Source organism: Aquarana catesbeiana, linkage group LG06, assembly GCF_042186555.1.
Source record: "Aquarana catesbeiana isolate 2022-GZ linkage group LG06, ASM4218655v1, whole genome shotgun sequence".
Classification (NCBI taxonomy): Eukaryota; Metazoa; Chordata; class Amphibia; order Anura; family Ranidae; genus Aquarana; species Aquarana catesbeiana.
In genome coordinates, this window is record NC_133329.1 from 105,800,917 (window position 1) to 105,938,471 (window position 137,555).

The following is a 137,555-nucleotide window of genomic DNA, read 5'->3' on the forward strand; positions in this document are numbered from 1 at the left end:
ACGCAACTTTCAGATCCCGGCAGTGTCAAAGGGGCCTAATAAAGGCAAGAATTGTCAGGAAATCAATGGCTTAAAGAGGAAGTAAACCCTGATGGGTTTTACTTCCTCTTTTGCTCGCTGCAAAGCCTGAAACTGAAAAGCATAATGGGCTAGCATGCATCGCATACTAGCCCATTATGTGCCACTCACCTGCAAAAGAATCCAGCGATGTCCCTTATGTAGGCAGCGTCCATCTTCTGGCCCTGTGATTCGCCGGAGCCGTGTGATGTCACTCCTGCGCATGCGCACGGGAGCCGCGATTAACGGCACAGGCTAGGGAAGAAACGGCACTTAGTTTAGTTTCTTCCCCGCGCATGCGCCATTAGAATTTTCGGTGGACTACAAGTGAAATATATCCTAAACAGCGCACGTTTAGGAGAGATTTCCACTACCTATAGGTAAGCCTTTTTCTAGGCTTACCTATAGGTAGAAGTCCAAAAAGTGGGTTTACAACCCCTTTAACAAGTTCTGGATATGTTAGGATCAATACACTAAGTATGTGGGCTAAGCTACATGGACAATATGAGGGATTTAACCTCTTTCTGGTGATTACCCTCATTAGGCCGGAGCTATAAGCATTAAGTAGGTCCATTATGCTACTAAAAATGCTAGGGATTAATTACTAAGGGCCCTGAGTAATTCAAACCTATGAATGAATTTTCTTACATGTTATGCAATAATTATGAAGCAATAAACACTTTGGGGGTTATTTACAAAAGGCAAATCCAGTTTGCTCTACAAGTGCAACCTACAAGTGCAAAATGTACTTGAAATTGCACTTGGAAGTGCAGTCGCTGTAAATCTGAGGGGTAGATCTGAAATGAGGGGAAGCTCTGCTGATTTTATCATCCAGTCATGTGCAAGCTAAAATGCTGTTTTTTATTTTCCTTGCATGTCCCCCTCAGATTTACAGCGACTGCACTTCCAAGTGCACTTTCAGTGCACTTTGCACTTGTAGTTTGCACTTGTAGTGCAAAGTGGAGTTGCCTTTAGTAAATAACCCCCTGTGTTTTTTATATTGACTGCATTTCTGTTGCTGCACATACCTCATATAAAGTCCCACCTTAGTTCTCCTTTGTTTCTACTGAATCAGGGATGGAGATGTATTCACATACGTTTCATATAAAGTCCCGCCAAGCTCCCTTCTCTCCTTTTTTTCAAAGTAGTACAGGGACTACTTTGTAGACGCACAGATATGAATGGTACTCATTGCAAGTCATGGGGTACAACTTGTCATGTGACTTTGCAGTCCCAAGTCGCAGGACAAGTCGCACAAGTGTGAAAGGGGCCTTTAGCCTAGGTTCACACTGACTGCGGGAATGAAATTGTGCAAGTTCAGCTGAACTCGCATGATTTCATTCCCGCATGTCGGTCCCGACTTCGGGGGCGATTTCAGAGACATCTGTGTGGGTTTCTGCACAGATGTCAATGTAAATCGCACCCCCAAATCGCAAAAGTAGTACAGAAACTACTTTTGGGAATCTGTGCGGCGCCGCAAATGCGAACCAGGGAGAATTGCATTAATGTGAACCAGGGCTAATGGTGAATCTTGTTATATATTTTGCTTTAAGCCACTGCAGGATCAAAATCTACTTTGTGACATCAGACATCACTGCAGAAATACAGGCCCTTTTCTACAGCAAGATAGAGTACAGAAAGATGGAAGGTACTCTGGTTCCCGTCCATCTTTCAAGAACTGTTCATATATGCACAGGGGTTTATTGAATAAAACTGGAGAGTGCAAAATCTGCTGCAACTTTGCATAGAAACCAGCTTACAGGTTTTATTGTCAAAGCTTAAATAAATGAGATGAAGTTAGAAGCTAATTGGCTACTGTGCACAGATGCACCGGATTACGAGTGCCCCAGTTTCAGACCCAGTTCACACTGATGCGACAATCGCTCCCACTTTGGAGAACTTGTCGCATCAGAAGTCGGACCCCATTCTGTGCAATGGAACCATTCTGCTCGGTGCGACTTGAGTCGCTCAGACTTAGAAAAAGGTTCCTGCGTTACTTTTGGTCTGACTTTGGCACAACTTGCATTAGCTTCTGTTAAAGCAGTTGTAACTCCTGAATTTTGCTGCATGAAATTGCATATTAAAGCAACCTTTAATTAAAATAATAAACACGGTATACTTACCCGCTTTGTGCAATGGTTTTGCACAGTGCAGCCCCGATCCTCATCTTCTGGGGTCCCTCGCTGGCACTCCAGGCTCCCCCCCCCCCCCCTGGCACTCCCAGCCCCCCCCTGCCCAGTACCCCCATGGAAAGCCACTTTAAGTTGAAATGCCATTATTTTGTATGTGGCTGGTTCACATCTATATACTGCAGGCTAGTGTGAAAGGAAAAGTGAAACTCTATGGGCCCAGTTACACCTACACGCATAGGTGTGTAAAGCCTATTACATTAGGGTGTGCACCCTAAGTGAATGAATGGGAAGTGTTCTGTGCTGAGCGGCTTCCTGTTCATTCACAAACTGAAGCATGGTATACACAATTTACTATGCTTCCATTATGAATGGACACAGTGAGCGAGCGTGTTCACTGTGTTCATTTAGAAAAGGAAGGGGTCGGTAAATTACATATTTGCTAGCCTCTTCCCCGCTCTCTATCCCCTGCAGCATCTGGGGGGGAGAGGAGGTAAAACACCAGCACTTCGGGGACAACGCAGGGGGAAGCCCGGGCAGTAGGGGGAATCAGCACTGCACATAGGGATTAGGATGTACCCTGGCACACCTCCTGCGCACATCTATGCCTAGAAGCGTACTTTACTTTGTGTGCTGCATGCACATGCAGCAGTGTAACACCAACCTAATGCTGAACTCCAGGCATATATAAAAGCACCACCAATTAATGCAGTTGTGTGTTCATTTAGAATTAATGATCGCAGAGAAATGCAACAGTGTGCCTGTATTTGTCTTGACATAGGCATCTTGTTATTTATTGTCCGGTAGCGGACTGGGATAGGCAGCACTAGGAGCCAATTAGGTGTGTTGCAGGTAAATTTACTGAGAAGGAGCAGCTGACATAAGGATAGAGCAATGAGCTTACCAATCTCTTTGCTTCTTCTTCACTGTTCAATCATAGGCTGAGAGCAGAGAGCTAACCAGGATGTAGACTGTACCGGAGAAGAGTCAGGTCTCTGCTAGTCTGGCACAGGACTGGATGGACAGAGATACACATCCTTTGATAAAACATGTCCTATATACTCTATGTATTTAGCTGCTGGCCTGGAGTTCAGCTTTAAAGTATAAAGGAAAATCTTTTTTTTAGTTTTGGATAGAGTGGAGAGGGATTCAAACCCGTCAGTTTTTATTGCTGTCTGTGCCCCCCGTTAAAGTGGTTGTAAACCCAAAAAAAAAAAAAAAAAAAAAAAAAACCTGCAAGACAAAGGCATAATGAGCTAGTATGCATTACTCACCTTAGATCGAAGCCCCCATAGCGGTCCCCGTACACCGATCCGGCCGGCGACATCGCTCCCGGAGTCACTTCCGGGAATCGCAGGCTCCGGCGCTGTGATTGGTAACGGCACACTAGATGAAGCAACGTGCCGTTGCTTCAGTGCGCATGTGCCGATGACTTCGGCACATGCTGATACAGGGGACATCTCCTAAACATACAATCCTATATACACAATTCTATACCCACAGTTGATCCTGAGGAAGGTGAAAAACCCCAGCAGAACATGCTCCAATTTGCTACAGCAGTGGAAAAAATTATTCCTGATCCCGCAAGAGGCAATCGGATATTCCTTGGATCAACTTTACCTATAAATATTAGTATCCCATGTACACCTAGGAAAGAATCCTTTTTTAAAGCAATCAACTGAGCTGGCCAGAAGCAGTGAGTATTTAACTGGTTAAAGGAGAAGTTCACCTTTTCATGAAAAATAAAAAGGTGAATTAACTCCAAATGTTCTAGTCACCCCTCTGCACATAGCAGCCATGATGCCCTGTGCTGCCGGTTTAACAGTCTATACACTGTACTCCACAATACACAGCCCTGCAGTGAGTATTCATCATATTTGCAATGGTCATTGGTCAGCACAGCCATGTGACCGTGCTGTCCAATGACTAGCACAGTTGAGACCTCTTCTTTCAGAATAAAGAAGTGCTTTTCATTGGTCAGTGAGGTTAGATGGTTGCGCTGGCCAATGAACACTTGCCATTGCAAGTATGATGATGGATACTATGGTTCTGTGTATTATGGTGTATGGACCGCTACACCGGCAGCACAAAGTATCACCGCTGCTATGTGTAGCAGGGTCTGGAGGGGTGGCCAGGATATTTAGAGATAGTATACCTTTTCATTTTTTTTTTATGAAAAAGGTGAACTTACACTAAGGCTGCTTTCATACTGGGACAGGCGGGCGTTGACGGTAAAACGCAGTTAGTTTTAGTGGCGCTTTACCATCGTTCTAGTGGCGCTATTCGGCCGCTAGCGGGGCGCTTTTAAACTCGATAGCGGCCGAACAAAGGGTTAAATGTGCCCATGTAGCGCTGCTGCCGAAGCGCTTTGCATGCTGAAGCGCTTTGCATGCGCTGCCGAAGCGCTTTGCATGCGCTTTGGCAGCGGTGCCCATTAATTTCAATGGGCAGGAATGGTGGAAGAGTGGTATATACACTGCTCCTCCACCGCCTCAAAGATGCTGCTTGCAGGACTTTTTTTAATGTCCTACCAGCGCAGTGCCCCAGTGTGAAAGTACTCGGGCTATCACACTGGGACTGCAGGGGAGACGTTTTGCAGGTGCTTTACAGGTGCTATTTTTAGCCCAAAAGCGCCTAAAAAACACCTCAGTGTGAAAGGGGTCTTAGCATAAAATGGCCAAGTAAGCTTGTTCACATATATGCAAATCTGATACGTCTTTAACCGAATCCGATTTACACAACATGTGAATCTGACCTGCTTTCAATGGAGCCGGTTTGCACATGTCCAGGGCAGCTGCGGCCTGTTTCTTAAAAGGGTCCTATGCGATTTCGGGTCCAGTTTAGGTGAAAATTTAAGTAAAAAATTTGCACCTGAATCATACCTGAACCAGTGAACAAAACCACAGCCGGACATGTGTGAACTTAGCTGTAGTCAAAATTGCCAGTGTTGGACTTGGCCCTGCGCTGTGTTCTTGCTGGAAAAAGGCAACATTTTATTAACGATCCTGAAAGAACTTAGACCAAGTCAGTGACTTTGAAAAGAGCAGCATAAATAAGATTTATTATTTCATTTTGTACAATCAATGCCTGTTTGGAGCAGTTAAATTATGTTCCAAGAATGTAGAGACCTCACGGAGCATCACACGCATTTTTCTCCCCTCAGTTCACAATTGAACACAAGCTTTGGGTTATATGACATCAGTGCAGACCATGCAGTGGATAACCATTCTATACAGGGCATGTACATTCACTTTAACCACTTTTTTTCTCCATTTATTTTAAGGAAAGGGGGGTGTGTGTGTGTTGCATCCTGGGACAAATCCACCGAAAACTAATATTTGCTTTGAGTGGACGCTGATTGGTTAAATCGTTTTTTTAAGGTCTTACTTTGATCAAGGACTCTAGGGGCAAAATCTACCTTTAAAGAGTGGAGTGGTTTCTTGAAGCAGCCAATCCAATTTCTGGCTTCAAAGCTCCAACTCCAGTCTCCACTACTTTTCCACAAATATCCATTCAAAAATACAAAATATATTAGTGCAAAAATGAACATCCAATCATATGGTCCCATCTACTTTATGGATATACTGCTCACTGTTTTTGTAATGCGTATTACATACTTATTAGCACCGATATCTTCAAAAAAGTGAGTTAATGACTGTTCATTCTCTTCCCATATAATGAACACATCGTCAACGAATCTTTCCCATTACTGCCAAAAACTTCTTCCTGTTCCTACTTCACCATAAATAAATTGGCAAGACTGGGTTCAAATTTCACTCCCAAAGCTACCCCCTTGGACTGCAAATAAAATGGATTCCCACACCAGAACTAAATTTTATGTCACCCAAAACTGTAAACAGTCAAGGATGAAGTACACTTGGCGTTGGGGGAGTTCTCTTGCTCCTTCCAAAGCTCATCGTACAGCCTCTAACCCATAACTAATATAGGTAGTTGAATCAACATCAACAGTAGCAAACAGAACTCTTTAACCTACCCTTTGTTTCTATTAAATCAGCCTTTTTCAACCAGGGTGCCCAGGCACCCTGTGGTTTCTTCAGTGGTGCCTTGGAAAAATGCCTAAAAATTGCCCAAAAATTGTATTCAAGCCAGCAAATGGAAAAAGCCTGCCTTTTAATTACACAAAGAAACAGGTTTTCATTGTTCACGATTACAACCAACCACCAGAGTCCTAACATCCAATAGTGTCATCGGTTGACAAGGTGGACCTCGGGTGCCTGCACAGCAGCCTTGTTTACCTGTCCCCTGCCCCTCTCCATCAGCACTGGGGGGTCATTAGCTGAGTGAGGGAGAAGAGAAACATTGTAATACTAGTCCGGACCAGTGTGCAAAGGTGTATTTGCTCTGGAAGAATACATTTCCTCTAATGTTGGGTGTCCTACATGTTTGGATGTTGCTGCATTATGTAAAACGATTAGTTTAGTTTTTTACATTTTAGAATGGGATGCCTCAAGATTGTGCAGAATATTAAAGGGTGCCTTGACTGAAAAAAGGTTAAGAGATACTGTATTAGATCACGTGGTTAGCACTTCTGCCTAGCAGCGCTAGGGTCATCAGTTCCAATCCCAACCATGGCACTACCTGCCTGGAGTTTGCATGTTCTCCCTGTGCCTGCGTGGGTTTCCTCCGGGTACTCCGGTTTCCTCCCACACTCCAAAGACATGCTGGTAGCTTAATTGTCTCCTGTCTAAATTGACCCTAGTATGTGTATGTATGAATGTGAGTTAGGGACTTCGTTTGTAAATAGGGAAGGATGTGAGCGCACCATATATATGTAAAGTGCTGCGTAAAATTGACAATTACCTGTAATAAAATAAATTAAGGTTTTTAGGTTTTACAGGAAAGGTTTATATACAAGGAGTCTTCATTTTCTTGTAAGCCTTTTTTTTACCCATCTGAGCAACATTGAGCACAGAGATGAAAACACTGTCTTTTTTTCTATAGATTTTGAAATATTTTTGGACAGTTTATTGATTTTTCACTTTATTCGCCATATGATTGGATGTTCATTTTTTCACTAATATACATTTTTTTTTTTTTAGAACGAATACTTCCACATTATAAGTTGGAGATTTGGTTTGAAATATAGCACCAGTTTATATAGAATTTCTAATGGATGGGCACCTCACTGGTCACTGTCCACCCAAATTATAAATATCAGTTCTGGTTGAACTTGGCTTTCAAAGTGCCCATTAAGTGGCTAAAGACTACAATTTAAATTTTAACTCTCTTATAAATTAAAGCAGATATTCCTTAAAGCTCCCAGCACCTCTCCTGGGGCACTGACAGCAGTAAGGCACTGTGGGAGCAGGGATACTGCTGCTTGTACATTCAGAACAGCAGCCATCAGCATAAGCACTCAAACTCTGCATTCCAGTCCTCATTATTTTCTTCTCAGAAATCCCTTCTGTGCTATACTCCCTTTCAGCTTAAAGTGTCCAACTTAAAAAAAAAAAAAATCCATTTTAAATCATCGTAGTGTGAGGCAAGTTTCTTCATTCCAACATTAAAACATTAAAACGTCACAATCATTTAACGGTCCAGTACCTCGTGGGAATATAGAGTGCAAACCTCGGTGTTAGGTTTTCAGTGCGGCCACGCCCACTGCGCTAAGGAGATAATGGGAGATCACCAGGTTACACACCATATAAAATGTAGGAAAGAGGAGGCACTGGTGGACGTTGGTCATCATCATCATAGGCCCAGCAAGAATTGGAATCTTCAAGATAAAGTGATGGAAAATGTTTGTTCTCATGAGCTCTTGCTAGGAGTTTCCAAAATTAAGACATGGTTTGATGTGGACGGAGGAATGTCATAGTAATAAATGAAATGTTTAGACAGAAATGGACAAAGTACTTTCACTGTGGAAAGGTGAGGTCCTTGAAGACCACGGAGGAATTCCTGGATGGAGACACTGGTGATAGATGACAATCCCGGACGGACGGACGCACAGGAAATGAAGACAGAACTAATGTCATCGTTAGGATTAGACAGCCGATTTGCACCTAATACAGTGTCTGCTATCAGAAAGGGAGCGTTGTGCCAGCCTCTTCTGCTTGTCTGAAACACCTCCAGCTTCCTTCATCGACGAGGTCCTCCTATACTAAGCCTACGTCTGGTGGCTGCTGGAAATGGCTGAAGCCCAGGAAGACTTGCTCCAGTGTGATCTGGCTTACACAGTAATCTTCCAGATCAAACTTCTCCTTGGCCTTTTCAAGGATCCCAAATACCTAGGAGGAGGATGAGACTAGTTAATTCTAGGCTCCACTGTGTTATTAATAAGTCAACTTGTGCAGCAACAGTACATCCAAGGCATCACTGGACATTTTGTACATGTCCCCCTCTAGTGGTTAATAGTAGCAATATGTAGTTTGAAAAACAATGCAACCTATGCCTTGGTCTAAAATAAGTTTCAGATATAATAGGAAAACAGCTGTGCAAAATGCTTCATCCAGATTTCCAAACACACCGAGGGACATTTATCAGACAAATTAGTCCTGAATTTAGACACAAGTCAGGTGGCTTCTCAGTTAACACAGTCTAAGGGGCCATACATGGGCCAAATATTGGGCAGTATTCGGCCTGACATTCGGCCCGTGTGTACAGCAGCCGGTCTGACTGAAGACAGCCAAACATTGGGCATCTATTGAAGGGGCATGACCGAAAAAGATCTGCTGATCAGTATCCGACCGGCACTCTCAGCCAGTGTCCTCCTGTCAGGGCAAGGCAGTCCCCCTGTCAGAACACAACAGCTCAGCGGAGAAATCGCTGTACTAACATCAGATTGCTAGTACAGGATCTCCTCCCGAGCTCTTCAGCTGGGTCGAACGAAAAAAAAAAAAATGATAGTGTGTACCAGGTTTTAGAGTTTAGAAGATAACATTTATAGTTCACTTAATAAATATAGTAAGTCCTAATTGGATTTGCAATGGACAGATTCACTTTGTTCCTGTATTTTACCAGTGTGGTTATACTTTTTTGGAGCCAATTCAAAACGACATAATTGAACATTGGGCATTATAAGGAACACGGAATATCTAGACATGATTCACAGCCACAGAGAGTAAAGGCTGGTACGCATGGGCCAAATATCAGCCGATTTAGAAAAAACTGTCCAGCATTTGGCCTGGGTGTACACCAGCCTGTCTAACTACCAACGATCGGCCAATGGCTGCAAGTGCTGATCAGTGTGTTCTGGCGGGGGATGGGGGCAGTCCCCCTATCAGAACACAATGGCCCAGTGGGGAGATTGCTGTACTAACATTGCTTGTGTTAGTACAGCGATCTGTCAGTTTTTTTTTCATTCAGCCTGCTGGGTTGAACGAGAAAAAAACACTCCCTGCGTGTACCAGGCAGTGATTGTAAAAGCATTAAAGCATTCTATGCATTGAGATGAAAAGCCTTCTGTGTGCAGCAGCCCCCCCCTCCCCCATCCCCTCTAGTACTTATTTGAGCCCCATCTCTAACCATCGATGTTGTAGAAGTGTCCCGGCTGCCCGGGACTCCCCTCCTCATTGGCTGAGACAGCAGCGCAGCGCCATTGGCTCCCACTGCGGTCAATCAAAGCCAGTCAGCCAATGAGAAGAGAGGGGGGCAGGACCAGGCCTGTGGCTCGGCTCAGGAGCCCCTATAGGCAAGCTGCTTGCTGTGGGGGCACTCAACAGGAGGGAGGGGCCATGAGCACCGAAGAGGGACTCAAGAAGGGGAGGATCTGGGCTGCTCTGTGCAAAACCACTGCACAGGGCAGGTAAGTATGACATGTTTGTTATTTTTAACCAAAAAAAAAAAAAAAAAGAGACTTTAGTATCACTTTAAAAATAACAAATCTAAGTAAAAGGACTGAAGTATAGCTTGAAAAATACTGAGGGTTATACAGCCAATAACTACACATTGTCTTACCTGAGCCCAACTCAGCTTTTGATTTGTTATGTGGTAATGAACCATACCTTGGTGCTCATGCTTCAGCAGGCTGCCTGCAAGGGGCAAAAAGCAAAAGGGCCGTGTTAACAAAGCAAACAATTCATCAGCCAAGATTGGTCTTTAAAAACGGTTAGGGTGCCTACACATACTTGTTTGAAGTAGATCTACAAAGAAAGACGAGCAGTGACAACTTCTAACCTATAAAGCTGGTCCTCTGTGTGACTGGCCTAAGTTGTGTAATGATGTGCAGTGTGTGGCTGAACCTTCATTTTCTTTTCAGAAAGGACTGCACAAGTTAATCGCCTAAAGGACCAGCCGCAGTCCTACTGCTCTCCTGGGCGAATCGCGTAGGAGTATACGTTGGCCTCTTTAAGAGTGATAGGGGGTGCGCACGAGCCCACGGCACGACGCCGGAGCCGATGCGCATGGCCAGCGGCCGCGATGTCCGCTGGCCACCAGCCATCGCTCCACAGAGAGCCAGAGCGGGTATCTGTCAATGTAAACAGATACCCGTTCTGACAGGAGAGTAGAGAGAGATCTGCTGTTCCTAGTGATCAGGAACAGTGTTCTCTCTCCTCCTGCAGTCAGTCCTATCTCCCCATAGTTAGAAACACCTCCCAGGGAACACATTTAACCCCTTGATTGCCCCCTAGTGTTAACCCCTTCCCTGCCAGTGACATTTACACAGTAATCAGTGCATTTTTATAGCACTGATCGCTGTATAAATGTCAATGGTCCCAAAAATGTGTCAAAAGTGTCCGATCTGTCTGCCGCAATGTCGCAGTCCCACTAAAAATCACAGAGCGCCGCCATTACTAGTAAAAAAATGAAAATGCCATAAATCTATCCCCTATTTTGAAGACGCTACAACTTTTGCGCAAACCAATCAATATACGCTTATTGCAATTTGTTTGACAAAAATATGTAGAAGAATACATATTGGCCTAAACTGATGAAGAAATGTGTTTTTTTTTTTGGGGGGGGGGATATTTATTATAGCAAAAAGTAAAAAGATTTTTTTTTTTTCAAAATTGTCGCTCTTTTTTGTTTATATCGCAAAAAATAAAAACCACAGAGGTGATCAAATACCAGAAAAAGAAAGCTCTATTTGTGGGGAAAAAAAAGGACATCAATTTTGTTTGGGTACAACATTGCACGACCGCGCAATTGTCAGTTAAAGTGACGCAGTGCCGTATCGCAAAAAATGGCCTGGCCAGGAAGTGGGTAAATCCTTCTGGTCCTTAAGTATAACCCATCTGTGTATTAGCTACTGCTACAGATGGTCATAGAAGCTCATTGGGGCCTACTAGGGAAGGCCCACATGGTACGGTAATGGCAATGCTGCAGCAATCTGAAAAGTGGATGATGGCTCTCCTACACAAAGCAGCAGCCTGGCTTTCCTGTGGTCCAACACCCCGATAACAGTACATTAATCAACAGGGTGGCTCAGGTAGCAATAGCACTATTTAGTGGTGGGGTGGGTGGGGTGTTCTGGATCACAGGAGAGCTAGGCTGCTGCTTTACGTGAGGGAGCCTTGGTCCAATGTCTCCATATTGCTGCACATGGCATTTTAACCCTTGCATCATAAGCATCAGAAGAAATATTTGTTGTTGCCGCTACTGGACACTCACCTGGAAAGACAGCCTCTACAAATTCTTTGAAGGCTTTCAGGTCATCTTCTCCTCTGGAAGTCTTGGCAAGCAATGTATAACCACTGCCAAATTTGCTTTTTAGGTGCTGGGGGCTACCGAGGCATTTTAGCTGACCATTTACCATAATGGCGAGCCGTGTACAAAGAGCCTCACACTCTTCCATGCTACAGGAAAGAGAAAATTGGTTTTGCAATAGGATTTCTAGGATTAATCTTTCTCTTGGTCACTCAGTAATTTCCAACATTCTCACCTATGAGAAGTGATGATCACAGCTTTCCCACTTTCCCGTGTCCTCGTCACAGCATCCCACAGCAACCTCCGAGCTACAGGGTCCATTCCAGTGGATGGCTCATCCATGAAAATGACAGGCGGACCTCCAATCAGAGCAATGCCAGCACTGAGCTTCCTCTTGTTTCCACCACTAAGAACAGAAAAATGGGTGGCATAGTGTAACCAATAGTAGCATAGGTAGCAGGAAAGAAAATGAGGAGGGACTCAAAGGGAAAGTATTTTCACCCTTTTAAGAAAGTCAAAATTTGCATAGAGATTTCTGGGGCTTCGGTGAGCATGAGGGCAGCCATTCTCATTACATATACATTAAATGAAGCAATGTGCCCTGATGGTATTCATCTCCGAATTCAAGAGAACTTTGAGGTATAGTTGTTGGACCATTAATGGATTTTTTAATCAATCTCTTCTAACAGGAGAAGTTCCCCATGACTGGCGGACAACTAATATTGTATCTATTGACAAGAAGCGCAGCAAGGTAGAAGCTGGCAATTACAGGCCAGTGAGTTTAACATCATCATCCGTTAATGGAATCACTCCTGAAAAGAAGGATCATCGATCACTTAAAAATACACAACTTGCTGGATCCAAAGCAGCATTGCTTTACTGAGGGCGGATCATGCCTGATTGGATTTTCTGTATTACCAGTACAGACTGACTGTATTACCAGTGTTTTGGATAAGGGTGGTGCTGTGGACATAGCATTTCTTGATTTCAGCAAAGGCATTTAATACAGTTCCACATAATGATCTAATACAAAAGTTGTACAAAAGCTAGGACTTAACCCTTGCTCGGTTCAGTGGATATGCAGTTGACTAAAGGATAGATACCAGAGTGTGGTTGTAAATGGGGTTCATTTAGAACAGAGACCAGTCGCTAGTGGTGTACTACAAGTCTCTATACTAGGTCCTGTTTTATTTCATCTATATGTAAGTGATATAAGTAAAGGTTTGTTGGGCAAGGTATGTCTTTTTGCTGATGATACAATTGTGTGTAATAGGGTTGACATCTCTGGAAGGGTCTGTAACATGGAACATGATTTGGCATTGCTGAAAAATTGGTCAATGCAGTGGAAACTGCAGTTCAATGTTTCTAAATGTAAAATAATGCACCTATGGAAAAGGAACCCCTAGAGAGAGTACAACATTGGGGGTACAGGGTTAGCCAGCACTACAAAGGAAAAAGATTTGAGGGTACTTATGTCAGAAGATTGCAAAATGAGCAAACAGTGTGACCAGGCAGTGGCAAAAGCGAATAGAATTCTAGGATGCATTACTAGGAGGAAGGAGGTTCTGATTCCCCTAAATAGATCTTTAGCGAGATCGCAATTAACCGTTTGCCGACCAGCGCACGCCGATTTATGTTGGCAGAATGGCACTGGCAGGCAAAAGGGCGCACAGGTACGTCCCCTTTAGGAAGCGGTGTCGCGAGTGTGCCGTCGGAGGCGCGCGTGCCACGGTCTCCGTGACCGCGGGTCCCGCGGACTCGATGTCCTCCGGGTGCCCGCGATAGTGTCACGGAGAGGAAGAACGGGGAGATGCTTTTGTAAACAAAGCATTTCCCCGTTCTGCCTAGTGACAGGACAGTGATCACAGCTCTCTGTTATCGAGAGCTGTGATCACTGATCTGTGTGTTGAAGTCCAGCCCCCTCACAGTTAGAATCACTCCCTAGGACACACTTAACATATTCACTGCCCCCTAGTGGTTAACCCCTTCACTGCCAGTGTCATTTACACAGTAATCAATGCATTTTTATAGCACTGATCGCTGTATAAATGACAATGGTCCAAAAATAGTGTCAAAAATGTCCGATGTGTCCGCCATAATGTCACAGTCCCGATAAAAATCGCAGATCGCCGCCATTACTAATAAAAAAAATAATAATAAAAATGCCTTAAATCCATCCCCTATTTTGTAGACGCTATAACTTTTGTGCAAACCAATCAATATACGCTTATTGCGATTTCTTTTTACCAAAAACATGTAGAAGAATACATATCAGCCTAAACTGAGGAAAAACATTTTTTTTTATATATTTTTGGGGGATATTTATTGTAACGAAAAGTTAAAAAATAATGCGTTTTTTTCCAAAATTGTCGCTATTCTTTTGTTTATAGGGCAAAAAATAAAAACCGCAGAGGCGATCAAATACCACCAAAAGAAAGTTCTATTTGTGGGAAAAAAAGGACGTCAATATTGTTTGGGTACAACGTCGCAGGACCGTGCAATTGTCAGTTAAAGCGATGCAGTGCTGAATCGCAAAAAGTGCTCTGGTCAGGAAGGGGGTAAATTCTTCCGGGGCTGAAGTGGTTAAAATACTGTGTTCAGTTCTAGAGACCTCACTTACACAAAGATATTGATAAGATAGAACGAGTCCAGAGATGGGTAACAAAGATGGTAAAAGGTGTGGAGGATCAAACATATCGAGAGTGACTTCAGGAACTTAAAGGAGAAGCTTGTTTGGCTGTACGTCTCCTATGGATTACAGGAGTGCAGTTCATTCTGCACTCCTGTGACCTGTTTTCAGCAGACAGCGGGCTGAAGCCTGTTGTCGGCTGAGTTCACAGAGCTGGTCCAGGCTGGGGCGAAATTGGGACAATCAAGTTGGGATCCTCCCACAACCCTGGACCTCCACCTGGCTCAGCCTCTCAACTAGCCGCTGAGAGCCTGAGCCAGCCGTTATGCAGAGCAGACTTCACCAGCTCTCTGCTCATGGAGCTTTGGGAACTGAGCGATCAGCGGTCTTTGATCGCTCGGTTATTAGCCTTAGATCCGACAGGGGACAGATGCAGCATCCACCTAGGTAAGCATAATTTTGAAAAAAACAAAACAAAACCCAAACTTCTCTTTTAATATGTACAGTCTGGAGGAAAGAAGGGAAAGGGGGGACATGATAGAAACCTTTAAATACATATCAAGGGGGTGAATAAGGTTAAGGAGGGCAGTTTTTTCAATATGAAACCAAAATCAAGAACAGGGGGACATGACCTCAAACTAACTGGAGAAAGTTCAAAACTAATCTTAGAAAGTATTATTTTACTGAAAAGGTAGTTGATGATTGGAATAAACTTCCAGCAGAGGTAGTGAGCCAGTCAATGGTAAATAGCTTCAAACATGCTTGGGACAAACATATATCTATACTCTGACAAAAAAAGTAAAAAAAAAAAAAAAAAAAAAAAACCAAACAAATAAAAAAAAAACAGCAAAATAAATAAATAAATAAATAAATAAATAAATAAATCAAAATTGGGCAGACTCGATGGATTACTCTGTCTTTTTTCTGCTGTCACTTTTCTATGTCTCTATAGGCTCTGCTTCATAATAGTACTATACGACTCTCCAAAGTATAACACAGGTATAGATCATAGATTGTCCTATCTATCACAAGCTCCTCACCTATATGTCCGCACCAGCTTATTGGCGTAAGCCTCCAGGAGCAAACCACGTAGCATGTTCTCCACACAGCTGGTGATGTAGGTCTCAGGGACACCACGCAGACGCGCATACAAGCACAGAGTCTCCCGACCAGTCATGTGCTCCAGCAGGGGGTCAAACTGGGGACAATACCCAATCCGCTGTTGAGCCTAAGAAAAGTGTTCAAAAACACATAATCTGTTATTTCAGATATAGATTTGAAAGAGATATACTTGATGTGATAATCCTATCAATGTATGCTAAGACTTTCAACATCTTGTTTTTAAGTACAGTTTATGATTACATATGTACATGGGTAGCCATATTTACTCATTACATACTCAAGCTCTGCTTCCTGCTTTGTAGTGTTACACAATGGTTGTACATTCTCACAATGCACGTTTGTTGCCAGCCCAGTGAAAACAATGCGCCAATTCTACAACCACACCACTTGTGGTGTAACTGATACCGTCAGTAACTATAAGGAAGGGAGGTTGAGTGATTGCAATAAAATATAGATTTCCCTCTAATGGCTAACCTTCAAATTCACATATTAAAAAAAAACAAAAAAAATAAAAATAAAAAAAAAAGTGAAAGCTGTGACAAAAATGAATAAACGATAATACTGCAAAAAAAAATAAATAAAAATAGGTGTTTGTTACAAGACAGTATATACCATAATTTCCCTTTAAGACTCAGAATTAGGGATGAGCTCCGGCGTGTTCGCATGGCGCACGTGCCGAGCCCGCCAGGAAGTCGGCACGGCGCAGCGCTAATCACAAGCAGTGAGACATTTCCCGATCTCTGCAGCCGCACATCGGGAAATGTCTCACTGCTTGTGATTAGCGCTGCCCCGTGCCGACTTCCTGGCGGGCTCGGCACGTGCGCCATGCGAACACGCCGGAGCTCATCCCTACTCAGAATTAGTAAGTAAGTAAGCAAGCATCAGATCTGGTCTACACACACACACACACACACACACACACACACTTTGTATGATTAAAATCACCTTCTTCATGCTATGCAGGATACTGTGTCCGTCAATATACGCATCCCCTGAGCTGACAGTTTCGTCCCCAGTCAGCATGCGGAATGTGGTGGTCTTACCAGCTCCATTAAATCCAAGCAAACCAAAGCACTCTCCTCGGCTGATGGCTAAAGACATGCGGTCAACGGCAAGGAGGAAGTCACGCCGACCATAAACCTTAAAAATAAGATTATATATATTTAAAGATCAATATTTTCATCTTTGTTCAGATAGGACTCCGAATATGCAATTTTACTTGTATGGCTTTTCTATTTTTCCTGTAGGAGTCAGTCCATTCCCTTTTGGATCTCTTATAATTAATTTCCCATATATAACAATGACATAAAGTATAACAATGCTTTTCAGTGTACCTAGAGCGATTCACATAATTACCCGTTCCCTGGAGGAGCTCACGACCATACCCAACGCATACACACTAGAGCCTACGTGAGAGGTGGCCAATTAACCTACCAATATGTCTTTGAAACCCATGCAAACACGGGATGGACACAGCTTGTATACAATAGCTGGACAAAGGTAAAAAGTCACATTTGCATTAGCTAGTAGTAGTTAGTGACATTTAACTGGACTTGTAATGTTGACATTGAAGTATTTGTACAACACTTAACATTGCAGGAAAAGTCCAGTTGAATGTGACTAAATACTAAGGCCCCTTTCACACGATCGGCCTGCTCAGATCCGCCTGTCTGTTTTTCAGGCGGATCCAAGTGGGCCACCCATTGACTTCTATGGGCAGGCGGATGTCAGCAGATTTGTGACCGCTGACAACCGCCTGGCATCCGATCTGACAAGATCCGCTCAAAACAGACGGATGGCTCGCCATCCGTCCAGCGGATCGGATGAAAATGGACAGGCTGTCCGTTTTCCTCCGATCTCCCCATATAGAACAGCGGGGCTCTGACAGGTCTGTCCTTGCACAGTGAGCAGAGACGGACCTGTCATCCACCTGCTCAGAGGAGATCAATGGAGCGATCCCCCGCTCAGCAAGCGGGGTCTGTCCAGCGGATTCGCCCCGTGTGAAAGGGGCCTAATAGCTATATCATGATCTGGATAAATGAGAATCTTCAAAGACACATTTGCATTGATAAAAAAAAACAGAGCTCCGGGCTCCTTCAGAAAAAACTGAAAGTCAGCAGCTACAAAATACTGTAGCTGCTAACTTTTAATATTAGGACACTTACCTGTCCAGTGGTGTCTTCACCCGAGCTGATTTTTCAATCAGCTCTCGGGTGCTGCTGCTGCCATCTCAGATAAGGGAAACCAGCAGTGAAGCCTTGTGGCTTCACAGCTGGTTCCCTACTGCGCATGTGCGAAGCGCGCTGCACTTTGTGAATGGCCCGGGAGCAGGGGAAGGAGGGGGGGGCGAACTTCCGGCTGGGTTCGCCGCCATTAGCTCAGCCAGAATTGGGAGTGGGTAACTATCAAAATCAGGTACCTGCTCCTCCCCAATGTGCAAAATGTGGCAGCGGAGGGGGGGGGGGTGCAGAGGCAAACAAGCAGAGCTTCCCCTTTCAGGAGGAGCTCCGCTTTAAATAAACTACTTTTCTTTAACTGAATTATCAGGAAATGAAACTCCCTTCCCAGGTCTCACCTTACTGAGCTCCTTGATTACTAAAGGGCTGCTGAGCGATTGCTCTACAGGAGACTCCAACACCTTCTTCCTCTCGTCTGCTACATCTCGGTCTTCTGGGGGAGAGACTGGAGATTCTGGGAGTGCAGACTGATAAAAACAGAAGGTGGAGAGAGATATAGGATTATGCAATTAGCAACAAAATTAGATGCAGATGCATGATGTACGTACTTTGTTCAGCCTCTAAAGAAATAAGACAGGTTAAGGTGTATGTAAACCCTCACATTGTAAATCGACACATTTAGTTTAGAATAGAAATAAAAGGCAAAACATTTGTGTATGCATATAAAAAAAAATAATTGCTTTTTTATAAGTGATCACGTTCCTTCTGTTCTCAGCTGCATAAGAGCTGGAGCAGAAGAAACAGCAGCACACTGATCATTCTAGTGAAAGGCTGTGCAGGTGTCAGGACAAGTCTAATCATTGGGGAAAGAGTAGGCTGAGTTCCCAGCATAGCTAGAGAACTGACCACCTGTGCTCTTCTGCTTAGTGTGGTAGGTTTTGAATAGAACGAATAGAAAGAAGAGGGACTGACAGGAGATTTCACACAAAGGAAGCAAAACAAAGAGAACCGGATACTTTTTCATACAAGCACATGGTACAGCAGCCACATATCATGAATATAACATGTTGGGTTTACATATTCTTTAAACAAAATGCTTGTACTGTATTAATTTCAAATGAACATACTTCACAAAAAGCATTTTGTAAATTATGTATTATTTGGGTTTTTTTCCAGTTTTTTTGAACATATGAATTTGACCTAAAAAACAGAAAGTAAAATTGCAGAGTCTAATAATGCACGGGTGAGGCAATGCTCTTAGGACCAATGTTTTGCTCCCTCCAGTATACTGTATATGTTTGGAGCCTGTTTCGCCTCTAACAGAAGTAAGAAAATTGACCAACTATACAAGGAAGACACTAGCAAATGGCCAGACTTATGATTTGGGTGTGCATTGAGCAATCACGTTATTGATGTTTGACTTATTAGCTATATCATTGCCTCACCAGTTAACTATCTACAGTATTTTATTCAATCATTATTCAATCCATATTACTTTAACAAACAAAATATATTGTACCCAGTAACGACGTCTAAACTGCCAAAGCTGGCAGAGGATTCGGCTCTCGATAATGAAGAGGAGACACAGAAAGGTGAGGCCCTGGACGGTCAATGATGTCAAATAACGACCCACTCCCGGTTGAGAGAAAGAGTAGTAATTTGTTTGATAGCTGATGTCTGGAAGGAATATGATGGTTACATCACTGAAATTATTCTTGACTCACATAATCAACACCATATAATAAATATAATATTATATATACACAGTACTGTATTTCAATTTTCAACTACTTCCAAAGCCTAAAGATGGTACTTTAAGCTCAGGAGCTCATGAAAGGTGACAGATGCTCAATACTCACTCAGCACTTTGCAGATGAATTCAGTTGGAATAGAGGAAGTGCAGAACTGCAGGAAGTGATAGTTTTGGTAGAAGTTACTAAATGCTCGCCCCAGACAATAATTGGGAAGCACCAAAAATACAAGGTCCAGCGTTTGAGACAGGTCAACCAAGCCAAGGGCTGTTAACAGAATTACAAAGAGAGTATGAATGATGATTGGACACAAAGCATTACAATAAAAAGATTAATTCAAAGGTATAAATCACCCTAGGTGTGCTACTGCAACAGCGCTCTCCCTTATTTAAATATAATATAAAAACATTTTTTATATATGAATGTGCTACAGTACTGCAACAGCGCTCTTTCTTATTAAAAAATAAATAAAAATATATATACCGTATTTAAAAAATTATACATACATATAGTTTAATTACAAATCACTATACGCATGCTTATGCGATATAAATAAGTAACTAATCACACTGTGAATAAATACATAAATTATACATATTGTGCAAACACACAAAAAATTTTATCTGAAAATCCAAACTCAAGAAACAATAAAAGAAGATGTCCACCAACATTCATGTGCAATAAAACAAATCCAATAACAAAACCACCAGCAATAAATAACTTTAGTGTCCCCACACTTTTTTATTTTTATTTTTAGACTAGCTCCACACACTTTAGAACACTATTCAAGCAAATCCTTTCCTTCTCATGTGTCAGAACTACACTCTTTATGCATAATCCCAAAAGTGTGCTTTAGAAGTGTACTCCCACCTAATTTGATGGACCTCTATAATCACAGACAGTCAAACGCAGCATGTGTTCAACACCAGATTTCACAGCACTCCTCTGCAACTGCCTCCAGTGCTCTCCTTCACAAGATGTACAATATAGCTCAAAACACAATAAAGAACTCCATAGTGCTCACTGCATGCTTATTTTATTTAAAATCTGTGGTCAACAACCCCCACATTAGGAGACAATAATTCAGCATATAAAACAAGTCCAAGGAGAAGCTACCTATCACTGTTCCTCTGCCTGTGTGAATGCAGCGGCACTCAATAGGACCGGTGAGGAGGTGCAGCATGGTATGGCGGCAGTAAACACACAAGTTGCAGACACAGTAAAGAGTCCAGTTGCAGACACGAAACTTATATTAAGGTAGAAGTTCAACAATTCACAACAAGCCTGGCAGGATGGCACCTGACCCGGAACACTCACAGGATGCAAAGCTATATGTAGTAGAGCAGGTCTCAGGAATGCCAACAGCGCCGGTTTTGAGGGGCGGAATGCAGCGTGGCCGGTCCATGCCCAAATGGGGAGGTTTCTAGGAAGAATGGGGTGTCTTACTTGACTGGAATCTCTCCCTGCCACTAATCATTGTCCCTGTCAGGTGGCTGACTTGTCCCTACACTACCCACATGCAATATGAGCTCCAAGCCTGGGAGCCAGGGCCTCAAACAGGCTCTATCTGGCCCAAGATGGGTTCCAGAGTCACATGGTAGCAGCGTCCAATCGGATTTCTTCCCCAGTGACCCAGGAAACAATAGAGGAACCATGTTCCTCTTGACTTCCCCCTCCAACTGCAATACCAATGTGGTCAAGCGCCTCCTACAGTGCACAAAATAGACTGCACCTGCCTACAAAGCGAACAGCATGATGACATCACCAAACATTCTCCACCTGACACACTGTGTCCCTAATGGACTTCCTTAGAGGTAGGAGGTCCTAGGATGCATACACACCTCATGACTTGTTACGAAGGCAACACATAAATAATTACACGGACACAAGAAATTAATCTTTTAGCACTGGACCTGGTACAGCTGTCCACCTATTCTCATACCTAACTAAACGGCAATACTTCAATCTATAAAATAGGTTACAAAACTGCTAGTAATATAATAATATATACTGGATGTAATCTCATCCATATATACTAACAAGAAATACAACGGATATACTATATATTTATATATAAAATTTGAAACACAAAATTATAGGAACCTATTGTTATGCGAACAAGTAAAAGGAAACTCTGTAGTCCATATAGCGATTTAAATAGTTGGTTACAAAATTGACAATCAAAACAGTTGACGCGTTTCAGCAACAGCTTTCGTCGTAGATGCTACGACTAAGCCTGTTGCCGAAACGCGTCAGTTGTTTTGCTTGTCACTATTTGTAACCAACTATTTAAATCGCTAAATGGACTACAGAGTTTCCGGCTCAATCCTTTTACTTGTTTCTGCTGTAGTGTTTAAGGACACACTGAGCCTGAGCACCTGAAAGAGGATCTTGAAAATTGGACTGGGAGTTCCCCGCTGTCTCTCTTTAAACTTATTGTTATGCTAATCAGCCATAAAAACACATACATTTACCAAGCAATGTCAATAAAAAAAATAAAAAATAAATTATATATATATATATATATATATATATATATATATATATATATATATATATATATATATATATATATATATATATATATATATATATATCTCATATTGCCTAACACTAAAACCAACAAATATATATGGATGACTAAATGACTAAAGCTATCACCTGAATATAAGACATATACTGTATATGTAAAATTTATGTACAAAATCAATTTTAAAACACTATAAAAATATATAGATTAGAAAAATAAAATATTATTAATTAATACCAGGAGAATTTTGAACACCCAGACTCCAAATCACTAGAAAAGCAGTTGCTGTCTAACCAAAAAAAACCTAAACAAAACATCAACCTGAATGTAAGGAGTTTCGCGCAAACCTGCTAACACTACTATGGTAAGCTTATAAAAAGGTGATAATTAAATGATGCAAAGAACCAGCTGAATGTGGGACATAACATCACCATTTCTAGCTCAAAACTAATAAAGGCACTAAATATTTTTCATTTTCTAGATTTACTATGGATGACAGGTGTATGGTAAATGTATAAGAGTTTGCCATTCCCACCTGGAATGCTCATGATAGTGACCGATAAGAAGCTGGCAGTGCCAGACAGAATGTTGAAGATGGTGAGTCGGGTGTATGCAGTTGCAGTGGAGGTGAATAGGAAGCTAAACAAGTACATGAGGGGAATGACAGCCCAGCCATAGAGCAGTAACATTATCATGACATCCACCAGGTGATGATCATCTGTGTACGCCCGGACTTTGAAGGCCTCAAATACCACCTGTCAGAGAAAATGAGTAGAAATTAGACATGTGAAGCAAACAGGAAATGAGACGTCCTGCAAAATAACATGTAATGGAGACAAATAAAAATATGGAATGCACAAGCAAAACTATGTGATGCCTTAGGAAACAAAGTGCATCTAAAATCATACCTTTTTTTGGAGTTTTGGATGAAGTGGTTAGAAACCCTGCCAGGTTTCTAATGCTGTCTATTTTGCTATTAAGGGAGATTTACTCTCTCCATTTATCAAAGGGACTGAATAAGAGGGTGAATCTCCCTAACCGGGGATCAACAACAACAAAAGTTCTAACCCATCATCACTTATTCCCGAAAACTAAATTGATAAAAATAAAGAAATGGACCTTGGGGGTAGTTTTAATGACCTATATTTATCCAGAGTAATAAAACCTAACTCCTAATGGAGCAGATGCTAATTCAGTCTACAGTATATAAAAATGTCAGCTACCTGTCTTAAATAAAAATGTACTGGATCAATAACTTCCTATTAAAAAACAAATGTTCATGCTGCCCACAGCAATCAGTTAGATTCCCTTTTTATGTTCTAATCTGCCCTAGGAGCATAGAACAAGACAGTAGCTCTATCAGTTGTGGAAATGATGGAGGTCAGGGTGAGAAGGAGGGAAACCTAAGCTAGGTTCACATCTGTGCGGGTGGTTCCCGCTGCGGGTACACACCTGTTCCCGCAGCCGCAACCACCCACACAGAAAAAACACACTGGATGCATGCGGGTGTCATTAATCCTAATGGCACGCTGTATGCATTGGAAATCATTCCTGCACTGCACATGCAGTTCCAATGTGGGCTGTGATTCCAGCAATGGTGCAGGGACCATTTCCCTGCGTGACATCAGGAGGCATGACAGCCCATTCAAATGAAGGGCCTGCCATGCTTATGCAAAATGCGGCTCGCAGAGTCGCATTAATGTGAACATCAGCTAAAACAAGAAAACTGCAGCACTAGATATAAAAAAATAAAATAAAAAAAGGCTTTACAAGTCTACAAACTGCATGTTATGTCATATTCTAGTTCAGTGATCACCAACCTTTCGGACCTCACGGACCACTAAACACAGTTTTGAATCCCGTGGACCACTAACATGAATTTATGCCATTTACACACAATCCTCCAGCTCTCTGCGACCCCCCCTCCCCGCACTCTGCATCACACTACTGCCCTACACAGACTCATCATCGGATCTAAACACCTTATTCAGCCATGTGCTCGAGCTCAGTGCTCCCTCCCACAGTCAGTGATAAAAAATACAGATGAGGCATCAGATATCAATGCTCGCTGACCGTACTGTCAGAGCACATAGAGAACAACACTGGAAACAACATTGGGCAGTATACATCCGCCACAATGTTGATTTGATTTTTAAATGCTGAATTTTCTCGCGGACCATCAGTGGTCCACGGACCACTGCTCTAGCGTACCGGCCTGATAAGGTGGTCAGAGAAGCACAAAATGCACAATTGTTACACCAATAAGCTTAATATCCCATATTGAAGTTAATCTTCTGGTTTAACTGTTCCTACAGGATAGTTTTGGTGTAAACAACAAATTGCAGGTTCCTACATAATGCCCAATTACAACAATCTGGCCACAATAGGATGACATTTTGAATGTATAGTTTTTCCATATAATGCTCTGAAAGGAGCAGTGCTGAAATAAGAATAAACACACCCATGTATCCAAGTATTCCTCCACACTGAACGGACTCACTCTATGTTAATTGTAAACCTTGACTACAGACACCGGCAAAGCCCACTTACCAGCATCAGAGCACATGGGATTAAGAAGTTGAGCAGGTCCCAGGTCAGGGCGGACAACCAATAGCTGAAGGAAGAAGCTCCACTAACCAACTGTACATGTTTTGACTTTATAGCTCTTTCTCCAACCAGAAGCAGAGAAAATGTGCTGGCCAAAGAGGCCATTCCATAGAGCAAGTTGATGGCAATGGCAAATCCAGTCTGAGCCCTGTAGGGAATACGGAACAAATTGGATGAATGCAGCAGCAATAATATTGCAAACAGTCTTGCATGGCTTGTTATAAGCAGTGCAGTTAGCCTCACCTGCCAATTAAACTGTAATCCTAAATGTGATAAAAACCAATATCCTCCCACCACTTCCTACACAGCTCATTTTCCCGAACAATCATGAATACTGCAGACATGATACTACACTAGTGAAATATTGACTCTCTACAAGCCTAGTATTCTGTAGATTCTAGTCTTGCTCCCTATCCACTTACTCAAGCAACTGATCCCGTGCAGTTTCTGTAGTGTTCCGTGGCTGGGGGTAGTTGGTCACTGAAAGTGAGGCGTTGGGGCCAGCAACTAGCCTGAACAGGGCATTATCAACCAGAGCAAGAGCAGCAGCTACGGCGTGAAAGGCCTGGTTGTTAAAACGTGCAATGATGCGGACATGCGAGTTAACGCTCTGGATCTCTGCAGCACAGAGACAGTGCTCTGCGAACAGGGCTCCCTCTTCAGAAGTCTTATTCAGGAGGTATTCATCAAGGTCACCTAAAAAAAGACAATGATAATATAAATTTAAAATCAAAGAATTTAATCCTTTGCTATACACCTGGGATCACAATAAATGGAAAAAGACTGGAGAAGAAACCAGTTACTTGACATGTCCAAGTCATGTGAATGGCTTCTCCTCCAATCAAAGTTTTCTCTGCAGTGTTAAACAGAGAGAACTTTGTGGGACACAGTATGCCCTATATCCCAGCCTGCAACACACTGTGGTGTCCAGTGGAGAGTGGAATCTGCTCCCTGCTTTAAATAGGTTTCTTTTAAAAGGGATTCTTTTATTGATGAGATAAAAAAAACTAAAAAAAGAGTGAACCCTTATCACTGTGGCATCTGGACAGATCATATTAATTAATCGTCAAGATCCCTTAAATTCTATCAGTTTAGTACACACTTTGTTCAACAGTACCAATCTCTGATAAAGAGGAACCCGCTGAACCCCAAAATGCATTGGCTTTTCATGATATAAGAGCCAGAATAAATTTAAATCTGGACTATAAAGATTCAGCATTTTTCCTCCTTCAGCCTTGCACACACAGTCCCTACTCAAATAAAGGGCTGACCTTTGGCCATCCTTCATAGGAGATCTGCCTAAGGAGAATCGTTCCCTGTATGATTGGTGACCCCAACAAATGGGGAATAGAAGGGATCACATAGGGCAAGGGAATACTTACATATATCTGATGCACCCAGTACCCACCATAGGAGAGAACTCATGGTTAGGTGAGGCAAGCCTTGGACTTGTAGTCCACTACCGATAAAGCCTCTCTGGGGAAGAAACAAAACACCTCCAATCCTATGTTGATCCAGGTGTCGTCTGTTCTAAATGAGATGCTGTGATGGAAGGACCAGGTTTGACCATTATATGCGTTCACCGAGGGGGAGCAATGGAGTCATCGCAGCAAACCCCTATCATAGTGGGGAACTGCATGCGCTTGATGGCAGTTGTTGGGGGACTACCAAAAACTATAATACCCAGCCTGTCACCCAACACCGTATTGGATGGAAAAAAAAATCCATTGGCAGGAACAAAAATATTTCTTTGTCCAGAGCAAAAATCCATCGACCAGAACAAAAAAAAATGAAAAATCTGTTTATATGAACAAATTTCCTGAAGAAAAAAAAAAAAGGAGAAAAAAATCCTATGCACAAAAAAAAAACTGCGCTATGTGTTGCAGATGGTGAGTTTGGCCACCAACAGCGGCCCACCACTTGGGTGTACTTTTAGCTTCAGTTGCACCTAGCGCCTTGGCCCTGCAGGTGGCAACATCAAACCTGTCCATCATGTAGATTGCTATGTCTTTCAATGAACAGAAGAGAAACTAGGTCATATGATAGAGAGCTGCAATCCTGAATCTTACCTATTACTTCTTGCGGGTTCACATAACGTTCATCAAGCTGTTCTTTAAAGTTCTCTGCCAGGCTCTGTAGCAAGAGGGACGCATTGGGAGGAAGAGAGTATGGCACTGCTGTGTACCCATAAGGTGCCAAGCTCATTTCCAGAGCTGGAGAATCCTGTGGTCCAGGGAATGTCTTTGCTACTACCAGAGCCAATGTCGTGAATACCAATGGTACCAGGAACTGCCCCACCACCATCTTCCAGTTCCTCCAGCTGTAGGCAGCACGCTTCATGAAAAGAGCATAAAACTGCTGACACCAGAGGTACATCTACAAAAATGAAAATATGGATTACCTATTTTATTTAGGTAAATGGAACTGAATAGAAAAGGGCCCAAAAGCAACTAGTCGGGATATAAAAATGGGATCTGCTTATGTTTAAAGGAACAGGTTCTAAGACTGTCCCACCACCTGACATGAACATACTTGTTTCAGATCAGTGAGTCACTAAATAGTAGCAGGTACGGATGAAAGCTCCGGAACCTTTGCCGCCAAAACACACATAAGCAAAATCTCTATCTTTATACGTTCCTTTCTCAAACACAGTAAATCATGATTATATGGTGGTATGAGAGGATCCTCTTCACCACTTCATTATCTCCATCTTCAAATGTTTTAAACATCTTTCAAGAAGCTAATGCACTTGCACCCTATAATAAGACCTACCTATAGGTACAGTAAATATCTCCTAAACGTGCACAGTCTAGGAGATATTTACTTTTGCAGCAGCCGGTGACGTCACTGTGTCGTCCATTCAGAACTTTGTGCCGCAGCCATAACTCTGGTGCGCAGGAGTGACATCGTGGCTCAGCCAGAGCCAGCGCAACCCAGAAGGAAGACCAGGTGAAGGTGGAAGCTTCTACAGCGGTGACAGCGTGACAGGCTTAGTTTTCAGGCAAGACTGTCATAATGTGCTAGTATGCGGTGACTTAAACTGTCCGGGGCCCAATTTTTTTGGTGCAGTTTACTACCACTTTAAGCCTCATGTCTATGGCTATCTTTAAGCCTGGAAAAATAGACCCACACAATTTTAAATACATTTGCTTTGGAGGCCAGCTAACAGTTAATGAACCAATAGATCCACCCTTTAAGGAAACTTGTTCTGTGATTATGTATGGAGGCCATAATTGGTGACCTCTCCTTCTGAAAATACATCTTCACTGTCTCAGACCAAGTATGAGGGACAGATCGAATTCTGACCCTCCAGATTCCCATACCTGCTTCAGGTCAATGACTTTGAAAGTACTGATATCAGAGACAGGCAAGCAGCTATATTTTCGAAAAGGGGGACAGCAATGGCAACCCAATTATGTTTTTTTTTTTAGTATTGGGGATTTATTAGGTTTCTCTAGGTATTTCCATGTTTCAAAAGTACAAGCATACAAGAAAAGCTCTTGGTTACAGAAGCCACACTTGAGGAAAAACAAACAGTACATCCAAAGACAAAAATAAATTGATGTGTTTCGTCTGTAGTTCTCCTATAAGATTCAGTGGTTGGCAAGAGACTGTAATAAATAATCTTTATGAAATACCAAGCAATAGTTTGCATCCAATTTTCTTACCCCTCCGTTAAGTTTGATGCTGGAGCAGTCTTCAGTAATAAGGGTTCCGCTGTCTTCAGTGCAGTCACTCATGGAGCAAGACTCTTCTGCTGCCCAGTCATTAGTCCTGCGCTCATGCTGGTACTGGAGGGCCGGAAGCTGGATTGCCTGTATATCCAGACTGGAGTCCACTAGTTTCCCCACTCTGCATAATGTAATGATAATTACATTTCAAAGGATCTGTTTTTGGATCAGTAATCACACAATATAGTAGGGAGAGTAAGCTGAATATCTCACCTCAAAAACACTTCTTCCATGGTGGTAACAGAAGCTCCATAACTAGCAATACCCAATTCACCTCTACGGGTCTCAAGTTCAGAGAAGAGCTGTTCAAACCTAAAAACAGCAAATGGTTATTAAAATACTGATAGATAATAAATGAAGGTTGTGTTCTAGATAAAAAGCTATTAAAGTGATTGTTATTTTACAAAAGTTAACATTTACAAACATGTCATACTTGCTTGCTCTGTGCAATAATTTGTCACAGAACAACCCCGAACCTCCTCTTCTGTGGTCGCCTGCTGTGGGGGAGCTACTATTAAAAGGTTTTTGTACCTTAGTGAAGAGAATGCATTAATGCAGGGTTTCTCAAACTAGGGTTCCTCCAGAGGTTGATAGGGGTTCCTTGAGCAATGAGCAATTTCTGCCTCTCAGATAAGTTCCCACTGGCACCATTGATATTTTTAGCTATCTGTAAGGGGGTGATTCTATCCAATGACCACAAGTTTAAGGGGCATTCTTCCCACTGACCATCACAATAATGTATTATGAGTTGTAGAGATATTAATTTTTAGCAGGGGTTTCCCTGAGATTGGAACGTTATTTCAAGGGTTCTGTTCTGAAAAGGTTGGGAAAGGCTGCATTAAGGTAAAAGACCTTTTTGCCTTTAGAATTATGCCGCGTACACACGAGCGGACATTACGGCGGACTTTGCCCGGCGGACTGGATTTCGTCGGACAATTCGATGTGTGTGGGCTCCAGCGGACTTTGTTTTCTCAAAAGTTGGACGGACTTAGATTTGAAACTTGTTTAAAATGTATCCGTTGAAATCGAGTCCGGTCGAAAAGTCCGCCGTCTGTATGCTAGTTCGACGGACAAAAAGCCATGCTAGGGCAGCTATTGGCTACTGGCTATGAACTTCCTTGTTTTAGTCCGGTCGTACGTCATCACGTACGAATTCGACGGACTTTGGTGGATTGTGTGTAGGCAAGTCCGTTCATTCAGAAAGTCCGTCGGAAAGTACATCGAAAAGTCCGCCGGGCAAAGTCCGCCGTAATGTCCGCTCGTGTGTACGCGGCATTACTTTAACATCCATATATGCTGTATATGTGATCTTTCAGAAGTTTATCAGCACTAAAGAGAAGGGAGAAACCGGTTAAGACTTGTTCACACTATGTGCAGTGAACTGCGTTCTTTTGCACTGGGTAAGCGCAGGCCCTGCCAGGGCACATAGAAAACAACCAGCTTGAAATAGCCGGAACTGAACAAGTCACACACTGCTATACCGCAAAATGTTAAAGTTGACTTGTACTGAAAAAAAAAATTGGTTGGCTCTTTGCTGCTGCCATTAGGTTTTTCTCCTATTACTGAACAGGAACTGATCATGCGATTATCACAGGAGAAAATCTCATTCAGCATTCAGGAAGTAGGAAGTGAGTGGAATCCATGTGTCTGTTTCAGTATGAATGGCAGCAAGAAGGATTGTGCCATTAAAACCAAATCCATGTAATTTTTTTTGTTTCCAGCAAAGGTGGATTTACACTATATGAGTAAGTTATTGTAACAATTCACTTATATTGTATAATGCAAAATGGTAATCGTGGGTCTCAAATATGTTTAACAAAACCATAACTTGTCTAACAAAACAGGAAACTTGATTCCCTCCTTTAGGTGGTCATGTAACATATGCTGAGGCATTGGTTAGACTGACTCTGTTATAAGGGAGGATTGTCATCCAATCAATGTCAAATGTCAAATGTCAATTGTACCTGTAGGCGTAATACTTAAACTTTTGTTACAAGCCACTTACTGGTTGGTATTCTCCTTGGGTAAGATGTATGACAATTCTGCCCCAGCATTGCTCTCAAGAATGGCATTGGGCACATAGCTGGTAATAAGTTCTGTGATCTCTTCCACCTCACAGTTTGGCTGCTTCACCATCACCATATGGTATCCAGCACCTGTACACAGAATAGGGTATTACACTGGGAGAGCCTATTGACACTCACACAGCACAGTTTATTTGATTATAGCATTAAAAGAAAAAAAAAAAAAAACACAAATTGGATATATTCTGAAATCTGATACCAGGTATAATAGAATATTTATAAAACCTGGCACTGTACAACAGAATTATTGCACATTTCAGTGACCAGTTTGATATTAGGTTTACTTTCCAAAGTCACCGCTTAGGTTCACTATACTTTATATGTACACAATGGTTCCATAGATTCATTTTTTTATGTTTCCTAATAAAATGTTTTGTGCATAATGGTGGTACTTTGATTTTAAATTAATTTGAGACGTATAGCAGGATTGTTTTTATAAACCTAGTACTTTTTTATATGTAATTCTATGTATTGTAGTATGTTGATATACCTTTTTGTGTAGTCTCCTGTTTTATACAAATGCCGACTTGTATATCCTTAATTTATTTTAAAGGTTAAAATAAACCAGCAGTGCTTAAAAATAAAACGCATCAAGTAAATATTACCAGACATTTGAAATTTAAAGCACGAGAACCCCCACCTCTCTCATCACTGCATAATAGGATAAAGAGTGAGAGGTAGTGTATACAGCAGTGATGGCGAACCTTGGCACCCCAGATGTTTTGGAACTACATTTCTCATGATGCTCATACAATCTGCAGTGTAGTTGAGCACCATGGGAAATGTAGTTCCAAAACATCATGGGTGCCAAAGTTTGCCATCACTGATATACAGTATGTTCAACTTTCCAGAAGCTATTGTTAGCACAGGCATATTGACACATCACTGGTGGTAAAGCACATGAACCTCATGCTAGCCAATTACACAGGTCACTGATGTGTACTGATGCAATCCTATAAAAAAAAAAAAAAAAGAGAGAAAATAACATCTCCCCTTTCTCACCGTATTTCCTTTTGAGGAAGAGAGAAGATCCACAGCACTGCAGCTGCCCCTGGGCCAGTATGGCGATTCTGTCTCCCAGCAGATCTGCTTCATCCATGAAGTGTGTCGTAAGGAGGAGAGTGCGGTCATGTTTGTGCTGACGCAGAAGCTCCCATGTGTCCCTGCGAGACGCTGGGTCCATTCCTGAAGTGGGTTCATCCAGCATCACAACCTGTCACAGGATCAGATGGCATTACAGATAATGGCAGAGTCACATAAATCTGTTTCCCACAAAGAGGGTAAAATGGCAGCTGCTTCTCTAAAGTTCTTACGCGGTCTTTTTCCGAATCAATCGTATTAAACAAGTTTGAGAATATAAACAAGTTGATGGTATTGGGCCTTGGTCTTTAAAGAGTTCTTAATTCTTAAGTGCAGCACCACATTATATTTAAAGAAATTCAATTTTGGACTTTACTGGTACATAGAGGGCAAACACATAGATAGTATAACAATACCAAAAAGTTTATTACAAACATAAAATAAAATTCCACATTCAGATCCCGTAGAACTGGCGTTTTCAACTAGAGATGGCTATTCAATTTCTATTATGTCCATAGTTTGGTGCAACGAAGGACATACTGGGAACTGAGTAGCCTTCTCTGGTTGAAATTGCAAGTTCTACGGGATCGGAATGTGTTTTTATATTTGTCCTTTTTGTACCAGTAGAGTCCAAAATTGAATTTCTTTAGATATATTATACTCTAGGGATGTGATTCATCATTCACAGCCATTTTTATAGTAATAAATGCAGTAACACATTATTAACTGTTTTTAAATCAAATAATTTTTTTGAACGTACAAACATATAGGACCCTTCTTATATCATTTCATTCCCTTCCCCCCATTTTATTTTAAGTACAACAAACAGAGACATTATTCTTGAATAGAGATGAGCTTGAGTGTGTTCGATTGCACTTCCAAACTCACGTGGCCGAGCCTGCCAGGAAGCGGTCGCCTGTATTGGGTCAATCATCTGGGGCCGGGGCATTCGTGCCCCACACATACTGTACATGCCCCCTCATATGAATTCCTAACAGTGTATGTGTTTTTTTTTTTTGTTTGGTAAAGTTCATTCTTTCCAAAATCAAAAGTTAAAGCAAACAAAGTTTTGACGTATTTTTATACGAAAGTCATCACTCAGTCATCGAAGATACTGAGAATTTTTGTATAAAATGTTCCTATGAAAATCTGCTAGTGTATGGCCAGCATAAGATATAGTCCAGTAGGACCTTCCTGCGTTATGAATCATCTTCTCTGCTAAAATTTCAATTAAAATATTTGCAAGAAATAATTAAAAAAAAAATTGATAAAGGCATGACAGATCTTTTGTTTAAGTATTATAACATTTACTTTGAACTATACATAGCTTTGCAACAAAATATTTTTATGCTGACTTTGCATCTTTTAAAACACTGCCAGTAAAGCAACTGAAACTCTCCCTTAAACTCCACACTCCCCTAATGACTTTTATACCTTGGATCCTCCTATTAAGGCGATGCCTATGGAGAGCTTGCGGCATGTACCCCCAGACAGCTGGGTACTCAAAGCTGAGCGTTTCTCTTCAATCCTTAGGATTTGCAGGATCTTATCTACTTCCTCCGGACAACGCCAGTGTGGACATCCTTTTAACTGTAAGAGTAGAGAGAGAAGTCAGAGACTTTGCACTGTGAAGATAAATTGACTATTCTTCTTACTGGATCACAGAGATGCACAACGCCTGAACTACAAACAGTGCATTCATGTTTAAGCTCGGGGTTGCCGACTGGCAGAAAAACAGTATTGATTTTTGTTGATCAATACCGTTATAAATACTTCTGAGGCACTGTTTCCAGAGTATGCTAGGCTTTCTAACACAGAAATATCAAATGAGGCATCTGGCATCTAAATGACAAGAAGAAGGGCTTAGTACCCGGAAGAGGCTTGACTTGACCAAAGATGAGGACCAGCGTACAGCATGGGTCTAGGATCCAAAGAGTTCCACTCGAAGTATTGATGGATAAGAAGGTACCTGCAGGCATGTCAGCACTTTTGTTTAAGCCCACCATAGATGGATCGGATCTTAGCCGGTTCAACAGGGACCAGCTGAGATTTGATCCATCTATGGGCAGGCTGGTTGTACTGAAGTTGATCCATTGATCGACTTCATTACAACCAGCCTATCCGATTTTTTTCATGTGATCGCTGCTGGCAGCTATAGCCGAAAATCAAGCAATTTTCTTTCCTGCAACCCATGGCTGCAGGGAAAGAAATTTGCTTAACATTTGGCCCGCCTTATAGGTTAGACAATGCTCACATCAATAAATATATACCAACAATCTAATTTGAACTAAACTTGTCTAGTGCGAAATCCAAGCTTTCATTTCTGACCTTCTTTTAAAAATGCTAGCTGCCTGGCTCTTATGCTGACTAAGTGAATGCAAAATTACCTCCCGAGTTACAAGCAGTCCTCGTCTCCTTTAATTTAATGCTTACTTTTAACTTTCAAGAAAGTTTTTTTGTGCTTGCAATACATCTGACAAATGCAATGTAGGAAATTATATTACATATGGGAAGCCCAAAGTGTGTCTCTAATTTTATATACATGTGACTAAACTGCATATGAAAAATAATAAAAATGCTGGCTGATGTGTTGCATCTATGTGCTTCCTACAGATATATAAATGTGCACCTACCCTAGTGCTGTAGAACCATGGTACACTAGTTTTGGTGGCCATAGTACACCAACCCATGGGTCTCCAGTATCTAGGTCCTAGATTCTAGGATATTAGAAAAAAACACTATACTAGTTGACCCTTACTGCTGCATAGAAATAAAGGTGTTCCTCCACAGTAAGTCCCTGAAACAGCACATCATGTTGCGGACAAAGCCCCAGATTACGCCTGATGAGAGAGGTGTCTTTTGAGATCTCATAGCCACCAATGTAACATTCACCAGATGATGGGGGTAAAAGGCCTAAAAAGGGGGAAAAAAAAAAGAGGGATTCGAGTTAACATGTCAATTATACATTGCTACTAGACATGAATGGAAACACAAAAAGGTCATTAACCTCTGCTTACCTGTCAGCATGGACAATGTAGTGCTCTTTCCTGCTCCATTGTGTCCCAGTAACACAGTTATCTGTCCCTCATACATGTTAAGTGTGAGATCCCACACAGCCACACGCTTCTTACCATTCACACGAAATGCCTGACAGATAAAAATAAATTAAAGGGTTACTTAAGTATTTCACTATACATTTGTTTCAAGCGAGTGACTCTCAGATAGTGGTATTTTAGGAAGATCCAGGTTGGTTGCTCCCTTCCTGCTTGCATACAAACTATAAAGGCAGATAAGAATTCTGCTCTTCCCTCAAGTTAAAGACGAGAGATGGCTCTGTGTTTGTAAAATGAAATGTGCTCAGGCCATCTTTTCATCTTCAAATCAAGGACAAGGGATGTGTAGCAATGGGGATGATTTACTAAAACTGGAGAGTGCAAAATATGGTGCAGCTGTGCAGGGTAGCCAATCAGCTTTGAACTTCAGCTTGTTCAGCTCGGCTTTGGCAATAACACCTGGAAGCTGATTGGTTTCCATGCAGAGCTGCACCAGATTTTGCACTCCCCAGTTTTAGTAAATTAACCCCAATATGTCATCAGAAGCCATGCAAGAAACAGCAGAGGCCTGCATAGGCTGCACCTTGGAAAAACTGCTGAAATTATCGTAACTCATTTACATGTGCGTTTACCATTTAACAGTTCGCCGACTGCTGCACACAGATGTGCATCGGCAGAATGGCACAGGAAGGCAAATGGGCGTACAAGCACGTCCCTTTAAATTTGCCGCCTTTCAGGCACACGCGCAGGTGAGCGTGCCCGCGGGTCCCGGGGGCTCGATGTTCTTCGACGGCCAGCGATTGCGGTGTGGAGAGGAAGAACAGGGAGATGCCTATGTAAACAAGGCATTTCCCCGTTCTGCCTTGTGTAATGACAGAGATCTACTGCTCCCTGTGATCGGGAGCAGTGGTCGATGTCATGTCCTAGGAAGCCCCTCCCCCCACAGTTAGAATCACTCCCAAGGACACACTTAACCCCTTCAATGCCCCCTAGTGTTAACCACTTCCTTGCCAGTGTCATTTACACAGTAATCAGTGCATTTTTATAGCACTGATCGCTGTATAAATGACAATGGTCCCAAAACAGTGTCAAAAGTGTCCGATGTGTCCGCCATAATGTCGCAGTCACAATAAAAATATCAGATCGCCGCCATTACTAATAAAAAAAAATAATCTATCTAATCTATCCCCTATTTTGTAGACGCTATAACTTTTGCGCAAACCAATCTATATATACGCTTAGAGATTTTTTTTTACCAACATACATATCGGCCTAAACTGAGGAAGAAATTTGTTTTTTTTATAATATAATAATTTATTTAATATATTTTTGGGGGATATTATACCAAAAAGTCAAAAATATTGCTTTTTTTTTCAAAATTGTCGCTCTTTTTTTGTTTGTAGTGTAAAAAATAAAAACCACAGAGATGATCAAATACCACCAAAAGCAATCTCTATTTGTGGTAAAAAAAAATGACATCAATTTTGTGTGGGTACAACATTGCACAACTGCGCAATTGTCAGTTAAAACGACGCAGTGCCAAATCGCAAAAAAATGGCCGGTCATTCAGCAGCCAAATCTTCCGGGGCTGAAGTGGTTATCCCAAGATAATGTCATAATCCAATGTTGGTTTAATTTCTTAAAAATGCATCTTTAGATATTTAGCTGAATGAAAGTGAGCAGATGAGAAACTACACTCTAAAATCATCATGTGATCCGTGGCATTAAACTCATCAACACATTTCTATCCAGTAAGAACATCTAGCAGGCAGCATAGAGTTGAAAGAAACACCATACATGTATTTTTATTATACAATATACCCTCTCTTCCTCAAAGATGCATACAAATCTACTTCCAAAGCATTCAAAAATGTAAAATGGTTCACATTTGGAGACTAAAGTGTGAATTAGCACTTTAAGAAATTTTTTTTTAATTATTATTATTTTTTATTATTATACAGGATTTATATACCGCCAACAGTTCGAGTAGCGCTGTGCAATATAAAGGGGGACAGTACAATTACAATACAGAAGGAATAGGAGGACCCTGCTTATGGAGCCTTTAATTTAAAGGGAAGGTCATTCAAGTACAGTTTTTAGGTGGAGATGGGATAGACTTTGCTGAATAAATGAGTTTTCAAGGATCGCCTACAAGTGGACAGAGTGTGAGCTGACCGGACATACTAGGGTAGGGAGTTCAGAGGATGGGAGAGGTTCTGGAAAAGTCCTGGGAGGCAAGATGCTGCAGATGAGATTGGTGATGTAGCTGAGGACAACGTTGTGGATAGCATAAGTGTGCGCAGCCTATTACATTAGGGTGTGCAACCCAAAGCTCAAACATATATGTGTGTGTATGCATGTGTATATATACTGACGGTGTTAGTAGATCAGTAGATGGTGTCAGTAAGGCAGTGGATGGTGTTAGTCGTTTTTATTTTTATTTTTTATTATTTTTTACAATTTTAGTTTTTTTACAACTTTGTAGGAGCCCCAGTAGGGGGCTTTGGTGGAATATCAGGGGTCTAAACAGGGGGAATCTGCACCACACGGGGTGATTAGGGTGTGCCTGGGCACACCTGGCACACCCTGTGCGCACGCCTATGGTGGATAGCTTTGTATGTTATGGTTAGTATTTTGAATTTTATACGTTGGGCTAGTGGAAGTCAGTGTACGGATTGGCAGCAGTAAAGGATTTGTTAGTAAGGTGTATGATTGAAAACGAAGGGGAACTGAGAATGAGAATTCATCCTATTTGCTAAATGACTGAATGAACCAAGACAAACAACCACCAACAATATATTTATTTGTATGAAGGATAAATGGTTGTCTAAGTTGATCCACTGAACTGTTTTTGCAATCAAAAGGCTGTCAAAAGTGGTTACAACTGCTACATAACTGCTGTGTATAGTAGGAAAGTGAAGCCGAAGGAAAGTAAATATTTTATGAGGTATTATTTGAAAAGTTGAGGAGTGACATCAACTAGATACAAAAAAGGCAGAACCATACCTTTGTTAAATGTTTAATACGAACTCCAGGTATCAGATCTGATGGTTCTTCTTCCAGGTATTCCCCTCTTAGCGCCTTTTCTGGATCTTCATCATCCTCCTTTTCAATCACCTCTGCATTTCTGGGAGTCCCACACCAATAGGAAGGCTAAAAGGTCACCCATAAAAATGACTAAGTGATCTCGACAATGTTATCTAACATTCAACCATATCTGATAGCTACTGGACAGGAGGAGATGTACAGGTGCTAATGTCATATGAAGATGCACAACATCATTGCATATAAACAACTGAATGGGAATAAGAAGTTAAGAAAAAACAACATTCACTTGACTTCACAAATGGTCATATGAATGTTGGCATAGATTGAACCCAAGTGGGAAGCTTTGCTGTGACATATGGGGAAAGTTTTACTTAAAGTGGAAGTAAACTCCGCTATTTCTTTTTAAATAAACGCGTACCCGAGAGCTTTATAGCATGATTTGCTAGTATGCACCGCATATTAGCACACTATGCCAGGCTTGCCTGTTAAAGGCGAAGTTCACCTTTTTAAAAAAAATAATAAATGCACATCTTTTTGCAGGTAAAAAAATATGCACCTTTATTATTTTTTTCATTAGAGCATGTAAAGCATTGCAGCCACGTTCAGCAGATCGCGGGTGCAATCTCAGGCTGCTGCAGACTAAGTAAGGTCTGCTCATGCTTGTTTTTGAATATCAGCCTCAATTCACCTTGACAAAAAATTCTAAAAGGACTTCAATAGTGTTTTATCATTTTAATCCATTAAAATAAAATAATGCCATTCACGTTATAAGGTGCCATGTCAGCACTCACTACTTGTTCTCTCTCCACCTCTATCATATGCTGCCCAATACCAGAATTCTTCCTCTGTCAGCTGGGTATATAATGAATAGCCCTGCCACCAGAAATCACAATCCCTGATCTGCATCTCTCACCCGCCAAAAGGTCAGTCATTCAGTGTACTGCTACTCCCGATAGTGTTGGAGGGCTGTTTGCATGCACAAGCTTCCCTCGACGCATTTCGTTCTGTGAACTTTGTGAAGGGATAGGCTATGGTGGGTGAGCTTTTTGCTGCTTTTATTGGTATAACTTCTTTTCTGGGCATCACTTCAATTTAAGCTTGATAATAATGCAATTGTATTAAACAGTCTACTACTTTTATATATAGTTCTTGCTCACATCAAAAAATTTGTGTTAATTTAATTTTATCTTAATACTTTCTATATCTTTATAATTCGGTTTAAATACCTATTTATCTTTCTTTTATTTTTTTTGTCTTTCTATTAATATTGTTCACCGGGACTTGAGTACCTTGTTTTGTTCCTTTCATGTATAACATATTTTTGAATGACAATAAAAATATCCTTAAAAAAAACCAACATGTTTTGACTGTCTTGTCATGTTTTGTCTAGAATCTGATTATACAGATATGACAGATATGACAGAAAATTTCCCAAGCACAATATGGACATTGTGTATAAAAAAACAAAAAAACAAAAAGCAATATGACGGCATTTACTGTCAGTAAACTGAAAACACAAAGAAAAAGAAAAATATTTCAGGCATACCAGAAATTATACTAGATGAAAACAATGCTGTTAAACATAACTGGAAAAAGAGGATCTTATGATTAACTTAAAAAAGCCCTATGATGAAACCAAGCAATTTGGTGGGGGAGCAGAGACGCCGAACTTACCAGAATAAAGAAGTACCAAGGCTGGGGAACTCCATAGTCTCCCGGCATAACAGTCTCCACGTACCACCCAATAATGGAATAGAGTACAGAATCAAGCAGCAGCATTCCCATGACTTGACACAGAGTGAAGTTGTCATCCACACTAACCGGTGTCATCAAATTGGACCATTGAGCTCCAGTACCTATAAAAAAAAAATATAAGAAAATAAGGGCAGACTATCACGTGTAATATATTATTTTCAGAAATATCACAATGTGCTTGTTTTTTTCCTGCCAGGGAAGCTGTAACCTACACTGACCTTTGCCCTCAAACATGCCGAAGAGTTGAGCTCCCATGGCCATGCCAACATTGGAGATCAGACAGGAAATCAGCTTCTCGCTGTGGGTTATCATGTCGTACCGCGGCGAGATGAAGAAATAGGGAATGTAGGAAAAGAAATACAGGAAGCCACCAGTTGCAGCTGCTATGTTTGCTAAAATACAGAAAAAAAGAACAATGTTCACCTTTCACCTTCACAATCATTGCTAACATCAAGGTCCACCATCCTGGAATAAAATGAATCCTACCTTTGGAGAAGAAGCTGCTTATCATGAAACTGAAGGAGATGGTAGAGATTGAAAAGACCATCAGATAGCAAAAAACTAGAGTGGGGTCACTAAGTTTAAGTACTGCTCCCTGTCCGCTGACCTGAAAACAGAACACATACATTTTTTTTACACAACACTGTAGTGTACAGGGCTGTTGAAACCTCTTTTTCATCAGTGAATTCTTCATAACACCATATGGAGAAAATGTCATGGAATTCTTGCGTTATGGGGCCATGAAAGAGTGGGGGCCGAGACTTCAGGTGAGATTTCCCTTCCAAGAGTTTAAATCCAGGACATTAAAATATTTAAATAACAAAAGGACATTTAAATATTTGCATAATCATATCAAGCAGCAATTGGGCTTTACAACAAGCCCTTACTCATCTATGTAGCTGCAGACACTGTGGAGCACGCAGGGCCGGGACAAGGGGTGGGCAGGAGGGACAGCTGCCCTGGGCACTGTGATTGATATCATGTGAAGTAGGAGGGGGGGGGGTAAAGATTTGTGCTGAGAGGAGGGATTTTTTTAGCAAAGGGGTGGATTTGTACTGGGAAAAGGGGGGGGTGTACTTAGGGGGCAAGCATGTAGATTAGTGCTCAGTGTTTATTTTTGTGGGGAATTTTTGCTGACTCATAATGCTCATGTATCTTTGGGGGGGGGGGCACAGTTTGGTTTTCTTTCCCTGGGCTCTGGATAACCTTGTCCCGGCACAGGGAGCAAGTCATATTCAAAATTTACAGCAGAACCCCTTGAAGTTGCTTAAGTCCTTCTCCCTGTAGTTCAGCTCATCCTTATCTTCCCTTTTTCAGTGACTTAACAGTCTTCCAGTCTAATCTGTAAAGGGAACAGCTTGATTGACTTCAGTGCTTCAGCTCAGAACTTTCAGGATGAATGGTTTCACAATGTCTGAAGCTACACAGGTCGGTAAGGATTTATTTTAAACCTCATTTATGGATTAAGAATACGCAAATATCTTTGCTTCCACAGCATATTCACACATTCATGTTAAGAATCACCTGCAACAACCACCCATCCAAAAGAGTAAATGCAATCTCCAAATGGAATTGTAAAAAATAGTTATCAATACCTTAAAACTGAACTCCAAACTTATATAAAAGACACAAATGGATGCAGTTCTGCAGTCTTTACTAATTTGTTACATTCATTTTTAATCCAAACACTGTAAGTACCTGATATTACCTTGCTATTAGCCACTTGCATTTATTGTACAGAAAAGTTCAGAGAGCGGGAGAAGCAGCAAATAAGCAATCAGTGATGATGCAATCCAGGGGGAATACACGTAGATGAAGAGAGCAGAGTGAAGTAGAGATGGGTGCATCTGTGTGCTGCTTCTGATTTCATTGTCCACTCACAGTCTAGGTGAAGGACAAGACCTGTAATTGTTACTAGCCTGCAGGCAGTGAAATTCAGGTCTCCTTCCCTACCAGACAGGGCTGTGTTGTGTGGCAGACAGAGCTGTGCAACTCTCCAGACTGGAAGGGTCGAAATACAAATCCTTTGACAAATAAAACAGTTCCCTTAAAGGACGAGTTCACCTTTACAGAAAAATCTGCAAGGTGAACTTACACAGGACCACCCCCCCAGTCCCACTGACCTGGAGCACGGCAATCACCTGCTAGGAGACATCGGGTCCCTGCCTCACCGGTCCGTGGCTTAGAAATCCCCCGCAGCTTAATCTCCCAAATGTACTTCGTCAGGAGATACGTTTAGGAGCATTGTAATTGGTCGGCACCGTCACATGGGCGCTGCTGACCAATCAGAACCCGCATAGTCTGTCCTGTCACCGCGGGCGAAGAGGAGAGAAAGCCCTGGACCGGTACAGCGGCGATACAAGCTGTCAGTTCAGGGGCTAACTCCAGGTTAACGGGGGGGGGGGGGGGGAGAGGATCCAGTGTAAGTTCACCTTACAGATTTTCTGTAAAGCTGAACTTATACTTTAATAGGAGAAGTATAGCCAAGGCTTTTTTGGCCACACTTCTTTTATGGATCACAGGAGTGCCGTTTGTTCTGCATTTCTGTCACCCGTTCTCAGCCGACAGCGGTCACTCAGCCAGTCCAGGCTTGGGAAAGATCTCGACCATATGGTTGATATCCACCCAGAAGTCTGGACCAGCACCTGGCTCAGCCTCTAAGCAATCCACCAAGAGCCTGAGCCAGCCCCTCCTGCCGTCTGCACAGCCCAGCCCTCCAGTGAGCACTGGAGGGGAGAGCAGAGAGCAGCTGACTGACAGCCACGGCTCTCTGCTCAGAGCGGAGGGGAAGAACTGAGCGATCAGCTGCTTTTGATCGCTTATTTCTCAGTGCAGAGAAGCCATGGGAGGGTATTAAGTGATGTAGGGAGGAGAAGTAGATAGAGAACAGAAAGGGCCTGAGTACAGAGCCTTGGGGGACCTCCACAGAAAAAGGAAAAAAGGAGGAGACAAAGTCTTAGGTGACACTGAAGGTGTGCTAAGATAGGTAGAAGGAAACAGGAAACAGCCTCAAGGCCAAAAGAGTTGCGGGCAGAAGCCAGACTGTAAGTCAGGGGTACTCAACCCTTGGCCGTCTGATGTGGCCCACAACCTCTAACCAGGAAGTGCGTGCCCATGCTCTGGGATGATAGCTCGGCAAACCCAGATCGCAATCAACGGGTTGCTAATTCGTTAATCAAGAGCATCAGAGTTTTATAATTTCTAAATGATGCTGGACCCATTCTACAAGGGGCTTTGAAGATATTGGACTCTTTTTCAATAGTTACAGGGTTGAAGGTTAATAGGAGCAAGTCCTTGTTGTTTCCAATAGATATGGAGGCTCGTAGAACCGCTTCGAATGATATTCCACTGCAATGGGTGGAGAATTTTAAATACTTAGGAGTTGCTGAATTTATCCCTTTGAATTTGACACAGATTCTGGGAGATATCGGGTCGAAATTGAAAGTATGGAAGTCTCGACCATTGTCCCTACTAGGACGTATTAATCTTCTAAACATGAAAATTACACCCAAATTTATTTACTTATTCAGACACTCCCCTCAGTGGCTTCCTATGTCCTTTTTTATAAAATTGAACAAACTCTTCTCATCTTTTTTATGGGGATCGAAGAATCCAGGTTCAAATTAACTACTCTGATGTGTCCTTGTGAGCAGGGAGGACTAGCCTTTCCGGATCTATATAGATACTTTTTAGCCACTCAGTTGGTTACGGCCGCTTAGTGGCTGAATCCTGATATAAATAACTCCTCTACTCGATCTACTCGAGCGGCAGTAGTAGGCTCTGTAGATGCCCTGAAGGTTCTTTTATTTAGGGGCCATAGGTCACCATATCAGTTGACCCCTTCAATACTTATCACCATTCGGGCCTGGGAGGCTGGTCTTAGATGTGAGCGTTATCTTAAGGGTGCCTTTTCTCCTAGTACTCCTTTATGCTTTAATCCCACTCTTCCTCAATTTTTTAAAGCACCAGAGCCTATTGCATGGACCAAGTATAATAATAAATTACTTTCTTAAGTGATTACTGATCGGAAACTATCTACCTCTTCTACACTTACTCCGATTTTCAATGTCCCAAGCTCCCACTTATTTAGATATTTTCAGCTTCTTCATACCTTTCATGCACAGTTTCCAAAGGACAGTTTAATGATTATACAATCTACTTTAGAATTAGTGCTTAGGTCTGAGTGTCTGGATAAGCCCACTTTGAGATTATATTCTCATCTTGTATCAATTTCTATCCTGCCATTAGAGTCTAGGTGGGTGCGAGATATACCAGATTTAGATATGGAGGATTGGAAGGGTGTGTGGGATTTCCCTCTGCGATCTTTGATATCTTTAAGAGATCATATGCTTCAATATAAGTTGGTACATAGAGCATATATATTACGCCACGTAGACTTCAAAAGATAAATCCTGTGTGTTCTTCGGAGTGTTGGCGATGTTGAGCGAATCATGGGGATTTGACACATATCTTCTGGACCTGCCCATATATAGTTACCTTTTGGGTGGAAATGGTGGATATTGAACTCTATCACTTCTGTTCCCTTACCAGCTTCAATGTCTGTTTGTCTATTGGGCCTGATAGAGACTATTCTTCCTACAGTGTCTGAGCGAGTGTTTGCTAATGTAACACTTTTTTATGCAAGAAAAGCTATTGCGCTGTATTGGAAGAAATCTCGATCCCCTACGCTTCTATATTGGAAACAACTGGTAAATAATAATCTTCCACTGTATAGAGATACTTATATGAATAGGGGCTGTCCTAGTAAGTATGATAAAGTGTGGGCAAAGTGGCTGGACAAACCGTATACAGCATCGAATGCCCATGGGGGCCATTGTTTATAATAGGTGTGCTCCCATATGAGAAATGTTTGGGTCTATTGAGAAAAGAAGGAACTAAGGTTTACTTTAAAAAAAAAATATATATATATTTTTTCGTTTGGCTTAATAATTGATATATTGGATTTTGAAATTGTATAATTGCATTTTTGGTTCAGTGTGTATGATGTCTTGTCATGTTTTGTTTTGTTTGTCTGTTAAGAAATGTAATAAAAAGATTTAATAATTAAAAAAAAAGAGCATCAGAGTGCATCAAGTTGGCGCTGGCAGCAGAGGAAGCTTCCTCTGTCGTTAGGGTTGCCACCTTTTCTTCAAGTCAAATCCGAACACTTTAGCGGTGCACAGCAATATTTTTTTGTAGTATAAACTATACATACATTTTGCAATTAAATAACATTTCCAATCAAATAAAATTAATTACAAGAGTCCCCCTTTACATTAGAGTCCACAGAGTTCCTCTTTTACATCTGAACTCACGGAGTTCCCTTACACTGTAAGGGAGGGGGAGGGACTCTGCAGACTCTGATGTAAGGGAGGACTCTGGGGACGCTGACATAAGGGATGCTCTGGGAACCCTGATCTAAGAGGGAACATTGAGAACTCTGATGTAAGGGAGAACACTGTGGCCTCTGGTTTAAAGGGGAACTCTGATGTAAGGGGTGCTCTGAGAACCCTGATTTGCCTTAGTGTACTTACTCAGAGGCAGGAGAGAGAAGAAGGGGGGGAGACTTCAGTCACAGGCAGGGATGGATGGTGAGCTCACTCACCCCCTTGGCAGTCAGCACCTCTCATCCAGATGTAGCTGAGACTGCTGGACTTCAAATTTCTGGCCCCCACTTTCCTTTTCTGAGGCACAGCACCAGAGATTGAAGTCTGACACAGAGGGGTAGGGGCGGAAGGAAGAGGAGCAGATCAAGCCCTCTCTCCTCACCCGTCTTTGTGGGGGAGGGGTAATTGTTAATGCTGGCTTTAGGCAGTGTGAAAGAGAGTGTAACAGATACTCTCGACTTAAACATCTGCAGCCAGCAACCCTGCTGGGAAGCCATGGTCTGGTCTGAATAATGTGTCCGGGTTGCAGGTGATCTGAAACCCGAACGCATGACTGCAAACTCGAACTGTCCGGGTGAATCCCGGACAGGTGGCAACCCTATCTGTAGTGCCAGCTCCTGTCCCAGGCAGAGCGATATCTAGTGCACTTTGCCTGGGACGTTTTTAGCATCTCGGAGAGCGATTCCAGCATTAGCTGAAAAAGGAAAAGAAGGTCAGTGTATAAAACAATGCATACACTGCACTTTTGCGATGGGCATATTAGCTTTCACACTGTTCTGCAGGTGAGGGTTAGCTACACTGAGCCATAGACGTCTATTATATCCTGTAGGTTTAGTGCACTTTCTGAAAGTGCACCAAAACTCCTGAATGCAGAAAGTGCACAAACCCGCAAGATATACTAGAAGTCCATAACAAAGCGCAGCTAACCTGCAGGTGCACTGTGCTGCACCCATGACGCAAGTAAACCGCAGCGCATCAGTGTGAAGACAGCCTTATAAAGCGGCAGTGAGGGCTTGTTTCGTTTGCGGGGCAGTACAACCCCATAGTAGACATGTTTTTACCAAACACCCCCTTCCAACCACTGGTGTAGGGTCACAATGGCAACCCTGCAACATTCTTCAGGGGGCCTGTGCAGCCTCCCTGTCACATTCTATTGTACACTTGGAAAGGAGGGGTGGATTATACAGGAACTGATCCTTTCCATTACCCTCCTGAAACTGCTGAAATAGAAATAGAAATAAATTCTTGTAAAAAGGAAACAAAGTCAGTTCTCACACTAGTGTCATCCCCGCTTTATTTTTGTGATTATGTGGTTAAACATCCAAATGGGATTAGTCCCACAGAAAATGATGATCCTGATTGTTGTTTAAAATGTTCAAAATAAACAATGTGAAATTGTGAACCATTTCATTTAATTGTGGCCCGCGGATGGTTACCAAATCACTTAAGTGGCCCGTGCTCTTCAAAAGGTTGAGCACTCCTGCTGTAAGTGGTCAAGAAGATTTTTATCAGCAGGGTAGCAGCTCAGATGGTTGTGGGCACAGCATCCAAGTTGAAGTTTGGAGGTAAATGGAAGCAAGAAGATAGCTCTTAAGTTGTTCTGCTGAGGTCTAGTTAGGCCTTTTTAAACACTGGGGTGAGCAATGAATGTTTTGGGGAGAGATGCTAGAGGAAGAGAGTGAGAGATTGAAGATGTGAGTTAAAGAGCATAGAACAGAGAAAGAGGGTGATTAGAGTAGTTGCAAAGGGTCCGGAGGCAGGTGGTTAGGTGGGCCTCAGGAAAAAGCTCAAGCTTCGCTGTGGTAATTGTGAATCTCTGATGGTTGACATAGTTATGTTGAATAGGGGAGATATCGGGACTTTATTTTTTCTTTTCCCAGAAGTAACAATGTGCATACAGGTAATGTAAACCAGTCATTCGTAATGTGAAATAAATACCAATTAATATGTAATTTCTTGGTTTCATCTATATCTTCATATTGTAAGGGTTATTATTTGTAAGGTCTCTGTGATTTTTTGGCTATTTTTCCAACTCACAATTAGCTGTATTGTCATGAACACCCTGTATGTCTATATACTTTACATAGTTACCTGTATTTCTATAAACTTTACATAGTTATTATTTGCTATAATAATGCAGGCAAAAAAATTGCTAACTGGTAATGCGGAGATTAATTTTGTCACAATTATTTGTACTGTAACTTCTGGTCAGTAAAGTTATTTTAAACCAAAAAAAAAAAAAAAGTACAAATAAAATGTTAATTTTTTTTTTTTTTGTAAAAATAACTCATAATTCAATCCAACTTACACCATGATTCATAACACTGCTGCATTCACTGACCTGGATACACAGGAGCAGAGTAACAAAGAAGACAGACACTAACAGCAGGAAAAAGAAGTGGATGAACCAGGCAGTGGAATGAAGCCAGGACTTGAGCCCCATTATACGCATGTATTCCTAAAAAAACACAGAGGTACAACAAAAATGTTAGTAATAGGCTCAGCATAACATGGGCCAAACAAGAAATGCAAAAGTTAAAGTGATATTAAAGGCTCAGGTTTTATTATTTGTGTGCAATGGTTTTGCACAGAGCAGCCCTGATCCTTCTCTTCATGGGTCCCCGCCAGTGTTCCTGGCCCTTCCCCCTTTGTGAGTGTCCTCATAGCAAGACAATTGCAATGGAGGTTCTTGTGCGTGCACACTCCATAGCCACCTTTGTGTGTACATAGGACACACAGAGCACGACTTGGCCCTGCCTCTTGCTCCCTCCTCACTGGCTGTGATTGACAGCAACGGGAGCCAGTGGCTCAGCCAATGAGGAGGAAGAGACCCAGAAGAGCCACCACTCTTGTGCACATTGCTGGATTGAGATAGGGCTCAGGTAAGTTGTAAGGAGGGCTGGGGGGGATGCTGCACACAGGCGTTTTTTTTTTTCATTCATGCACAAAATGCTTAAAGGTAAAAGATCATCAGCTTTTACAACCACTTAAAGCTGTTGTATACCTGCAGGACAAAAATCATAAATTACAAAAAAAACCCAAAAAAGAACCTGTAAGGCAAAGGCATAATGAGCTAGTAGGCAGCACTACTAGCTCATTATGAAATACTTACCTTAGAATGAGGCGTCGGTATCTCACCCGGTCCACGCCGAGGGAGCTGACATTTTGCCCCCATCGTTTCTTCCGGGTTCGCAGGTCCGGCGCTGTGAGTGGCCGGAGCCGCGTTGATGTCACTCCCGTGCATGCGCATGGGAGTTTTCTTCCTGGCAAGGTCCGGCAGCGCCTGCCAGACCTTCAGCCCGGCATTCACAGTGCATGCGGCGCTGATGTCAGCAGCTGCATGCAAACGGAATATCTCCTAAACCGTACAGGTTTAGGAGATATTCATTTTACCCACAGGTAAGCCTTATTATAGACATACCTGTAGGTAAAATTTAATCATTTGGGTATACAACCACTTTAATTCTTCTCCTTCTGATTATAAATTGATATATACTTTGATGATTAAAAGTCCTTGCATTAAAGGGCCCATTACAGGAGCAGTTATTCAGTTTAAATTACTTCTTATGCAAGAATCTATGCTACAGACCCAGGGCTAACTGATTCTTCAGTCCAGAATAAACCTTCCAAATTCAACATTACTGACTGCAATAAAGAGTTCTTATACATTATTTATTAGAGGTATTTTGTAGCAGTGACATTTTAAGCTGCACTTTACAAACAGTACATTGACATCAGCCCCTGTCCTCAAGGAGCCTAAAATCTAAGGTAATGTAGACAAAAACTCACCCAAGCTCTACCGCATGATTGTAGAATGATGAGCTGAATAACGGTGCACAGGCTTGTTGTGTCCTATAAACATCAATATGGCAAGAAATGCCGGAAACTCGATTGCTTCTTCTTAAATCTTTATTGAGCACTAACAAAAGTGCGACAGATAAAATGCTAACATGTTTCGGCCAGAGCCTTCCTCATAGCATGCAATAAAGATTTAAGAAGAAGCAATCGAGTTGCCGGGATTTCTTGCTAAAATCTAAGGTCTTCATCTCACACGCATACAGTAAATACACATACTGTACTAGGGTCAATACAGACAGGAGCCTACCAGCATGTTTTTGGTGTAGAAAGTAACCAGAGTACCTGGAAAAAAACTAGGCAAACAAAGGGAGTACATGCAAACCCTCTGCAGGTGGTGTCCTGGTTTGGATTTGACCCAAGGACTCTAGTGCTGCAAGGCATAAGTGCTAACCACCATCTGGACACCAGGAGCAAAGGCAACAATGTCTGAAATCACACAAATGCTATAAATATCTATAAGAAGTGTACGCATTCTCACCTTCAGCTTGCGCTCCTTCTCCAGCACAAGGGCCCGAACAATGCTCAGAGAAGTGTATGTGAAGCTGAGCATAAGCAGCAGTGGAAGCTGGTTCTGGATGGCCAGGATGAAGAGGTCATTGACGTAGGGAGGGAAAGGGAACCGTTGTATGGAAACATCAATGTTCCTGAGCAGAGCCCGTCCGGTTTCATTGGCATGGTAATACATTATCGCTCGATCTACATGGTGCTGAACAGCCAGGAAGCCTTCTCTTTGGTAGCCTGAAAGAGGAATAGGATTTAAAGAACCAATACACCCAAAAAGCTATACCTAAGAGTGCATCCTAGAAGGCTGAACGACGTGCTCCCTACTTAGGGAAAGGCAACAAGTTGTCTTTCCTAGAATTCCTGGCACTTATTCCACTAACCCCTTGCACTGTACTAGCTACTGCAAGCAGCAATACATAAATCCAGTAATGCCTCGTATACACGAGTTGAATGTCCGACAGAAAAAGTCAGACGGAAGCTTTTCATCCTCTATTCCGATCATGTGTACGCCTCATCAGACTTTTTTTTTTTTTAGAAAATTCTGACGGACCTAGAAATGGAACATGTTCTAAATATTTCCAATGGAAAAATTTCCTATGGGGAAAACCGCTCGTTTGTATGCTGTTCCAACGGACCAAAAACGACGCATGCTCTGAAGCAAGTACGAGACGGAAACTATTGGCTACTGGCTATTGAACTTCATTTTTCTAGTCCCGTCGTACGCGTTTTACGTCACCTCGTTCTGGACGGTCGGACATTGGTGTGACAGTGTGTATGCAAGACCGCTTGAGCGGAATTCCGTCGGAGAAACCCTAAAAAAAAATAAAAAAAAAAAAATCAAAAAAAAAAAAGGGAAGGAGAGGAGCTCCTGTTCCCTTATAGCAGATTAAACAGCACAGTGTTTGCACTGTCTAATCTGCCCCTTTCTATGCTGTAAACAACTTGGCTGATCCTGCCTCTTCCTGCGTCCCCTTCTCTGTACTGACCATGGCAATCATGGCTGCTGATCCCTGATTACCGTGGTCAGTTTACGTGCCTTAATATTGAGGAAGTCACGTGGTGTGACATAATGCATAGGAAATGACCGGACCACACGAGAACCGGAAGTGATGTAAGAGGCACCTGTAACTCCGTCCAAATTACAGATCTGCAGATCTGTACATATCCCTTAGGAATAAACGTCCGTATGAACTAAGCCAGAGCCAACATCTAATATACAATACCTGGAGAGGGCCATCTACCATCACAACATCTTGGAAAGGTCTCCAGCTACACCCATCTCCACTGCTTTTCACTATCCATATGGAGGTAAGAGTCTAGTGAACACTGAGTGATACACACGAAGAGTAACACACCGGCGATTTTATTGAAGAGCACTTATTGAAGCACTGTCTGCACTTTGTTTTATCATAGACTTTATTTATCTTCACTTCATGAACTATTGCAGTACTATTTGTTGTGCCAACAGTGTGATAAAGAGAGATTATACGGATTATTGCTACATTCATCTATATAAATTACATGTGTCTCATTGATATATTGCATAATATATATATATATATATATATATATATATATATATATATATATATATATATATATATATATATACACACATACACATATACATATATACATACATATACACACACACACGTATATAAATATTTTTTTTGCACTGAAATCATCTTATGTGCACAGATTCATATTTATATCTTGCACAGTGCCATGAGCATTCATTGATATTTGAACACAAGCTCATATTTGCACCTAGCGATTTTGCACAGCATCTTTAGCGTTTTTTTGCACAGTCGCATTTTTTAGCAATTTTTGCACAGATTATCGCACAGTGCTAAATCATCTACATTTATTTATAGTATGAGCGTTCATTGGCATTGATTTATTTGAGCACAAGCTCATATTTGCACCTAGCAATTTTGCACAACATCTTTAGCGTTTTTCTGCACAGTTGCATTTTTAGCAATTTTTGCACAGATTATCGCACAGTGCTAAATCATCTAAAATTAGGCCACCACTATTTGTTGTGTCAGCAGTGTGATAAAGAGAGATTATACAGATTATTGCTACATTCATCTATAATAATTACATGTGTCTCATTGCATATGCATAGGAATTTATTATTGATATTTATATAATTGTTTTGCACTGAAATCATCTTATGTGCACATATTCATATTTGTATTTTGCACAGCGCCATGAGCGTTCATTGGTACTGATTTATTTGAACACAAGCTCATATTTGCACTTGGCAATTTTGCACAGCATCTTTAGCGTTTTTTTGCACAGTCGCATTTTTTAGCAACTTTTGCAAAGATTATTGCACAGTGCTAAATCATCTATATTTATAATATTAGGTTGTGCTGATCACTTATTTATTTTATACCAGTTTACGTGCCTCCATCATCCCGCTGCTCTCGTCTCTCCCTCTCCCCCTCCCTCCCTGCCTGCCTGTCAGCTTCTGTGTGTCCCCCCCCCCCCCCCTCCCTCCTGCCGTTATTAGTAGATGGCAGTAAAAGTAAAGAACAATTACAGCCAGCTCCTCTATTCTACTATTCTCTCCTACGCTGTGTAAACGTTTTTTTTAAATTGATGCCTGTAAAGGCCTCATCTTTGGTCTCTTATGGTCGGTCACGTGACCTCTCCGGCAGGCGTCAGAGGGAGATCTCAGCACTTCCCGCTATAGCCCGTAGATCGGAGGAATAGTGCACCTGGAGGTCATGTGTTCGGCCAGAAGTGATCAAAGATAAGGTATTTATGGGCATGGTTTTAAAAATATATTTACACAGCGTAGAATAGAATAATAGAACAGAAGAGCTGGCTGTAATTGTTTCTTTACCTTTATAGCCACTTTAACAATCTCCTGCAGTCTCAGTATGGTGCACATTTGCTAAAGTTTGCAGTCCCTCCAGCATTTGCCCAAGAATAGAAAAATCATTTATTTTAAAAATATAAAACAAAGATGGGCATATATACAACAACTAACCCCAGTTATTTTACACAGCTACCACACGTTACCCAGTGGTTACAATGGTAGAAGGACGAATTCTTACCTGGGTTACCACCAGTTTTATCAGTTCGCTCACGTGGCCCTGGCAGCTGGAAGAGTGGGTAAAGATATCTTGTGTGCCAGTTTCTATCCACGTTTGGGTTTAGGCCTGTTTGCTCACCAAAAGGAGCATTCCGAGGGCTGTATTTGAATCGTAATTTATATCGGACCTGTAAAAATCACAAAAAAAAAAAAAAGAGATTTGCACAAAGTATACAGCTGAAAAAAGAGACACAATGGATTATTACCTTGCTGGTGGCATGACACATCTTTATGTAAACATAAGTAAACTATACCCTTATCTAAAAAAAAAAAAAAAAAAATCGGTTTAAAAATCTTTTATACTAAATTCATTGTGCACTATTAAAAAGGAAAATTGTAATTAGAATAACAAATAAATTATTGGTTTTCCTGACAGTGACTCCCCAATCCTCGATAAAGGAGACATCACTGCAGGGAAGGCAGTGTATTTATTGCAGTCTTGTCACTCTTAGCAGCTGTCATAGGCTACATCATCATGCTGAAGAGGAGGGATTTCAGCATTGTAATGCTGATAACCCTCCCCCTTACTGGCAATTAGTGCTAGCCACATACAGTGGGGACGGAAAGTATTCAGACCCCCTTAAATTTTTCACTCTTTGTTATATTGCAGCCATTCGCTAAAATCATTTAAGTTCATTTTTTTCCTCATTAATGTACACACAGCACCCCATATTGACAGAAAAACACAGAATTGTTGACATTTTTGCAGATTTATTAAAAAAGAAAAACTGAAATATCACATGGTCCTAAGTATTCAGACCCTTTCCTATGACACTCATTTGAGTCCAGCTGTGTTTGATTATACTGATTGGACTTGATTAGGAAAGCCACACACCTGTCTATATAATACCTTGCAGCTCACAGTGCATGTCAGAGCAAATGAGAATCATGAGGTCAAAGGAACTGCCTGAAGAGCTCAGAGACAGAATTGTGGCAAGGCACAGATCTGGCCAGGGTTACAAAAAATTTCTGCAGCACTTAAGGTTCCTAAGAGCACAGTGGCCTCCATAATCCTTAAACGGAAGACGTTTGGGACGATCAGAACCCTTCCTAGAGCTGACCGTCCAGCCAAACTGAGCTATCGGGGGAGAAGAGCCTTGGAGAGAGAGGTAAAGAAGAACCCAAAGAGCACTGTGGCTGAGCTCCAATGATGCAGTCGGGAAATGGTAAAAAGTTGTAGAAAGTCAACCATCACTGCAGCCTGCCACCAGTCAGGGCTTTATGGCAGAGTGGCCCGACGGAAGCCTCTCCTCAGTGCAAGACACATGAAAGCCCGCATGGAGTTTGCTAAAAAACACCTGAAGGACTCCACGATGGTGAGAAATAAGATTCTTTGATCAGATGAGACCAAGATAGATCTTTTTGGCCTTAATTCTAAGCGGTATGTGTGGAGAAAACCAGGCACTGCTCATCACCTGTCCAATACAGTCCCAACAGTGAAGCATGGTGGTGGCAGCATCATGCTGTGGGGGTGTTTTTCAGCTGCAGGGACAGGATGACTGGTTACAATTGAGGATAAGATGAATGCGGCCAAGTACAGGGATATTCTGGACGAAAACCCTGTCCAGAGTGCTCAGGACCTCAGACTGGACCAAAGGGTTACCTTCCAACAAGACAATGACCCTAAACACACAGCTAAAATAATGAAGGAGTGGCTTCACAACAACTCCATGACTGTTCTTGAATGGCCCAGCCAGAGCCCTGAGTTAAACCCAATTGAGCATCTCTGGAGAGACCTAAAAATGGCTGTCCATCAATGTTTACCATCCAACCTGACAGAACTGGAGAGGATCTGCAAGGAGGAATGGCAGAGGATCCCCAAATCCAGGTGTGAAAAACTTGTTGCATCTTTCCCAAAAAGACTCATGGCTGTATTAGATCAAAAGGGTGGCCCTACTAAATACTGAGCAAAGGGTCTGAATACTTAGGACCATGTGGTATTTCAGTTTTTCTTTTTTAATAAATCTGCAAAAATGTCAACAATTCTGTGTTTTCTGTCAATATGGGGTGCTGTGTGTACATTAATGGGGAAAAAAATGAACTTAAATGATTTTGGCAAATGGCTGCAATATAACAAAGAGTGAAAAATTTAAGGGGGTCTGAATACTTTCCGTCCCCACTGTAAATATAACTAAATTCATTATCTCACAAAAGTGAGTACACCCCTCACATTTTTGTAAATATTTTATTATATCTTTTCATGTGACAACACTGAAGAAATGACACTTTGCTACAATGTAAAGTAGTGAGTGTACAGCTTGTATAACAGTGTAAATTTGCTGTCCCCTCAAAATAACTCATCACACAGCCATTAATGTCTAAACTGCTGGCAACAAAAGTGAGTACACCCCCAAGTGAAAATGTCCAAATTGGGACCAATTAGCCATTTTCACTCCCCGATGTCACGTGACTCTTTATTGTTACAAGGTCTCAGGTGTGAATGGGGAGCAGGTGTGTTAAATTTGGTGTTATCGCTCTCACTCTCTCACACTGGTCACTGGAAGTTCAACATGGCACCTCATGGCAAAGAACGCTCTAAGGATCTAAAAAAAAAAAAGAATGGTTGCTCTACATAAAGATGGCCTAGGCTATAAGATTGCCAAGACCCTGAAACTGAGCTGCAGCACGGTGGCCAAGACCATACAGCGGTTTAACAGGACAGGTTCCACTCAAAACAAGCCTCGTCATCGTCGACCAAAGAAGTTGACTGCATGTGCTCAGCATCATATCCAGAGGTTGTCTTTGGGAAATAAATGTATGAGTGCTGCCAGCATTGCTGCAGAGGTGGAAGGGCTGGGGGGTAAGCCTGTCAGCGCTCAGACCATACGCCGCACACTGCATCAAAATGGTCTGCATGGCTGTTGTCCCAGAAGGAAACCTCTTCTAAAGATGATGCATAAGAAAGCCCGCAAACAGTTTTCTGCAGACAAGCAGACTAAGGACATGGATTACTGGAACCATTCTTCAGTCTTGTGGTCTGATGAGACCAAAATAAACTTATTTGGTTCAGATGGTGTCAAGCGTGTGTGGTGGCAAACAGGTGAGGAGTACAAAGACAAGTGTGTCTTGCCTACAGTCAAGCATGGTGGTGGGCGTGTCATGGTCTGGGCTGCATGAGTGCTGCCGGCATTGGGGAGCTACGAATGTAGCTTGAGAGAACTATGAATGTACTGTGACATGCTGAAGCAGAGCATGATCCCCTCCCTTCGGAGACTGGGCCGCAGGGCAATATTCCAACATGATAATGACCCCAAATACACCTACGAGACGTCCACTGCCTTGCTAAAGAAGCCGAGGATAATGGTGATGGACTGACCTAAACCCTATTGAGCATCTGTGGGGCATCCTCAAAAGGAAGGTGGAGGAGTGCAAGGTCTCTAACATCCACCAGCTCTGTGATGTCATCATGGAGGAGTGGAAGAGGACTCCAGTGACAACCTGTGAAGCTCTGATGAACTCCATGCCCAAGAGGGTTAAGGCAGTGCTGGAAAATAATGGTGGCCACACAAAATATTGACACTTTGGGCCCAATTTGGACATTTTCACTTAGGGGTGTACTCACTTTTGTTGCCAGTGGTTTAGACATGTGTGTTGAGTTATTTTGAGGGGACAGCAAATTTACACTGTTATACAAGCTGTATAATAAGATATAATGGGCGGCACAGTGGTGTAGTGGGTAGCACTCTCGTCTAGCAGTAAAAAGGGTCGCTGGTTCGAATCCCAACCACGACCTGCCTGGAGTTTGCATGTTCTCCCTTTGCTTCCTCCGGGTACTCCGATTTCCTCCCACACTCCAAAGACATGCTGGTAGGTTAATTGGCTTCTGTCTAAATTGGCCCTAGTATATGAATGCGAGTTAGGGACCTTAGATTGTAAGCTCCTTGAGGGTAGGGACTGATGTGAATGTACAATGTATATGTAAAGCGCTGTGTAAATTGACGGTGCTATATATGTATCTTAAATAATAAATAATAATAAAATATTTACAAAAATGTGAGGGATGTACTCACTTTCGTGAGATATTGCTACATAGTTACATAGTAGGTGGGGTTAAAAAAAGACACATCAAGTCCAACCTATGTGTGTGATTATATGTCAGCATTACATTGTATATCCCTGTATGTTGCGGTCATTCAGGTGCTTATCTTTATTATTATTATTATTATTATTATTATTAAGGATTTATATAGCGCCGACAGTTTACGCATCGCTTTACAACATTAGGGCAGACAGTACAAGTACAATACAATTCAATACAGGAGGAATCAGAGGGCCCTGCTCGTTAGGGAGGGTCAAGTTATACAAAAGGGTAATAGCTGTGGGGGATGAGCTAATGGAGAAAATAGTGCAGTTGTTAGATGGAGGCAGGATAGGCTTCTCTGAAGAGGAAAGTTTTCGGGGATCGCCTAAAAGTGGACAAATTTGGAGACAGTCTGACAGATTGGGGTAGGGAGTTCCAGAGGATAGGCGAGGCTCGGGAGAAGTCCTGGAGGCGGATATGGGAGGAGGTGATGAGGTAGCTAGAGAGCAGGAGGTCTTGGGAGGAACGAAGAGGGCGATTAGGTTGGTATTTTGAGACTAGGCTAGTGATGTAGCTGGGGGCTGAGTTGTGGATGGCTTTGTAAATTATTGTTAGTATTTTGAATTTAATTCGTTGGGTGAGTGGTAGCAAATGGAGGGATTGGCAGAGAGGGGTAGCAGACGCTGAGCGGTTTGTAAGGTGGATGAGTCTGGCAGCAGCATTCATGATGGACTGAAGGGGGGATAGTCTGTTTAAAGGTAAGCCAATGAGGAGTGAGTTGCAGTAGTCAAGGCGAGAGATAACGAGGGAGTGAGTCAGGAGCTTTGTGGTTTCACTGGTTAGAAAGGGACGCAGTTTAGAGATGTTGCGGAGGTTGAGGTGGCAAGCTTTGGAAAGTGATTGGATGTGGGGCCGAAAGGAGAGTTCAGAATCCAGGATAACACCTAGCATTATCTAATAGTTTCTTGAAACTATTGATGCCCCCCACTGAGACCACCGCCTGTGGAAGAGAATTCCACATCCTTGCAGCTTTTACAGTAAAGAACCCTCTACGTAGTTTAAAGTTAAACCTCTTTTCTTCTAGTTTTAATGAGTGGCCACGAGTCTTGATAAACTCCCTTCTGCAAAAAAGTTTTATCCCTATTGTGGGGTCACCAGTACAGTATTTGTATATTGAAATCATATCCCCTCTGAAGCGTCTCTTCTCCAGAGAGAATAAGTTCAGTGCTCGCAACCTTTCCTCATAACTAATATCCTCCAGACCCTTTATTAGCTTTGTTGCCCTTCTTTGTACTCGCTCCATTTCCAGTACATCCTTCCTGAGGACTGGTGCCCAGAACTGGACAGCATACTCTAGGTGCGGCCGGACCAGAGTCTTTTAGAGCGGGAGAATTAACGCTTTTAACCAATTTGTCCCTCAAAGTGGGGGCCCTTCTGTAAACAAAACTGGGGTAGTCAGGTAAAATTGGATCTAAATATTTCTCCTTTTTTAATATCCCCCAATATTTTCTCACTATTTTCTTAAAATTTATTATGCTGCACATTATATTTAAGGACTAAGGAAAATGAAAATTCTCTATTTCCCATATGGGAATCCTTATTTGTATTGACCTCTAATCAAAATACCTATTTTCATACATTCAATTATTTCCTCCTCCTCCTTTTTTTTTTAATTCTCCAATCATACTGGATTGTTGAATAAAGCCTACTAGTGCAGTGGCAATCTCATCACCTGTCCTCTGGGTATATTTGTTAGCCAAGAAGTATGGTGACAACTGTCAGAGGGAATATAGCTGTTTCGATTGGTGGGTTTAAAGAAAGTCTTTGTCTTAACCCCATCCCCCTCCACCTTGATGACCCAAGAAATTCCAAATTTAGAACATAATTCAACAGGGTGCCATGCATCTGGAGGATGTGAGGGATAGAGCTCTCTTGGATCCTGCCTCTGACATAGGGAAGACTTCAGCAACTTTTGATGATGTCACAAAAAAAGTACTTCACTTGTCAGAACAGGCAAGTAAAAAAATAATATATATATAGGCATTTACTGGGAGAAGAGGAGCTACCAGTATTAGTCCAAGTGGGCGATAATCCTTTTAGGTCCAAAGGTGGCCTTTAGCCTCTCACTCACACAAGATACATTTACATTAAAAAAAAAAAAAGGTAAAAAGGGTCCTTCAATGAAGATCTTCTTTGCCTCATTATTACCTGCAGAGGTAAGGGGTCATCGCTGTTGTTAAAAGGATGATCGAAGACCAAAGCAGCCAGAACATTGCCCGACTGGTTGTCGTGTCTGATAAACTCCTCAAAGTCATCTTCTGTGGGAAATCCACGGGCTGTGGAGACATATGGAAACATACAGCTTACAGAAGAACTCCACTCTAACAAATGAAACTTCTTGCAATCAATATTAAAAAGCTAAACATCTATATAACTTTTTTGAAGTATCTATGATGCTGTAAAGGAATAAAAGATATCGAACCCATCAGACACCCATATGGTTATTGCTAAAGAAGTAACTCATTTAAGCAGCCATACCAGTCAACAATGTATCCTGGCCTAGGCCAACCAGGCCTGGGGCAGCACTTTTCAGGGGGGCAGCACGGAAAGAGTCCCCCTCGGCTTGCGCTACACTGTTAGTGTAACGCCAGTCCTATGGGGCAGGCTGGGCTGAGTGGCAAATTAGTCTAGCGCCCCCATAAAGCGGCCGCACTGCTTCCGTTATGCAGGGGGGGGGGGCACTTCTAATTTTGACTGTCCTATCATCCTTGACCACAAGGATGGTTATATCTTCTTAGTCCTTAGACCACATTGACATGGTTATATCTTCTTAGTCCTCTCCATAAAATTATCAGAAATTTGTGCTTAAAGTGGAGTTCCACCCAAAAATGAAACTTCCACTTTTTGGATTCCTCCCCCCCTCTGGTGTCACATTTGGCACCTTTCAGGGGGGAGGAGGGAGCAGATACCTGTCTAATACAGGTATTTGCTCCCACTTCCTGGCATAGATCACCGCGGAGCTTGCGGTGATCTATGCCACTTCCGGCCCCTACCCCGTCCTCCCCCGCTGTATTCTGGGAGACACACAGGTCCCAGAATACAGCAGGGACCTGAGAGGACGCGCAGCGCGACTCGCGCATGCGCTGTAGGGAACCAGGAAGTGAAGCCGCACGGCTTCACTTCCTTATTTCCTTACCGAGGATGGCGGCAGCAGCAGCCGAGAGCCGAAGGCCGGATCGGCTTCAGCTGCCGACATCGCGGGCTCCCTGGACAGGTAAGTGTCCATATATTAAAAGTCAGCAGCTGCAGTATTTGTAGCTGCTGGCTTTTAATATTTTTTTTTTCAGCAGACCTCCTCTTTAAAGTAGAACTATAGGCAACACTTTTTTTTTTCTTTCATTTTGGATAGAATAAGGGAGGGTTATAGCCCCTGTCAGTTTATTTTTTACCATCCCTGTCCCATTGCAGAGATTTCCCTTCACTTCCTGCCCCATAGCCGAACAGGAAGTGAGAGGAAATATATGCAAATTAAGGGAATCCATTGCTCCCCAGGCCCTCAGAACTAGTGTCCCAACTTGAAAATTTCAGGGCGGGTCTTAAACAGCAAGGGGTGAGACCTTGACAGGAAGGGGTGATTCATATTTAAATTAGGTGGTGCACAAGTTCAGTCAGGCCTATGGCAGCACAATGCATGTAGAACTTGTCCAGAATGGCAATACAGCTGAGAGAGGAAGTCAAAAGACACTAGGTTTATCTAGGATTTCCTTGGTCACCTGGAGGAACATTCTGGCTGGCTACACTGGAACCAGGTGACCATGGAGGCCTTCTTGTGTCACGAAGAGTCTTTTTAAGTCCCTGCCCCCGGGGTTAGGCGTGCATTGAGTGGATAGTGCAGGGACAGGATACTCGTCTATCAGGGACAGCACTAGCAGAAGGGAGAGGTGCCAGAGTAGCAGGGAAAGCATAGGGCCTATGCTTCTACTTCAGGAAGCTCCCCTTTAGGTTGGACCAGCAAAGCCACATTCTACTCCCTTTGCAGGTGCTGTCTTCTGCTTAGGCCTACACACTGTAGACTCTCCACTCCAACTACTGTAGGTGCCCTGGTCAGATGAGCTTCCGACCAGGTTTGTTGTACGGTTTACAAGTTCTGCAATACATCGGTTTCTGCGATCTAGGGCTCTGTGTGTTTTCTATCGCAATACATTGCGCCTACCTTACATATATGCCTTCAAATTAAAGCAAAATAGACTCTTGCTCTACCCAAGCTGTCACTGATGAACATGCAGGAAAGTTACCATGGTTGTGATTAACCACCTGAGGGAAAGTAAACCCCACTCCTGTCCAGGGCTCCAGGCCATTTTTCAACGCCACAAGACTTTTTTTTTTGTTTTTGTTTTTTTTTTTTTTAGACAGAGCTCTCTTTTCGTGGTATTTAATAACCACTAAGCTTTTTTTTTACTTTTACTTTATAAAGTAAAAATATATATTTAAGAAAAAGTTTCCCTTTCAGTTATATAACCTAGCAGATGAAAATGGCAGAACAAACCCCTGGAATGATCCCCTTGTGTCGACTAAACATCGAAATGAAGAAACAGGCCAGTACTGAGGGGGTTAAACATGAAGCCCAGTGACAGTGCACTAGATACAGTATCCCCGGAATTTATGAAGACTGGTATGCACAGATTTTGCAGAAGTGTCTTGCTTGCATTCTAAAATTGGTGCAGCCAGGAGCCAAATTCATGTACCTGTCTAGAACTTGCACTTGAGCTTGGTGCATGCTGCTCCACTTTTAGAATGAAAGCGAGACACTTTCGCAAAATCTGTCTGCGTCAGGGTCTCTCTCTGTACGCGAAAGGAGAGTTGGTCTTAATTAGCTCCAATTATGTATTCGGTACCAAAAGCGTTGCATAGTCTTCATGAATTTGGCACAATACATTAGCAAGAGGGATTAAAGTGATTGTAAAGTCTCCTTTTTTCTATAAAAATAACAAACATGTTATACTTAACTGTTCTGTGCAGTGGTTTTGCACTGGGTAGCCCAGATCCTCCACTTCTCGGGTCCCTCTTCTGTGCTCCTGGCCCCTCCCTCCTGTTGAGTGCCCACACAGCAAGCAGCTTGCTATGGGGGCACCCAAGCCGAGCTGCAGCTCCCTGTGTCCATTCAGACATGGAGCTGCAGTTTGGCCCTGTCCCCTCTCCCTCTCTCCTGATTGCTAACAGACTTTGATTGACAGCAGCAGGAGCTAATGGCACCACTGCTGTGTCTCAGCCAATCAGGAGGGAGAGTCCCGGATGGCTGAGACACTCGTGGACATCGCTGGACAGAGATAGCGCTCAGGTATTAGGGGGGCTGCTGCACACAGAAGGTTTTTTTTCTTAATGCATAGAATGCATTCAGATAAAAAAATCTTCTGACTTTACAACTACTTTAAAAGGAGAAATAGGATTTTTTAAAACAGCTTACCTGTAAAATCCTTTTCTTTCGAAGGACATCACGGGACACAGAGCCACAGTAATTACTGATGGGTTATATAGGTATCACTGGTGATTGGACACTGGCACACCCTATAAGGAAGTTCAACCCTCTATATAATCCCTCCCCCTTGCAGGGATACCTCAGTTTTGTAGCCAAGCAATATAGTGTATTAGAAGAGGGGCGGGACCTCTGTGTCCCGTGATGTCCTTCGAAAGAAAAGGATTTTACAGGTAAGCTGTTTTAAAAAAACCTATTTTCTTTCTCGAACATCACGGGACACAGAGCCACAGTAATTACTGATGGGATGTCCCAGAGCAATGCTACCTGAGGGGGGGGAACCACGACCAAGTAGGGTGCAATCAGACCTGAGGACCCTGTACCGCTGCCTGCAGCACACTACACCCAAAGGCGATATCCTCATGCCTTCTCACATCCACCTGATAGAATCTGGTGAATGTATGAACTGAAGACCAGGTTGCGGCCTTGAAGATTTGAGCCATAGAGGCCTGGTGATGCACTGCCCAAGAAGCACCAATAGCCCTTGTGGAATGTGCCCTGATCTGAAACGGAGGAATCTTCTGTTTCAAACCGTAAGCTTGAATGATCAACTGTCGAATCCATTTAGAAATGGTAGCTTTTGACGCTGCCTGTCCTCTATTGGGACCCTCTGGCAGCACAAACAAAACATCCGTCTTGCGGATCTGAGCAGTTGCCCCTAGATAGGCCTTAACTGCTCTTACTACATCCAACGAATGTAGAGATCTCTCTTCCGGAGAACAGGGATCTGGAAAAAAGGAAGGTAGAACAATGTCTTGGTTTAAATGAAAATCAGAAACCACCTTCGGTAAAAAACTAGGATGAGGGCGTAGTACCACTCTATCCTTGTGTATAATCAAATAAGGCTCCTTACAGGAAAGAGCTGCTAATTCTGATACTCTTCTAGCAGAAGAGATGGCCACCAGAAAAATTAATTTCCTTGTCAACAAGACCAAAGGAATCTGACTTATTGGTTCAAAAGGCTGTTTCTGTAACACAGCCAGGACCAAATTCAAGTCCCAGGGGTTTAGGGGCGCTTTAACCGGAGGATTAAGACGCATCACCCCCTGCATAAAGTTTCGGACCAAAGAATGCAAAGCAAGTGGCCGCTGAAATAATACTGATAAAGCAGAGACCTGGCCCTTGATGGTACTCAAGGCCAGCTTCATCTCTAATCCTAATTGTAGAAAATCAAGAATTCTACCTATGACATATTTCCTGGGATGCCAACCTCTGGATTCACACCAGGTTATATAAGCTTTCCAGACTCTATGATAAATCATCCTGGAAGCTGGCTTCCTTGCATTAATCAAGGTAAATATGATAGGACCTGAGAGCCCACGACTCTTCAGAACGTGGGTCTCAATAGCCAAACCGTCAAATTTAGCGTTTGTAAGGCAGAATGGAACACTGGACCTTAAAGGGGTTGTAAAGGTAATTTTTTTTTTTTTTTTAAATAACAAACATATCATACTTACCTTCACTGTGCAGCTCGTTCTGCACAGAGTGGCCCTGAACCTGGTCTTCTGGGGTCCCTCGGCGGCTGTTTCAGCTCCTCCCCGCAAGCATTTACCACCTTAATGCGAGCTCCCTCGCATGGTGGTGAGTGCTTGCGGGCGCGCTCCCATGATACAGCCGGCGGCTATAGCCGCTCGCTGTATCACTCGGCCCCGCCCCCCGGCGCGCCGCGTCATCGGATGTGATTGACAGCAGCGCGAGCCAATGGCTGCGCTGCTTTCAATCCATCCACTGCAGCCAATCAGCGACCAGGCTGAGCTGCAATGAGGACGAGCAGCGAAGATTCGAGGCGTCAGGTAAGTAAAACGGGGGGGCTGGGGGCGGCGGTACTGTCAAAAGTTTTTTCACCTTAATGCATAGAATGCATTAAGGTGAAAAAATTTTTAATCTTTACAACCCCTTTAAGATAACAGGTCTGGGCATTCCGGTAGTGTCCACGGGGAACCTACTGTCATCCTTACTATTTCTGCATACCAAGTCCTTCTGGGCCAAGCGGGGGCCACCAGAAGTACCGACTTCCTTTCCTGCCTGATCCTGCGAAGGAGTCGTGGTAATAGCAGAATAGGCGGGAATGCGTAAATCAGTGAGAACCGATGCCACGGAATCACCAACGCATCCGTCCCGCATGCAAGAGGATCTTTTGTCCTTGCCACAAATCTGTCTATCTTTTTGTTGAATCGGGATGCAAAGAGATCTACATCTGGAACCCCCCATCTTTGGCATATGGCCCAAAAGACGTCGGGATGCAGAGACCATTCCCCTGGAAGTAACTGCTGGCGACTTAGATAGTCCGCCTGCCAATTCTCTATTCCCGGGATGAAAACTGCCGATATGCATGGCACATGCATCTCTGCCCAGACTAAGATCTGGTTCACCTCTTTTTGAGCAGCTCGGCTCCGGGTGCCTCCCTGATGATTGACATAAGCCACTGCTGTGGCATTGTCGGACTGGATCCTGACCGGACAACCCTGTAGCCTGATAGTCCAGGCCTTTAGAGCTAGATGTATCGCCCGGATCTCCAGAATGTTGATGGGTAAGGTCCTCTCTGTCTTGGACCATACCCCTTGGACCGTAGCCTGTTCCAGAACTGCTCCCCAACCTGACAGACTGGCATCTGTTGTTACCACCGTCCAGGTAACCGGTAGAAAGGATTTCCCCTTCTGCAGGTTTTCGGGTATGAGCCACCAATTGAGGCTCTGACGCACCGCATGCGACAGGTGCATCGGAAAGTCTAATGCCTGAACCTTCTTGTTCCAGGTCGACAGAATACTGTGTTGCAGCATTCTTGAGTGAAACTGAGCATAGGGAACTGCTTCTAATGAAGACACCATCTTCCCTAGTAGCCTCATACAAAGGCGGACTGAGGGACCCTTCTTGGTCCTTACTGTCAGAATCAGCTCTCTCAAAGCAGTGATCTTTGCCTGGGGTAGAAATATTTTCTCCTGGCTTGTATCTATAATCAGACCTAAATACTCCAGTCTTCTTACTGGTTTTAGGAAAGACTTTTCTAAGTTGAGGATCCAACCCAGGTGTTCTAGATACCTGACCGTGGTCCTCAAGTTTCCATTCAAAGAGGCTACCGACCGGTCTATCAAGAGCAGGTCGTCTAGGTATGCTATGACAGCTATACCCTGAGCCCTTAATCTGGCCAGAGGAGGAGCCAAGATCTTTGTGAACACTCGAGGTGCAGTGGCTATCCCGAAAGGCAGAGCCACAAACTGGAAATGGCGCCCTCCTACCTCGAAGCGCAGAAACTTCTGATGAGCAGGAAAAATGGGCACATGCAGATATGCATCTCTGATGTCTATTGATGCCAGAAATTCTCCTCCCTGCAGGGTGGGAACTACTGTTCGAATTGATTCCATGCGGAAGGATTGAATCCTTAGGAATCGGTTCAGATCCCTTAAGTCCAGAATGGGCCTGACATCCCCATTTGGCTTCTGGAACGTAAAAAGGTTGGAATAGAAGCCCAATCCCTGGTCCTTTGCGGGAACTATCATAATGACCTCCTGCGACAAAAGTCGCTCTAACGCTAGAAGGAGCGACTGCTTCTTCTCTGGGTCTCTGGGAACATTTGATCTGAGGAACCGAGGAGAGGGGAATTCCTGAAACTCCAGCTTGTACCCTAAGGTTACCGTGGAGATTACCCATCTGTCCTGGAAGTCCTCCTGTCAGAGCTCTGAGAACTGTCGCAGTCTTCCCCCCACTCGAGTGAGCGGGGGCGCCCCCTCATGCAGAGGTCTTAGTGTTTTGCCTAGTAGGCTTCTTTCCCCAGGACTTCTTTTGTCCCTGGGGTTGACTCTTGTCTCTGGACCCCGATGGAGGCGGCTGTCGAGACTGCCTGGAGGCTGAAGCCCCCGGCGCTGGGGAAAGAGTCCGTTTGAAAGAGGGACGCTTACTCTTCTTCTTGACAGGTAAGAGAGTGCTTTTCCCACAAGAGATTCTCTTGATATAGTTATCCAAGTCCTCTCCAAACAACCTTGCACCACGAAATGGAAACCCAGCCAGTAGCTTCTTACATGGTGCTTCGGCTGACCAATTTTTCAACCATAGGATTCTACGTATATGCACCAACCCCAGTGAAAGACGGGAGGTTTGCACAATAGAATCTCTAATGGCGTCAACCACAAAGCATAAGGCCGCTGGAAGGTTAGCAAACCCCTGGGCCTGCTGTTCAGGTAATACTTTGATGACCTGCTTAACATGGTCTCTTAAGTATTGACAGACTCCAATCGCTGCTACTGCAGGTTGGGCCACTGATCCTGCTAAGGAGAAAACATCCTTCAATAGGGATTCCATCCTTTTATCTACAGGATCCCTGAGCATCTGAGCATTGTCTACAGGACAAGTCAGGCTATTATTTACGGAGGAAATGGCGGCATCAATAGCCAGTATTCCCCACATTTTAATAAACTTTTCTTCCATCGGATAAAGTGTTGAAAATTTTCTTGGCGGAAAAAAACGTTTGTCTGGGTGATCCCACTCAGAATAAATGAGCTTTTCAAGTAAAGTATGAACAGGAAAAGCATGTGCTGCTTGGAAAGGTTTCAGTGACCCCAAAGCAGAAGAGGATTCTTTAGCAGTTTCAGGTATGGGCAACTTAAATGTGGAGCGGACCAATCCAGTGAGGATCTGCACTAAGACTTTCTCCTCTTGGGAAGTCGCAGAGGGTCCCTCTCCACCTGATTCCTCCGAAGAGGAATCATCCGTCCCATCCTGAACCTCTGAAAGGGATTCATCTCCTTTATCCCAGAGCTCCTCTGTCTGAGGGTCTTGGGGAACAGAGGAAGGCCTAGTGCGTTTTCTTCCACTGAGTGAAGACGTAATCACGGCCATTAATCTTTCCTCTAGACCATTAATGGTTGAAGAAAAACCTCTTGTGTAATATATACAGGGGCTGAAGTGCCAGAAGCAGGTGATGCCCCTGACCCCGATGGCTCTCCCTGGCTAGCCGTCCCTGGCCCATCTTTAGGGGGGGAGGATGCTGCCGACAGGGGGCCCTCAGAACCAGAACGAGCTCCCCTAGTGTCTCTGGTTCCTGGGGTGCTTGAACCTCTTCTACCCATAGTGCAAAGCAACAAGGTGTGAGGTATACAAATGAACACTGCCCGCTGAGTGATGTAGTCTGGCTAAAAGCCTTGCTACCCAATGCTCAGTCTGGTGTTACTTCAGTAAATGCTGCCTAGGAGAATGCCTGTGTCCCACCTTACATGCGACCGTCAGCTCTGTGTCTCTCAGAAGGCTGAGTGCACCTGTACAGAGTGCCTTTAATAGCCTGCAGCTGGCCTGAGTGGGAGTCTAAGCACCTGTGCTGATGTCCCGCCCCCTCCTCTACGGCCCCCCCCCTCGAGTTTTGAAAAAAACGAGCGCTGAGAAATCCCCCTTTCCATCTTACCTGTTTGCAGCCTGCTTGAGACGCTGGGACATAATCAGCGATGAAAACACCTGAGACAGACAGTCAGCATGTGCAGGTTTGTGCTCTTGGCAGCCCCCGGTGGTCACAATAGGCATAGCATGCATTTACCTTAAAGGAGAAAAGCCAATAGAACTCAAAAATTCTGTGGAATCTCCTCTTACCTTATCCAGCCACAGGGTGCTGTTTACACAGACCCAATCTTCACCTCTCACGGTGGGCTCCGTTTGAAAAAACCATCAGAGACTGGGGCCCACTACGAATAGGGGGATCCAACAGTTCTGGGACCGTAAAGCACCTCGCCAGAAATTAGGAAGTTTAAAGCCATTTTCTGATCTGCGGGGTCCAGCTCTCTAAAAAGAGAAGCATTACGGGTAAAACCTCGTTTCTTCGGACACGAGGCCCGGGTACCATTTAATTTGGCCATGAAAAGACACTTTGAATGGATCCGGTTCGCCTGGCTTGCCCCAGTATAGGATCTTAGGATATTCCCTTTGGAGCTCAGCACAGGACATCTTTACACGTCCATCACCTAAGACACTGGCGTAAAAACTGAGGTATCCCTGCAAGGGGGAGGGATTATATAGGGGGTTGAACTTCCTGATAGGGTGTGCCAGTGTCCAATCACCAGTGATACCTATATAACCCATCAGTAATTACTGTGGCTCTGTGTCCCGTGATGTTCGAGAAAGAAAGTATGTTTTTTTTTTTTTTCGTAGATTCATACATACCTAGGTGGATGAAGCATCAGACCGATACTGCATCTGTCCCTCGCCGCCTCTTCACTGAGAACCGAGCCACCAAACACCGTTGATGGCTCGGTTCTCTCACCTCCACGAGCGGAGAGCTTCTGACTCTCAGTCAGCATCTCTCCTGTTCTGCTCCTCCACGCTCATTGGAGCGCTGAGCTGTGGATGGGCGGGGAGCGGGTGTCTCAGCAGCTCGCTGAGAGGCCAAGACTGCCATCAGTACATGCAGCTGGTGGATGCAGACTTCCTAAGTCAGGATGACGAGGTGCCGAGACTGATTTCTGTGACGTCAGCAGAGAGCGGACTGCAGTCCGCTCTCCCCTGAAAACAGGTCACACGAGAGAAAAACAAATTGCACTCCTGTGACCCATAGGAGAAACCCAGCCTAAAAAGCTCAGGCAGGACTTCTCCTTTAACACCAGAAAAGTGGCACGGCAGCTTTACTGAAGTCCACCCATTCAATTACAGGTCATGCACTCTTGTTGGCTCTGTTTGTTTATTCAGTAAGCTTCACGTCCAATGGAAAGTGTGTACATTGCAGTGGCGGCTGGTGTTTTTTTATGGGGAGGGGTTGGCAAACAATGCACCCCCCCCCCCCCGACGGTGGTTGGTTGGGTCAATTTCAACCCCCCACCCCGGTCGTTTGGCCCCCGCACTTACCCCATCTATGGCATGGGCAGCGCTTCCCCCTGGGCGATGGCTTCTCCTGCGTCTCCTCCAGGGCATCACAGCAGCTGTGCGTCTCCTCCCTCCTTCTCCCTGGCCAACCAATAGAATCGCTTTTCCGTTCCGCCAATCAGGAAACGGGTCTCATGACCCGCTTCCTGATTGGCCGGGAGGAGAATCAGTGTGACAATAGCGAATATTAATTTGCTATTGTCACACAACTCTGCGCCCCAAGCCACCCTTTTTTGAGGCCTATTAGAGTCTCTGGCCCTAATCGCGTGCTTCAAAAAAAAAAAACCCCATTGGAATCAATGCGTCCGGCACCCCGCATGTAGATTAGGTGAATGGAAGCATTGATGGGGGGCGGCGCCCCTAATGGAGCGACTGCCACTGGTACAATGTGGAGGGCACACATAAGCATCAAAAAAATAAATAAATAAATAAAAGAGAGGCCACCTAAAAATGTTCTCCAACCCACTTAGGCTGGCCATGCTGAACTGGCCGAGATTCAAACCATTAATGGGCAGGTTGAAAGTACCAAGTGGATCGATCAACTTGGGTACAACCAGCATGCCGGATTCGCTTCTGATTTTTGCAAGTGGCTGCTATAGCCACTATCGATAATCAACGTCCACTCCTGCCCCTCTGTCAGAAACAGACAATTGTTCGGCAGTAGGAATTCCCCTGTTAGCACTGCCTGTGCTGAAAGGGGAATTGTGTGAATTTCTTTCCTGCAACCTGTGGCTGCAGGAAAGAAATTTGCACCATCAATGACCAATCTTAGCCATGCCATCTATCCATTTATGTACAACATTCAGATGTCAAGTGGTTGAAAAGTAAAGTTTACATATAACACAGAATATAGTTTTTATTTCATGGAACTTGTAGCTCATCCCTACAAGGAGGGCATGACCTGTGGAATGTGTAGATGTTACCTTTTAAAGTGGTAATAAACTCTAATTTTTACTGACAAGTAGGGTTTTTATGACAGAAAAGACCCCATCAGCGTCTTCTGTCATAAACACTTCCTTCTGCCTGTTAGCTGTCATGTACACTAATCTTACTGTGCAATATAATTAATATATATATATATATATATATATATATATATATATAAAAAAAAAAAACACTTTAGTATCACTTTAAACACTGCTGCCTGAGTACTTTATATAGTTTGCAAGATATGAAAATTGTCCTGAATACTTGTAAAAACTGGCTCCGTAAGAATCTGTGGAATATTTATCTTTGTGCTTAACTGTGAGAATTGTGTTTACATAGTCAACACTACAGAATTTAGGCTGGCCATCAAACCTATTCTAATACATTTTATAGTCTAAAATGGCAAATAGAAACAGTATATATATACACACACACACACACACACACACACACACACACACTCACAAAAAATTAAATGACTAATAGAGAGAATCTGAGAAGCAGTAGAATGACCCAAATCGGGGTGGAACGCTGTTAATTCGAATTTCCCAAAGCTGGCCATAGACAGTACGAATATTGGCCGGTTCAGCAGGGACCGGACAAGATTCGAACCATGTATGGGCAGGCTGAAATTGATCAACTTGGGTACAACCAGTCTGTTGGATTTGATATGCAATTATTGTTAGCGGCTTTTCTGTTAGAGGCTAATCCCTATATTCTCCCAGCGGGGACGACTCCCTCCGCCGGGCGAACACAATGGCTCCGCAGTAGGGATTCCCCCATCAACACTGACTGTGCTGATGGGGGAAAATCGAGCGATTTTGTTTCCTCCAACCACAAGAAAAGCGCTCCATCTATGGCCGGCTTAACACTATTCAATATATGTATATGGGAATGCAAAACACATTAAAAGCAGGTCAACTGTAGGTCAGAAGGAGGTCAACTGCAGGTTATATGCACAAGTCAGTGAATTTTAAGTTCTCTTAGAAGGGTCCCAAACTCATGTTGACGCCTTGCTGATGCCTCCTGCCGGCCCTTTAAGGGGTTCTGAAGAACAGGAGGTGAAGGCACAGCTCATGACTATGTGACTGCTATGATTGGCTGTAGCAGTGGTCACATGATCAGAAGCCCCTCAGCCAGCAACTGTTTATGGAGTTCGGGAGCTGTTAATGACAGCTTGGTCAGTGTGCTAGGAGTGCACCCTCAGCACACAACAGCAACACACCATGGATGCAAAGATGTAGCACAAAGGCCTCAAGATCCTAACCCTCCTCCTCCCGCACTGCTGCACATATGCATGGGTCAGTCGAAAGAGGTTAAACTGAAGCCATCCACACAAGCCAAAAGCCAGTTGACACAGACCCTATCCCTTTTGGTAGCATGAACCACTAAAATGCATTAATGACAGATTATCAAAGAGTAGTAGTAAGTGGAGAGGCTGCAGCAACGACTGATCTGTATCAGACAATTGTGAACAAAGCCATGAACTGTACAGGCACCAGGTTTGACTGTCCGAGCCAGCATCTCAGTCCAGGAAGTAGATAGTTACCCCAGATGCTGCCTGAACGAAGATGGTGCTACGCTTCTGGAGCAAAATGCAGATGAAGGCATTGTCAGCCTCTTTGTCACATCAGCCCTTCCCCCAAAGGGGGATGGACTACAGTATCAGAGTCAGACCACAAAGACAGAAAGGCAATTTTATCGGCACAGTATCTCTTACCTCGAATGTCAGAGCCTAGTTTCTTCTCCACATGCCTTACAATGCCCCTGACAGCATCACTGTGTGATGGAACATACGCCAGCTCCCAGAATCCCGTGTGAGAAATGTTAGGTAGAGCAGGAAACTTCATAGGCTTGTAATGTGTAGCATTGGGGAAATTCTCAGACTCTACCCTATGCCTTAAGGCGATAAGAATGGCAGAAAAGAGCAGTGGAAGAGCCAATTCAACCACGGTAACAAGCACCTGGCGTTTCTGTGAAAAGAAAATGCAAAGTTATATTGTATGTTGGAAGAATGGGCAGAGAAACACCCCAAAAAAAACCTGATAAAAGGTGATAAACAATTTACATGCAAAGGTGATATGTAGTGTACTGATCCAGAGAGGTCATGACAAAGTTGCCACGTATACCCACAGGATGGTCACACCCGGGAGAGATTCCAAATGCAATGTCTAGTGTAGAGAGCACATCATTCCAGTACTTAAACAATTTAGGTCACCTAATTTAGGTCACCTAATCTGATTCACCTACTACTCCATAGTAGGTGAATCAGATCAGCTTCACCTTTCCCACATTTAGAGCAGATTGAGTCATAACACATAATCCAATTTTGCATAGGAACTGGGGTGTATGGTATGTCCTATGTAAGATACAAAATTGGGGTAGCCTGCCCAATTGTGATAAGGTAATTTTGAGCACCATACTAAGAATCTCCTCCCAATAATCCTCAGAGATGTTTCCTAAATATTGTTCCCACCTTTAGGTTCTTTGCGAAGGAACTCTATCGAGCTATCAAGCTATTTCATCAATAAACTTGTAATTCACTGAACCCAGTGCCAAACAATGGGGTAGTGTCAACCATTATTAACAGTAATCTCTCTTATGCATGTAGCATGGATCTAAGCCATAGGTATTGTTACTGAGGTCAAACTCCGTTCCTAAACACTGGAATGATTTTAAAAACACCATTCTTATACAAGATAGCTCCTGACATTGGCCTGTTTGCCATCAGAGAAAAAAAAAAAAATTAAAAAAATTGTTTACACAGTTCAGAGGTGGATTCCTTTAGCCATAAGGAAATATATTTGGAGAGGTGAACAACACCCAACAGAAGCTTAGAGGCATTCCACACTCTTAGGTACAAAGTAGGCCAGGTGGCCTGATTGGTTTCTTTAGAAATAACAATTTCTCTCCTTTACACTTGGCATTTGTAACTAAACTAACAAGTCAATCTGGTTTGACAGACACGGTGATATATGTAAAAAGCAAAGTATAACTTTTTGCACCAAGAGGCAAGAGCTGGCAGTTTTTGGTGGCTATATGAAGCATATCCATCCTGACCTCTAACGTATCCCTAACACCAAACTTTGACCCTAAAGTTGACCTTTAAAATTGACCTCTGCCCAACACTATAACCCAAACTGCAATCTCACCCTTCCTAATTTTACATCCTAAACCCTAACCTCAACACCTCATCAAAACCCTTAATACCCTAACCCAGGGTTTCTCAACCAGGGTTCCATGGAACCCTAGAGTTCATCCAGAAGTTGCTAGGGGTTTCCTTGAGCAATGTACAATTTCTGCCTCTTAGATAAGTTCCCACTGACAATGATCTTTTTAGCCATCTGTAAGGGGGTAATTCTTCCCAATGGCCCCAAGTGTAAGGAGCAGCCTTTCCAGTGACCATCACACTAATGTATCATGAGTCGTAGATATAGTAATTTTAGCAGGGGTTCCCTGAGACACGAAAGTTAATTCAAGGGTTCCTCTGTGTTGAAAAGGTTGAAAAAGGCTGCCCTAAACCCTAACCTCAACACCTCACCCAAACCCTTAATGCCCTAGCCACAATTTTAAACCCCATTATAACTCCTGAACTAACCACTAAAACAGCCCTTTTTTAACCAGGGTGCCTTCAGGGGTGCCTAAGCAAAATTCCTAAAATTTGCCCAAAAATTGTATACAAACCAGAGGGTGGATCACGCCTGCCTTTTAATTACAGAAAGTCACAGATTTTCAATGTGCACCATTACAACCTTCTATTCCCTGGTCTCCTAACAAATGACATTGGTTGATAAGGAGGGTGTCAGGCACCTGCACAGCACCCTTGTTTGCCCCACCCTTGCCCCTTTCTGTCAGCACTGGGGTCACATTAGCTGAGCGAGGAAGCGAAACATTGGAATACTAGTCAGTATCTATGTGTTTAGCTTTGGAAGAATAAATCCGCTCTAACACTGGCTGCTCTACGTGTGTGGATGTTGCTGCTTTATGTAAAACTATGTGTTTCGTTTTTACCATTTTAGAATGGGGTGTCTCGACATGCGTGCAGAATTTTAAAGGGTACCTTGACTGACAAAAGGTTGAGACACACGGCCTTAAACAGTTGAATGTAACCTATCAAGTGCCAAAAAGTATCCTTGGGACTGTGATGAACGCTATATATGTCCAATTGAACAGTTATATTTGCCTCAAGGGTAATTCTCTGGCTGTTCCAGTAGAGAGGTCTCTGCTTTCTTATTCAGTGCATTATACTTGATTTGATTGTAGCCGTATTAGTGCAATTGTGACAGAGAAAATTGAGTACTGTCCGTGATACTTTTTTTATTTGCACTAACATACAATTTTTCAGGACAAGCTTTCGGGATATGTCCCCTTCTGAGTACTGCTTGGACCTTGAAGAAGTACTCAATTTTCTCTTATTCAGTGCAGGTAAACAGACACAGATATGTGCACTCAAAAACATGTTCCTTAACCTTACATCCCATGGACTCACCTGTAATATGTAATTCTTCCACAGAAGGAGGCCCAGTTGTCTGAATACACCCATCTTGAGTCAATCCAGCTAGGAGGAGATCCTGTAACAAAAACATGCATATTGAGAGCCATTAAAAAAAAAAAAAAAAAAAAAGACACACAGTTAAAAGACCTAGGGCTCTATCACCACAAAATACATTTTGTAATTTATGTGGCATATATTAATCCTTCAAAAGCTAGCTCAATGCAAAGCTTTCTGTGCCTCCTTACCAATACTTTAGGCAGATCCCATACAAGGCATTGCAGTATGGAACCTCTGCTGATCCGTGAGCGTTCCTCAGTGGGCTGCTTCACTGTTCCAATACACCTTAGACTGTGTTGTAATAAGGAAGGACACAACCTGGAATTGTGTAATGTCCTTTGCAATACACCGGTCTACTTTCATTAAGTAGCAATCCCAGATTTTCTCTCTTTGAACACCCAGCTCTTGTCGCTCAAGTGTCCCAAAAGTTTACCTATTAGGGAGCGCGGAGCACTTCTGTAGAGGAATGAAGAAGGAAAATGACGCAAAGTATTGCAACACATGCATACCAGGAAGGGAAGCTATGCAGAGTGTGCACACCTGAAGAACAGGGATGAAGGGTTCAGACAGAGATATGTACATTAATATAGGCATGACGCACCGCAGAGTTTGAAGAAGACTACATAGAAATAGGTGAAGCCCTGCTGGAATGTAAATCTGACATAAACCAGGGCAATCTTAACAATGCATAGAAAAATTCACAAAGTTACTTTCAGTAAAATCTCCAAGTACAAACAATCAGCAGATCCCAAAATACAAGCAACTGAAACGAAATGCAAATCTCATCTTCAACAAAATAGTGTCCGCTGCACACAGACGCCGACGCACCTGTTCTCCACCTGTAGAGAACTTCTCGGATGTGTTTCCCCCTTTTCAGGGCTTAGAGGCGGCGTAAAGGTTTCCTCTCGTTCCCCCCCCCCCTCTATTTCCCCCTCCCCTTCTCTTTTCCCCCCTTTCTTTTCTCCCTGCCCTATTCTCTTTCCCTCACTTGGTCCCCTCCTCCCCTTCTCTTTCTCTCTCTCCCTCCTTCCCCTTCCCCTCCCTTCTCCCCCCCCCCCCCCGTCCCCCACCCACTTTTTTCTCCCTCCCTATCCTTTTTCACTTACACTCCTTGTTTTTCTTCAGTGTACCAGCTTAATGTTGGAACCCACGTAGCACTAATTTAACTTTGTCTATTTTTGGTCCATCCCAATAGCCCCCCGTGTCTGCCCCCAGCGGGATCACCCGCTTTGGGGTGTCTCAGTATATGCTATCTGTTGCCCATATGAGACTACATTGGTGAGTTATGCTGCAATACTCCAATATAAACTTGACTCAGGCAATATAACATTACGTCAAATCTCTGCGTTATTGTAATTTTGTCATTATATGTTTTTTAGATGTTATGGTTTGACGCCTCCTGAGGAAGCGGCAACGTCTATACCCACATCGCTGTGCCTCTACATATCGGTGGGGGTTTTCAATTGTCAATTTTAATGTCATTTTTCTATGTATTTCTGCAAAAATCACTCTATTGGTTTTGTTGTAATTGATATTTTTATATTTTGTATAATAAACTTTATTTTTATCCAATGCTAGGTACCGGGATAGTCCTAATCCTTTTTGGTGATTGAGGGCATTTTTGGAGTAGCCCTCGTCCAATCACCTCCCCGTATCACCCCATTAATACAAAAAGTACGAGTAAATGTACCGTCTGGTTTAGGCTTCAGCTGACCCAGAATATCCTCGTCTTAATCTGGCAGACTGACTCAGCTGTTTATCTTAAGCCCCATCCACACGGGACAAATGTTGGAGACATTGGCTGGTTAAAAAAAAAAACGTCCAACATTCAGCCCGTGTGTATGGCACCCTATCCAGAAGCCAGCCATTTGGTCGTTCTGTTGGGCGAGCATGCTGGAAAACCAGCACCCAATCAGCGATCTCCGCCAACAGCTCAGAACACAACAGCTCAGCGAGGGAGATCAATTTACTAACTTTGCATAGTTAGTAAAGTGGCTCCAACCGAAGCTGGCAGTTTTTTAATTCAACCTGCTGGATTGAACGAAAAAAACTCATAGTTTGTACCAGGCTTTACATAAGGCTTGCTGTATGCTTCAATTTCTATTCAAAAAATGGCTTATGCAATGACTAAAGCTAGCCATAGATGATTCGATCCATCTATGGGCAGGCTGATTGTACCCATGTCGATCCATCTGTCGACTTTGGAACAACCAGCATGTCGGATTTTTATCATGCAATTATTGCCAGTGGCTATAGCAGCTAGCAAAAATAATTGTGTTCTCCGGCAGGGATGGCTCTCCGCGCGCACCTGCTGGGAGAACACAATATCTCAGCACTGCCTGTGTTGATGGGGTCATCGAGCAATTGCAGGGAAAAAAAAAAAAAAAGCATAATCTATGGCCTGCATAAATGTACTAGATGCAGGAGAGATCAGGGAAATGTAACTAATCTTCTGTGGAAACGTTGCAAACTATTGTGGATTACTCAATAAATGCAGTACTAGGTGTCTCTCTGCACGGTCATCCTATCACCTGTATACTAGGTTGTTTTGATACATCTGAAATAACTCACTAGGGATGCTGTTTGTAGAGAGTTATTTACAGTGCCTTGAAAAAGTATTCATACCCCTTGAAATTTTCCACATTTTCTCACGTTACACCCAAAAACGTAAATGTATTTTATTGGGATTTTATGTGATAGACCAACACAAAGTGGCACATAATTGTGAAGCGGAAGAAAAATGAGAAATGGTTTTCCAAATTTCAGAAATGAGGAAGCGACACAATGGGTGAGCAAGAGTCAGCTGCACGCCCCGATGAAAGTACAGAAAATGGAAAAAATTCCCTAAGGAGTACAAAACCCCTTAGATAAATATCTGGCGTGCATTTGTATTCAGCCCCCTTTACTCTGATAACCCTAACTAAAATCTAGGAGGAACCAAATGCCTTCAGAAGCCATCTAATTAGTAAATAGAGTCCACCAGTGTGTAATTTAATCTCAGTATAAATACAGCTGTTCTGTGAAGCCCACTTGAGTGAACAAACAACATCATGAAGGCCAAGGAACACACCAGACAGGTCAGGGATAAAGTTGTGGAGAAGTTTAAAGCAGGGTTAGGTTAAAAAAAAAATGATACCAAGCTTTGAACATCTCACGGAGCACTGTTCAATCACGGAGCACTGTGTTTCTGTTTGAGGGTGGTCATCTAAGTGGAGGAACAGGGCTTTGTTTCCTCATGTCAGAGTTGCCTGCCTGATCACTGTGAATCAGATAACAGGAGCAGGAATATTCAAGAAGCAGCAGGAAAGGTTCACAAGCACAAACATCTACAGAGTGAACAAAACAAAAGCAGGCAGGGTGGATGCAACGCAAGTTTCTTTTTAGTAAATTGCACAGTAATGACAGCACTGAATCTTACCCTAAATCTCATGAGACAAGCAATCACAGGCAGCAGTGCCTTCGATGATCTCACACTGCAGATATACAGCATAGCACAGGGCAAATATTTCAGAGACTGCTTAGGCACAATCAAAATGTCACTAAACCCGCATCATAAAAAAACTATTAATAAATGCTATATTACCACCTGTTCATACTCAGTCACTATGAGATTAGTTTTCTGTATTCTTCCAAAAAACCTGGTTGATCCTGCTGCTCTCTATCTCCACCTTTTGTCCAATTCGGCTAGGGATTTTGTAGCTTTGGTGGCAACTCTGCACATGCTCAGTTTTCAGTGAGTTTCTATGCAGAGCATTTCCTCCCTATCACATCTGAGCAGCCCATGTGGCTATAGAGTCACACATGTGGGCGTAATCAGTGGTAAATGGCAGCCCACTCCCTCCCTCCTCCTCCATGCCCATTAACCAGCTAAACACAATGGGGACGGGATATTACATGTAGATTGATGGAGGCTTCACATCCCTCTTATTCTAAGACACAGACTGGAGGGGTGTGACACAGCTTGTGACTGGCAGAAATCCACCCACACCATGATATTGCTAAAAAATACTAAAGATTTGATTTCAGCTATATATTTTTTATGACGATATAAAACAGTTTGTTGATATTAGTTTATATATTTATTTTTACTCTGTATCCCAAATGCTGTTTTTTTTTTTTTTGTGACCAACAGCAGAGGACTAGAAGCTCCTCCCGCCACTGTTTCCCTGCAGACAGGCTGGGAAAGATCTGGGTCATGACAGCTGTATACCAATTAGGAAAAAGGTACTTGGATGCTTTTTCTTTATTAAAACAATTCCAGTTCCATCATCCACATACAGAAATAGAAGGGACAATGTAAATTAAACAGTGTGCGTTTAGTATAACATTTCTATATGTTCCCTATAATATACCACAATGTTTACTCGTATCCCAATTCTGGACCACTATGATGTGCCTTGGCTCTGGCCTTGCATGTTGAGGCACAGGGGGTCTGACGTCCTACACTACACTCTTTCCAGCCATGTGTCAACCCTTCAGCAACTCTATCATGTGGCGTCACCTTGGGGTCAAAGCAATCCTTCCAGACTATCTCAGCAATTCCATTTCCCCTTTCTGCAGAAAAGTTTGTTCATGTTTTAGAAGCTAGATACATAATAAATGAAAATGAAAGCCATTAAAAAATAACAACTGCACTTTAAAGTAAACCTGTCATGCATACTAAAGTGTATAAACTAATTTTACTTATAGGACAGGCAGCTTGAATTACCTTTAAGTATCTTTGCTTGGCTTTTAATCAGTTGCTTCATATAACTCTGGAACCTGGGCCCAGGCTCAATGCAGGGCATTAAAGTAAAACTATGGCCTTCCCTTGAAAATCATGTGTGCTTCATCACTTAATTATAATTGCATCTCCACTTACAGTTTTCTTTTGGTCCCCCTGCAAAGCTCCATTAATGCTTGTTAATCCTGCCAGTGAGGTCCACCTAATTTAGTTGCCAGTAAAGCAACAATGCTGCAGTGCTCCTGAGCACAGAGCATCGTTGTCACTCACTAGTGGGCTGCGTTTCCTTGCACTACAGTGGGATAAAAAAAGTGCAGGGGGTGTGGCTCTCCACATTGCCATTGGTAATTCACAAGCCTGTAGCCTATCAAACTGTCAGGGCTGTTCTCAAAGCTGGCCAATCAGCTGTCGGCTAATTGCTGTTGATGATATCCTGCTCGTCAGTCCTGCCTACTTAAGCCGTCCAGACCAGATGATCTCTGCCTTTGCCTAGGTCACATCTTTAGGGACACTCTCCTGTGTTCTTGTTAAAGACTTTCTTGGCTGACATTCCTTCTCAATCCAGATCCTGCTTGCTGTTCTACTACGCTCATCTCTGGCTTCCTGACGTTTTGGCTTGTCTGACTATCTGTTTCAGTTCCTGAGCTCTGACTACATTTTGACTATGTTTACATTTTTATTATTATTATTAAAGTGTGATTTAACTGTACTTCTGTCTCAGTCTGATTCATGGTTTCTGACACAATCAGCACCTGGTTACACCTAGCCCTGCCCACTGCTTTCTGGATTGGCAGCACTGCCTCTATTGCTGAAACCTCCCACTGTGAGCCGCAGTGCCTGGGAGGGGGAGCCTGTGAGACACAAATATAGGAGGACTTGGCTCAGTCAAGGAAGGTCTCTGTTTATTTTATGAGGCTTGTGCATTACACAGTAACTGGATTTGGTACTTGTTTAGACTGTCATACAGTAGCCTTTAGTTGTTGTTTTTTTTTAAGCCCCTACCCTGTGTTAGTCAACTGTCATATAGCAGAGCCTCTGCACCAAGTGGTAACCCTGGCATTTGACAGATGAATAAAAGTGGTTTCAAAGCATTTTAGTAAAGTGTAATTTCAGGTCATGAAGATTCAAGGACTGGATATTGCTTTCCTTCTCATCATGCTTAGGGCAATACTGCAGTGATGAGGGACCACACCTGTTATGTAGAACATCTCTTCTCCATGAGTTTCTATATATAACTGTTTTATGGCCAAAGGTTTGTAGACTCCTAACACACCTAACTGCTTGTTACCCTTTACAAAAAAATAGGTACTAATATGAAGTAGCACCCCCCTCTCTTTTTCAGCTATAAATTCTACTACTCTAGGAATGTTTTCTACAAGATTTTGGAGTGTGTCTGTGGGCAATTTCTGGCTAATCAGCCAAAAGAACATTTGTGAGGTCAGCTAATGATGTTGGATGAGAAAACCTGGCTTGCAGTCAGGGTTCTAATTCCTCCAAAATGTGCTCATTAGGGTTGAGATCAGAACTTCATACAGAATACTCAAGTTCCTCCACAAAAAACCATGTCTCTATAGAGCTGGCTTTGCGCACAGGGTGCACAGTCACGTTGGAACAGAAATGGGCCTTCCCCAAAATGTTGCCATCATGGTAGAAGCCACAAGGTTGGAAGCATACAATAGTCCGAAATATATTTGAACTGAATAATTTGGAGTGTGTCCCCAAAATTTAGAGATATACATATATGCTGTTTCCTTGAATTGCCCTTTAAATTGCTAACTGAGCAACACCCTATCTGGAATGTGGGAAATGTATTCCTATCACATCAGACATGACCTTGTTATGTTACTGTATGCAAATCAATAGAATAATATTGGATAACTTTCTAAAAATATACAAAGCAAGGAGGCAAGGTGGTTGATGAAATGCCTTGCGAAGGAAAATATTTATCTTCTATCTGTGGGAACCCCCCCATCACAATTCCACCTTATCATTCCTTTACTCGCTCTTCCCTCTACTTGAATTTCCCTCTATTCTTATCTAAAATGTTTCCTCTTCTCTGATTGTAAACATGGACGGGGTGAATGTAACAGGTCAGTAAAATATTTTATTTCCTTTCCGTTAATATCTAACCCGGCAATTTACACGAGTTCATATTGTTATGTTCATATCGCTTGACTTTATTCAAACATATTCCATTTCCCCCACTGATGGCGTGGTTACAAAATCCTGAAGTTGGGATTAAACTGAATCCTTTTTTGTTTCTTCTTTGTCTGAATAAGTCACAGCCCATCAAACTGGATATTTCATAATGATCAGCTACATTTAATAGGCCATATTTTTTATTTCCTCTCTTTGATACATGCAGATAAATACCTGTTTTTTCCGTCAATGTCTTGGCTATTCTAGTACTACTAGCTGGCAATGCCAACCACAGGCTGCTGTAAACATTAACCATTTGACCTCCGGAAGGTTTTACCCTCTTCATGACCAGGAATTTTTTTCGCAATTCAGCACTGTGCTACTTTAACTGGCAATTGCGTGGTCATGCACCACTGTACCCAAATTAAATTTATATAATTTTTTCACATATAGAGCTTTCTTTTGATGGTATTTTTTTTTTTTTTTTTTTTTTATAATGAAAAAAAAAAAAAAAATATATATATATATATATATATATATATATATATATATATATATACATTTTCTACTTTCTGTTATAAAACATATTTAAGGACCGCCCGCTGCAGTTTTACTCTTTGGCTCTCCTGGGCAAATCGTCGGGCGCTTTAAAACCACTAGGGGGCGCACCCGATGCCACAGCCGATGCACGTGGCTGGAGGCTGCGATGTCCGCCGGCCACCCGCGATCGCTCCTGAGAGAGACAGAACTGGGATCTGTCAACGTAAAACAGACAGATCCCCGTTTTGTCAGGGGAGGAGAGACAGATCTGCTGTTCCTAGTGATTAGGAACAGCGATCTGTCTCCTCCTCCAGTCACTACACTGCCCCCACAGTTAGAAACACCTCCCTAGGGAACACTTAACCCATTTGAGCGCCCCCTAGTGCTAACCCCTTCCCTGACAGTGACGTTTATACAGTAATCAGTGGCTATTTTTAGCTCTGATTGCTGTATAAATGTCACTGGTCCCAAAAAAAAGTGTCCATCTGTCCACCGCAATGTCGCAAATGATAAAATGATTCTAAAGGTTGTATTTTTTTCTTTAAATAACAAACATGCCATGTGGTTTTGCACAAAGCAACCCCGATTCTATTATTTTTGAGCCCCCCCGCCGACTGTACTGGCTCCTCCACCTGCTGAGTGCCCCCAATAGCAAGCCTCTTGCTATAGGGGCACTCGAGCAGGCTTGCCCCTGAGCCACGCTCCTGTGAATGGATATTGTTCATTCACACACAGAGTGCGGCTTGGGATGAGGTAAGTATAAGGGGGGAGGGGAGCTGCACCAGAAGTTTTTTTTACCTTAGGCTGGGTTCACATATGTGCGGCCGCAGCTCACAGAATGGGGTCCAGTGCGTCCCTGTTCACCGATTCAAGTGAGAATCAGGTCAGAATTTTTTGCCTGAATTTGCACCTGAATCATAACCAAAGACGCACAGGACCCTTTTAAAATCCGGACCGCGGCCACCCCGGAGCGGTGTGAACTGGCTCCATTGTGAGCCAGTCGCACTCTCCAGTCAATGCGAATTGGATGCGGAGAAACCCACATCCAATTCGCATATGTGTGAACCCAGCCTTAATGCATAGATTGCATTAAGGTAAAAAAAACTTCTGCCTTTAGAATCTCTTTAAAGTGGATGTAAACCCGATTCATTAAATCTGACCTGAGCACATATATCTGTAGTGTTTACTTATCTCTCTCCAAAGCCCTCCCGTGTCTTTCTGCTGCTCCATTGCTCTTTTATCAGCATGATAACTTCTGACAAGTTCTACGACACAAGAGATAAAAGCAGCTAGAAATTAATGTCAGGGTTGGTGCTATAAATAGATTAACAGGGAGCTCTGCAAGTATATTTGTTCCTCTGCCCATGGGGGGGGGGGGGGGGGGTGCCTTTTCTCCAATCAGCTGTCACACAGTGTATGTCCAGACTCCACTCCCACTGCTAAAACAGGAAGTAAAAATTCTAACACGCTGTCCACTTTCTAAAGAATGTAAAAAGCTAAAGACAGAAGATATACATGTAAAACGTATATAGGGAGATTTGTTTAATCTCTGTGTATCATCTGAGGCTGTTCACTTCACTGGGTATAAGAAAGGATTTACATCCACTTTAAGCAGCTATAGACGCTATACTAGTGATCAGCGACTTATAGTGCGACTGTGATAGTGTGGTAGACAATCTGCCACTAACTGACACTGGCTGGGAGAGACACTAACTGAATGACACTGATGTCGCTAATGACATAAATACAGTAATCAGTGATAATACTGTACACCATACACTGTACTTGTAGCACATTCCTAGGTAGGTGCTAGAGAGTGTACATAGCTTTTGGTATTTCTTCTTAACAGAGAAGCAGACAGGCAAATTTAGATGATTGATTAGTGAAGTCTGCTCAGTGTACTCTGGTGCTACTCATGCTGTCTTGATGTTTCAAACTGATCCAACAGCAAGAAGGCATGTTAGACATTGGGAGGAAACCTAGCAGATGAGAGCATGGATACAGATACAGCTCTGGCCAATTAGAAGGGGATGTGCCCCAGGGAATGCTGGGTGACTGTATTTATATCTGGGAAGCACATGGGCTTGGGATTCCATCCCAGCCTGCCTCTGAGGAGAGAGGTTCAGGTGGGAAGGAGGCTGTTGCCTCTTAGCAGCTTAGGCTGCCATGCTGCCTCAGGTGGTTGACCTGAGGGCCTGAAGCCTTGAAGCTACAACCCAGGGTTCATATGTAAGCTGACTGAGGGAAGATGTCCATGGATCTGGTCTGATGTCACTGGTTTAGAGTGTCGCTTGCAAGTTGGAAGGAGGCTACCAGCTGTCCCGGGACATCTTGTGAGTACAGACCCCTGAAGGGATCCTTGAGACTGAGTGTGTTGCTGAAACCCCCCCTCTTGGTCCTAGAAGTCAGCATACTGTGTGTGTGAGCTAAAGTGGACACTGGCTAATGTCTTGAAGATACAAAAGTTCACTGAATTCCTTCTGCTACATAGGACAGTATTAGTAGACAGGTCCTCTACCCAAATGTCCCAAACCTTGTGGAATTTTTTAGGGCATCCTCTCGCTAAATAGGTGGCCTTGTACAGTGGTAAATTGACATTGATTCATTTTTTTCACAAGGTAAGGGTTGGGGCAGATGAGGATTTCTATTGGAGAAGAATAATTTTCCTTGCGTAGAACAATAGTAATCCTATCAGCGTCCTGGAGGCCCGAAGATGAGCAAGGGTATCTACCGAACAGATTTCCACTGTCCGGGGCACATGAATAGTGGTCACAGATTGTATGACCAAGACCACTGCTTCCCAGAAAATGTGAATATTAGGCCATTGCCAAAATATGTGAATTGAGTCTGCTGCACACCGCCAACATTCTGCAGGAATGGAGGGATATATTCTGTGTAAACGTGCAGGCATGAGGTAGATCCTATGTAGTAGTTTGTACTGAATCAACCTGTCTCTTGCGGAAACCAGCTGTAGAAAGGCACATTCCCTCATTTCCTCTCAACCTTCATCATCCAAGCTTGGGACGTCCAGCATCCAATTGGATTTAAGAGCTTCCAACCCAGAGTGGACCGAGGGAAACATGGCCTTATAAATAGTAGAGAGGGGTTTAGTGAGGGTGTTATCTTTGTGTACTTCCTCTAGGGTTGTGATATAAAAAGCTACTGGTTGCTGTTTAAAAATTGTATTTGAAAGGCGTGCCTGAATTGTAGATATCAAAAAAAGTATACATTAGGTAGGTCACAGTGTAATTTTAAGGTGTCCAAGGGCTTTAAAGTGGAGTTCCACCCAAAAGTGGAACTTCCACTCATTAGATTCCTCCCCCCCTCCGGTGACACAGTTGGCACCTTTCAGGGGGGAGGGGGGTACAGATACGGCGTAGAATCTGCGGGTATTTACGCCACATCCTGTTCCCCCCCCCGCTGCCTGCTGGGAAACACACGGGTCCCAGAGGCAGCAGGGACCATTCGTATTGCGCTGCGCGACTCGCGCATGCGCAGTAGGGAACCGGGAAGTGAAGCCGCACGGCTTCACTTCCTGATTCCCTTACCGAAGATGGAGGCGGCAGCACCCGAGGACGGAGAGACGCTTCGGCCTCGGGTGCCGACATCGCGGGCGCCCTGGACAGGTAAGTGTCCATGTTTTAAAAGTCAGCAGCTGCAGTATTTGTAGCTGCTGACTTTTAAAAAAAATTTTTTCGGTGCCGCTCCGCTTTAATTCTCCAGCTAAACATATCTGCTCTAAATATTTAATGCCCTTTATGGCCCAAACCTGAGGATCAGGTATAGAGGCAAATTCTGGTAATAATGGATTGAGCCATAAGGGAGTATGTGGCGAGATGTGATCGGGAGGGCAAGGACGTAGAGCTTAGGCCAGAAACCAGGCTTTCAATATGGCTTTCATTTCTGCAGTCAGAAGAAGGGAAGCAGAGGCTCCTCTGTATAAAAGGTGTTTAAAGGGCCTCAAAGGGGCCTACACAGGAAGCCTCTAATACTACTGTCACATTGGTCTCACTCTGCATGAGCCAGTTATGGAAGATTGGCCCATGCCCTCAGTTTAGATTTCATATTGTCAAGAAGTGGAATTACATTTAAGACACAATATTCCTCAGTATCCCAGGAAATCTCAATACCTAAGTATCTGATACTGGATGACCATAATAGAGTCAGGGTAGGGTCAGCTCCATCTTGGGCCTCTCTATTAATAGGTAAAATTTGTGATTTTCCCCAATTAATGTGTAGTCCCGAATGAATGGAAAATTTAGAAAGTATACGTAATGCTTCCTTAGGCGATGGTCCCGGGTCATTCAGAAACAATATGAGATCGTCCGCATACATGGCTATCTTTTCCACACGGATACCCTCTTTACGGACTACTGCCACCGGTTCCATCGCAACAGCAAACAGAGCCGGAGATAGTGGGCAACCCTGTCTCATACCCCTCCTAACTGGAAAGGGCTCGGAGAGCTCGCCTCCTATCTCAACCTGGGCTGAAGGGCAGTAGTAAAGCAGCTGCACCCATTTCAAAAATGTGGGCCCGAACCCCATAGTCTCCAACACTGAGAGCATATAAGGCCAGGCCACAGAGTCAAAGGCCTTCTCAATGTCGAGTGCTGCCAAAACTCTAGAAGTGGATTCAGTTGGGGGTAGCTGTAAATGAGGGAAAACCCGGCGGATATTGATATCTGTGGATTTTCCGAGAATAAAACCTGTTTGATCTATGCCGAGTAGGTCAGGAATAATTTTCATTAATTTAGTGGCCAAAATTTAAAATCTTTAGATCGAACCCAGCCTAAATTTAGAATATGATTGGCTGTAGTGTTGGAGCAGATCTAAACACACAACAGGCCTATTTATCCAATGTTTTTGAGCCCAGCAGAACAATGATATTTATACCCCAGTACCATTTCAAATTAGTACAGAAGATTCCAGCTGTAGGCTCTTGAGTTCTTTGCTCTTACATGTACAAGGATAAAAGCAGTTTCCGGCCTACAAGAGCTCACAGACGCTCTCAGCTTTGCCAGACCTTCTGCTGATTACCAGTTTGGGCCTGACTGGGTGTGCTAGACAACACGCACTTCCGAAAAACGAGGCCCAGTGCCTTCTGTAATCTAATACATGTGTTCTGTACGGCAGTGCAAACAACAAAGTGCAGTGACTCAGAGACCAAATCTTCACAAATAAGATTTTAACAACATAAAGTCAATGTGATAATATATAAAGCTCTGACTGATTATTAATGAACATTGTATTCTCCCCCTCCTCGGTTTTTGCATGCCACAAATGTTTTAAGTTGGCCAGGGCTAGGATGATGGGTGAATATAGTCATTATAAAGATGGAAAAGTGATCACAGCAAGGGTTCAAGTTCACATGAATGTGCAAAATAACAGTCACTCTTCCAGACGCACTTCCACATGTGCAGGAGTTTAAATCTGTTCTGCCCAAAATGTTCCCTAACAGTATCTGGAAAGCCTTTAAAGCTATCCTTGGGTACCTATGGGGCCCCTTTGATTGTAGGCCCAGCTGTACATAGGGCCTCGACTTGGAGAAAATAGAAGCTCTGACATCTGGCTGCTGAATAATAGGGATTGGGGCTTAGCGCCAGAAGAGGCTGAATTTAAAGCAGAGCTCCAGCCAAAGCCTTTTTAGCACATAAATTTACTGGCTCCTAGGCTGTAAGAGCCCTATACCAGGTCAGACTTGCATTCGAATCGCACAGGAACTGCACCGCATCGCTGTTCCATTCACATGCGATTTAGTGCAGTGCAATTTAAGCCCATTCATTTTGAATGGGCTCAAATCGCACCAAAGACACGCATGCAGCAATTTTGGAACCAGACTTCCACCGGATCGCATGGTCATTTTGTACCATGTTATCCGGTGTCAGCAAATGCACTGAATTTGGATTGTTGTTAAGATTGCACTGACACCTGCAGTGGATCGCAAGGGCAGCATTTTGAATGCAGAGGGGGAAACACGCACGGATCGCAGCGTTTCCCGCATTGCATTAGTGTGAACCTAGCCTTGGGCCTCATTCACAAGGACGGACCGAGTTATGCACCCGCATGAAGGGCTTTCTTCATCCGAGCAGGATGTAGCAGGAACAGGTGTTCCCTATATCACATATGTGTCTATTGGGATGCAGCGGCTGTACACAACTGCTGGTCCTAATTGGACAGCCATGTGGGTGCGTGGACCTGAATTCAGACAGTGTGCGTTTAGGGCCACACACCCGCATGGCCGTCAAATGCAATTCCCCTTCCCCTCCTGTTCCAGAGAAACCAGAACAAGCAATAGGAGAAAAAGATGTCACCATGACAGAAAGACAGGCAGAGACAAAGTCTGATGGAGGATTGAACCCTTCCCCACTCTACTTAAAGTAGTAGAAAACTCAGGCTATAATAAGGCTTCCCTATAGGTAAAGTGAATATCTCCTAAACTTGCACTGTTTAGAAGATATTCACACTGCATGAAGCCAGTGACATCACTGGTGCATGCGCTCTGAAGGTTCGCCATACCGTGCAGGACCTTCAGGGCCACGCCGTAAACGGCAGCTCCCGCGTAGGACTGAGTGATGTCATCACTACCCTGGCTGTTTCTTCAGAAGTCAGTGATGTGATCAACAGGTCACGCGCGCATGGATTCGGCCTCCAGCAGGGACGACGCGGGCTTTCATTTGTAGGCAAGTGTCACATAATGTGCCGGTATGCGATGCATACTAGCAGATTGTGCCTTTACTTTGCAGGAAACAAAAGAAAAGAAAAACAGAGTTTACTTCCTCTTAAAGGTACATCTCTCATAATGTGCTAGTATGTGATGCATTCTAGCACATTATAAAATTGCCTTGCAGACCAAGTTTTTATTTTTTTCTCTTAACTGCGGTTTACTATCGCTTTAATGTGTGGGTGTTTTTCCAAGTCGGTGTTCTGGATAAGGACATTTCCCATAATTTCATGTCCCTTTTGTCTCAGGGCATTGGAAAAGGAACATAGGGAAGATCTTTCCAACAGCAAACAGACAGCAACAAAAACCTGACAAAGGTTCAGAGTTCAAACCATTCCAAAAAAAAAAAAAATAGACTAGAACGGAGCATTAATCCAGACAATTTAGCTGCAAGAAATCTACATTCTGATGGGGGAATGTAACTTCTTATCAAGATATAGATCAGTATCACTGGACCTTTAGTATCAGAATAAACAATTGGGGGCTTAAAGACTGGGCATGCCAACAAAATGCACTCATTTCTATACATCTACTCAATTAGCAATTCCAGTGCCAAATTATAAGGCCCCTTTCACACGGGGCAGAATCCAATTTGCTCAGCTGGAGATCTGGCCACTGATTCTATGGTGAGCAGAGTGGGAGAATGACAAGTCCGTGTCCACTCAGTTTATGTAGAGCAGACTCGGACAGACCCTGCTATGCAATAAGGGCAAAGCATAGGGGTCCATTCACCCCTATGGACCGGCAGGTGTGGACGGACTTGTATCTGTTTACACACATACACCAGATCCGCTTAGACAGCGTGGGATGGATCCCCTTCCATTTGTTTTTAGTGGACCACATTGGATCGGAGGTAAGCGGTGTACACAGACACAAGTGATTGGACCCTCTGATCCACTGCGCTGCAACCATGTGCATTCCACTTTAACGGCAACAAAACGTGTCACAGGTCCACCTGAAAAACTGACAGGCAGACCTGATCAGAAAGGTCAAGTGAAAGGGGCCTTAAAAATGGTAGTAAACCACAGCCTTTTTAAAAAAAAAATAAAAACAAGACGGCAAGACAAGGGCATATTGTGCTAGCATCGCATACTAGCACAATATGAAATACTTACCTTAGAACAGTGGTCCTCAACTCCTGTCCTCAGGACCCACTAACAGGTCAGGTTTGCAAGATCACTGAAATATGTCACAGGTAATATAATTTGCTGCTCAGTGATTGCAGTATTCTAGTCTGCATCTCCCCAAGGTAATACATAAAACCTGGCCTGTTAGTGGGTCCTGAGGACAGGAGTCGAGAACCACTGCCTTAGAACAAAGCCCTCTAGTGACACACTGCTACCATTGACAGGGCTTCCACCTTCACTCAGTCTTCCTTCTGGGTTTGTGTTCTCCGGCTGTCTGACCGGCCGACCTGCCATGGCGTCACTTCCATGCATGTGCACAGGACGGGTATGCTGTCCCTTCAGAGCGCATGCGCCAGTGCCGCCACTGGCTGCATGCAGTGTGAATATATCTCCTAAACAGTAAAAAATTGAATATGTGTTGACTGCGCTACTCTAATCTAAATACACCCCTCTCTTAAGAGTCATATCTGTGCTAAAAACATTACAATAAATATATACTTAAACCATATGTCTCATGCAATGGTACACAATTTCCTTACTTCCCTGTTATTCGAAACACCTAAATGTGCCCCAAGTATATTTCAACATAAAATCAAAATATAATTAAGGTTAAACATTAACATCCAAAGTGTCAAAACTATAACATCCAAATTCTTGTGCAATGTGCCAATCGATACAGAGATCTCCTTTGTGAATCCATCATTTCATGGTGCTCGTAAGCCCCCCCCCCCGGTGAAAACGAGGCTTGCACCGCACGCCGGCATAGGAACTGGACGACGTCATCTTTACACCCATTACAAACCTCTGGAACAGCTTGGTGCCAGCTTACGAGGACCATGAAATGATGGATATGGTTCATATATAGCACATTGGGGTCAGCAAGGAATACGTAGCAGGTGGAGTGGTTATTCCTTCTAAATGAACCAAAGGCGCATTTTTACTGGCATCTGGTGAGTGGCTAATCCATGTGGTGGTGGTATTGTCACTGAAGTGGTGGAATTGTCACAAAGAATCACGGATGATTAACGGCATAAAATGACATATCTATAAAGGACAGTCACAAAGGAGATCTCTGTATCGATTGGCACATTGCACAAGAATTTGGATGTTATAGTTTTGACACTTTGGATGTTAATGTTTAACATTAATTATATTTTGATTTTATGTTGAAATATACTTAGGGCACATTTAGGTGTTTAGACTAACAGGGAAGTAAGGAAATTGTGTACCATCGCATGAGACATATGGTTTAAGTATATATTGATTGTAATGTTTTTTGCACAAATATGACTCTTAAGAGAGGGGTGTATTTAGATTAGAGTAGTGCAGTCAACACATATTCAATTTTTTATTTTTTTCACTTATTGGTGAACTTTTTGATTGCAGCAACCGATTTTTCATATATTTTTTTGATAGTAGCAATTGAGTTTTCAGGTATGTAAGGTTCACACTATAAAAAGCATTTTTTATTTTAACATTTTGCGCCGGTGACACACAAATGCTTATCTCCTAAACAGTGCAGGTTTAGGAGATATTCACTGTACCTACAGGTAAGTCTTACCTGTAAGTACAAGTTTTTTTTTTTTAAAAAAAGAAGACTTTGCTTCCACTTAAAAGTGGCAAATGGCAGTTCTTTAATTTGTTGCATGGTGATGGTACTGTGCTGTATTCAATCACGTAAAATTCTGGCACAAACCTGATGGTTGCCACCTCATCCCTTTAAAACCGAACACATATTAATTACACAGTTTCTGTGGCTGATTAAGGTGATAATTAAACTCACTTGGAGCCTTATCTGCATAAAATTAGCCACAGAACCTGTGTAATTAATATAAGTTCGGGTTTAAATGGATGAGACGGCAACTCTATGATCTACTGGGAAAAATCTGATGATCCACTGGAATCATCCTAAATTTTCACCTCTTCTTCCTAGTGTGCTGCAAGTTGCTGGCCGTCCATACACAACACGCTCACCTCCTGCAGTGCTCATCGTCCTGTCCTCACTACAGCATTTACAGTAAATGGTGTATGCGTTGGAACTGTTTTTAAATGAGAACATTGGTGCTTCATCATTCTGGGGACACCATCAGACATTTATGGAAAGTGACGCATAGCTGGGGTTGCCACCTCATCCCTTTAAACCCGAACACATATTAATTACACAGGTTCTGTGGCTGATTAAAGAGGGAGTCCCGCGAAAAAAAAAAACATTTAAGTCAGCAGCTACAAATACTGCAGCTGCTGACTTTTAAAATAAGGACACTCACTTGTCCCAGGGTCCAGCGATGTCAGCACCCAAGACCGAATTGTCCCTCGGTCCTCGGGTGCTGCCGCCGCCATTCTCTGTAAGGGAATCAGGAAGTGAAGCGCTGCGGCTTCACTTCCTGGTTCCCTACTGCACATGCGAGAGTCGCGCTGCGCTTCCTAACTGGTCCCCGCTGTCTCTGGGACCCATGTGTGTCCCAGCAGACAGCGCGGTGGGGACGGGAAGAGGCAAAGACTCCCGTGGGAGTCTATGCCGGTAGTGGGTGCAAATACCTGTCTTAGACAGGTATCTGCACCCCCCTCCCCCCTGAAAGGTGCCAAATGTGACACCGGAGGGGGGGGAGGGTTCCGAAAAGCGGAGGTTCAATTTTTGTGTGAACCTCCGCTTTAAAGTAGTAAATAGACTCACTTGGTGCCTTATCTGCATTAAATTATCCTCAGAACCTGTGTAATTTATATGTGTTCGGGTTTGAGGTGGCAACCCTACGCATAGCGCTTTTCATGCAATTTGGAGCAGCTGGTCTAACACTACCTAGAACTTCTCTTAAAACAATGTTAATTTGGTGCGCAGAAATGCACCAATGTCTACACCACAAAACTGACGTAGTTCCCTTTAATTACACCCCAAGGTATTATGTACACAAGAATATCAGTGAATATATAGGCCATCTGTTCTGCCAGCCACCTGTTCAGCAACCCCATTCAAGATCTTACCATCCCCCTAACCTGCTATACAAGTCTTTTCTATTTCAACAATTAAGTCCACCCAAATCCTCGCGCAATAAATTTACTGAATATTATTAACCCCGTTCCCAGAGGTTACAAGCCTGGGTGTTCTCTCCTACAGCTCCAAAACATCAGTATGGCTGTATACCATGTTGAAGCTTAAAGTGGAACTAAACCCTCCTATCGTTTTCAGCCATCTTGGCCTCTGTTTGATTTTCTGCCATCCATGGTGCTGCACATGTGATCAGTTATGACACCAGACATTTGATGGATTAACAGTTTGGTTGAGAGCACATCCAATGTGACAGTTACATTCCCGACATTTGCTGTTCCAGAAGTAAGGGTTTTGGTTTTACTTACCTAGGTGGATGCAGCATCGGTCCAATTAGAACCGAGCGATTGAACATCGCCGATGGCTGGGTTCTCACAGATCCCAGAGCGGAGAGCTGCTGACTGTCAATCAGCAGCTCTCCTTGCTTACTGGAGCGCTGAGCTGTGGAGGGGCGGGGAGCGGTCATCTCAGCGGCTCGCTGAGACAGGCATCAGTCCAGGCAGCTGGCAGATCCAGACTTTATTGTAGTGATGACGCGGTGCCTGGACTGTTTCCAGTGACGTCAGCAGAGAGCAGATCGCTCTCTGCTGAAAACGGGTCACAGGAGTGCAAAACGCATTGCAATCCTGTGATCCATAGGAGAAGCCCAGCTAAACGAGCCCAGGTTGGACTTCTCCGTTAAATCAATGAGTTTAGTTCTTCATAAGTGGGACTCCACCCCGCCCCCCTGCTCCTGTGTCACAGGATTTGATTGGTGTAATATAAGAAATAGATGAAAGCCTCCTTCCCTGTAGATGCCTAGTACGGAGAAACGCAGCGTCGGGCGGAGCTAGAGGATCTGACGTCACCGTGCACCAGTCAGCTGGCGTGAGCAGCGGCTGTGTTGTTTTTTCGCTCTGAAGTGTCTGCCTTTTTTGTGCATGTCAGTGTTTTAATAAAATCCCCATTTTTAAACGGACTGCACTATGAAGCCCTCTTTTTTGTCTCTATGACCCAACCTTTGAAAGCTCCCATTCCTACTCGCTAATGCGGGTCCCACGGAGCATAGCGGAGCCTGGTCTTACAGGTGGAGGAGAGGATTCGGACGGACGTTTGAATCTACCGCCCTTGCCTGAGTGTTTTCTCCTGTTTGTGCCCATTAGACCTCCGTAATAGAGGTCCTACGGTTCTGGTAAGCGGCCATCCGGCATTCCTTATTATCCTTTGGCTATCGTGTGGAACTAGTTTCAGAAAAGGATTTATTGGGGGTTTTCAATCTAAAATCTACTTCTATTGGACTCTATAGAACACTTTATGGACTTTTTTCCGAGTCTTTGCTAGTATTTGTTTTTTATTTCAGCACAGGTTGAATTTATGTTAATTCCCTTTGACATTTATTTTGCTGGTATTTGTTCTCATTTGGTTGATTTGTTTTAACGGGACATTTATTGCACTAATTTGTGTCTTCTTTGCACACATTTGGTTTTCTTTCTTTTGTTTGGGTTGCGCATCTATTTCTTATATTACACCTACTTCCAAGCTGAATATTCAATTTTTTTCGTAGATTGCAGCACCGTCACTTACTACTAACACCAACTGTATTTTATATATATTTTTATATATTGTTTTTTCATTAGTATTCACTGGGGGTATCGCGGATTGTCCACGTTACACACAGGATTTGATTGGCAGCAGCGGGAGCTAATGGCCTAATGGCCCCTGCTGCTATCAATCTGTCTAATGAGGAAAGAGACAGTGGCTGGGCTGGAGCTGCTGCACATCGCTAGATCGGATCGGGCTCAGGTAAGAGCTGCAGCACAGAAGGTTTTTCACCTTAATGCATAGAATGCATTAAAGTGTAAGCTCACCTTTACAGAAAAATCTGTAAGGTGAACTTACACAGGATCCCCTCCAACCCCCCCGGTCCCGTTAACCAGGACCGTGGCAATCTCCCCGGTTCTAAGCCCCGGTATATCCGCGCCAGGAGTCTGGGGTTTCGAAATCCTCTCTGCAGCCACGCGTCTTCTCCATAGCTGACAGGACGGGCTATGTGGCTGCTGATTGGTCAGCGCCGCCCATGTGACGGCACTAACCAATTAGAATGCTTCAAAATATCCCTCCTGACGAGGGACATTTTGGACATTCAGCTCAGGGGATTTCAAAGCCCCGGACTCCTGATGCGGATATTCGGGGGCTTAGAACTGGAGATTGCCCCAGTCAAGGTCAGAAGGCCTTGGGGGGGGGGGGGGGGTGAGAAGGGGGACCTGTTTAAGTTCACCTTACAGAGTTTTCTGTAAAAGGCGAACTTACCCTTTAAGGTGAAAAACCTTGAGGCTTTACAATCCCTTTAACTCCAGGAATGTTCAGTTTTGCATACTTACATTGGCCCAGCTTGGAATAATAATGTAAGCATGCATATCTCATACCCAATGGACCTGCGGAGAAGCTGCCAATCACGGTAGTAGTCAGCGTACCATTGTGATAGCTGTGATCTTCCAGATTCCATGCTAGCGGTTTCTCTTCTGCACACAGAACACGCTGGGGTTGTATTTTTTTTTTTCCAGTTAATACAAGGCATTTTCTGATTGATGAGAAGGAGAGGAGGAATGGTGAGGCCACAATCTTCACTTCATCCAACCACAGAATACCTTATAGTCAGGAAAAAAAATAAATAAAAGTGTTCTATAAATGGCGGAGGTGCTGAGTGAGCGTCCCACTCTGGTCAGTGTGCAGAGTGGAAGCCGCTTGCACAGAACCTGGAAGATTGTGGCTATCACTGTAGTACTGATTTTCAAATTCCCCAATGGCCCCTCACATATGAGATATGTATACTTACTTTGCGCCAAGCTGAGCCAATGTAAGTATGCAATACAGATCATACCTGGAGTTCAGTTTTAAATCACCACCAATAAAAGGAGAAAACTGACTTGTAGGTTTTCATTTAGAGTGTAAAAACCTTTATTGTTCATTTTGGATAAAGTAGGGAAGGGGTTAGACCCTCTGTCAGTTTTATATTGATAAAATCCAAATGTTCACATGTCATATGGCTTGCTAGGTTTCCTTAGTGACAGTTGCCTAGGCATTGGAGTAATTGTTAGGCACTAAAAAGAATAGGGGCGTCACCGTGTAAGTGTAGTTTGGAGGCTGTACCTGGGAGAGAAGACATCACACATCTGCTTCCAGGCGTTACTCTGCAGCACCCGCTCGCTCCCCCTGCCAAACTCTGCAGATTCCTTGAGGATGATATATTCTTTATATAGGAGTTAATTTTAACCCTAATTTAAAAAAAATAAATAAAATGTACACTTAGATGGTGGCGCCCCTTTTTATTCCCTAACAGTACACACAGGAATATCCTTAACTCTGCCAGAGGAGCTGCATCCATCTTCTAGTGAATGCTTGAATTATGGAATTTTATGGACTTTATAGTGAGACTTCCCTTTTGCCGTTTTAATTTTTTATTCTAGTTTTATCCTCTCTTTGCGCTATAACTTTGTGTTCTATTGAGGCAATTGTGTTCTCAGCAGGAGATGAGTGGGGCAGATATGTCATGATGAGCGCCCCTCGGTGCAGACGGCTTGTGTCCAGAGCTTTTCATACATTCCTGTATGCATGCAAATGCTCTGGTGTGCAGTAACACATATACAGCCGCAGCCTGTCATTGGATTTGTACAGGTGGCTGTATGCAAACGTCTGGCACTCCCGGGTGTTTTGCAGCAACATGAGAACATGTCTTCCTCATGCTGTACAGCCCTCCACACCCATGTGATTAAAGCAGATCAGACCCGGTGGAAAATAATCAGACATACAAATGGATGTAATTGGAACACAGATCTGTGTGTAAGGCTATTTTCTAACCATTCAACAGATCCTCATGACAGCCCAAAAATAGAGCAAATCCAGCTTATTGGGTGACATTTAATCTACTTTTCCCACTTGTGCAATCAAGTATACAGAGCATCCGCCACTAAAGCCGGCCAAACACACACCATTTAGATTTTTCTATAAAATATGATCAGTTAGATCTGTAAATTATACCAATATCTATGAAGTGTGAGGGCAGAATTAAGTAAACAATTTATATTCTGTGGGGTAAGATTGCATGATAAAATATTTATCAAAAAGAGTTAAAAGAGAAGTATGGGAATTTTTTTTTGTGAGGGGGGGGGGGAATCATACTTCCCTAGGTGGATGCGTTATCGGTCCAATGCTGCATCTGTCCCCTGCCGGCTCTAAGACCGAGAACCAAGCGAACACCGCTGATCGCTCGGTTCTCGGACCTCCGTGAGCAGAGAGCTGGTGCTCTGCCCCCTCCCCCCCCTGTGCTCACTGATATGCCGGGCTGTGCAGAGGGTGACAGCGGCCGGCTCAGGCACTCAGTGATTCGCCGAGAGGCTGAGCCGGGTGCTGGTCCAGGCATGTGGGCGGATCCTGACCATATGATCGCAATCTTTCCCGAGACTGGATCAGCTCTGTGACATCAGCCGACAGCGGGCTGCAGCCTGCTGTCTGCTGAAAATGAGTCAAAGGAGTACAGAACGAACTGCACTCTGGTGATCCACAGGAGAAGTACAGCCAAACTAGCTTTGGCTGTACTGCTCCTTTAAGCCTTGGTTCACACTAGATGCGGTGCGATTTCACAGCAAATTCACTACGGATACCGCGCTAAAATTGCAACACATTCATGCGAACCAATTGCGAAGTGTATGTTACAGTGGAGTTCCACCCACTTTTACAACTCTTCAGCAGCCCTCACTAAACTGTGCACTGTAAACGAATTGGATATTTAAAAAAAAAATTTCTCAGCACCTACTGTATATCTGCTGTATTCATTTTTCACTTCCTCCTCCCTGGCCGCGGCCCATCGCATCATTTCCTGTTTGTATTGCCTTCTGGGAAGGGGCGGCAACTTCCTCTGACACTGCTGTTGCTATGGAAACCTGACCTGAAACCTATTACACTGCTTGTGCTGCACTGAGCATGTGCGAGATCTGCAAGGATGAGAACCAGGAAGAAATACAGTCTGGCTTCAGATGCCCAGACTTAAGATGGCAACTCCGAATCCGGATTGGCGAACACATCAGTGGTATTAGAAATAAGAAAAAGAACAAAGAAGACGATCGTCCTATTCCAGTGCACTTTGCCAAATTCCACGATAGTAACCCAAGGGGCCTAAAAGTAAAAGGGATTTATGTGCTGAATTTACCCCCTAGAAGAGGGGATTTTGACACTGTTCTCCTTCAAAAGGAGAAAATGTGGACATACTATCTAGACTCCCTAGCCCCCAAGGGGTTAAATACAGAATGTAGTTTTCAACCATTTTTGGAGAAATAAAAACGTTTCCCCAAATGTTTGGATGAACTACTAATATAGCTATTACTATGAATAATCAATTTCTTCACTCTTTCAATGACCATTTTTTACAAAAATTCCTTATAAATTATCATATCACAATCTCTTTCAATCACAAGTTCCATTAATGTATATTTTTGTGCTTAATATGCACGTCTTTTCCTTTGCTGAATGTCTTTTATGTGAGTGGTCTGGATGATGACATCTAGTGGATAGAAACAGGAATTGCAACCTTTAATTCCTATTTAAGTCTTTCACCATTGACCCCTCCTCGCTCTGAGGAAACCAGCGTCCATTGGCTGGTGAAACGCGTCAGCGGTGTGACGTCAGCACGTCACCGGGGGCCGCGCGTAATTCGATCTGGCTATTCGACTGGCAACTCGATCTGGCCTGTGCCTGCACAACCTAACAGCTGATGCTTGTTTCTCCGACTAACATCTCTTCATACTGAGACATCCGCCCCACAGTGGCTTCACTAACAAGCAACGGTTCCTACTTCGGAATTCACCTGTACCATTACAGCGGCATTTATCCATGTAGAGACTCAGGAATCAAGGACTTACTGCAAATCTGACGACGGAGCTACTACGGCTGGTGAGATCTTCCCATTTCATTCAGCGCCTTCAAAACGTATGTCAGTTTTCCTTGCACCTTTCTTATTTAGTCTCCATGGACATATATCTTGCAATTTGGGCTTTGTAACTTATATCTCCTCTTGCTGGAACCGGGATATGGTTTGAGTTGCAACCTATCTAACAGCTGCTATATATACAGTGTTTGTGCAATATTTGGGTATAGTCTATTCCTCATGAGATCGACCCACCTGCATCAATAGCCAGATCGTCCATCCACCCACATCTCAGATATGTGTTTATGATCCGCCCCTACCATACTGGACATTGCTGTGTTTTTTTCAAAATTACGGCTTACTATTGATACTTCAACAGGGCAGGACTATTTACATTGGTTATTACTTATCATACTATATTAAGCATATTAGAGGTGTGTATGATGTACATGAGTGGATGTGTAACCGCGGCTCCCCCATGTTTTTAAATCACTCCCTGTGACAACGTTGTCCAATTTTAATTGGTTTGTGGTAACCGTCAGTCTCTAATGCTGATTTCTCACCTTCGTTTTTGTATTTCAATTTGGTTTTTTATTAAGTACTCAATAAAGCTGGTTTTTGTATCAACATTAGTGTTCTTTGCTGACCCTCTTTAAGAGAACTCTTTCTCTTCTGTTTTTTGCATTTTGATACATAGGGCAACTGGAACTGCCTGCAGACTTATGCCTGCATGATTGTTGGATACTTACCCGTTAATATGACCACTTATATAATTAATTAATTGGTTGATCCAGGCAACACCCATTTTTTTCTTTCTTAAGATGGCCACGGCCTGCTGTAAGTTTATAAAATAACAAACTACTGCTATAAACTAACAAAACAGACCTTAGTTTACAGATTAACTTTACTAGAATACATTAAGCTTGTGTATTATAGGGGTATTTTTATTTAAAAAGTATAATTTCGTGCGGAACACCACTTTAAGTTAACGACACCCCAAAATCGGTTAGAAAAACGCAGTGCGATTTGCAGACTTGGATCGCAAGGGTATTCACATCCATGCAATCCGATTCTGGTGCGGACAAAAAAAGGGTTTGGTGTGAATTTGTTGCGATTTGACACATGGGGGAAGGTTTACTAAAACTGGTGCACACAGAATCTGATGCAGCTCTGCATAGTAACCAATCAGCTTCCAGGTTTTATTGTCAAAGCTTAAAGAGGTTGTAAACCCGAGAAAAAAAAACCTGTAAGACTAAAGGCATAATGAGCTAGTATGCATTGCATACAGCTTATTGTGAAATACTCACCTTAGATCGAAGCCCTGCAGGGGCGCCCGCACACTGCTGAGACATCTTCTGTGTTTCTCTTGGGTTCGCAAGCTCCGGCAATGCGATTGGCCGGAGCCACGATGACATGCATGCATGAGGGAGCCACCGGTCACGGCACAGGGCCCTGAAGAAAAGACACGGTGGCCGTTCCTTCAGAGTGCATGTGGCGATGACGTCATCGGCAGCGTATATAGTAAATATTTCCTAAACGGTGCGTGTTTAGGAGATATTTACAGTTCCTACAGGTAAGCATTATTATAAGCTTACCTGTAGGTACAAATAAACAAGAAGACTTTACTTCCTCTTTAACTAAACAAGCTGAAGTTAGCAGCCAATTGGTTACTATGGACAGCTGCACCAGATTTCATGCGCACCAGTTTTAGGAAATCTCCCCATGCAGTACATCATTGCTGAAATTGAAATTTTTGCCTGGCTGTTATGTTGACTCTCCGATTTCAATACTTTCTGTGTCACTGACCCGGAACAAGCATACAAACCAGGAAAGTCAGAGAAAAGTGTGAAATTCTTATCTGTGGGTGTTTTTAAAACTTGGATCAGCGATTCACATATGACAACAAGAGGGTCAGGTAACCAGCCTTATTTGAAGTAATAGCAAGCTCTTGACAGATCAAATGGAAGCAAAATCTAACTGGTGTGTGGGCTGCTTTAGTGGCCACATTGGCCAGTGTTGCTCTAGCTCATAGGAGCTCAACCTGCAGCCCTCCAGCTATTGCGAAACTACAAGTTCCATCATGCCTCTGCCTGTGGGAGTCATGCTTGTACTTGTCTGCCTTGCAATGCATCATGGGACTTGTAGTTCTGCAATAGCTGGAGGGCCACAGGCTCTAGCTCAAGCTACCCACAAACATCAGAAAATTATTATTTAAATTAATGAAAATATAAATTTACAAAATAGCTAAGCTACCAACAAACATCCCTGAAAGTGTAGCATAGTACAGATTATTCTGCAACAATCTGCATAGAATTAAAGACTAATCATCCTACCCAGAGAAGCTCTGCTGATTCCCAATCATTTTCTGCTGATACAGTACAATGAATTGGGAGCTGTGTGTCATGCTCTATCAACCAACAGGCAATGCTCTGTAGATAAGCATAAAGGATGAAAAAGACTTCTTCCCCCAGCCTAATCCTTTTCCTAAGTAAATGTTCAAAAGCCATAAAGCAGGGATAGACCACCTTGGAGAGGTGGAGATCTACCTGAACAAAATGGAAAAGATCAAAGATCACCAGGGTGCAGAATGCCTTTTTTTTAACCTATCAAGGCCCCATTACAAAGTAAGGAATGTCTAAGTGCCGGTTCACACTACAGCAACTTGGGATCCGACTTGTCAGACCTCAAGTTGCCCCAAGTCGCGGGACATAAGAAATTCCATTGAAGTGAATGAGAGCCGTCTTAATGTACACTACTGAAGTTGCTCCAACTTCAGAAAAAGTTCCTGTACTACTTCAAGGCGACTTCTAGGCAACTTGTACCCATAGATTTCAATGGAAGTTGCCTCCAGGGTTCAGGAGTCAGTAGCATGCAACATAGAGATAAGAGCTCAGTAGTAAATAATGTAGTAGTAATGCAGAGGTGACTGGTAAGCAACATACAGTGCAGGGGACATTAGCAATGCAGGCAAATAAGGCAAGGGGTTCAGAGGTCAGTAGTAACAAAGAGTGCCGAGGTCAGGAGTAAGTAACACAGTCGTTTTTTGTCTTTTATGTTCTGGATGTTATTGTGCTGCCAGCTTTTGCTTTGCAGCTTTTTTTCATATCAACAGCACGGTATCCAACATAACACTGTAAGGGTTCTATACAAACTGGGGTGTCTCTCACTCCTTGGGGGGGTCGCCCCTAACCATTTTAGGCATACGGAAATGTTTTGTACTCATGTACAGAGAAACACTGTCTCCGTCTCATTATATAGGTTAGTTCTAAATGTGCATGTGTATACATGCATTTTTGCATGTCTCTTTTACAAAAGATATAATATATATATATATATATATATATTCTGATTGTTGCATGGACTATTTTTAATAAAGGAATTCATTTGGAGTGCGGTCATCTGGACTTTCTTTGTTCACACATTTCCTTATACTGAGCCGACACCATATCTGGTGGGGGAGGCGAGAGGATGCAATTCCCGTCCTGAGTGGTTCATTACTTCTAACACAGGCGTTGGAGGTCAGTAGTAACTCAGAGTGCAGGGGTTAGTAGTAAGTAACTCAAAGTGCAGGGTCAGGAGTATGTAATGCAGAGTTCAGAAGTCCATAGTAAACAACAAAGAGTGCAGGGGTCAGGAGTAAGTAACAGAGTGCTGGGGTCAGCAATAAGAAATGCAGCATTCAGGGGTCAGTAGTATGTAACACACATTTTAGAGGTCAGTAGTAAAGTTTGCATGTTCTCCCTGTGCGGGTATCTTCTGGGTACTCCGGTTTCCTCCCGCACTCCAAAGACATGCTGGTAGGTTAATTGGCTCCTGTCTAAATTGGCCCTAGAATATGTATGTATGAGTTGGGGACCCTAGATTGTAAGCTCCTTGAGGGCAGGGTCTGGTGTAAATGTACAATATACTGTATATGTGTAAAGTGCTGCATAAATTGACAGCACTATATAAGTACAGTGGAACCCTCGGAGTATGCTCGTAATCCAAAGTACTCGCATATCAAAGCGAGTTTTCCCATTGAAGTCAATGGAAACGAAAATAATTTGTTCCGCATTGACTTCAATGGGATGCAATACCGCATGCGGCCAGAGGTGGGGGGCGCTGGAGAGCCTCGGAAATGGCCAAAAAGGCCCGAGGACACTTCGGCTGACCTCAGCAAACCTCGGAAAGACTTCCTACCTGAGATTTGCCAAGGTCAACCGTGCTGTCCTCGGGCCTTTCTGTGCATTTCTGAACATGATGTTCGGCTTTGCTCAGCTCCGGCGCCCCCCCCCCCCCACTTCAGGCCAAAAGCGGTACTGCACACCGCTTTGGCCTGAATCCTTCTCGTTTTGCAAGACAACACTAACCGAGTTACGATTTTTAAAAATACAGTGCTCGTATTGCCAAACACTCCTTAACCGCGTTACTCGCAATCCAAGGTTTCACTGTACCTGTAATAAATAAAGATTAAAATTAAGTAATGCAGGATTCAGAGGCCAGTAGTAACACAGAGTGAAGGGGTCAGGAGTAACACAGGGATCAGTAGTAACACAAAGTGCAGGGGCCAGGAGTAAGTAACACATAGTTAATAGGTTAACGGTAAGCAACAAAAAACGCAGGGAACAGGAGTACTGTAGCAAGTAATACAGAGTGCAGGAGTCAGTCGTATATAATGCAGAGTTTTCTTTCTGCAAGGCAGTGTGACCTTCCCTCCCCCACACAACAACCAGGTCCCAGCACACAAGTTGCTGCAATTTGCAGATGGAAGAAAAGTTTTCCCCTAAATTTTATAATAAATTTTTATGCAGTAAAAAAAAGTGTGGACATGCACTACTGAACACTAACACTGACTGTTCAGTACAATAACACTCGCTAATCCACTCATTGCAACATGCCCCTCCATCCCTAAACCAGATTGCCCCCTTGGAAGCCAGCAGGGGGTGGGGTCTGCCTAAACCTGTGGTATGCTTGGGAAAAAGATAGACAAGTCCATCCCCTGTCCTCTGCAGGGTGAGTTTATATGTTGGTGGCAAGATCTACCCCCCCCCCCCCCCCCAACCTATAGGATCTGGAAAAACACAAACAATTTGATTACAAAGCAAAACTTTGATGCCCCCCTTCTCATTAAAGGTAAAATATATCACATGATGCATCTATGTAGATTAGACATCAGGAGAATGAAGGATTGCAAGATCCCAGCAGACAGGCCAGCACTGTGCTCTGCCCTTCCACCTGCGCCTACAAGACTACAAAGCCAGCCCCATCATTAACCGCTGTCTTCTACACAGTCAGTAAATGACCATGCCGGAGCATTGTTCAGCCATAAATAAGCTTCTATATTAGTGCAGAGAGTCAATTATGATGGGCAAAGTGCAGCTTCACACAACAACCCATTACATTTTTTTTTTTAATTGAGGTCAGTTTACCAAGACTAGATTCACATTTATGCACTGTAGTAATGTGTGCTAAAACCTAAGCTTTAATGCGATTCATGGTATTGTGTTGTGTTGTATTTCTGCACTGCTGTCTATTTTGAAGGGAAACCCAGCACACTTATGCAGTAAAATACAAGGAAGTTGCACTATAGCACACTACTGTATATGCATAGATATGAATGCCCAGAGAGATGTGGTGTGCAGTGTTGCCCAATGCCAAAAGCAGTTCAGATGCATTATATTGTGCAATGACAGCACAGCTCAGCATTTAAAGTCCCCTGTCTGCTGCGGTTCATCCTTCCAGCCTCTACATCAGCCTCTCTCAACCTTTTTAACATGGAGGAACCCTTGGGGGGGGGGGTCTTTGCAGGCTTGGGGAACCCCTACTAATAAGTACTATTTGTACAGCTCAAAGAATGCTCCTTACACTTGTCATTGGGGATAACCCCCCCTTATAAATAGCAAAAAAAAATAATTGTTGATAGTGGTTACTTATCTGGGAGGCAGGAATTGGCCATTGCTCCAGGAACCCCAGAAACCCGTGGCAACCTCTGAAGGTTGCAGGCTGCACCTGCAGTATGGTTGCCCTCAAAGGGCCGGTTGTATCTGGGGTTTGCTACGTACAGAGTGCAGTGTTCAGGAGTGCACTACGTACAGAGCTCAGAAATACGCTACGTACAGAGTGCAGAGTTCAGGATTATGCATTTTAAGTTCCAAAACTGAATATTAAAAGCAAACAACATTTTGAAGCACTTTCGTATGGCATTCAAGTCTTAGAATGTACTGAGAATTCTCATACAAATGTTTATACCAGGGGTCTCCAAACAAACAATCTAAACAAGGGGCCAGTTTACTGTCCTTCAGATTTTAGGGGGGCTGGACTGTGGCCAGTGGAAGTAGAAAATGTCCTGGTCTCAGTGGGAGCAAACTATGCCAAATCTTTGGTGGGAGGAATAGTGCCCCATCGTCGGGGTCAGTGGGAGGAAGAGTGCCGCCCATTGTCGGTGTCAGTGGGAGGAACAGTGTCTCCCATTGTCGGTGTCAGTGGCCTCCCACTGACACTGACAATGGGAGACACTATTCCTCCCACTGACACTGACAATGGGGGGAGTGCCCCCATCGTCGGTGTCAGTGGGAGGAAGATTACCCTTATTGTCGGTGTCAGTGTGAGGAATAGTGCTCCATCGTTGGCGTCAGTGTGAGGAATAGTGCTCCATCGTTGGCGTCAGTGGGAGGAATAGTGCCCCCATCATCGCAGTCAGTGGGAGGAAAAGTGCCCCCATCATCGCAGTCAGTGGGAGGAAGAGTGCCCCCATCATCGCAGTCAGTGGGAGGAAGAGTGCCCCCATCATCGCAGTCAGTGGGAGGAAGAGTTCCCCCATCATCGCAGTCAGTGAGAGGAATAGTGCCCCCATCATCGCAGTCAGTGGGAAGAATAGTACCCCATCATTGATGTCAGTGGGAAGAATAGTACCCCATCATTGATGTCAGTGGGAAGAATAGTACCCCATCATTGATGTCAGTGGGAAGAATAGTACCCCATCATTGATGTCAGTGGGAAGAATAGTACCCCATCATTGATGTCAGTGGGAAGAATAGTACCCCATCATTGATGTCAGTGGGAAGAATAGTACCCCATCATTGATGTCAGTGGGAAGAATAGTACCCCATCATTGATGTCAGTGGGAAGAATAGTACCCCATCATTGATGTCAGTGGGAAGAATAGTACCCCATCATTGATGTCAGTGGGAGGAATAGTACCCCATCATTGATGTCAGTGGGAGGAATAGTCTTCCATCGTTGGCGTCAGTGGGAGGAATAGTTTTCCATCGTTGGCGTCAGTGGGAGGAATAGTTTTCCATCGTTGGCGTCAGTGGGAGGAATAGTTTTCCATCGTTGGCGTCAGTGGGAGGAATAGTTTTCCATCGTTGGCGTCAGTGGGAGGAATAGTTTTCCATCGTTGGCGTCAGTGGGAGGAATAGTTTTCCATCGTTGGCGTCAGTGGGAGGAATAGTTTTCCATCGTTGGCGTCAGTGGGAGGAATAGTTTTCCATCGTTGGCGTCAGTGGGAGGAATAGTTTTCCATCGTTGGCGTCAGTGGGAGGAATAGTTTTCCATCGTTGGCGTCAGTGGGAGGAATAGTTTTCCATCGTTGGCGTCAGTGGGAGGAATAGTTTTCCATCGTTGGCGTCAGTGGGAGGAATAGTTTTCCATCGTTGGCGTCAGTGGGAGGAATAGTTTTCCATCGTTGGCGTCAGTGGGAGGAATAGTTTTCCATCGTTGGCGTCAGTGGGAGGAATAGTTTTCCATCGTTGGCGTCAGTGGGAGGAATAGTTTTCCATCGTTGGCGTCAGTGGGAGGAATAGTTTTCCATCGTTGGCGTCAGTGGGAGGAATAGTTTTCCATCGTTGGCGTCAGTGGGAGGAATAGTTTTCCATCGTTGGCGTCAGTGGGAGGAATAGTTTTCCATCGTTGGCGTCAGTGGGAGGAATAGTTTTCCATCGTTGGCGTCAGTGGGAGGAATAGTTTTCCATCGTTGGCGTCAGTGGGAGGAATAGTTTTCCATCGTTGGCGTCAGTGGGAGGAATAGTTTTCCATCGTTGGCGTCAGTGGGAGGAATAGTTTTCCATCGTTGGCGTCAGTGGGAGGAATAGTTTTCCATCGTTGGCGTCAGTGGGAGGAATAGTTTTCCATCGTTGGCGTCAGTGGGAGGAATAGTTTTCCATCGTTGGCGTCAGTGGGAGGAATAGTTTTCCATCGTTGGCGTCAGTGGGAGGAATAGTCTTCCATCATTGGTGTCAGCGGGAGGAATAGTGCCCCAAGGGCAAGCAAAGGGCTGCAGTTTGGAGACCACTGGTGTAAACTAACGTTTGTTTGGAAATCTACTAGTGTATAGCCAGGTTTACTCTACTTACTGACCGAAATCCAGTTCTTTAGTGCAAAGTTATAACAATCTTTTACTACCCTTTATGACAATAACCACCATTTTTTTAACATTGCAAAACAACAGTTATAATAATCTAGAAGATGAAGAAAGGGAAGAGAATCTGGCGTGGACACCCTTTGTGTGGTGATTTGTACTCTCTTCTCTTTGTTCATATTCAGTCATCCCAGTCCTTCTATTGTAGGTGCATTAGAGGAGCACACAGGTTTGGTCACATACTTCTCCCCAGGTTGTAATGTTTACATGTCACCTCACCTTCACACAACTTGCAGGTACAGAAGCCACTCCTCCAGCGATGTCCTCCAACAAATGTGGGTTGTAAACGTTGTTGAGAATGGCAGAGCTTTTCACCCTTTATGCTCCAGGACCCAGAGTCCCATGGCTATCTGGTCCGGCTCTGCGATCCCTCTGCACTCCTGAGTCCCGGTGAATGGGGATCATCGGTGGCGGGCTCTTCTTGACATGAAAATACCGGATGAGTGTTCAGAATTCCTCGGTGGTTGTCTGGTCTCTCATTGCAGACGATGGCTGTGGAAAGTTAAGCTCAGTTTTAGAACGAGGGTCCTCATCCCCCCCTTTTAGACGTGTTGTCAGGTCAGTCAGTATGCCGGTGTTGCAGTCCCTCTATGAGGTGCAGTAGGTGGGTGTCTGGTAGGTGAACCTGCTCTTTGTGTAGGATGACCAGGCCTCTGCAGTCCCTGCTCCCCCGTCCCTCCAGCACCTGCAGGCTGTCTCGGCTCAGAAGCTGCCCATGTCTCACCTTCTCAGGGTTGCAGGCCGTCTCTCTCCTCCAGCACAGCTGCAGCTGCCTTCTCTCTCCTCTGTTCTCTCTCAGACAGCTGGTGACGTCACCCCCCACCAGAGAAACAAATCTCCAGCCTCATCCATCAGCCATTTCCGGGTTAGGTCACATGACACCCAGGCTGCCTGCTGTCATGTGACCCCATTCCCCACAGGCTGATAATAAACAAAGCCGGTCACAGATCAGGGCAGCCTGCTGTTGTTCTGTGAGGTGATTAAAGATGGCCATAGACGGATAGAATTTCAAATGAAAATTCTTAGGAAAAGAAGGTTCTAAGAAAGTTTATTTGTTTTTCTAATCATTAGTGGAGTCAAATTAATGTTGGTTTTCAACGGCAGTGATGAGAAAATTCGAAGGAGCGGGATGGAAAATTTTTCTTGAAAGCTCAAATTTCTAAGGCCTACATACTATAAGAAAATCGGATGAAAAATCGTCCATTTTTCCACAAACGTGCGTTTTATGATGTAACCAAGAATTGCATGAAAATTCTCGAATCACAAAAGGCAAACGTAGCTACACTATATTGTCAAGTATTGGGACGCCTGCCTTTACATGCACGTGAACTTTAATGGCATCCCAGTCTTATGCCCTGTACACACGATAGGATTTTCCAATGGAAAATGTGTGATAGGACCATGTTGTCGGAAATTCCGACCGTGTGTGGGCTCCATCACACATTTTCCATAGGAATTTCCGACACACAAAGTTTGAGAGCTTGCTATCAAATTTTCCGACAACATAATCCGTTGTCGGAAATTCCGATCGTGTGTACACAAATCCGACGCACAAAGTGCCACACATGCTCAGAATAAATTAAGAGACGAAAGCTATTGGCTACTGCCCCGTTTATAGTCCCGACGTACGTGTTTTAAGTCACCGCGTTCAGAACGATCGGATTTTCCAACAACTTTGTGTGACCGTGTGTATGCAAGACAAGTTTGAGCCAACATCCATCGGTAAAAATCCATGGATTTTGTTGTCGGAATTTACGATCAATGTCCGACCGTGTGTACAAGGCATAAGTCCGTAGGGTTCAATATTGAGTTGACCCACCCTTTGCAGCTATAACAGCTTCAACTCTTCTGGGAAAGCTGTCCACAAGGTTTAGGAGTGTGTCTATGGAAATGTTTGACCATTCTTCCAGAAGCGCATTTGTGAGATCAGACAAGAAAACCAGGATCAGGACTCTGTGCAGGCCAGTCAAGTTCCTCCACCCCAAACCCATGTCTTTATGGAACTTGCTTTGTGCACTGGTGTACAGCCAATTTGAAACAAGAAGGGACCATCCCCACACTGTTCCCACAAAGTTGGGATCATGAAATCGTCCAAAATGTCTTGGTATGCTGACGCCTTAAGAGTTCCCTTCACTGGAACTAAGGGGCCAAGCCCAACCCCTGAAAAGCAACCCCACACCATAATTCCCCCTCCACCAAATGACTTGGACCAGTGCAAAAAGCAAGGTCCATAAAAGACATGGATGAGTGAGTTTGGGGTAAAGGCGCTTGACTGGGCCTGCACAGAGTCCTGACCTCAACCCGATAGAACCCCTTTGGGATGAATTAGAGCGCAGACTTCGTGCCAGGCCTTCTCATCCAACATCAGTGCCTGACCTCACAAATGCACTTCTGGAAGAATGGTTAATCTCTCTCTCTCTCTCTCGTATTATAGCTCCAAAGGGTGGGCCAACTCAATATTGAACCCTACAGACTAAGACTGGGATGCTATTGCTATTAAAGTTCATGTGTGTGTAAAAGCAGGCAACCCAATACTTTTGACAATATAGTGTACAAACCAGCATCTTCCGGTCTTTTCTTTGATTTCGATCACCTGAAACCACCCGCAGTGAAAATGCGCTGCTCTGTGAAAACGTGCGGGGCTGCCATTCATTCTGAATGGCATCCCCACGCATGTAAGATCGCAGTGCGGATGCAGGAACCTCAGGGAAATCGCTTGGTCATTTCCTGCGGCCCGCATTTTATAAAAAGGTGCATGCACCTTTTTCTGCTGGAAACGTAGGCACGGCAGTCCATTGCAGATAATCAACTGATCGTTACTCTTACGGAAATTTTTGTCCAATTTTCTTATGGTGTGCACTGGCCATAACGCCTCAGGCTCCCTGTGTCCAGATATGTCACTGTCATTTTCAGGTTGCATGGGACTCCTCTGAAAATGGCTCTACACAATGGTGATCCTGGTGTGTTAGCATTGTGAATGGAGCCTATTGTCTATATAGGGGAGGTGAAGAGCTGACAGCTAGTAGGGGGCAGACTGGCAGGGCATACGGTGACCTTCAGTTCCACAAAATGTTGACATCAATGACATGACATGACATGACCTAAAAGGCCAAACTTTTTATTTTTATTTGTATGGAGTGGTTTTTATTGCTGCCTGTGTTGTTCTGTCTATAGCTCAACGCACACATCACAATCTGATTGTACAATCTCCTTTAGGATCGGCTCACACTGCCATGACTTGGGATCGGACTTGTGAGATCCCAAGTCGCATGACATGTAAAATCCCATGTTAGTCAATGAGAGCCGTCTTAATTAGCGCTACTGAAGTTGCTCCGGCTTTAGAAAAGGTTCCTGTACTACAAGGCGACTTCTATCCAACTTGTGCCCATAGACTTTAATGGAAGTCACCTCCAAGTCAAGTCTTCATCTATATTGATGTGATTTGGATCCAACATTACAGGAAAACTACCTAGGCATTCCCTGAAGTTGCTTCAAAGTCGCTTCAAGTCACATCTAGTCGCACTCAAGTCACACTTTAAGTCGCACAACTTTCAGGTCGTAGCAGTGTGAACAAAGCCTTGCCACCTATCACAAGAAGGGTCCAATTAGGTTTGGCTGTCGCTGTCAAGTTTTCAGGCAGACCTGATTGGACCCTTGATTTACCCCTATGCAGTACCGGGACAAGGTCATTTAGATCCCAGGGCAAACATGCCAAACTGCCCCACCCCCCCAAGATGTATGAACATTATCTGTTAGCAAAAATCCCTTCACAAAAACACTAGTCTGCATTGTTACCCCCTAAGCATAAATCTCCCCACCTCCGAGTACAAATCTGCCCCCTTGCTGAACCCCCCCCCCTCAGCATAAATCTTTGCCCCCCCCCCAAAAAAATGACCACTCCTAGCACAAAGCCTCTACCCCTAAAATGTCTCCTCATAGTACACATTGCACATTGTCTCCCCCCCCCACTTCAAAGCCCCCTCCCAACCCAAATCCCCCCCCAGCACAAATCTTCTTCCCCCATCCCCCCTCCCAACACAAGTGCCCTAAATCACTCTTAGCACCCTCCCCCAAATTTCCCTTCCTAGAACAATACTTACCCCCTGCCACCCCCCAAATTCACCCTTTCAACACAAATCCCCTCCCCTACAATCTCTTTGTGGTGCCCCCCCACATCACATGATACCACAGTGCCCAGGACAGCCGTCCCTCCTGCCCACCCCTTGTTCCAGCCCTGCCCCTATGATCTGGTGGGTGTAAATGGACTTGTGTCGGTTTACACCTGCCTACCTCCAATCCGGTCTGCTAATAAAAACCAGAAGGGTATCCGCCCCCTTCATCTAGGCAGATCGGATCAGAGGGTAGTTGGGTGTAAACAGACAGTGGAGTCAAAGGAAAAGGGAATGGGGTAAACACCCCAGGGTGTTTTTTGAATGCTATCCATCGCGTTCATCAATTTACAATAATTTCTTACCTTCATTTATTATTCAGCCTGTATACCACATGTTTACCAGAACTCCTGATGAAGCTCATAATAGAGCGAAACATGTCGAGTGGTATTCACTAAGTGGCTTTTCTTCCATTGTCTTTGTTAAGTCAGATATGGATTTTGAGAGACCCTTTTTTAACTTTTGTCAACATGTAATAAATTGAATAAATACATTTTTGTATGGATAGATGTATACATATATTTTCTTACTCTAATTATCATTTTACCCAAGCACCTTTAAAGTCCCTGGGGTGTTTACCCCATTCCATTTTCCTTTGTGTATCTTTTTATGGGATGTGGTGCCAAGGCTGATTGTTCCTGCCCTCTCCATGTAAGACAGTGGAGTCAGTTTACTTCCGTCTGCCCATAGAGCAGCACAGGCTCGGTCTGTGTCTGCTCTTTATAAACTGCATGGACACGGACCTGTCATCTGCCCGCTCTGCTCTGATCAGTTAGGGATCAGTGGACAGATCTGATGATATAAATGGAGTCCACCCCCTGTGAAAGGGGTCTTATGGTGATTATGTTCAATCACACTGAGTCAATCGGCCAGAGCAGAATATTATCGATTGTTTTGCATCAATCAGCAGCACTGAGATACTTTGTTCATGAATACAATTATATTTCGATCAATCAGATTATGAGATTACATGATGGAAACAGAGATTGATGATTTACAATACTAAATTATGATCATATCTTAACTATTGATCAAAATCCTGTTCCCCATGTGTGGCATATTGATCGGATGGTTTGTTGGCTATAGATCATTTATTCCAATCAGAAGAGATCAATTGAAAAAGAAATTGATAATTTATCGAAGTGTGTATAGCCACTATTGGATCTACCGAGAACTGTGTAGTGCAAGGGCCTGATTAATTGGATACACATTGATTGGATAGATTGGGTAGGTTCTGATACTACATAGTTTGGTGAATCTAAAGCTGATTTTATGGTCAGATTGTAACATGTATGCTGACCCTAAGGGCTAGTTCACACAAGTGGCCAGAGGACAGTTAAAAGCCAGGATGGGGCAACTGAGATGCAGTTTTACCACCCCCAACTACTCATTATGCAGTCACTCAGGACTGTACACATGCCACAGCTGCAGCAACAATTACACCCCCTCTGTCAAGTGAATGGGGCTGCGTGTTATGCATGCAGTTGTAGCGTAATAGCTCTTCCATTTCAGGGTTACAGCATGCGCTGAAGACGTGACATATTGCCTTCCTGCCACCTGTCAACCACCCTCTGAAAAGCAATCCACCATAGATCTAAAGCAGCATTTGTGATCCCAGTAAAAGTTATCTCATGGCATTGTCCTGAGAAAACCTAGCACTGTGCTACCTGGATTGACAGTTTGTAAAAAAGAAACAACACATTTTTTTAAAGCAAAACAAATCAATTTAACGGTTTCCCAAAACAGTTACATTCAAGGCATGCCATGAGTGGTAACTGTCACAGTTAATTGTCAAGCCATCATATGGCTGGTGCCATAACTGATCTCAGGTGCAGCACAATGGCAACTACAGATCAAACAAAGGCTAAAGCTGGACGATTTTCGATGAGTGTGTGAGTTCCCCTATTCAAAACCAGTCGATCGTTTAACCACTTCAGCCCCGGAAGGTTTTACCCCCCTTCATGACCAGGCAATTTTTTGCGATAAGGCACTGCGTTATTTTAACTGACAATCTCGCAGTTGTGCGTCGCTATACCCAAATAAAATTGATGTTATTTTTTTCCCACAATTACAGCTTTCTTTTGGTGGTATTTGATCACCTCTGCGGTTTTTATTGTTTGCGCTATAAACATAAAAGACCGACAATTTTGAAAAGAAAACAATATTTTTTACTTTCTGCTATAAAACATATCCAATAAAAAAATCGAATTTCTTCATCAATTTGGGACAATATGTATTCTGCTACATGTTTTTGGGAAAAAAAATACCAATAGGCGTATATTGATTGGTTTGCACAAAAGTTATAGCGTCTACAAACTAAGGGATAGTTTTGTGGAATTTTTATTTATTTATTTTTACTAGTGTAGTGCCCTGGGGTTTAGTCAGGGAGCTCCTCACCAAATTCCATGTCAGGAGTAGCTACTGTAGTTAATTGCTAGAGATCCATTGATTTCTCTCTAAGTTTGGCCTGGTTGTACTTTATTCTTCTACCACTAGGTGGCCGGGCACTTGGAGGTATTAGGTTGAGAAGGACAACTCAAGGTCAGGTTATGGGTATATGGGGTATCTCAGCCAATGGGCCAGGGTTTTCTTGAATCCCTTGGCCTGCTGGGAGAGCCTGTATATTTGGGTGAGGTCAGGTGATCTATGTTCTGTGACACCCGGACTGCCATCTGGGTGGACGTGTGTCGTCTGCCCCGGGCTGCTAGGCTGGAGATTGGGCCTATCCCGGGGGGTATCTCGCTGCCAGGCTGTGTGAGGGCCTATCCAGAAGTAAGAGAGCAGCGCAAGGTTGGGACTGCGGCTTGCAGCCCAACCAAAAGTGACGGTTCTGCCGGCCGGAGAATCTGTCATGGTCAGAGGTAGAGGGGAAGCTGTCGCCACAAAGGGGCCAATCGCCTTTACCAGGGACCACAGTGAGTAACTGAAGCAAGTACCGGAGCATTTCCTCACCGAACGGGCACAGTGGAGAATCTGGAAACTTCAGGTGGTGATCAAGTCAGGGACCCAACCAGCGGAGGTGACGCTTGCAGAGTAGTCTTGTGTGTCAAGCTAGGGACCGAGCCAGTCAGCAGGGGTGAAGCTTGAAGGTATCCGAAGTGCCAAGCTAGGAACCCAGCAGGGAAGCGTGGGTGACGCTTCAGGGAGATACCACCGCAAAAGTCTTGAGGAGCTCACGGGATTCAGAGTTGGTGAATCAGAGGGTCCAGTAAGAGACCAGGAGCTCAAGGGGCTGAAGAACTACAAAGAGAAGTTGTAGTAAAGCTGAGAGAACTGTTATGTTTGAATTAGGAACTGTTAAGTACTGTTGCCATAGGAGACAGCAATCCTGCATGTGCAGAAGTAGCACCTTGCTGGGGCCTTTCCCTGTACGGCTGTCCTCCTATTAAAGTCTCAGAGTCTGCCATTTGAAATTGCAACTACTTAAGGGTGTCCTGGCCCTAACCCTGTTTCCCTTGCAAAATATAAGGACTGTTAAAGAAACAAAACCTCTTTTGCATCCAAGAAGTGTCTGGTGCCCAATTACTTTTACCACCTTTACCCACTATGCCTCATAACCCACTACATATTGAAGTAGGTCAGCTATCGTTGGCCTTGAAGGTTCTCATTAGACTGGAAGAGGTCAGAGATTCTGCTACACTGGTAATGGTGGCGATCAGCAACTTATAGCGGGACTGGGATATTGCGGAGGACAAATCGAACACTAAGTGAGTCTTTTGACACTTTTTGGGGACCAGTGACACTAATACAGTGATCAGTGCTAAACAAATATGCACTGTCATTGTACTAATGACACTGGCAAGGAAGGGGGTTAACATCAGGGGCGATCAAAGGGTTAAATGTGTTCCCTGGGAGTGCTTGCTAACTGTTGGGGGGGTCTCTCTCTCTTAATCTCTCAAAGAACGGGAACGATCGCCAGGTGCCAGTGAACAACGGGTCCGCCGGACCAGCTGATTGGCTCCCGCTGTGTCCCATCACAGTGGGAGTGGGTCGCCGGCGGTGCACATGCGCGCCCCAGACCCGGAAATGAAAATGACGTACAGGTATGTGATTTCACACTGGGGGCAGTACATATACATGGGGCAGTCCGGAAGCAGTTAATCATTTCACCTGTCACACCTGTTCACTTCCTATGGACCAGAGCAATTTTTACATTTCTGCTTTGGACCTGTTTATTTGGCAATAATGTTCTCATTACCAAAGATTAACAAGGAAATACATTTGTTTTTAAGGACAAACAAGGCTTTCTTTTCTTAAAATTGTGTTGCAACAATTTATATATTTTTTTGCAATCTTTAGACAATAAAATGCAACAAAACTAAACAAAACACACTTGTGCCCCATACACATGGTCGGAATTTCCTACAACAAATGTTGGATGTGAGCTTGTTGTTGGAAATTCCAACCGTGTGTAGGCTCCATCGAACATTTGCTGTTGGAATTTTCGACAACAAATGTTTGCGAGCAGGTTCTCAAATTTTCCGACAACAAAACTTGTTGTCGGTAATTCCGAGCGTGTGTGCACAAGTCCGACGCACAAAAGTTTACGCATGCTCGGAATCAAGCAGAAGAGCCGCACTGGCTATTGAACGTCATTTTTCTTGCCTCGTTGTACAAGTTGTACGTCACTGCGCTCTTTACATTCGGAATTTCTGACAACATTTGTGTGACCGTGTGTATGAAAGACAAGTTTGAGCCGACATCCGTCGGAAAAAAATCCACGGTTTTGTTGTCGGAATGTTAATAAAATAGAAACAAACAAAAAAATCTGCAGCAAAATTATAGTTAAAGAGAAAAGGAGACTAAAGCCTCGTATACACTGCTGGGTTGAAAAAAAAACTGACAGTTCCGATCAGAGCCGCTATACTAACAATACAATGTTAGTACAGCGATCTCCCCTGCTGTACTATTACGTTCTGACAGTAGGACCCCCCCACCCACCAGAACACTCCGGTCAGCACTCCCAGCCATTGGCTGATTGGGCGCTGGTCGGCTGCTGGTTTTTCAGCATGCTCGTCCGACAGAAGCTGGCCGGCTTCTGTCAGAACAGCTGCCATACACACGGGCCGAATGTCAGCCGGTTTTCATTGAACCGGCCGATGTTGCCCGACATTCGGCCCGTGTGTGCTAGGCTTAAGGAGTTAACTAGGGCTGATTAGAATAAACTATGGGTTAATAAGGGGTTAAACAGAGGAACATTTTATTATTAAAAAAAAAATCTTTTTTTTTACTTGTCAGGTTGCCTTAAAAGAGAAGTTAGCCACCCAGGACTCTCCTCCTGATAGGCTGAGACACAGCAGCGGTGCCATTGGCTCCCAACGGCTGTCAATCAAAGTCAGTTAGCCATGCGTTTGCAAATGTGTGCTAACTAAACCCCTGCCTTTAACATACGGTTAGACAGGTAAATTTGGTTGGTCAGCAGACTGGTTGGTGAGTTGAGCTATGGAATTGTCTTTTTCTTGTATGTATATGCCCTCCATGTGCTCCTTACTGTGAAGGCCAGTTATGGGTGTGGGCGGTGACCAGTGTCTTGTTACAGTTAGCCAATCAGGGGAGAGAGGGGGTGGGGCTGGGTCGGGGCTCCGTGTCTGAATGAACACACGGAGCTGTGACTCAGCTTGGGTGCCCCCATAGAAAGCTGCTGGCTATGGGGGCACTAATAGGAGGGAGGGGCCAGGAGCAGTGAAGAGGGACCCGAGAAGAGGAGGATCCAGGCTGCTCTGTGCAAAAAAAAAGTGCACAGAGGAGGTAAGTATGACATGTTTATTTATTTTTTTAAACAAGACTTTACAATCACTTTAAAGTGGATGTAAACCGTTACCCGATTCATGAAATTTGACGCTGCAAAATATTACAGTCACAAAGCATTCCTTACGACTTCCTAGGTTAAAGAGCCGCGTCAGCGTCATATGACATCCGCCCAGAACGAGAGCCGCACCACCCCTCCGTCATTTGACGGTGGGCTGGCGGCAAGTGGATTAAGAGGAACCAAAATCCTCCTATCCTTTACAGCCAAGGAATTTGCCATCTTAGCCTCTGTTTTATCTGTGGTTGCCATGGTGCTGCACATATGATCACAAGCCATTGAATAGCTTCACAGTTCGGTTGAGAGCACAAGCATCTGTGACAGTTATCATTCACTGCATGCCTTGAACGTAACTGTTTTAGGAAACAGTTAAAGCGGAACTAAACCCTTTACAACTAAGGAAGCTACCATTTTAGCCCTTATTTCATCTGTGGTTGCCACTGCACATGATCAGTTATAACATCAGCCATTTGATGGCTTGACAGTTAAGTTGAGAGCACAAGCAACTGTGACAGATGTCAATCACAGCATGCCTTAAAAGTAACAGTTTTGGGAAACTTAAATCGAATGGTTTAGTTCCGCTTGCTTTTTCTGCCTGCCATCCTGATCCCCACAGAGTATCCCACAGGCATCTCGGGCAAAGCATTTAGAAGTGGTGCACCACTCCTTCCTCTTCATTGATGCACGAGGGAGAAGTGGTAAACCACTTTGAAATATGTTGCATAATAAATTTGAAGAATGATATAAACACCACTGTGTGGATTTTGTAAGGGCCCTTGCAGGGAATTCCAGAGCTTGGTGATTTATCTGTTTTTACTGCAGCTCACTCCATCTACAGCCTTCCGAGTCATCCTACTGTCTGCTCCCCCTCCCTGAATTACACTACATGGGATTCTGCAAATAAGTTTTCAGCTGTTTGCACTATATAGGGTTAATTTAGGCTCCATTCACATTAGTGCGTCTCCAAAGTCGCTTGATTTCCAGTGCAACTTTGAAGCACAACTTTGATCTGACTTTACACTCAATGGAAGTCGCATCCAAAGTCACACCAAAGTAGTGCAGGCACCTTTTCAAAGTCGCTGCAACTTTAACCACTTGCCAGCCTAGACAATTCTGACATTTCTCATGTCTCGATTTTTTTTTTGTTTGCTAGAAAATTACTTTTCTCCCAAACATTATATATATTTTTAGCAGAGGTCCTATAGAATAAAATCATGGGTTGTGCAATTTTTTATGTCACGTGGTTTTTGAAAAGCAATTTTTTTGGGAAAAGTACACTGTCACATGAATTTTATTGCACATAAACACAATATAATACCCAATTTTGGGGTAAAATATGAGGTTACGCTGAGTAAATAGGTACCAAACATGTCACGCTTTAAAAATTGCGCACGCTCGTGGAATGCGCCAAACTACAGTACTTAAAAATCTCCATAAGCGGTGCTTTAAAAAAATCTTTGCAGGTTACCAGTTTAGAGTTAGAGAGGAGATCTGGTGCTAGAATTATTGCTCTCATTCTGACGTTTGTGGCGATACCTCACATGTGTGGTGCACTCACCTTTTACATATATACACTCTCTAACCCACATCTTCAATCTCTCCCTCACCTCTGGCATCTTCCCCAATGCTCTAAAACATGCACTGGTCACCCCCATACTTAAAAAGCCGTCCTTGGACCCTACCAATCTTAATAACCTATGCCCTATCTCCTTGCTCCCCTTTTCCTCTAAACTCCTTGAACCACACCTGGTTTACAACAAACTGAGTGACCACTTCATTAAGAACATCCTTCTTGATCCCCTTCAATCTGGATTTTGCCCTCAACACTCCACAGAAACTGCTCTTTAAAACTCACAAATGACCTACTAACTGCAAAAACCAATGGACACTATTCTGTACTCCTACTTCTGGATCTTTCAGCTGCCTTTGACACGGTTGACCACCCCCTCCTCCTCAAAAAACTTTACTCCCTTGGTCTCCGTGACTGTGCTCTTCAGTGGCTCTCATCCTACCTATCCCAACGCACCTTCAGTGTCACTTACAATTCTTCCCTTCTCCGTCGGGGTCCCCCAAGGTTCTGTTCTTGGACCTCTTTTATTTTCAATCTACACCTCTTCCCTGGGTCAGCTGATAGCCTCTCACGGCTTTCAATATCATTTCTACTCTGACGACACACAAATCTATCTCTCCACCCCTCAACTCACTCCATCAGTCTCCTCACGTATCACTAACTTACTAACCGACATATCTGTATGGATGTCACACCACTTCCTCAATCTCAACTTGTCCAAAACCGAGCTTATAATATTTCCTCTCCCACGTGCCTCTTCCCCTGAATTATCTGTCAAGAGCAATGGCACAACCATCCACCCGTCCCCACATGTCAGGGTACTAGGTGTTATCCTGGACTCGGAACTCTCCTTTCGACCCCACATCCAATCACTTTCCAAAGCTTGCCGCCTCAACCTCCGCAACATCTCTAAACTACGTCCCTTTCTAACCAATGAAACCACAAAGCTCCTGACTCACTCCATGGTTATCTCTCGTCTTGACTACTGCAACTCCCTCCTCATTGGCTTATCTTTAAATAGACTGTCCCCTCTTCAGTCCATCATGAATGCTGCTGCCAGACTCATCCACCTCACAAACCGCTCAGTGTCTGCTACCCCTCTCTGCCAATCCCTCCATTGGCTGCCACTCGTCCAAAGAATTAAATTCAAAATACTAACAATAAGTTACAAAGCCATCCACAACTCTGCCCCCAGCTACATCACTAGCCTAGTCTCAAAATACCAACCTAATCGCCCTCTTCGTTCCTCCCAAGACCTCCTGCTCTCTAGCTCCCTCATCACCTCCTCCCAAATCCGCCCCCACGACTTCTCCCGAGCCTCGCCCATCCTCTGGAATTCCCTACCCCAATCTGTCAGACTGTCTCCAAATTTATCCAATTTTAGGCAATCCCTGAAAATGTTCCTCTTCAGAGAAGCCTATTCTGCCTCCATCTAACAACTGCACTATATTCTCCATTAGCTCATCCCCAACAGCTATTACCCTTTTGTATAACTTGACCCTCCCTCCTAGATTGTAAGCTCTAACGAGCAGGGCCCTCTGATTCCTCCTGTATTGAATTGTGATGTAATTGTACTGTCTGCCCTAATGTTGTAAAGCGCTGCGTAAACTGTCGGCGCTATATAAATCCTGTATTATAATAATAATAATAATACAATGAAAAGCATCTCAATAGGACCTGTTGTATCCAAAGAAAGACAGTGCAAAGTCAAACGCAGCTTCAAAGCTGACATCTCGACCGCAACATTGAAGGAAATGAGAATCTGCTGACTTGCATTTGTCAACCACAGGAAAACAATACCCATCTATAAATACGGAACATTTAAAGAATAATGTGTCATTGTACAGCATATGCTACAAACATTATAATAACCTCAAGTGCATCAATGGTCAAAATGTAAAATCATATAATCATCTCCACGAGTATTTCAATTATTTCCAGCCTACTCATAATTATCTAAAAGATCTTGAAGTATAAAAACTTGCTCTGCGAAGATCCCCACTCATCTACTTCTTGGAATCCAATCCTGTAAGACATATTCCCTGAGCACTGTGAGTAGGCACTGCTGTGTCACACATTTCACAGAGCCTGCCTTCTGAACTACAGAGGAGGAGGAGTTATAGGAGGTGAAGTCGGTACAGGAATCACTGCTTGCAGCAAGGTACCATGGGATATGTAGTCCTTAGACATTGTAAGTAAACAGTGGAGGGGTAGCTGCAATGTATGAGAGCAAAGATTCCAGGAATATGTGGAAAGAGATGGCCAGCAGACAGGCAGAAGTCACAACATGAAAAGAGATTTTTTTAAAAGTAAATTTATTTTTTTTTTTTTTTTGTTAAGCGATGCGCAAACTGTTTTATAATAATATATAAAACCAGTATAATAATAATAATATTGTATTGTCAAAAATAACTATTGTTTATATTGTTATTACAATGCTGATGTTATAAAAACAAAAGTGTACTGTGACCATAGAACTCCTTTAATGGCCTTATGGAACATAGATATGGAGGTAGATTTTATTTCTAATTTGATAAAGTCCTTCTAACCAATTTGATGAACAAATGGAGACTCATTGGTTCTGTCACTTCTGTCTTTTTTATGTTCTGGATAGAGTGCAAAGGGATTTGTTTTGATAATAGGAAATTCAAAAGAGTTTCAGTTGTCACCAGAAATGTAGGTGAGTGGAAATCTTCCAATGGGGACAACTTTCTAAAAGGGAACTACCCCTCCCTTTGGAGAGATTTCTTCTTGCTTCCTGTTGTTGAAAGTGAACAAAGATCTCCCTGATATGGCACAGATAGCCAATAAAACCCTGAATTTGACCATTCTCCGCTCTGTATGGCTATACAAACACTTCAGGCTTGGTTCACACTTGTGTGGTGCGGGAACCAGCGCGTTTCCTGTGTGGGTTCCCATATCGCACCTGAATCACCGGCAGTTCACACTGACATGTGCAAACCGCTGCGGGTGTCAATGAAAAGTTAATGACACCCCCAGATCGGTTCGCATATCGCAATGCGAACTGTCAAATAGTGCAGGAATGGGATCACATAGGTGTGAACACCCATGTGATCCGATACCAGTGCGAACCAAAAAAAGGGTCCTGCGCCATTTGCGAACGCGATGCAATTTCAGCCATACATGTTTGCATGGCTGAATTCGCATTGCGCAGACATCACATGTGATCTGCAGAGCAGCGATATCTGTGATCGCACAAGTGTGAACCCAGCCTAAAAGAGGTAATAATGCTACATTTATTCCTCTTAGGCCTAAATATTGTGATCAAGGGGACCAGATTTGAAGGACTTTGCTTGGGTATACTACAGGATAGTAGGGCTGCCACCTGTCCGGTTTTGACCCGGACAGTACGAGTTTAGAATGCTGTGACCGGGTTTCCCTCTGCCTGGGACTCTGACACAGTGCCGCTGACAGGGAGTACCAGGGGGCCTCCTGTAGGTGCCCCAGCACACAGGGGGATCCGGACAGCAGGGGGATCAGAGCGGCGGGGGCAATTACAGAGAAGTCAAAACATGGGAGAGAGTGAGGGGACAGGCAGCTGCTGGTGCGATAGCTTTTAATAAATTAAATGTTTAAAAATAATTCACTTACTCTCCATGTCAGAGCTGTAGGCTTGTCAGTCTGTGAAGTCCGCTGCCCCATTCTCCCGATCCACGCTGCTGTTTCACTGAATCACTGGAGGCAGCCAAGGATACAGAGCCGCAGGGAAACTGCAGTGAGCTGTCAGATAGCCTGGGATGCTGTGACCAATCAGAGCTCCATCATCAGAGGCTGACAGTTCACATGAGTTTCCTGCGACTCTCTGTTTCCTCCAGCAATTCAGTGAAACAGCAGCGTGCATCGGAGGGGAGAATGGGGCAGCGGACTTCACAGACTGACATGTCTACAGCTCTGACATGGAGAGTGAGTGGATTGTTTTTAAACATTTAATTTATTAAAAACTATCACACCAGCAGCTACCTGGCGCCTCTCTCTCTCCCTTATGTTTTGACTCCTCTGTAATTCCTATTCCCCCCCCCCCACCCCGCCACGCCACACCGATCCCCCTGCTGTCCGGGTCCCCCTGTGTGCTGGGTCCCCTATAGGAGTCCCCGTGGTACCCCCTGTCGGCTGCCATGGGGGTATTAGCGGGAGGAGGATTTGTGCTAGTAGGGAAGAAGATTTGTAATAGGAGGGGATGGGGATAATGGCACCCCAATCGCAAAGTGAAACTTCTTTTGGGCGACAGACATCCCACGAGTCTGTTTGCCGCGATTTGTCGGGTGACAATCGCAGCAAAATCGTGCCGCGGTTGGGGTGCCATGCCGTGCGCCGCTAAAGTGTTAAAATAAAATTATTGTGACAAGAATGCTTTGCTTTACTTCTGAGCGGGGCTTTTTTTCTCAAACAATAGGTGCTGGAACTCAACCACGACCCCCCAAAACCCCTCCCCCCACACACACCCTCCAAATCACATCAAATAGTGGGTGTGGTCATATTTCACAAACAGTAGAAGGGTCTTAAAGGGGCATTAAATATTAGGATTGCATTACATACAGAGTGCAGAGTTCAGGGGGGTTACACACAGAGTGCAGAGCTGTCACTTGTAAACACAGAAACCAGACTTCTGTGTTTACAAGTGATTGTGGTGAGCAGGCACCAAAGGTTTTGAGCCAGAGGTGGTGAAACTGAGTTCCACCAAGTTCTCCCTGAAAAAAAGCCCAGCTTCTGAGAAGCGTATACATGGTACTTTCCAGGAATTTGCAATGATTTGCTTAGTGGTAACAAAGATACATGTGATGCGTCTGTGCTTTTTTGTTAGTGGGGATACTTCCTTATTTAAAGATGACATAACAAGAAAAATTAAGATTTATAATTTTATAGGAAATGCCTAGTACAGTAAAACCTTGGTTTGCAAGCATAATTCGTTAAAGAAACATGCTTGTAATCCAAAGCACTTGTATATCAAAGCATTTTTTTTACAGGGTATAAAAGAGAAGAGAGGCACCTCCAAGTATAGCAATAAGTTGCTAAATGTTGTAACTTCATTAAATGTAACCATATTGCTACACTTAGAGGCTCCTCTCTTCTTTTTTATACTCAGTTGTGACATGACACTACTCTTATATCAAGACATCGCTTGTATATCAAGGCAAAATTTATTAAAACATTTTGCTTGTCTTTCAAAACGCTTTCAAACCAAGTTACTCTCAAACCAAGGTTTTACAGTAATGTTATTGTACCAAGGCAGAGCTGTGAATTATCTACCTTTTGCCTTGAATTCTTCTTTAACCACTTCAATACCAGGCACTTATGCACCTTCCTGCCCAGGCCAATTTTCAGCTTTCAGCGCTATCGCAATTTGAGTGACAATTGCGCAGTCATACAACACTGTACCCAAACAAATTTGTTATAATTTTGTTCCCACAAATAGAGCTTTCTTTTGGTGGTATTTGATCACCTCTGTGGTTTTTATTTTTTGCGCAACAAATAAAAAAAGACCGAAAATTTTGAAAAAAACAAGTTTTTCTTTGTTTCTGTTAAAAGTTTTTGAAAAATAAGTACGTTTTCTTCTTCAATGACGGGTACTGATATGGCTGCACTGATGGGCACTGATAAGGTGGCACTGATGGGCACAGATGAGGTGGCACCAATGACGGGCACTGATGATGGGCACTGATAGTCTGCACTGATGGGCACTGATAGGTGGCACTGGTATGCGGCACCGATGGGCACTTGTAGGCAGCACTGATGGGTACTTATGGGTGGCACTGATGGGTGGCACGGATGGGCAATGACAGGTGGCACCGATGGACACTGATGGGTGGCACTGATGACACTGATTGGTGGCACTGATGACACTGATGGGTGGCATTGCTGGGCATCACTGATATATAATGGTGCCAGTCAGTGCCCCTTTGTGGGCACTGATTGGCACAGATTGGGCATAATTTGCACATGTGGAGGGCCATGGGGTACATACCTAGCCATCCACATTTTGCCCCTCTCCCTGGTGGTCCTGGCAGCTTCCCTGGTGGTCTAGTGTGGGATCCAAGGGGGGGCTGCGCTGATAAACAATCAGCGCAGACCCCCCCCCGTCAGGAGAGCCACCGATCGTCTCTCCTCTACTCGCGTCTGTCAGACGCGAGTGAGGAAAAGCCGATCAACGGCTTTTCCTATTGACATCGTGATCAGCCCTGATTGGACATGGCTGATCACGTGGTAAAGAGCCTCCGACGGATGCTCTTTACCAAGATCGGTGGAGCGGTGTGTCGGATTGACACACCGCTCCACCGATCGCCGCGATGCGCGCCCCTGCGGGCGCACGGCGGCTGTTAACCTGCTGGACGTCATATGACGCCCAGTTAGGATAACTGAACCACCGCCTGGGCCGTCAATCTGCTATAGGCTGGGCGGGAAGTGGTTAACCGCTTCAGCCCAGGAAGATTTCACCCCCTTCCTGACCAGAGCACTTTTTGGCACTGCGTCGCTTTAACTGACAATTGCGCGGTCATCCGACGTTGCACCCAAACAAAATTGACGTCCTTTTTTCCCCACAAATACAGCTTTCTTGGTGGTATTTGATCATCTCTGCGGTTTTTATTTTTTGTGCTATAAACAAAAAAAGAGCGTCAATTTTGAAAAAAAAACACATTATTTTTGACTTTTTGCTATAATAAATATCCCCCAAAAATATATAAAAAAATATTTTTTTCCTCAGTTTAGGCCGATATGTATGTGTAGATTCTTCATATTTTTGGTAAAAAAAAAAAAATCGCAGTAAGCATATATTGAATTTTTTTTTATTAGTAATGGAGGCGATCTGCGATTTTTATCGGGACTATATGGCGGACACATCAGACACTTTTGACAATATTTTGGGACCATTGTCATTTATACAGCGATCAGTGCTATAAAAATGCACTGATTACTGTGTAAATGATACTGGCAGTGAAGGGGTTAACCACTAGGGGGCGATGAAGGGGTTAAGTGTGTCTTAGGGAGTGATTCTAACTGTGGAGGGGGTGGGCTTCAAGTCACATGACAGCGATCACCACTCCCGATGACAGGGAGCAGTGATCTCTGTCATGACACAAGCCAGAATGGAGAAATGCCTTGTTTACAATTCGGCGGTCTCTATCCCCGGCTCTTAAAGGGGAAGTACAGGTACGCCCATTTGCCCACTGCTGCCATTGTGCCGACGTATATCAGCATGCAGCGGTCGGCAAGTGGTTAACCACCTTCTTACTGGGCACTTTTACCCCCTTCCTGCCCGGGCTAATTTCCAGCTCTCAGCACTCTCACATTTTGAATGACATTTGCGCCATCATGCAACACTGTACCCATATGAAATTTTCATCATTTTTTTCACACAAATAGAGCTTTCTTTTGGTGGTATTTAATCACTGCTGGGTTTTTTATTTTTTGCTAAACAAACAAAAAAAGACAGAAAATTTAGAAAAAAAAAAAAAAAAAGTTTTTCATAGTTTGTTTAAAAATTTTGCAAACAGGTAATTTTTCTCCTTCACTGATGGGCACTGATGGGTGCCACTGATAGGCACTGATGGGTGGCATGGAGAGGTGGCACCGTTAGATGGCACTGGAGGGCACTGATTAGCAGCACTGGTTGGCACTTAGGGGACCAATGTCCCACTAACAGAAGCCGGTTACTGGCTTTATTGATCTCTCCCTTCTCCCTTGATCTCTCACATGTGCTTTAAATTGGGGTTGCACCAATGCCGATACTAAGCATTTGCATGAGTACTTGTAATTGTGCAAATACTACCATACCTAAAACCGGTACCTTTGCGGTGCAATTTGAGCCCATACAAAATGAATGGGCTCAAGTTGCACTGCGGTGTGATTTCTGTCCGAATCACATGCGGTTTCCAGCACTGCTCCTGTGTGAACCTAGGTTTGTCATAGAGACTTCAGCCTGGGTTCACACAGGAGTGGTGCGGGAAACCGCATGTGGTTTGGACAGGAATTGCACCGCATTCCTGTTCAAATTGCAGGCGATTCTTTGCAATGCAATTTGAGCCCATTCATTTTGTATGGGCTCAAATCACACCGCAAAGATATCAGTACTCGTAATTGGTGAGTACTTGTGTGCAAGTATTGGTACTCGTACTCATTTGTAAAAAAACGGTAACGGTGCAACCCTAATTTAAAATCAATGTCAATTGTTTGGTATTTATGACAGCTGTTTTATTTAAGGAAATTCCCAAAACATGGCCTGTACTCCACTTTAAAGCAGAGTTCCACTCAGCAATGGAACTTCTGCGTATCGAATTCCTCCCCCCCTCTAGGTGCCACATTTGACACCTTTCGGGGGGGAGCGGATACCTGTCAAATCCAGGTATCTGCTCCGACTTCTGGGGAAAGATTGCCGCAATCTTGTGCTGCGAACTACGCAATGTCCGACCCTCCCCCCCCCGCTGACTTCTGGGAGACACACAGGTCCCAGAAGACAGCAGGGACCATTCAGAAAGCGCAGCACGACTTGCGCATGTACAGTAGGAAATGTGAAGGAATGTGATGTAGATAATAATAATAGTAATCTGAAAATGTCTATTTTCTTATGTGCATACATATTTTTCTCCTTACTCATTATATAAGTATACAGATTTGCTCTGTTCCTATATTTTCTCAAAATGGCGTGTACCCCCTACCTCCCTCACACAGAAGAACGCGGAACTGGAGATAAGAACAAAGAGAGCCAAACCTCGTTATGAAAATTATCCATCTTCTTTTCTATCTTGACCAATGAGATGTACCTATTAGACTGACATAGCAATGACGTATTTGTGTGTATAAAACATTAACACCGCCTTGAATAAATTAGAAGTGTAACAGTAACGAAACTGAGCGTGTCTCAGTGTGTTTGCTTTTATATGCATGCATATCACCACTTTCAAAATTAGAGACAGCAGCAGATAACCTTGAGCTCGATTGGAGCTCTTAAATCATTACCATAACAGATGGTGCCGAAAACCCGGGATCTCAGGCTACGGTCGAAGTTATACCGCGACAAGCATTCGGGCGTTAACTGATTAATGAGAGTGGGGTTTGCGCAGCCCTAACAGTACCGGTGAGTTGATTGATATTCTTACCACTGTACGACTCTCTTATCTTTCGGTTGACGGCTGGATTCTGTCGGTATGCTGAGACTGTTTTAGAGGCAGGTATTTCCTCGCCTGAGGTTGTTTTAACGAACCTGCCGATGGGTTTCTGCTGACTGTATTTGTTCACTGTCTGCCATTCTTTGGGCTACGAAACTCAGCAGTCTAAAAGTGCTACATGCGTGAATGTATGGTCTCATCTCCAGACGAGCTGTCGGCCTCTGGGATGAGATAGTTTCCTTGTAGCAGTCGTTTATAGACGGGTGTACTCTAGGTTCAAGGAACCTTTGAGGGTTATCTCAGCTGCTGGCTTTGCAGTCTGAAAGCGTTACAGAGGACTCACCCCAAGAAGAGTTGTCGGCCTCTTGGTGTAGAGCTGTAGAAAAAACGTCTATAAACGGGTTTATTTTTTGCAGGGTGGTCTGCCCTTACGGTTATCTTAGCCTGCTGAGGCTTTACGGTTCAGAGAGTGGCAGGTGTAATGTCCTGTCCTGAGTGTATCTGTGGTCTATTGTTTGCTATACATGAGAGGGGGTGGGGACTGGTGAAAGTCAGAGAAGGAGGCTACCCGAAGGATCTGTTGGGTCGCGGGCCGTAGCTCCTCACTACCCCTGATGTGTTTGTTCTTGTTCTGAGATTAACTGTACATTAGTCTTATGTGCCCACACCGAAGGAATTTGCTGATAAGAACGCTGAGAAAAATATTAACTCCTTGGTTGTATGTATTCCCCTCTCAAGCCGTTAGCCGAGAAACAGAAAGTGATATTGTAATGAAAGTGATATTGTAAAGAAGGAGAGAAGAAGATGTTGAAATAGTTAACAAAGTTGAAAGAAGTGACGAAAGTTATGTTGCAGAAGAAACAGGGAGAAAAATCCTGTGTGATAAAGAAAATTGGATAAAGGAAGTTAAGAAAGGCGATTGTATTATGTATGTATAGCTGATGATATGTTGGAACTTTAAACAAAGGAGGGGAGGGACAGCACTGCCCTCCGTCTAACAACCACTCCTTTCTCACCACCCAAGCACAACCCACTGTGACAACTCAGCCCGGCGGCCATCTTAGTGCACCCATGCCTTCACTTTCTACCCAGTCCAGTGCACTTCCTGCCGGCGGCCATCTTGGTACACCCAGTAAGCTTAAACAGCCTGTACCCAGCCCTCGCTGTTTTAAACCAAGATGGTTCATACCACACACCTGTCTTCCCCAATACGGGAGCATCACATTCCCAGGCCGGATATGTTAATGATGAAGAAGCATCTGAGTGGGAAGCCCGACAGCAGGCAGCAAGGCCACCCACTGATTTAACCCCCAATCCGGCTCCAGACTCTCAGTTCCGAGAGGATCTCAAACACATGCTGGCAACCGTAAAGAACAGTGCCTCTTGTCAGCCCCCGCCCCAACAACAGTCTCGGTTACCAGAAGGGGCACCAGTGATGTATGTCGCTTTTACTCTATCACAAGCAGCGGCCTTAGTGACAAGTCTGCCTGACCCAGAGAAGCAGCCAATTCCTTTCTACCACAGGATAGTGCAGATACAAGAAACTTACTCAGCTGCCTGGAGAGACTTGATCAGCCTATGCCAAATCAAAGCAGGATATGTCTTTTGGCCAGTCATGCAGATGGCCTTCAATGATGCCTGCCTGACAAGTGCCACTTCCTACACCTCAGGCGTGGAGTTCTGTGCACAACTCCACGACTGGGCAAAGGAGAAGTTGACGGATCAGAAGACCACAATCCAAGATATTACCCAAGATAAAGAGGAGTCTGTGAAGAAGTATCATGCTAGACTCATAAAGGCACACACACACATGTTATCAACTGCTTTTGTTTCAGGGCTCAGAGAGGATATCAGAAAAGGCCTGATGGTGGCCCGCCCTGAATACCGTTCAATGAAAATGTCTGATTTATTGTTGGTGGCCAGAGGTATAGAAAATCAAAAAGGTAAAAAACCAACGCCCCTCATGGTAACCCATGATGAAGATCCCGCCTACACTAGTCCACCACCACTGCTCAATACCAGGGAAAGGATCACCTGTTACAACTGTGGGAAACGGGGTCACATAAGGAAAGAATGCAGAGCCCCAAGATGTCCCAGACGAAAAACCTACCACTTTCCTCATTGACAGGGGTGCAGCCAAAAGTGTGTTGAGAGCGGTGAACCTGCCTAATAATTCTTTCCTTTCCACTTCCTGATTTGCTTGCCAGATTTGTGGTGTCCTCTACATGTCCCTTGAATCTACTAGGAGCTGATGTGTTGTCCAGACTACAGGCCTCAATCAGGACACGCCTGAAGGGGGGTGAAGTTACATACTCCCCTATCTTTAGAAGACTCATCTGCTTTGTGTTCTCTGCCTCTCCTGATGACACTTAATGAAGAAAAAAACTTCAAGTTCAATACTGCAGGAAGTATTTGACAGAATCCCTGCGTGCCTATGGTCCACAGGACCGGGAGACAACGGTAACTTAAAGGTGCCACCAGTTTCAGTCAAGCTAAAAGAGGGCGCTTCATTGCCCCGGAAACCACAATAACCCCAAGAAGAGAATCCTAAAAAGAGAACCAGGTACCTACTGTGGATGCCTTTGACTGCAAAATACCTCACAGAGGTGGACCTTACAAACGTTTTCTTCAGTGTCCACCCTCACCCCTTCTGCTGGTACCTTTTCGCATTCATCCACGGAAAGAAACGGCAACATACCTAAACAGTTGTGCCACAAGGGGCACAGAACTTTCCAAGCCAGTTTGCAAAAGCTATGGCTATCATCCTTGACACATGACAAAAGGAACACCCGGAAGTGATTCTCTTCCAACATGTTGATGACCTTCTCCTTTGTGCAGCTGACTTACCCCCTGTTGAAGTCACCTCAGAAAGCCTGTTGTGCTATCTTGCCAACCAGGGCTGCAAAGTCTCAAAGCCCAAATTGCAGTGGTGCTCAACACCTGTCATTTTCCTTGGACACCGTTTGTCCCATGGGACACGACACCCCACTGAAGACAGGGTGCAAGTAATCTCTGACACCCCACTGCCACAAGGTCAGAAATCCCTTCATGCCTTCCTTGGACTAATTTCCTAGTGCAGAGCATGGATTCCAGAAGCCTTCCTACTGATGCTCTGCAATCAGACCCTTCCAGATGTCTCCTGAAGAAATATCTAAAGTTTGAAACCCTTGAGTGCGCCACCCCCGGCGCTAGGGCTCCCAGCCTACGACAAAACGCTCAAGCTCTTTGTATCCGAACGTCTGGGACATGCTGCAGGTGTACTCACCCAATCACACGGCATCAGCCTACGCCCCATAGGATATTATTCCTGTCGGCTGGATGCGGTAGCAAGAGGAGGCCTATTGTGTCTGCGAGCTGGATTTGCTACACAAGCTTTGCTTGACAAAACTTTGAACTTGGTCCTCGGACACTGCCTCGTTCTGCTTGTTCCCCATGACGTTGTTGCCATATTCAACCAAGATCCAGCCGAAACACTTGTCCACTACCAGACACTTGAGACTCCTGTGTTCCCTCCTACTAGACAGCATTACTCTATTAAGTTGTCAAGCACTGAACCCTACCACCCTTCTTCCACTTCTCGAGGGGGGAAAGGAGGAGGAGGAGTAGAGTCTTGACTTGTCACCCCCGTGACCGCACAGGACACGCGGTCACCACTGAAAACACTGTTCTACAAGCTGAAGCCTTAACACCGGTGATGTCTACACAGGAGGCAGAGCTATAAGCACTTACTACAGCACGTAAATGGGCAGAGGGAAAAAGAGCCAACATTCATGGACTCAAGATATGCTTTCAGCATTGCCCATGATTATGGTGTTATCTAGGACAGAGGATTCCTGATGGCTGCAGGAACACCTGTGAAAACTTGATTGATGCCTTGCTTCTCCCAACCCAAGTGACTATTCTGAGTAAAAGCACACGACAAAATGAACTCAAAAGAAGCTTAAGGCAATCATCGAGCCAATACAGCTGCCAAACAGACAGCTGGTGGTCCGCGGGAAGTGGACAGCAGGGTGGTAGAAGAAGACCACCCCGTGCTTACCTTACAGACTTTCCCAGTGGACAGAGTTTATCTAAAAGAACTACAGGAAACAGCAAGTCCGGATAAGAAGGAAAGCTGGAAACGGAGAGGAACAACTCTCAGAAATGGACTATTCGAGTGCAACAAGAAGCCTTGTCTACCCAGGAGTATGTACCCAGCCGTGGTGCAATGGGCACATGGAGCTGCCCACTTGACAAAGACTTTTATGAACTCTCTTATCAACAAGTGTTGCACCAAGAGTTACTCCACTGACCGACAGCTTCTGCAGATCATGCATTATCTGCACCAAATGTAACCCAGAATGCACAGAAGAAGCACCTGGCAAAAGCCCTATACCCCATTCCAGAGGATGCAAATTGATCATTCTCAAGTGCCAAGAAGTGGCAGATTCGAATACGCCCTAGTGGAAGTGGTCATGACTGCCAGGACCACAGCTAAGAAATTACTGAGTGAGATAGTATGTAGATTTGGGGTCCCAGAGGTGATATTGAGAGATCAGGGACCAGCCCTAACAACAACCCTTACTAAAGAGATTTGGGCAGCACTGGGGGTTCAGTTGGCACTACACATCCCATACCACCCTCAAAGTAGCGGGAAGGTAGAAAGGATGAATGGGACACTAAAAACAGGATGTTAAAGATGGCCCAATAGACTAACATCAGTTGGCCCATTGCCCTGTTCAGTGTCAGACACACCCCCAGGGGAAACATGCCCTATCCCCTTATGAAATTTTGTTTGGTTCAGCTCCCAGACTTGGTTGTTACTTTCCACAACAGTTACAGTTACAGTCTGATGTGTTGACTAATTATGTAACCACATTATCACGAGAATTAACCTGAATGCATGTCCAGGTGTTTTCTTCCATTCCAGATCCTGAATTAGATGCAGGACCACACCAACTACTGTCTGGAGATCCTTGAGCCAAGTTATGATGGTCCATTCCAAGTTTTGGTGACCACAGCCCCCTCAGTCAAGTTGGCCAGGAAGAACACCTGAATGCACGCTTATCACTGCAGGAGAGCGTGTTTTCGGGTGCTGCATATCCTTTTTCTGTTTGATCTAGGGGGGAGGGGCCCAGGAGGTGGCCATCACAAAAATGATAACATAATTACGTTTTGGTGTAACTCTTCAGGTACACATGTGACCACCTTTACCTTAGATTACTGTGACATAGTACCTTGTCCGTTTGACCCTTCATGGTGATGCCATTGGTACAGTGATATCCCTGACGGTAAGGACATATATGTATGCCACACAGACAGTTACTGGGGACAGAGTTGTGGTTTCTGTGGGGGCCAGTGGGTTGGAACACAGGGCCAGAATGGGCGACCACAGAGTGCATTAGACAAAAAAGATGAAAATAGAAAGCCCCATATCCTAACTGAAGATACCCCTGATACATACACTGACCCAGCACACAGTCAGAGGAGGAAGCGAGCAGCTCTCTCCGGAAGCTTTGATCCTCATGTATACATACATGTCATAGGGGTTACAAGGGGGGTCCCTGATGAGTTTAAAGGCAGGGATCAGGTAAAAGCTGGTTTTGAGTCTTTGATCCCCATAACAACTGTCAGCAAGAATGTAGATTGGATTAACTACATGTCATGGTTATGCAATAGAGTTTGTCGATCAGCATACCTGTCTCCATGTGTTCATCTCTAGAGACCAGCTGACCCTCACCTGACTGCTTTTGTAACCTCCCCTCTAAGCATGGCCCCACCCCAGGCCCTATCAGGGAACCCTATATTAACCTGTGCACTGCAAGCCAGCAGTGCTGATCAACCACTGTGTGTTAGCCTATGTGTGTACTTGCTATGTTTCCCTCATCTGATTTCTGTTACCGACTTTGGCCTGTTCCCGGCCATCCCTGTTTGCCTGTGACCCTGATGTTCCAGCCAGCTCCCTCCTTCCTCATCTCCTGTAGTCTACCGTGAGCATGAGCTGTGAGACCCTGGGGACCGCGACCTGGAGCCAGACTGCAGCGCAGTCCATCCTCACCACTAGAGGCTCTGGTGAACACCTGCTGGCTCTTAGACTCCGCGCCCTGGGGAATCTATGTTCTAGCTCCCAGTGGGATCTGTGTCAGTGATCCAGTAAACCTGCTTCCTGAACCTCCCAGGGTACAATCCGCAGCAGTCAGTGCTAGGGTCCACTACCTTGCGGTGCATTCCTGATCCCAACGGTGTGCATCTGTCATCCAGCCTCTAGGTGACCTGACACTACACATATTATAACCAACAGAGATTTGTAAATTACACTAAAGACGCCCTCCAGGGAATTGCTGACCAGCTAGCCCCCACTTCCTACATGACATTCCAGGACCGGATGGCCTTAGACATGGTGTTAGCCGAGAAGGGGGGTGTCTGTAAAATGATAGAAAAAACAGGAACTTGCTGCACATACATTCCTGATAATACTGGCCCAAATGGTAAGGTTACTTTAGCTATAAAGAAATTAGAAGATCTGTCACTGGAGTTGAAGAAGAACTCAGGTATCACAGACCCATGGGATCAATATTTTAGCTGGATGAGTGGGTGGCAGAAGGTGTTCGCCCAGATACGGGTAACGGTATTAATAATCCTGGTCCTTTTAGCCCTGATTATATGCTGTATTCTACCTTTTGTAAAAAAGTTAATGAGCAAGGCTGTAGACAATAGCACACCTACATTTCTCCACCAAGAAGAAGAGGACCTCCTTATGATGGAAGATGACAAACCCTTCACTCCTCTACAATCACTCCCTGTCCATAATCTCACAATCCTATAGGGTTATAGGGATAGATAGCGCCTGACTGCACCTCTCCAGCTGTATCGAGGAGGGAAGTGAACAGTTGCTGCCCAATTCTATATACAGCCTAAAAGAGTTGCTGAGGAGAAGGGCCAGGCTAAAAAGTAGGACCTTTAGTATTAGGGACAGAAAAGAGAAAATAGTCATTTTAGGGGGGATTGTGAAGGAATGTGATGTAGATAATAATAATAGTAATCTGAAAATGTCTATTTTCTTATGTGCATACATATTTTTCTCCTTACTCATTATATAAGTATACAGATTTGCTCTGTTCCTATATTTTCTCAAAATGGCGTGTACCCCCTACCTCCCACACACAGAAGAACGCGGAACTGGAGATAAGAACAAAGAGAGCCAAACCTCGTTATGAAAATTATCCATCTTCTTTTCTATCTTGACCAATGAGATGTACCTATTAGACTGACATAGCAATGACGTATTTGTGTGTATAAAACATTAACACCGCCTTGAATAAATTAGAAGTGTAACAGTAACGAAACTGAGCGTGTCTCAGTGTGTTTGCTTTTATATGCATGCATATCACCACTTTCAAAATTAGAGACAGCAGCAGATAACCTTGAGCTCGATTGGAGCTCTTAAATCATTACCATAACAGAAACAGATGTGAAGCCGCAAGGCTTCACTTCCTGTTTCCCTTAGTAAGGATGCCGGCACCTGCACCCAGAGCCGAGGGACGGGTCGGCTTCGGGTGACGACACGTGGGCTCCCTGGAGAGGTAAGTGTCTTTATATTAAAAGTCAGCAGCTGCAGTATTTGTAGCTGCTGACTTTAATTTTTTTTACCCCGGCGGAAGACTAAGGTTGGGAACTACTGATCTAAGGCACTAATGTGCTGCACACTGTTAACCTGAGGGCTTCCTGGAGAGAAAGCTGTAACTGAGGACCTGCAGTGCATGGATCTCTCTGCTTCTTCTTTATTCGTTCTGTGAATCTGTGGCATCTCTATTACTGCTGATTCATCATACACCACCAGTCATCAAGGGGGCGGTTCAGACATGACAAAGCAAAGTCCTGCTCCTCTACCCAGGTGGCCACATCCACACAGAGACACAGTGCAGTTCACTAGTCTTATGCCCTCTACCTGCCTTCTTTGGGCACATCTTCCATTGAACAGGTACCCCACTTGCCAACCGGACCAATTCTGGCACTTCTATCATATATAGAAAATGACTTGGAACCCCATATTATTATATTATTTTTATTTTTTTTAGTAGAGACCCTAGAGAATAAAATGGCGATCCATGCAATTTTTTATGTCACACTGTATTTGTGCAGCGGTTTTTAAAACGCAATTTTTTTGGGGAAAAAATACACTTTAGTGAATGAAAAAACACAATATATAACCCAATTTTTTGTAAAATGTGAAAGATGATGCGCCGAGTAAATAGATACCCAACAACATGTCATGCTTTAAAATTGTGAACGCTTGTGGAATGGCGGCAAACTAAGGTACTTAAAAAACCTCCATAGGCGAGGTTTTAAAAATTCCTACAGGTTACCAGTTTAGAGTTACAGAAGAGATCTAGTGCTAGAATTATTGCTTTTGCTCTGACATTCGCGGCGATACCTCACATGTGTGGTTTGAATATGTAGGCGTGACCCACGAGGTTGTTTTATTTTTTTTTTTTACACTTTTCCTTTAAAAATGTATTTTTCTGGTGACTTTTATTCCTATTATGAGGAATGTAAACATTCCTCGTGATAGAGATAAGCAGTAACAGGTCCTCTTTATGGAGAGATCTGGGGTCTGGGAACAAGAGCCGCACCACTCCTCCGTAATTTGATTGTGGACGGGCAGCAAGTGGTTAATACACTGGCCTTTTCCTCGTCCAGCTTCTGGTGGCATGGCTCTCTTAGAAAGGTCCCAGGTGAAGTGCACTGGGTATCACACGGTTTGGGGCCAGGCCCTACAGAGGAGGCATTGGCTTATGTGGCTCCTGCTCCCTCTGCAGCCACCTGCTTCCATGCACTTTAATGCTTTGGGATGGCAGGTCAGAAACCAGTAGATCGCGATCACCATCCTAGAGTATGGGCATGCACTTCCCTGGTTTGAGGTTGCAAGCCACAGGTTGAGCACCCCTGGGCCTAGAGTGACAACCATGGCCACCTCCATAGATACAGTGGACAAGAGATGTGGCCACCCAGGAATGGAAAGTGTGTTATATGCAGGAAAATTAGGAAAAAGAACGCAGCCACAGCACCAAGGACTAATAACCTATGATATATGACATGATTTGGATACACTTTGCCCACATCTCACAGTAAGGCCATGTAATCAGACTCTTAGAACGCTTGCTGCTTTTTATTTGTACTGGATATATTTCAGTGCGCATGATGTTTGCTCAGCTAGCCTCAGTGGTTTCTGTGATGGTAAATCAGAGGGGGGTGATGTTGTTGAATACATACTGAGATAAACAAGATCATTTGTTTTTGTGAAACAGGAACAGATACAGGTTAAGATTTTAACTTGATCTGCAGAAAAGATGAAGGTTGTTTATCTGAATTCCCGACATACTTCAGAACGTGTTGTGGACACGTGTTTTGACGCATCATCAAGACTGGATTCCAAGGAGTAGATTGACATTTTTGTCATTTAAAATCCAAATGTTATTTCATAATCTAAAAGTTGGTAAGACGTCTAGCTCTTCTGTAAATTGTTAGAAAAAAAAAAAAAGTATAGGATTATTTAAAACCAGGTTTTGCAATGAGGATCACAGCTTTGGTTCATAAAGGGCTTGTGACAGACTGAATGCAGAATTGTATAAGTGAACTCTGGTTTTATTTAAAACCCAACTGTAATTTTTAGTTCAGAGACCCTGTTAGCAGACTATTCACTTCAACTAAAATCTTCCCAAGATTATATGTGTATTTTACATTTTATTCAGGTTATTTACCTGTAAAAGCCTCACTTGTGTAGACTTCTAAAGGCCCTGAGACCGCTGCTGGACACCACTATCTTGGGTGTGATATCAGCATACTCCCTCAAGCCACCTGTAGGTCACTTACCATGCCACAGTTCCTCGTACCTCCCATAGTGACCCCATCAGTGCCCTGTGAGCCCCCAGCCTCCAGTGTTCCCCCAGTCCTCCCCCCAGCCCCCTTTAGAAACTTCATCCCGTACAAGGCCACCAAGTCAGCTGCAGAGTCCCTGAACCTACACCACAACCCCCATCCCTCCACAGCGCCACCCAGGCCCATCCAGCTTTTCAATACATGTTTTGCTTTCCCATGCTTTGATTGCGTGCATATAAATTTCCTTTTTACTGTTTGATCATGGAAGGTTTTGAAAGAATTTACTGTACCCTGGTCTCAAAAAAAAGGTGAAAACCACTACTCTATAGTATTACTCTTTCCTCCACCCATAC

The 137,555-nt window shown here is 43.7% G+C and overlaps 1 protein-coding gene across 2 annotated transcripts; it reads right to left on the reverse strand.

Moving 5' to 3' along the window:
* Positions 1-5,219: 5,219 nt before the first annotated feature.
* ABCA3 (ATP binding cassette subfamily A member 3) lies at positions 5,220-107,562 on the reverse strand. Of its 2 annotated transcripts, none has more exons than XM_073636617.1 (32): positions 107,402-107,562; positions 106,897-107,169; positions 74,025-74,106; positions 71,256-71,508; positions 58,447-58,574; positions 52,180-52,345; positions 49,083-49,342; positions 47,088-47,204; positions 39,846-39,966; positions 39,578-39,751; positions 39,279-39,460; positions 37,563-37,709; positions 34,521-34,650; positions 34,262-34,416; positions 32,938-33,093; positions 31,426-31,636; positions 30,345-30,495; positions 28,553-28,651; positions 28,277-28,460; positions 26,678-26,984; positions 25,031-25,304; positions 24,552-24,756; positions 22,537-22,756; positions 19,580-19,738; positions 19,240-19,397; positions 18,119-18,247; positions 16,489-16,683; positions 15,462-15,649; positions 12,028-12,198; positions 11,757-11,941; positions 10,104-10,177; positions 5,220-8,434 (listed from the first exon to the last, which is right to left on the reverse strand). In XM_073636617.1, the coding sequence occupies exons 3-32, from the start codon at positions 74,076-74,078 to the stop codon at positions 8,303-8,305; spliced, it is 5,085 nt and encodes a 1,694-aa protein (XP_073492718.1). In that variant the 5' UTR covers positions 74,079-74,106; positions 106,897-107,169; positions 107,402-107,562; the 3' UTR covers positions 5,220-8,302. The 2 variants fall into 2 exon arrangements, with proteins under 2 accessions (XP_073492718.1, XP_073492719.1); XM_073636618.1 differs by having other exon boundaries at positions 74,025-74,112.
* Between the last annotated feature and the right edge of the window lie 29,993 nt (positions 107,563-137,555).

Bases quoted from the DNA above. Each gene is read 5' to 3' on its own strand.
- ABCA3 (XM_073636617.1), bottom strand. From the start codon at position 74,078: ATGGGTGTATTCAGACAACTGGGCCTCCTTCTGTGGAAGAATTACATA. The intron at 49,343-52,179 runs GTAAGAATTCGT...TTCCTCTTTCAG, and splicing joins TAAAACTGGTGGTAACCCAG to GCTACCAAAGAGAAGGCTTC. The intron at 26,985-28,276 runs GTAAGAAAATTG...TCATTTTTGTAG, and splicing joins GCATCAAACTTAACGGAGGG to ATGTACCTCTGGTGTCAGCA.